We start from the raw sequence: 105,000 nt of genomic DNA on the forward strand, positions 1-105,000 counted from the left end.
GGCTAGGCTATCTCGTTTTGCAAGTTGGATTATTAGCTTACTGGTCTTTGTTTTTAATAAGAAAGTAGGCTACTCTGTACATTCTTGTGGGAGAGAGTTTTTAAGACCAACATTTAGTCTTTTTTTAGTTTTTATCAGCCTGCTACTAAACACAAGCTGTCCCTTCTGCGTTTGGCTGTTGCGCAATTCACTTTCCTTTTTTTTTTTTTTTGTTATCTAGAGCAGGAGCAACAGTCAGTGACAATTTACCAAATAACACTGCATATTCCATATAGTCATGTAACGTTTTTGACTGATTCTTTGCTGAAGTATTTTTAGCCCGGGTTCACAAATTGCATTTTATTTCCCCTTTAAGAGCACGAACTGTGTTGGGGAGGGAGGTGTCAAGCCCAGAGGCTGAATTTCGGCCAATTAAAGTCGCCGACCCCCTTTGCAACACGTCAGCCCGCTAAGGGAGGGCTCTGAGCGTGAGCAATGTGTGCGGTTTCCAAGGCAACCACTTGTCCTGACCTCCCCATCCCCATCCTCCTCAGGCAAGATTGGTTTCCATGGTAATGATTGTATCTCCCCGCATGTTTCTATTCCCGTAAAGCAGGCTGAGTTAACGGTCGGAAAGTAGCCTGCTTTCCTCCAAAGTCTATCGGACAATTTCCATTTGCATTAGTTCTGCAAGAAAATATGATAATATGAACATACGTGATATATAAGGCAGGGTGAACCCACATGTGATTATTCTCACTAACCTAGATAAAGTAACGCCATTTATATACTACACATAGCCTAAATACAGAGTTAAAAACATGAATTAATTGTGAAATACGCTGGGTTGAAATGGACAGGCTCATTTCAGGCTGGCTAATACTATTCTCATATGTATGGCAATAAATACACAGAACACATTTAATGATCTAATTAATTAAAAATAAAGAGCCCTGCTTGCATTGCTCAAGGTAGCAGGTAGGTTGTTGTTGTTGGGGTTTTTTTTTTTGTAGAATCAACGACTTTCTTAAGAAATGTTTGAGAGTTGATGTCATTTGTGACAAATGAACTCCCTGAGCAGCCTCTCCTGTCTGAGCCTTTCTAGCTCTTCTGGAATTTCAGCTTCCTGTAACCTGTTGAGACTCATCTGCATGCCACGGACCGAGGGTGTGTTCACTCTTCACCAAAGGGATGGGGGTGAGGGGAGGGGAACTAGAGAGATACAGAGAATGAAAGAAAGAGGGAGCTGTATCTCTCCCTCACACAGGTACACACACACACGCACACACACACAAACTCTTTTTTTCTTGCTCTTTTTATCTCCAACACTGCACAAACACACACACATAGTATTTAGGTATTTGGTCATATTTTTTTTTTGCAAAGAACGCACAACATTTTTGCTGTCCTGCTATTTTTTATTTAATTACATTTTATTTAATATTAAGTCAAATGAGTTTAGAAGTATTTTACTAGTCCTATTAACTGTGTTAAGTGGTTTTTAGTTTTATTGGTAACACTTAAGATTTCGTTTGTTAGCGCATTAGTTAATGTGTTAACTAACATGAACTAGCAGTGAGCAATACATTTGTTACTGTATTTGTTAATCTTTGTTAAAGTTAGTTAATCAAAAAGACAGCTGTTCATTGTTTGTTCATGTTAGTTCACAGTGCAATAACTAATGTTTACAACTTTTGAATTTAATAATGTATTAGTAAATGCTGAAATTAACATTAATACAGATTAATAAATGCTAGAAGTGGTTCATTATAGTTCATGTTAACTAATGATAACTAATGCAACCTTATTGTAATGCGTTACCATTTTATTTTTGAAGTTACTCTTTATATTTTTGTTGCTAAGGAATTTTGATTATGTATCATATTATATGCATCAAAACATGTCAATCACATACCAAATTAATCCAATTTAAATGAATAAAATAGAAAAATGAGCAGAAATCATCAATACGATTTTTTTCAGAGCTGTCAAATATGTTCCAGAGGAATTTCTACAAAATGTACATTTTCTCTATAATTTATATTTTACAAAGTTTATGTGCGTATATCTCATTAAGTCCAAGATCTGTATCCTTTATTTCAGAATTTGGTAACTCAGAAGATGTGTGCACCATGGAAAAACAACAACCATCTTAAAGGCTAGAAATAGGGTTTTTCTTTGGCTCTGTCCTTGATCTGGTAATCAATTTCATTGATTTTAACATGAATGACAGACTTGGTTCAGACCAAAGTGCACATAAGGACCCTGAGGATTTTAAAAATGCACAGACTTTGTAGTATTTTTTTTTTACTTTAGGTAGAATATCATCTGGTTTAATTTATAATGAGACTTAAACACGGCTGTAGTTTTGCGTCTCACAGTGCCAGAAATTATTCTCCTCACTACCCTCTTCAGTCGAAGGGGGGTGCATTTTTGATGGCTTCTAGGTGGATATGGACATTGAGGTGCGCGCGCACGGACGCATTCACGCACCATAGGTAAACCTTTGCGCACTCACGTGGAATTCAACCAAAATAATTTAGTATAATATAAGCAAGTAAACAAAACAAAAGCATATATAATTTAAGTAGGCTATTTACAATGTTTTATATTAAAGTTAAATGTTTACATGTAGGCTAACAGTTACTGGGCTATTGTAGGTGAAGGACGCAAATGTTTATTTTTTAAAAAACGAACGACGAGCAAGCATATCGTAGAATTGGGTCTTAAAATATTTTATGAAAAATATTATTCTAAATAAATTACGTTCTATAGTCCGGTAGCGACATAAGTTAAATGTTCCACATGTCAGGATGCATGTTTGACTTGCGTGCCTACTCCTCCCTCCAGCTCAACAGAGCTTGCGCGGGCTCGCCCACGTGAGCGCGCTGCAGGGTGACAGCGGAAGACAGAGAGGTTGTGCTGCAGCGCGCACTACTTTAGAAGCATAGGAATGAGCGAATTCGCATCAAATGTTTTTCTTTCTCCATACTGAAATTCGCATCAGTCCGTTTCCACAGAAAAGTGAGCGCCCGTGGCAGTGTCAGGTACATAAGCATTCTCAAGAGTGCAGCTTGTGCCCTATTTTTATCCTTCAGCTTGTGTGCGTCATGAATCCAATGGCTGGTACCGTGGTGACACTTTGCGTTGATTTCGAGGTTCGCCTACTAATGCTCTCCTGCAGAGGGCCCATTTCTCCTTGAAGTGCTTAGACCGCTGTGTGTGTGTGTGTGTGTGTGTGTGTGAGAGAGAGAGAGAGAGAGTGAAATATTAGAACTAACAATTTCCCCCTGAAAATGCGAGCATCGAATCAGCTCTGCCAATAATGACATGCTCAAACGGCCAGCAGAAAAATAAGGACATAGAAGAGATATAAACAGAATATTTCTTTTTCTTTTATTGCAGTAAATGTATCCACATGTCAGCCGGTTCTTTATTAAAAATAAAAAGTGTTTTAAAATCGATTATATAGAATAAATGGTTATTTAATTAAAATAATCCTAGACAAGATAATGTGAATTAGAAATTGCATCTTGCAACTTTTTTATGTATATTTTTATTTGTATCATATGTTTATGAGAATACATCATTTCACAGTCTGAAAACGTTATGAACAATATCAATCTTACATGAGAATTTAGATTTTCAGTCTAAACAGACTGCATGTGTTTTCTATATTAGTAAACATTTTCCTTTGTTTCTCATATGTTCTTTGTGTCTTCTTATACATATAGGCTTCGCACACAAGTTCCGACGTACAGCAGTATGTTTGGAACGCAAAACAAAAGTGGCCTGCTCTCCTTCAGAAACTTGCAGTGTTGGTTGCTGCTGGATGCATTATGAGCCGCTGTAGGGAGTGTCTCTGTACTGAGGAAACTCTTCTCAGGAAGTGGCGTATGGGTTAGTTACATGTGCAGTCCACTATTCATACACTCCCTCTACTGGTGTCCACTCTGTCACTCTCCTGGTCAGTATTATTTGGCTGTTACCTTACAGAAGGCGAGGGAGGGGGGATTTGAGAGAGTGTTTGTATAGGCAACAATTGGTTGAATGTGAAATGATCTAATTTTAGACACATTGACCTGTTTATTTGACGTTCCTTATGTTGAAATTATTTTTTCAGGTTAAACTTTGACTGTTTCTTAATCATTTTTGAAAGTAATTATTTAAAAAAAAGATATGACTCCAATTATTGTCCCTCATCAGTTTCAGGCCAATATTTGAGAGAGGACTAAAATCTTAATGACATGCTTAAAGGGGTCATGAACTGCATTTAAAAAAAAAAAAAAAAAAAAAAAAAAACATTTTATAATGTTTTCTGAAGTTCACCTAAAATGTTAGTATGATTTTTACATAAAAATGGCCATAATTTAGAAATAAAAGGCCATTTCTACCCTGATTTTAGCTTTTAGATGCGTGTCTGCTGTGAGACTTCAATGTATTTGGAACTCTCTCGAAAACATTTACTACGTTTTTACTATTATAGCAGTCGAGATTAAAAGTCCCCATTAAATCAAAATTGAAGTTTTTTGGCATTTAGTATGAATACATTAGCCTTATTTATAAGTGTGCCGTTGGCATTATCTATAAGCTGTGCTACAAAACAATGACAAAATTCGTATTTAGAAGATATAAGCATTCAAAATTTACAGTCTCTCACTTCCGCCAATATGGATCAATGATTTTGATGACATTATTCTGCACTTCAGCTTCTCATCAGATTTTCTGTCCAATCAAATGCTTTCTAGATTCTACAGAGTCCCGCCCACTACATTATAAATAGACACTGAAGCTGTGGCTAAAATTGGTCACTTGTTCACACATTTACTATTTTCTACATGGTGAATGGCACATAGTGCACTTTATAGGGGATAAGGAACAATTCAGACAGTGTAAATATGCTTTCCATTGGGGTGAATGAAGTCTGGTTTCACGTTAGTGTCAAGTGAACCGCCGCAGCCGGACACAGTCTGCTCTGGTCCAGAGACACGATAGCACAGGGCCGATCATGTGATCATGCCGATATGTGAGTCGGCGCAGACCAGTAAACGTATTGAACCCATTTGAATTCTGCACAGAATGCTATATTTTAAAGCGATATGGAGCTTTTTTAAGATAATTTTTTACAACTTTTACATCAACGCCTCTGGCCAAGCTGTGATATAAACTAAACGCTATTGGCAATTTTAAAAAAGGGGATATGTACGATATGTCCCACTCTGTCTTCCTGTTTAGTGGAAATTACATCAACACATTGAATAATGCTGCACGTTTCAAGGCACTTCAGTGGGCCTTTAACTAATCGTGAAAAATGTTGATTATAGCATTATATTTAGATCTTCTCAGTTGCATGAAAGGTGAGACAGGGATAGCTTTAGGTCGGGGTAATGGGCGTGCCGAAAGGTGAATTTCTACAACAGAAACTAACCCCTAAATTTACCCCACACCCTGACATACATTTTTTGGACCAATGATAAAGACCTTTCTCCACGCCCCTACCTTTGTACATTACATTTACACGATGTAAACAAGACCGTCATTTATTATATAGGGAATTTTGAAGAGAGTCCAGAACTTAGTCACTAAGACAGTTACACTAATGTATGCACTAATGTATAGTACTTGTGTGTGTCTTATTAACACAAATAAACTTGCACTTTTTGATTGACAGCTCCAGCGATTATAAAGGGAGCGTTCTTTGATCGCTTTCTGTATATAATTAAATCACAATTTAAATAACAGATTATTTAGTGAAATTAAGAGAAACAATGTGAAGTTGACTGGCTTGATTTAATGACGCATAAACAGCAATAAATGATTTTGAGACAAAGAACGTCTGACTGTACATGAATCATTACATATCAGAAATCACTGATCACAGATTAGGCAGTAAAAGTAACAAGGTTTCTTGCATGTTGTTGCATTACTGTCGGGTCCATATCTTACAGTAAAGTGAGATAGTCTGTTAGCAAAGCCTGCGCTGAAATTGCAACTGATTTACCACAGAATCCACAGTGAAATGTGCTGAACAAACAAATAATGCTCTAATGAGACATTCGCATAGTTGAGAATAAATAATCACTTTCCTAGCATTGGGATCCTTTGGAAAGTAATGTTATCTTTAGTCCAGTGATCCTGTATGGCTCCTCTCTCCTCGTCATCTCACTAATGTAGAAGTAGGTCGTTGATCTGATTCTGCAGATGCGGTCTTTCATTGCACTATTACGTCATAATGTGCCAAAATCCAAAATGAGTAGTTTTCAGAGCTTGGTTTTATTAAAAGCTGTTTTTGGACTAACAAGGAAGTTTTAAGTTCTAAAACTTACATGGGGTGTTTTTATAGCACAATGACCTCTTACATATCCAAAAGATCAAGGACATTTTGAAATTCTCAATTCATGACCCCTTAAAATGGCAGGCAGAAAAAAGGACATCTAAGGGATATAAACAGCCTTTTGCCATTTTTCTTTTAGTTTTATAGCAGTAACTTTATCCACATGTCAGCAGGTTCTTTTTTTAAGCATAAAGAGTGGTTTAAAATTGATTATATGCAAATAAATGAATGGTTTTAGGCCAATATTTGAGAGAGGACCGAAATGTTAAAATCCGGCGATGTGTTCAGTGCAAAAGAAGCATTTCCTGTTCATAGTTATGAAAGCCAAGAGGATTAACGAGACATGTTTGTCTGCTGAGAGAAGTAGAGAGAGGAAGACGGAAAGAAAGAGAGGGGAGGGGGGTCAAAAGCAGACATCATACTTGTGTTTCAGACTTTTTTTCACCCTGAAAATAGTTTTGTAAATTTGGGTCTTTCCCTTTGTTAGCAGAAATGCTAAATGTTATATATTTGTGTATATTGATATAAATGTGTTATCTTTAAACTGAGAAAAACGTGAGACGTGGTCTTGGAGTTGGTGGAATCAGGTCAAAGAATTCCTGAACCATGTTCGGGAAATATGGAACACCCGGAATTCTAGGGGTGGGGCCATAGCGAGAGAGAGAGAGAGAGCACTCCATAAACAAATACTCCGGCAAATGTTAATCGAACACACATGCTCTCTCTCACGAAGAAGAGGGGGAGAAAAGGGAGGGAGCGGGTACTTTCCAAGTCTCCTAGAGAAAATCTCCCCGAGTTTGCAAAGTTCTTGTTAATCATGTGCGTCTCGTTCTGTTCTGCGAAGAGTGCAAAACTATGCGATACTTGCAACATTTACTTTATGCGTTTTATACTTTTTAACAACTACCCCTTTAGGCCTTCTGACTGATCCACATCTAAATAAAGCTTAATTTGAGATAAAAAAAAAAAAAAGAAGCTGTTTTCAGACCTCATCGGAAATAGACAGACAGAGTTGCGTGCATCGATATACAGTCACTAATGCTCAAGGTGAAGCACTGTTTTTATCCTAAATGACTGCCGAAATTAAATGTCATTCACCTTTTTCTACAGTGTCAATATCTAAAGCAATTTGCTCAGAGCTTGCGACTGTATATAGAGCTCTAGAGTGGGTTGCCTGAATCTAGGGCAGAGAGTAAGTACTCCACTGAAGTCAGCACTTAATGTAGCACTAGTAAGCGCTCTTATTCTCATATGAGGGCCGACAATCAAAATTGTGCCATATTAGAGCTGCTGTCTATCTTTTTTTTTTTAAATAACAGCCTGTGAAGTCTATTTGAATATTTCAAGCATGAAATGTTTCACTTCAAATAATATACAGTGTTATTTGTTTAAAATAAAATGTTAAGAATATTTTTATTGTTAAATAAACAAATTCTTAAAAGCATAGTTCACCTAAAAAATGTAATTCTGTCATCATTTACTCATCCTAATCACTTTTGTTCTTCCATGCATTGAAAGCCTATAGGGGGTCCAGGTACTTATTTATTTATTTTAGACAAAAACAGTTTTCAGAAGAAAGAAAGTCTTCAGGGTGAGTAAACAAAATGTTTAAAAACTATTCCTTTAATTAACAGCCTTCCGCTAGATTAGAAGATAGTCTGTGACATAACGTTGCTATGCAACAAAAATAATGACACACACACACACACACACACACATATAAACAGGAGTTATCAGAATAGACTTGTCATGTTTGTTGTGTGTATTTATGTATGTTTGTTTGCCTTGGTTATTTCGTATTAGTCGCATGTAAATAGTGTCACGTTCCTTGTTTGTAAAATAATAATAATAAAATAATGATACACTATGAGTGCTGCGTAGTGATATGGCAAACAGTTTTTTTCCACGCCGTGACTGTTACTATATAGTTGATTTTAGCATGACTGAAATGTTGGATTGATCAATCAGAAGCCAGGACCAGAACTATTTGTTTTATATTGTTTCAGTATTTTACATGACATCATGGTTTTCTCCAGAGCGGCTATATATATAAATGAACTAAATGAATAACTTTTTTTTTACAACAAAAATGAAACGTCACTGAGCTTACTTAAGCTGGACTGTGACGCTGTTTTCTTCTGGAAACAAACTTTGTTGCATTGTTTTCCTGTTATCTCTGTAAAGCTGCTTTGAAACAATCTGTATTGTAAAAAGCGTTATACAAATAAAGGTGACTTGACTCGACTACAACATTTTTCCACAAATCACGGAAATCGCGTTTTCCACAAAAATGTTTCTTGAGCAGCAAATCAGCATATCAGAAGGATTTCTGAAGGATCATGTGACACTAAAGACTGGAGTAATGAATTCAGCATTGGCGTCACAGGAATAAATGACTTTTTTAAATATATTAAAATAGAAAGCAGGTTATTTGAAACTACAGTAGTCTATCCGAAAAAATTAGGTCGAACAGCAGAGTCTGTCTTGGATATGGGGAAGAATGAAAATTACTACCATGAAGTTTTCCATAGCAATTTCAGGAGAAAGTTTTGAAAGACTGCATTCATAAAGGTCTCTGAACATTATTATGAAGCTCTGTGCAAGTTTGCGCATGTAAGTTTGTGTGTTTATGCCTTTTGTGTGCATGTATCTGCTAGTGTCTGTCTCTGTGCTGTGTGCAGCTCCTCCAGTCCTCGGCTCACGGGGTGTGGGTGAGCCGTTTGAACTCGGTGGTTAAGCTGGGAGACTGAAATGAATGCAAGAGGAGCTCAGTCTCCTCTTTGAAGTCTGACACGGGGGGGTTACCCCTCCCACCAGGAGGGGCTTCGGTGGAGACAGAGAGAGAGAATGAGAAAAACTTTACTCTTGTTTTTTGTGAGAAACACTAGAGGTCCAGCTTGACTCTCAAATTGTCAGAAGGCTTCTGCTTGTTTTAATTACTTTCTCAGAGAATAGCTATGCTACTAAGCTACGCTTCCTCTTAGTATCTCAGTCTCAGAAAACCTTTCAAAGCCAACAGCTCCATTTTTAATATTGTATCACAAACTTTTAAAGTCTGTGTTTTAAAGTCATTGTAGTTTCTGGCTTTACATGGTACTTTATGTCTGTTAATGAGACACTTGATTAATGTGGGAAAGTGGGAATGTCCCTTTTAAAGAAATTAGCACATTATTACTTAAAGACCTCCCACTCTCTCTAACACACACACACACACACACAAATAAGCATGCTGTGTCGTGTCTAGGAGACAACTAAAAGGGAGGCCCGGCCAGGTGTGCAGCAGGGACTGAAGATGATACAGGTATGAGCAAGCCCTTGACGGATCCAGCAACAGACTCAAGGACTCTGCTCTGGCTTGTTCTCCTTCATCTGTTTCTCCTTCTTCTCTACGGTGCTTTTAATTTTCAAAATATCTCTAAAAGTACAATATAGTTCCACACAAGTGAAATTATTTGACAAATAATTAGCAGAATTTGAAATTGTTAATATTTTTTCCACTACATCATTCATAGATATTTTTGTAGTCTCTGTTATCATGTTTTTCAGACAACAGGACATATATCAAGCCAGATTCAAATTTGTGTCACCCATATGACCACACCAGCTCAGTGTGTGAAAACATTTACAACTAGGCCACGGGAATAATGAAAGGTTTGATGTAAATTTATATACACTACCTTTCAAAAGTTTGGGGTCGGTAAGATTTATATCAATGTTTTGGAAAGAAGATCTTACGCTCATAAGGCTGCATTTATTTGATCAAAAATACAGTAAAAACAGCACTATTGTAAAATATTATTACAATTTAAAAGAACTGTTTTAAGATTTAGTCCTGTAAAGTTTTGGAAAGCTGAGTTTTCAGCTGTCTTAAGTGCCACATGATCTTTTAGAAATCATTCTTGCTGCACAATTTATTATTATTATCAATGTTGAAAACTGCTTAATATTTTTCTGAATTTCCGTGATACATTTTTTTTTTTACAGGATTATTTGATGAATAGAATGTTTAGAAGAACAGCATTTCTTTAAAATAAAAATATTTTAACAATATAAATGTTTTAACTGTGACTTTTGATTAATATCAGTGTCATTACTGAATAAAAGTATACCACATACTTTTAAACAGTACTGTAAATAAATACATTTTAAAGCAAATATATCCTTCAGCTCCTCTGGAAGAACTTGTTGGTATAGTGCAGAAGTCATGGGATAGATTCACTTGAACTCATACACTTTATATCGTAAACTCGCTGTCAGTTGCTTTGGATAAAAACATTTACATTAGCACATTTGACTTACTCAGAAAGATCCAATGTTTTGTTTTTGGTTGCAGTACCTGACCAACAACTACCAGCATTGTTTCCCGAGCTCTGCCACACCCTCGCGTAGCCCGGGGCCCTATGGGTCACTCTATCCTACTGTCCTCATACAACACAAAGACTTCCCCAGGATACCTCATTGTATGACACATGGTATACGTCTCAGTTTACTTGTTAGATTCAGGAGGTGTGGCCTTAGAGGATGTTTTGCCAACTGACAGCATCAGGGCATCTAAAAACAATAGCAGACAGCCATTGTATTTCTGTGTTTTAAACTATTCAAAGATGCCTTTAAATACACTTACCGGCCCACTTTATTAGATACACCCGTTCAACCACTCGTTAACGCAAATATCAGCCAATTTGATGGCAGCAACTCAGTGCATTCACGTACATGATCAAGAAGATCTGCTGAAGTTCAAACTGAGCATCAGAATGGGGAAGAAAGGTGATTTAAGTGACTTTAAACGTGGCATGGTTGTTGCTGCCAGACGGGCTGAGGACTTCAGAAGCTGCTGGTCTACTGGGATTTTCAAACACAACCATCTAGGGTTTATAAAGAATGGTCCAAAAAAGAGAAAATATCCATTTGCCACCACCATACCCTATAATAAAGTGGCCAGTGAGTGTATCCACTGACTTAGAGATTCCTTTCTGATATTCATGACTGTCTAAAGCCAAGACGGTAAAAAAAGACATTGCAAACACATCTATTTGTGTTCGAAATGGACCTTGGTAAATGAAGTAAATCAATCAGCTCTCCATGTTCTTTTCCATGTTGACATCCTCTACTGCTTTTTTGTTCTTCTGAGTAAATTCATCTGTGTTGATGTGCATATAAATAGTTTGCTGTTTTCCCATTACAGTCGTCTATATATATATATATATATATATATGTTTCTGTGTGTGTATGTGTTCAAGGACGTGTCAGGTGTTTACACACACTGTAGATGCAGTGACTTTGGTGCCTCCAGTGGCAGATTGATGATGGTGTCTTTTAAACAGTGATTGCACAAGCAAACGCTTTGAAGGAGGTTAGATTAGTTTTTACCTACAGCTGTAAAAATGACATTTAAACAATCTTGAAATTTTCTTCTAAAGTGAGCAAATAGCAACAAAAAAACCCATCATATTCCCCCCCCTTTTTTTTTTTTTTTTTTACATTTTTGCCTTACAAAATTTATAACTAATGTATTAGAAAGTGTATGTTGCAACTATAATGGTAAAAAAGTTTGTTGGTTCATAGTTTTTTTTTAACACTCCAGCAGCCAAATATGTTGAAATGCATCTTATTTGATTGAATGCAGTGCAGGCACAGAATGTAGAATGATTGGGCTTCTGCTCTTTTATGATATGACTGACATTATCACTGTGCGAGTACAGAAGAGCAACACACATGAGTCTCTGTGTTACTTTCTGAGAATTCAACCATAAAGTGAAAAATGATCTATCTGGATTTTATACTTTAGTATTTCACGATTTTGTGTACAAATATTTGTTTATGTTAGGTGTAAGATGTACTGTATGAGAAATAGCTTTCAGACCACATCTAGTTATTTAGTGAGAAAATATTACTTTAAAAAAAAGCAAGTCAAATTCAAGTAAATATTAATCATTTCAAGAATTAGCCATTTTAGTTATATTATAAGGTTAGAGAAAGTTCATGCAAAATAATTCAGTTTAACTGTGTGCATGTGCCAGTATTTTCAAATACACTATAATTATTATAATCTTCAATATACACTATTAAAATATATATTATAAAACACATAGTTCCAGTCCTGGCTTCTGACTGTGTCAGTGTTCCAGCCATATAATATGTCATGTCCATCCATCCATCCGTAGTATTTTTATTATTTGTGCAATATAAATAGTTTTTTTTAGCAGCTTGATTTACATGAACTACAAAATATTATCCTCATTTGAATTTTAGTACAGACGAGATATTTTGTATTGCACAGCTGTGTGTTGAGGTTACTTGGATGGATGGAGGTAGACCATTTGTTACATTTAGCAAAGCTTTAGCAGAGTTTACATTTGCATCTTAACCATGATCTTAACGTTACAGTAGTTGTGATTTCACCAACGTGTTCCGGGATCAACATCTTTGTTGATCCTGAAACAACATTCCAATCAACTAATCAGATTTGAAGGACAAGTCAACAGTTTATGTCAAGTTTAGGCTTACAGGGGTTAGGTGCTTCTATCAGTGTTATTCACCTATCATTTCCCTCTGATTTTAGGAGAAAGTAAAGGGTTGGTTTAAGGGTAGGGATAAGTTTCGAACAGGAATATTGTTTCAGGATCAACAAAATATGTTGAACCAAGAACATGTTTTACTTGGCAAAATCATGGTGACCACCTGCTAACCACAATTGACAAAGCCAGAAGCAATTGTAAAATTATGATTTACTGAGAGGTACAATTTACAGAGGAAATGTTTTCTCTGTTTCACACAAGGTACATGTGAGCGTGTGTGTGTGTGGCACTCATAAGAAGGGGCAGGTCTCATTAATCCATTTTACAAGCCAGAGATGAGGAGCGATATAGCACAGATCCTGATTTACAGCCTGTGAGCTTCAGTGAGTGATAAAATATGTTTACTATCCTCCTACATGTAAACCCCAGCTCCCCACCCCTCCAACTGTGCCCAGACAAAACACCAGTTACACTGACAAATGCTGGCATATAATGAAAGACTCGTTATCAAATCATCTAAATGAATCTAAATCTGAATCTAAATGTTCTAAATCCAAATTAATACAATTTCATCTGACCCTTAACCCTAGTGTAGTCTTCTACTCTAATTTCCATTTAATTCATTCGGTCCACGCTCGTTCTCTGTCTTTAATCTCTGGCCTAATCACCATTCGTTGGAGAACACCAATCTGTAGTATAATTTCCACTAAGAAACATCCATCCTGACCTGGACTACCTTTTTTCTCATTTTGAATGGATAATTATAAGAGAAATTGAAAAGTCATGCAGCAGAACCTGTTGAGAACTAAGACTTCAGGTGATTGTCTTGATTAAAAACGTCTTAGTAGCTTGTGATATGAGGTATGGATGAGCTTCTGATCTAAATTTCTGTTCTTTCTCCTGTTATCTAGTATAGGATTTTGTAGATTAGACCGGTACCAGACAAGCCCATGGCCACTGTTCATTTTTACAGTTTTTGTCTTTTGATGAAAATATATACATTTAGTCAATATTTTGTCAAAATTTGCACTACTTCTCAAAAGTTTGGGGTCAGTAAGATTGTTTAATGTTTTTAGAAGATGTTTCTTATGGTCTGCATTTATTCGTTTTCTATTTTAGTATATTTTAAAATGTATTTATTCCTGTAAGGGCAAAGATGAATTCAGCATCATTACTCCAGTCTTCAGTGTCACATGATCCTTCAGAAATTATTCTGATATAATGATTTGGTGCTCAAGTAACATTTCTTTCAATATTTGGGTGGAAAACGTGATGCACTATTTCAATATATATATATATATATATATATATATATATATATATATATATATATATATATATATATATATATTTTTTTTTTTTTTTTTTTGATAAATAGAAAGTAAAAAAACAACATTTATTTAAAATAGAAATCTTCTGTAACAATGTAAAAGTCTTTACTGACACTTTTGACCAATTTAATGCATCCTGGCTGAATAAAAATAATTGCTTAATTAAAAAAAAATAATAATTTTACTGACCCCAAATTTCTAACGTGAGAACTTGTGAAAAATCTGAATTTTGAAATACCATCATGAGTACACCATGTTGTGAATTCTTGAGGCTTTAGTTTTTCATTGTCCAACAATATTTTTTCTCGATTTTTCTTCTTCGAAAACATTGCATTATGAATATCTTGTGGTACTATTTATTTTTTTTCGTCATATTTTCATCATCAATATCAATTTAAATCTATTCATTATCATCACGATGCACATTTTTGTCCCCTTTATCATTGTAAAAAAAAACAAACAAAAAACAAGATTAACTCTGTGCTAATGTTGCATAGACTTAAAACATATCTTGTTTACTAGTTCTGCCATATAATGATTTCTCTCTCTTATTTGCTCTTTTCCTCTGCCTTTGGCTGAAAGGACAGCTCGTCCAGCTGGGCACGAATCACCCGTGAATCTCCAGCGGTAGCGAGGGAGCAGGAAATAGAACGGGAGGCGTTAACCTGATAAGACTGCTGTTGCGGAGCGGGGACACTCTGTGTCTCTCTCCCTCCCTCCCTCCCTCCCTCCCTCCCTCCCTCGTTCTCTCTCTGTCACCCTCTATTTCTCCATTCTTCTCCCTCCTTACAGTTGCTACAGGCTCTTACATAAGCCAGTTGGATATTTTCAGCCTCTCAGCACGGATGCAGTCAAGTTGAAGAGAACACATTAAATATTTAATTTTGCCTCCTCCCAGACCTGTCTAGTTGGGATGAATCAACATTATAATACTACGTTGTTTTTATCTGCGACTCAGTACCTTGAATGGCATGGAAAATGGCAATCAATCTGATGCTTTTTCCATTAAAATGTGGGCCAGTTTATGCAGAAAAAAGAAGATGAACAGCGAATGGGCAGCAATCGGTGGGAAACGCCCTTAGAGATTTCCTCTACCTTCTATTTAGTACACTGACTTACATTTGAATATCAAAAAGCCACTTTAAATGTTGTGTTAAAATCTTAACTTCTCAGGGATCTTATGAGGACTAGCAAGGTGATCTCTGTATATAAGGACTGAAGATTGGCTGGGTCATGAGGAACATGTCATACATTACTGTAGCCATACTAAACTGCTTCCATTGGGAATTCAATAGTGGGTGAATATAACTTGCTGTGTGTTTAGTGCTGAAAGTCACAGATGGCAGATGGCACATAGAGTTACACAATGCAAGAAGAGGCCTTTTTTTTTTTGGCAGAATGGGTGAGGTCCAGAGGTGAGGATGAGGAAAATATATGTGTCTCAAAAGTGTTTTGAGGATGTTTTCCAAATTCCTTCATCTTACCTCTGTACCTCATAATATGCAAATATACCTCATTGCTGGACCAGCATGCATCATGGCATGACTAAATCATGCAAATCACAACTATTTACAGTGTTGTCATTGTTCCCTTTCTGTTATGTGTCGTGGTGATAATGTTTTCTTTTAATAATATGATTTTTAGTTTCACCTTCATTGTGTGAGGAATGCTAAGGATGATGTATGCCAGGTTGAACATCTTGATTTGGAAAACATGAAAAATCTGGGGCATGGTGACATCTTTTATACAAAGTTTAAATTATTTTTCCCTGGTCTTGAGCTAGTCCCAGACTAAAATGCATGTTTGAGCTGTTTTAAATGAAAGCAACTTGCACTGACAAATCTTAAAATATGTCAAGGCCATTGTTTTGTCTCAAGATGCACACCAGTAATGTTTTTGTTCAGCACGTTTATAAATGCTACTTAAATGCCCTAATTGAACCAAGGCCTAATCCTGGCTTAATCTAAGGCCTGTCTGTGAAACCGGTCCTTTTTGTTTTAATTTCTTGACTATGAGGAAGGATTGTAGTGGGTAATTTGAATCTAAAATACACTTGATACATTTTTTGAAAGAAATTATTACTAAGCAAGGATTAATTTGATCAAAAGTGACAGTATTTATAATGTTATAAAAGATTTTTCAAATAAATGCTGTTCTTCATCAACAAATCTGAAAAAAAGTATGATTTTCACAAAAATATTAATCAGCATTAAGTTTTTAACATTTGATAATAATGAAAAATTTTCACCACTTTGCCATCACAAATTACATTTTAAAATGTGTTAAAATAGAAAATATAATTATATTTAAAATCGGAACATAAGAGACTTCTTTCAAAAACATACACATCGTACCTATCACTCAAAAAAATAACTCTTTGAATGAACATAAAACAATCATGGAAAGGATTTCCACATGATTAACTTGCTTTATTTCAGTATTATGCAATTCTGTTATTCCAATTTAATGTACTTACGTTGGGTCAACTTAATTTATTAAGGTTGATTCAACTTATTTATGGTTGGACACAGCTTAATTTAATAGTGTCAGCCCAACTAATTTACTTAATTTGCATCCAACTTATGTGTTTGTTATTTTCATTCATCCATTAATATTTCATTTATTTTAGTGACACATAATTAAATTGATAGACTATAGCTAGCTATTTGCTAGCAGTAGCACATATTAGCATCTTAAATGCTAAGATTTACATGCTCCTTCAACTAAAGCAATTAAAAGTAACTAAATCAGTCCACAGCCAAACAAAATGCTCCACACTTCTCCACAATGGTAACCCACTGTAATTTAAATGGTTCTAATAATTCCAATGTAATTGAACATTAAACACAATTACACACTATCAAGTCTTCCCCTTTTCTCATTTTCTCAAAAAAACCCCATAAAATAACACTTAATTTTAACATTTATTCTCTCTTAATTCAACCATATTCAAAGCATGCTAGGAACTAACAAGCACTGCCCAGTTTCAGTTAATGCAACACAAATCATTCATGTAATCCAACACAAACGGATTAAGTAAACTTAAATTTTACATATTAAGCAGATTGAACACAATCAAATTAAGTTAGGGCAAAATGGCAGTTTTTTCCTTTCTGTGCTGCTTTATTTTCCTTATGTGGCTTTGTCAATTTTGCATTCAGTTTGAATCCAGATTCCCCAACACACAGCAAAAGACAAAACACTGCTTCTAATGACTCATTCTCATTCTGAGAGGACGTGATGGCTTGGACTAAATCCACATCCCTTACTCAAAGGTGTAGCTAATTAGTTTTATGAATCATTGGAAAGTGATAATTAACATTAACATGTTGTGGGGAATTTGCTGCTAATTAGGTCAAAAAGGCAGAAAAACAGATAGATGAGATGAATTTCTAATAAATACATTTTGTTATTTTTTCATCCACGTTCTCTCACCTCAAATTCTCTGTTCTTGCCTGCTTTAGAAAATCCGTCTAAATAATGTATCAAAGCGTGCATGTACTTTATGGGCTTGTATCTTAAGAAAGCATTTCTGTAGAGATCCTGGGAGATATTGTCTACATATTTGGTCTGGTGGAGGCAATATCACAGCATTTGATCATACGCAGTCATTGAAAAGACCTCCATCAGACCACCAAGGATTATTTATATGAGAACAGCTGAATGGGTGCATGATTTTGTAATCTGTACTATCAGTAATCAGCACTCACAAATTCAATCTAATAATATTTCAATAGTAATAGAATGTTAAATATTTATAATTCAATTGATTATACAGTTGTGGGCACAGATTCTCAGTTCTCAAAACAACGACAACTGCTTGGTGACGTGAGGGGAGCTGTGTACGACAATCACATGAATCACTGTTCATTTTCAAACACACAAAACAAAGAACACAAAACAATATAGAGCATTTACATCAGAGTTATCCAGACTTTTCAAGATTTTAGGAGACAGCTATAGCTTTTGAATGAAACATCATTGGAACAACCAAGTATTTTTTCTCTGGTGCACTTGTGCGAAACGTAGATGTGAATGTGTGATAAGGATTTCAAAAGCAAGGCACACTCAATCTGCTTTCCTCTTCTGCTGTGTGTTTCGCACATCTCGGCCAGTCTGGCTTTCCTTGTCTCTTTGCAATTTTCATATTCTTCAAAGGGAGATGGTTCACACTGTGGGCAATTGTAATTAGGTCATCTTCTTCTCTCCCCGTTCTCTTTCGGCCTCACTCTCTATCTTTTCACTCTCTTTTTTATACCATCTATCGCTCTTATTTCTCTCATCCTTGCACCTTGCACCTTCCACCCTCTCCCTTCATATTTTCTTGGATCGGTTTACAATGCAAGCGAGTGGTGAAGAAGAAAGCAGATTAGATGCCCCCTTTGCAAGACAGCTGAGGGGGAGGATTCGCGTTAGAGCTGGGGAGCTGGAAATAGGCGGCTATATTTGGTGTAGCAGAATGTGTTAGGCAGGAGATGGAAAGAAATTGCAATTCTGTTTACAAGGCATGAAGGCTGGGTACCAATGTGGGGTCTAAGGAGCTTTAGGTCCTGGAGAACCCTCTGGCAGTCTCTCTCTCTCTGGCTGCTATAGGCCTACTTGCAACACTGCCTTCAACAATGGAAACAGAACCGGAAAGTGCTGGGTAACCTGTGTTTAATTGACAAGCATTTTCAGATTTAGATGCTGTTTATCTAACGGAATTACTGTACAATATGGTCGCACACTTGCTTGAGGGACAATGGTGATGGAGCAGGATTATGGCCACAGTAATGCAACCATAGGGATTGAACCCACAACCTTTGTAAAAGTAACAGCCTGGCACTATAGCCTGAAAAATCATGAGAATCTTATTTACCATTTTAATGTTGATCTGTGATTAAGATGGTGCTTTTGAGATTAGTAGAATCATTCTGCTGGTTGCTTACACAATCTAATGTTTTCACAGAGGAGATAATTCTCCACATAAGTGTTTTGTTACATTAATGTTATGTAGCTGCATGTGGAAACCTGTGTGGAGTGGACACCTGCACTGTGTTATTTCAATGTTAATAATGTTATTTCAGACTGAATGGATGGACCGTTTATGAAGACTAACATATGGTAGTTCTAAATAAGCATTATAAGCTTTTTTTTCAGGAATGTTTCTGCTGTAAAAACTGTCACAATATATTTATGTTCTGCAGATGCTGACTTAAAAACCCCACATAAAAAGTAGAAGAAGATCATATATTATTCCGGTGTTCACCTTGTTTCATATCTTAAATTCAACCAAAGATAAATAAAAAAAATGTTATTTAGATTTTTTTTTCAAGAAATTAATACTTTTATTTATCAAGAACGCATTAAATTGATCAAGACCTCAATTTCAAATAAATGCTTTTCTTTAAACTTTCTATTCATCAAAGAATTCATTCTGAAGGAAACACAAGTTTAAGACCTGTAAACTTTTTGAACAGCGATGATATGTGCATTTTTTATTTTGTTTAAAGACAAAGATTAAAGATTTAGTTTTTTCCATTTAGTCCTGCGTTGAATAATTAGGCCTACATGTTTCCCAGAAGACAAAATAAGTACAATTTACCCCGATTATCCCATTCAAAAATTTGAAACCCCCTGGCTCATATCTTGTTTCCTTCTTGAGAATTAGTGAATTATTTCACCTTTTGCAACAGTTGCGTACAAGTCCCTCAATAGTCCTCAGTGTGAAATGATGGATCTCAAAATCATAGTCACTGTTGGAAAGGGTTCAAATATGTGCAGGACCTGGAGGATTTTTCTGAAGAACAGCAGTCTAACTGCTCAGGACAAACAAGGGACTCGTAAACAACTATCACAAAAAAATAAACAAAAATGTTGTGGATAATCCAGGTAACGACACAGTATAAAGATTCAAGGGTATTTAAACTTTTGAATGGGATAATTTTTTATAAATTCAGTTAGTATTTTGTCTTGTGGACTATATGTTAACATATGTCATGTGAAATAGCTAATTCAGGACAGTACTAAATAAATAACTTGCAATTTTTATGATCCCTGTTTTTTTTTTTTCAAAATTAGTAACATTTTGCATATTCTGAAAGGGTTATGTACACTTATGAGCAGAACTGTATAACAATACTGTACTGTATAAAAATATATAAATAAAATGTGTGTTTCCTTCCCAGGTTTCCTGAGCACTGCCATTGGTTGGACAAACAGATAGCCCAGTCCTCAAACTAACATATTTGAGGAAACAAAAAACAAAAGGCTAACTTATAGTTGTATATACATATTAAGTTGGGATAAGAAATACTATTTTGAAAGATATTACACACTTCACCTATGACCACCTGTTCATACTAGAAGCCTTGACGCATGCTAAACCTATATGGTTACTGCAGAATGTAGTCTTAGAGTTATAAATATTTTAAATATTATTTTAAATAGTTTTAGATATTACAGAGGCTGCAAGAAGTGCCCTAGATGGAAATAATTCAAGATTAATAGCCTTTACCACATGTGCAACAACTAGAGTGCAACTTCCAAGAACTGAACTGTCATTAACATAAAAAAAAAAAAAAAGAAGTTTTTCCAAGTTAAAAAAATACTACTAAATTCAAGGTACGTTTTTAATGTTCGTTTAATGTCAGTCTAAATCTTAACGAGTCTCTCTTAAATTTTTGAGGGCCATGTATTTAAGAGGAGGATTAGAAAAGTATTAGTGACACAGTGTTTTTGTGAATGTGTCTGTGAATGAGACAGAAAGGGTGAGAACAGTGACATGGTTGATATGTACTGTATGCATGTAAATATCTACCTCACTCATTTGAATCATGCCGCCTGTGTGTGTATTTGTGGCTGTGTGTCTAAAAAGAAAGGTGGAAGGAGTGCTCAGAGCCATTCCCGCCCTCCATGCATTTCTGAGGCTCTGGATTGGGTAGCATTTCCATGGCTACGGCGGGGGTAGTGAGGAAGCAGTGTGTGACTGTTCTGCTGGTCTTATGTTCCAATCTACATTCTTATAAATAATTATTTAAAAGAGAAGAAAATAAATAACCATATGAGATTTAAAACAATATGACAGCTTGAAAAATCAAATCAATTTGTAAAAAGTATTAAGGTCACTGTAGGCTACTTGTTTAAATACTCCAGCCAAATGAATGTGCTAATTATCAGTTCTTGTTTATTTATTTAAATAATAAAAATAAATACACTATGTGCATGGCCAAATTACAGCTGTGCTAATATTCGGTAAAACAACACTCTCGCTAGGGTGATTGATTAAAATATTAACTAATCTATATGAAACTTTTTAGCTAGTACAAATGCATGCAGGTTACCACAATAATAGTGTAATTGTGTTATTTGCTGCCTTTATTTACATTTTCATTACATTTCTACACCAATTTCATAAATGCTGATAACACTCTAACACAAATTTCTAAATAAATAAATAAATACATAGAGAAATAAATAACCGATGTCAGCGACAAAATTACAGGTAACAGTGACAAAAGTAGCAGCTATATCAAAGATGGCGGCCTCCATAACAACAGCGCGAGTTCATCTGTCAAACCTTGATAAACGAAAAAAAAAAAAAAACTTGATAAACGGAAAGCGGCTTTGAATGCATTTTACGGAGTTTGAAGTGCAGCATTTGGACCACAAAACTGACGGGAGAAGCTCCAATGGATCTGAAACCTTGAGATGACCTTCTGTAAGTTACCGAAACTAAAAGATGCATACAGTCTATGGATGCAACACAACAGACTCTCCCAGTCCCACCGTATGACTTGAAAGACAACAAACTTAATTTATACTAAAGGTACACTATGTACATTTTTGATAAAAATTAACACAATTTAAATACGAGTCAATACATCACCAATTCTTCTAAAACGTGTTTTTGTCTTGGGGGCCATTCACATATCGCGTCTTTTGTGCGCTCAAGTTCGTTATTTCAAATGAAGGCGCGGCAAGGCGAAGGCGCACTCAACTTTTCAGAATGCAGCAGCAAGCGCAACCCAGGTCATGTGACAAAAACCAACCAACCAACCAACCAACCGATCGATCAGCTTCAGGCCTTCCTGTAACAACATCGAAAGCTCGGCCATACAGCTAGCTGATAATAGCTAAGTTACAGGGGGGGGGTTTGTATATCTCATCTCCATAAATATATCTAGTAGTAAAGCTAGTACTAGTTTTAGTAGTATCATGTAAAGTTATCACGTTCCCACGAGTTTATATGTTGTGGCCACGACAAAACTAAGTGAACGAACATGTCACCGTAGAACAGAACAGAGGAGAGTCTGCTGGCAAAATGAACGCGACAGAACTCATAATAAAACGAGAATCAACATTGGCTTGACTTTTTCAGAGAGAGAACTGAGGGATTTGAAATGTTGCGGAGATGGTGTTATCTCTTTACAGGTGAGTACGTTAAGGTATTTTATTGATGAATTGCCATATGTAGCTCTCTAACAAAGTTCACAGTAAGCATTGCATATCTGCTCAGCTAGCATACTGCTCCCAATAAGTAACAAAATAACGCCAACATTTTACTATTTACATGTTGTGATTTGTATAGTCACAGCGTGTACAAATAACAAGGTCACATGAGACACAGCCATCGTAGTGCCTAGTAGTGCATGTTTGATTAGCAGTAAGATAATTAAATCCTGGCTAATCTAAGTCCTGTCTGTGAAACCAGGCCATTGTGTACCTTTAATTGTTAAAGGGATAGTTCAGCCAAAATTGAAAATTCTGTCATGAATTACTCGCCCTCATGTCGTTCCAAACCCGTAAGACTTTCGTTCATCTTCGGAGCACAAATGAAGATCTTTTTGATGAAATCTGAGAGATTTATTTTCCTATAGACAGCTACGCAACTGAAACTTGGATGCTTCAAAAAGTTCATAAAGATATTGATAAGTAATCTATATTGAGTGTATGGTTTAGTCTGAATTTTCTGAAGAGACTCAATCACTTATGATGAACAGATTGAATTTAGGATTTTACCGAACCTGCTTGATGTGTGAGAACAAACCTCTTGCTGAAGCTCAAGCATGTTGCGTAACACATGATAATGAACCTCATTGGTTCTTGCACATCATGCGAACATGCTTGAGCTTCTGTTTACCACAACTGATGTGTGAGTTGATGAATGTTTATATGTGAATAAAAGCCTAAATTCACACTGTTCATCATATAAAGTGATTGTGTCTCTTCAGAAAGTTTTGGACTAAACCGACTTCATATGGATTAGTTTTACAATCTCTTTTTAAAGCATCAAAGTGTCAGTTGCGTAGTATGGATGGACAGAAAGCTCTCAGATTTCATCAAAAAGATCTTCATTTGTGCTCCGAAGATGAACGAAAGTAGTTTGGACATGAGGGTGAGTAATTAATGACAATTAAACAATTTCTTTGAGGGTGAACTAACCCTTTAATTATTTTACAACTGAACTGTTTTCTGTGTGAACATGTACTAGTCTAGATGGACACCTTTGACACTTGTTCCGCGTCTTGCCGCTTTTTCAGCGTCTCGCACATGAGCATTGCATTGACGCCATATTAAGTTAAAAAAAAGATCATTCTTGCGTTCTTTTTCATCCCGCTTTTAAAACAGAAGTACTTGTTCTGTGTGAACGGCTCCTAAAATAGTACTGGCAACTGTATTCTGTTGTGTGCACACATGGCCCTGGTGAAGAGAGGAGTTTTAGGACTTATTCATAAAACATTACTTTGTTTACACTTGTAGAGTTTGTCAGACTGAAGTTATGATTAACAGTTATGATAATGTGGTCTTTCAGAAGTGTGGAAACAAGCCATGTGCCGTAAAAGTGCTGTTCTCACATGCATGTCTTCAGACAAGAAAAGAGAAAGACTACAGGTCTCTACAGGTGAGTACTGTTACTACCAAACACACACCTCTTTTCAGATCTAGTTTCAGCATGTCATTTAAGTGAGTTTTTTTCGTTCTTGCTTTCTCAAACAGATTAACCCTTGTGTATTGGTCTTTACAATGCGTAAACAAAAAAGAATGAAGGATCCTGTAATCGAGTACACCTCAAACACCTTAGTTACATGTTTCAGTATTGACTCTTGAGGAAATTGAGAAAAGATTTTGCTGTTATACTTAAAAAAAAAATATATATAGCTCAATATATAAAATGACATGATATCAGGATCCCATCAATGACTGACAACATCATGTTAAATAAAGTTATTTATACTTAATTAAATTCAGGTATACTTTACTACGGCAACATCCAATAATCCTGTCATCGCTTGAAGTGCAATGTAGTCTTAACATTTCTTTTGAAGAGGCTTATTTGGATTAGACAAGCAGATGATTTGACAGAACTATTTGTGTGTTTGTTTAGTTTAAATCTTGCCTGCTGTTTTTATTTGTGCAGATGAAGATGCTGCTTTTCTGGTGACGGGTGATGTTTGGTCACCAGTTTTAAAGATCATCGCAGCTCTTGTCTCAGTTGTCTGTCTTAGTTTGATATCTCAAGGAATTTCACCACAGGGGGTATTCAAAGGGATTCACTGAGACATCTTGTTTTCTCAAACCTGACGCTTTTCCGGGAGTTTTGAAAGTGGGGATAATTTTGGGGAGGGGATGGAGGAATAATGGTGATCCTCCTAGAGGAATTTTTAAATAGTCTTTCTGCTTTTGCAAAGAACTCCAAAACTAGGTGCATTATCAGTTGTAAAGTTGAGCCATTAAGAGCATGTTTGCTGGAAGACATTTTATTTACATTCCTGTTTTTGTGAATGAATTCGTATTAATATCTTCTTTACAGTCAAGTTCAGTCTGGACCTTTTTTCAAATCTCTCAATTACAATGTTTCTACATGTGCACAGACATTCTCTCTCACACACACACACACACGCACACGCACACGCACACACGTGTCTAGGCTCCATTTTTATGCGACCCAGTTTCAAGAGCCCAGTTGCATTGCATGCTTCACCTCACTGGTTCCCAGTTTCACAGCTATGTCACAATTTCTCATCTCAAGGCTGTAGAAGTGGACAGGTTATGGGACCTGAGAGAGAAGTAGAGAAGAAGGAGGAATAAATGTGTCAAGGCATACCATGAGGGAAGGTGAAGAAGAGGGAAGGACGGAATATAGGAGAGTGTATGTATGTGTGTGAGAGAGAGAGAGAAGATGAAGTGGAAGAATTGAAGGGGAGGGCATAACGGATGACAAACAAATCTAGACATGTTTCCCCCTCCCCTCCCCTCCCGGTCCACCACAGACAGACTGATTTGCATAAAGGGCCGCAGGGCTTTTGACTGACAGGGCTCCAGACGGCACTGCGCTGCTGCTGCTTCCACTTTAAGTGGGCTGGTGTGGGGCACTGGGGGGGTGGAGTCAGTATGGACAGAAGCCCTCCCCCTCCAACTCCAACCCCAGCTCTCTAATTGAGATATATACTAACTCCGTCCTATATGGTGTGCTGGAGAGAGGAAAAAGAAGGAGAGAGGAAGAGAAAACGAGTTAGGGGTGGAGGGGTGGAAGAAACACTCTCAAGGAAGTGATTTGTGGTCGTGATGACACCTTGTGTGTCGCTGGTGCCTGTACATTGCTGCGGCACTTAAAATGCTTCACAGCAGGGCTGCATTGTTGTGTTGACATGAGGAGAAAGAGGAATATCTGCTTGATTTACACAGATCTAGTGTCTGTGTTTGTGTGAATCTTTTCTGAACTGAAATACATTTGTGTATATTCGGAAACATGTAGATTTAAGTTAATTTCCCCACACTTGCAGCATTAAAGATGCATGTAAAAGTAGGCATGTACAGTGCCACATTGCTGCAAAATTTCTGACACCTTACAAGCAGGGCTAAAAACATTTGTCAGGAAGCTCTAGAAAGATGTTTAGGTAGTGATGTTCCATTTATATTCACATTAATCATTGAAAATTAAAGACGTGACATTATTTGACAATGAAAAAATGCACTAATAGTAAAAAGGAAAGAAAGAACCAGACCTCTCTAAATTTTTTTCCTCAATAAGCCTATCTCATAATGTAACATGCAAACCAAACAATTGTATAATGTCTTATGTGCTTGATATGTTGTTTCTCTCAGTGCAAAACTGCACAAAATCCTTCAGTGAGAGTGAATGTAATCTAACGTCTCATGAAATCTGTATCTAGAAAGTCTAGAAGTTGACGCAGTCCTACTTAAATCCAATAGATCCACAGATGCATTCAAGTCAGTTGATTTTCCGTAATTTGTCGCACTTGCTCTTCTGGTTTGTGCTGCATTTTGAGTTGGTGGACATATTAGGGTCATACCTTTTTTCAAGACCCTGTTGGTATTCAAACCTTATTGTGAAAATCATCCGTGATAAAAGTGTTGTCATTAAAAAATGACATCAGGTCTCTGTAATGAATAATCAGTTTGTCAATGAAGTTCAGAGGTCTGCATCATTCAGAGATTAATTTAGAATGATTTTTAAGATTACAGTTCAGTTCCTGAATTTGAATTAAATTTGAGTTGTTGTACCAAACAGGATGCAGCATTGCAATTTTAATTTAAGGAAGTGGAATTAAAATGAGAAATTCATGTAATTGCAATGAGTGTAATTTATAAGTTTAAGTTTGTAGATTTTATAGGCCTTAAAGAGATAGATTTGTTTGAAGGTCACTTAGAAATTTGTACTTTATTTATATGTACTTCTTTATATTTCATCCATTTATTTTCATTTTAAGGAACAATGTGGAAGAACACTACCAGAATGCCATTAGACTTTGAATTCAGCAAATTCCATTTTCTTGTCATTTCACTTCAAATTCCAATTTCATCTCATGAATTAAAAGGAGCCAATTCTTAAACCCTATATTTTTTATATATATTTCTGAACTATTGTAGCCAAAGGATGCTACATTTATATTTACACAATATATTTTTTTATATATATTTATTACCTTTTTTAACAAGTATGTTGCATTTACATGTAATATAGAGTGAGATTATGAATTTCCATAAAAAGCAGTAAGCACATCTGTGAACAGCTGTTTAAGGCATCTGAGTGGATTAGAAGTCATATATTGAGTACTAAGCGGTATTTCATTTAGAGTGTCTGATACCCTGATAACCAGACTGGTTAAGGTGATGAACTTCAGTCACTGAGCACCACAATTGCCCACACAACATGTGTAACTTGTCCAAATCATTTTCTGTAAATTATACTTACAATGTGCACTTCCTCTGGGATGTGTACAGATTACATTATAATCACATTTGGACCGCAGCCAACAGAATTTTCGATTTTATTCCTAAATGTTTTTTTATCAGTGTCTGAGAAGCAATGTCAAACAGATGACATTCTATATGCTGTATACAAATTATTTTGTGCAAGTTAGAATAGTGAGCAATTCTCTGTGAAATTACCCTGATAAATAGTCTAGAATTGCTGCAACCAGTAGCCTGCTAGTTGAAGTGTTAGGGTCTCAATTATTCAGGTGAAGTCCTCCCCTTTATATATCAGTAAAGCTTTGTTTTTAGACTCAATGCGAATTATGTGGAAAAATGTTCTGCTATATTTAATTTAATTCAATTCAATTCACATTTATTTGTATAGCGCTTTTCACAATACACATCGTTTCGAGTCCACATTACAATTTAGAGTGAACTGTTATCAGAGGTTACAGTCTAAGTTATGTATTTCAGAAATGTAGATATACAAATCACAGTTAGCTAAAAAATTACTAATTTAAACAATGTAATAATTTGAACAACAAACAATGAAGTAATGAATACTTGTTTGTTAACAAATGATTATGACTTATAGGACATCTTTAAAAATCTAAAAAAACATAAACTTTAAAAATGATTACTCCACAGAGCCTTATATTAAATGCTGGTTAACTAGATTACAGAGGTCTTTGTGTGCCCAGCTCAGAGCAGGGGTGTTGCCCTTGCAGATTGAGGTGGGGCGCTATAAAGGTGTCCCAGAAGAGGACAGATTATGTGTTTTGTGTGATCTAAAGGTTGTTGAGGATGAATGGCATTTTTTGTTGTTTTGTCCTGTATATCATGATTTAAGATTACGTATGTTTGAGAGAATTCAACATAAAAAGCCTGATTTGTTTTGGATGACGGATGGGGATATGTTGAGTTGGCTTTTTGAAAATGAAATTTATAGTTTGGCTAGATATGTAGAAAAGGCGTGGAAACTTAGGCAAAGGAATTTATATCCTGACTTAAACTGATAGTGTTCTGTTTGTCTATATTGTGAAAATGATGGTAATGTACTGTACTTTGTATGGTGGTTATCTTCCTTTTGTATTTTGTATGATGGTCATCTTTCTGTATAATGTTCTGTATAATGTTTGTTTATGTTAATAGTGTCTTTTAAGCCTATTTGGGCTGGGCACGTAAGTGCAAGACACTTTAATAAAAATTCAATTCAATTCATATAGGAAATTGGTGCATGTTGATTCAGAGTTTGTTTCATCTGAAGTCCTCGCAAGAGTTTAGTTGGCGCTCTCTCTTCACAGGTGTTGGGGCATCTGAAGTCTTCATGATAGGCTTGATCCAAACTGAAGCTGACGTACTCTCTAGTTACCTCAGGATGGGCATCCCGAGATAAAACAGAAAAGCAAATAGAAAATAATTAGCGTAGCTGCTGTTCATAACATTAAGCAAAGATAATCATGTGCATTTGATCTGATATAACTGGAGTATAAGGTTATGAGATACATTATATGAATGCTTGGCTAAAGAAATGCATCTTTAATCTAGATTTAAACTCGGAGAGTGAGTCTGAGCCCTGAACATTATCAGGAAGGCTATTCCAGAGTTTAGGAGCCAAATGTAAAAATGCTCTCCCTCCTTTAGTGGACTTAGATATTCTATGTACTATCAGAAGCCCAGAGATTTTTTACATTAAAGAGCGTGTTGGATTGTAAGGCGATAGAAGATCAGTTAAATTGGACATGACTTTTTCTAGTATTCAAGACATAAATTGAAGATTTGAAATTGGTCTGTAATTTGCTAATTCATTTTAATCTAATTGTGATGTCTTTATGAGAGGCTTAATAACTGCCAGCTTGAACGATCTTGGAACATAACCTAGAGATAAAGACAAGTTAATAATATTGAGAAGAGGCTCTTCTGCTACAGGTAACAACTCTTTCAGTAATTTCGTGGGTATTGGATCTATATGTTACTACAGTGGTTCTCAACTCCAGTCCTCGGGACCCGTTGCCCTGCACATTTTGTATGTCTCTCTTATCTGACACACTGTTCAGTTCATGGAGTCTCTCTTAACGAGCTGATGATCTGATTCAGGTGTGTTAAATAAGGGAGACATACAAAATGTGCAGAGCAGCGGGTCCCGAGGACTGGAGTTGAGAACCACTGTGTTACTATATCTGTAAGCTCATGTGTAGCATTCCTATGGTTGTTTTATAGGCCTGCACTAGTTTTTAAATCTTGCAGAAAATAATGAGGAGCCAGTAGTGCTATGTGTGATAGTCTTCAGAACCAGTCATTTTCTGTATACAACCCAAGCTCTCTGATAACTTTGTTCACGTTTGTTCATGTTCAGTAGATAGAGAATGAGTTATAAAAAGAGAAAGAGGTTGGAACAGGAGAGATTATCAGTAAATGTCCTAAAGCAACGTCAGCCATGACAGTGCACTGGGACATGAAGTGTTTCTGATAGTCTGAGTGGAGTCATCTTTGACTTCTCCTGCATATCCTCCCAAACAAAAACTGGTCCTGTCACTTTTTTATCAAGGGAACATCTTAAGAAAATTGAAAAGGAGTAGAAAAGTGTTATTAAGAGTGTTCTCTTGAGAAAACAATGTATTTGTATGACACAGCCAAACTTGCATAAAAAATGCATATTAATCTGATATCTCATTCAGTAACATATTTGATACCTCCTAGTTTAGTGAGTTTCTTAAAGTTAGATTTAGTAAGTTACCAAAGTTTTCTAATCTGTCTTTTATATCATATCCATCCCTATAATCAGAAGAATTCTTCTGAATGCAGCCGTCTTCCACAAAAAGATGTTCATTTGACAAAGAAACTGGAAAACAATAATTACATAAAAGAACGTTACAACATGTCTTCTGTTGTCATGGAAGTTGACATTGTTTGTGCCACAGCTAAAACTGTCACAAAACTAAAAATTACAACAGCATTGTAGGAACAGAAAATTGCAGCATTGTTATAGTCATTATCTGCTGAATCAAATTCATCTGCTGTTCATCTACTAATAGTTAGAGACTGATTTCATGGAAGTAGAGAAATAAACATCTCAAACATTTAAGAGAGTTTGTAATGGTCTGAAAAGCACCAATGTATTTGATTTGTATCCGGATTTGGTGTGCCATAAGCTAAGTTAGTTTATTGTTATGCTATTAATTTTCATTCAGGGTCCACATTACTCTCAAAAGTAGCTAATAACACAACCTTCTTAACCACAATTATTCCAAAAGATGACTACAAGCAAGTAGTTGTAAATGCATGTATATTATGTTAACAGGCATAGTACTTTATAATTGTAGGTTAACATCATAATACAGAGCTGCAACCGAATGCAGAATCCTAATCTGAATCCTAATGTTGTGAGGCAATGATACAAGTTTTATCAAATCGTACGACCCTCAGGTTGTGTTCGGGTCATTTTGACTCTGAGAGGATTTTCCCGTACACGAAAATGCTAGTTAATGTTATTGCATTTGACTCAAATTGACTGACTTTTCTCACCCAGAGTCTTACAATTTCCCAATTTTTATTTTATTTTGTATGGGTTTTTTTTCTCCACATTGTAACACTTGTGATGTTCACGGTCAAAAATGACCTGCCTACAAAAAAATTGTCAAAAACATCATCACCAAATATTGGATTAAATCTTTTTGTCAGCTTGTTTTCTTTCAATTAGGACAGGTTTTATATTTCTTTTTGGAATTGATCGATCGTAGTTCCAAAAATAAATACAAAACTTGTCTTTATTGAAAGAAAACAAGCTGACAAAAAGATTTAATCCAATATTTGGTGAAAATATAGCATAACAAGAGATTTTTAAGCTATTTTTTGCAGGCCGGTCATTTTTGACCGGGAACATTACAAGTATTATAGTGTTATCAACACAGCTTTTAACTCCACCACTTTTAACTTAGAAAATTCAACAGTAAATTGTTTTTAATAAATAAATAAATACGTTTTTATTAAATTAAGAAAAATGAATTCTTTGACAGTACCTAAACCAAGTGTTTATTTAGTGACCAACCAGCAGGTCAGTTGAATGTTAGAATGCAGAGATTGATGTAAACACATATTTTATGTGTGGTAGGAAACTTTAAAGTGATAGTTCTTCCAAATACGTCATTATTTACTCACTTTCATGTTGTCCCAAACTTTTTTTAAATAGAATTTTAGATTTGTTTTCAGTTAAACTTGATCTGGATCACTAAGCTGGACTGCATTATTTGTTCATTAATTGGGGAAGATTTAGACAATAACAATGCAAAATGTAATCTATTTCTCTCACGAGGCTGTACGGCTTCATGGAAAAGAGCAATCGGCACTGTCTTCAGTATTTCACCCTTTGTGTTCTGCAGAAAAAAGAAAGATATATTTTTGCAACGCCATGATTAATATCATAAAATGAACTATTTGTTAAAAAAGGTTCTTTCTTTCTGATCACTTGATGTCTTTGTTTTATTTAAACATTTAGAAGTTTATCAAAACCAGGCAAACTCATAAGTCATGGAAGAACACAAATAGATGGATTAAGAATATCGCACTAGTGGGGAAAGAGAGCGAGAGATTTCTAGTTTCTAATCGCCCTATAGCAGACCACCACCACATAGCCTAATGATTTCTGTGCATCTGGAGGGGGAGGCACAGAGCTAAAAATAAAATAAAAAATAAAAAAAATCACTGAGCGTGTGTGTGTTTGCGTGAGGGAGAATGAGATAGAAAGAGAGGTAGACGAGACAATCTATGCCTATCTGTCAGTCGATTGGCCAGTTAAAAATGCATACAATTACTTCCACCGGCTCAGAGGCAGAGCCATTTACATATGCATACGTGAGGGTACTGCCGGGGTGTTGAAACGAAGAAAGAATGCAGGGACGGATAGAGAGATGGCGGGAGGGAGAGGGAGAGATGCAGAGAGAGAGAAACATTAATCTTTAAACGCTCAACATGCAGATTTATTGCCGACAGCAGGAGGACAGAATAAAACAAAATCACTCGAAATGAGGGGATAAAATCTGTGAATTGTTAAGGCAATGTTTGATTTAAAGTTCATGGATGTTAAAGGAATAGTTCACTCAAAAAAATACATTTCTGTCATTGTTTACTCATTCTTGTGTCTTTCCAAACCCATATGATTTTCTGTCTTCTGTGGAACACTAAAATGAATCACCTTGAAGAATGTCCAAGCTGCTGTTTTCCATGAATGTGGATAAGCGCATGAATGAAAGTGAAAGCCGTTTCTGGTCCCTGTACAGTTTTAATGTATAGGAAACAGCAGCTTGGACATGAGCAAATAATTACATCATTTTTCTTGGGTGAACTATTTATACTTTTCTTTATATTTTGTTATTAAATGCTCATGTTTCTTGTGTCTCTTTTATTGTCTTTATTTATGATTGATTTAGAGATAAAAAAATAGGCAAAATCTAAATGGACAACTGTTTTTAGATAATTGACAAAAACAATTCTATTGCATAATAATCTCCATAACAATACTTTTACATAACCAGATCTTAGACTGTAAAGTCTGGTCCTCATTGCAGCTTATTCAGGTCAAGAACCGCCCACTTAAAGAGGAAGAGACCGTCTGACTGACGTAAATCAATCAGCCCCGGTAGAACTGATTATTTCACATATATGATTCAGAAAACAAAGCAGAATAATATACAATTATTCTCATGGAAATCTAGTTAAAATGCCTTTAAATGTCTCCAACATATCAAAACGATTTGCTGCCACTAAGCTAGAAAACCTGTCACTTGTCCTTGATCTGATTTGAAGATTGACTGTATGGCAAACAGCCAAGGTTGTTGTGGGCCCAGGCCTGTTCATAATATGCCCAGCAGATGTATGTAACAAGGAACACACTAAGTGCATATGTTTTACTGGAAACATATGGATAGAGAGAGAGAGAGAAAGCAGAACATGGATGGCTTAAGTTGGTGAAATTGTTGATTTCTGTTGGAAAGGCCTTTTATATCTTTTGCTGTAGAAAACTTAGTTGAAAATAAATTTGTCTCATTTATTTTAAACCATCATCCCACAAATATGGATACATTAATCAAGGTTTTTAAACAATAGATCAGAAATTCTGAGTTTGTAAAATTCTTGTAGTTGGGTTAACATTGTAAGTATTGTTGTAGTAATGATATTATTTTTGTTCCATGAATAAGCATGAACAAGCTTTTAATTATATGTTTCAATGCCACTTTTTTAACCCTGGAGCTCGACTCTTTGTTTAATTTCTACATTACCCTTCCTTTATTTTAATGTTTTTGTTCCCGTATACCTCTCACTAGTCATTAGAAAATTCTGACGGTTTTTTTCCACATGCTGCTTCCATTTCCATTTTTTTTTCTATTTCCTTCTTTTTTCTGAGAGAAACAAAGAAGGATGTTGAGGGTCCCTTGGTTCTTCAGCTCCAGTTAAAGTGAGGGGAAAGAAGGGGCCTCCTGCTTTCTGTGGCATAGCCTGTAGGACTTATTATGGAATGAACAGGACAGACAAGCAGTTCATTCTGAAGCACTAAAAACATAGACCCATGAAGATAAATGTGATCAGCCATTTAAACTTGTCCATTAATATACAATGAGCTCAGGCAAGGACCCAAGCATGATAAGCTTCTGTTATAGCATTAGTGAACATGGTTTAAGAAAAGAGACTAATCTGTTTTTCTAAAAATGTGTAACCTATTTAGCACAGTAGAAAAATACTTATTAATGTTTATTCTTTGCATATTAAACTTGATTGCAACATTAAAGGACACCAAATGCTAGTTTGTATATTTTATATTATATGCAATATTTTTCATTCTGTAAAAATATTTTTTTGGAAAATACCTTTTCTTAGGGCTCCCTGTCCTTTTGGCTTGTGATGACCCTTGACCTTTCACATAAGACGCAAACAAGGTTCCCTTCTGTCTGCCTTGTTAAGTGACGCAGGTCTCACAAAGCTCCTCTGTATCTGACTAGGCTGAAAGAGAGTGACTGATTTCAGCTGAGTTCCGACTGAATTCTCTCTCCCTTAATTTCTGCATTAAGAATGTATCACACATTTATTTTATTGTTCCCACAAATACTAGGAACAGGTTCTTGTTTAAAATGATAGCTTACTTAAAATAATGCAAATTCTGTAATTATTTACTCACCTTCATATCGTTACAAACCAGTATGACTGACTTTCTTCTGTGGAACACAAAAGAAGATATTGTGCGTAATTCTCAAAGGTTTGGTTATCAACATGTTTTAAAATATATTTTTTTATGTTCCACAGAAGAAAGTCAGTCATCACCCTCACTACATATGTGTGAGTAAATTGTGTATAAATAATAGTAAACGTAAAGGTGAAGTGTTAAGTGTATAATTTGTGGATTAGTGCCATCAAATAGTATTGCTTGTTTTCAAACAGGTTTCTTAAACGCCCCCTTTCCTCCCTGGCTCATAAAAAAACAGATAGCCCCATTTCAAAGTCATTGCTTGAGCCAGTTGTTACTCTGTCAGGCTACTGAAATGAAAAGATGTTGCATTTAAATAGATTGAGTTGAGTTGAGCAGTGCAGAGTTGTTTTATGTGAAGGGGTCCTGTAACTAAATTTTCTCTGCTGGGATGATACAGTGGCAATAATACTGTTGCTCCAAACCACCATTTTATTCTTGTGGAGGTTTCAAATTTTCAAGCGTTGGATGGTTCGGTGAAACCCGTGAAGAGAAATGAGGTGTTAGAATCCATTCAGTGCTGCAATCATGTGCCATGACACTAATATGCAAGCTGGAGGCAACAGTCTCGTTCCAAGGATTTCAAGGCATACATAAATGTTAAAGTTTAGTCAAAAGCATCAGTAGTGTTCCGAATCTAGTGAAATTTTAGCCCCCCTAATTCTCACGCTGACGACAGCTATGTGGAATCTACTGTAAAGGTACATGAACCAAGGGGCAACATTCTAATCTGAAAAATGAAGCCTATCCGGAAGTGCGAAAAACTGCAATACATCGAAAATCCGCTAGGGGCAGGTCCCAAAAGGGAGCAAATGTCCATAGACCCCATGTTAAAATGTCCATTTTCACAGCATAAATTCATGTTTTTACAGGTTGGTCCCATGGACTTTTATTGTATTTTTCGATAGGTTCCGAGTGCCTGACAACTGTGAGGGGGGTGAATTTTTTTCTAACTCGTTAGTTTAGATAGTATTTAGATGTAAAATGTATGCCAAATAAGGGCGTGGTTAACTTTGATTGACAGCTTGATTGACAGCTGATAACGAGCATAGGCTGCGCCAAGGAGAATGACAACATACGAAGCGGCATTTTTTAATATACAGTTGAAATATAATACTACTGTTTTTGTATCATGAAATGTAGTTTTAAGAGTTTTTCAGGCGAGAATGTAGTTGTTTAAAGCTCAAATCTGTGGTTTATTTATAAAGATTTATGAACATTTTTTCCATGTTGTTAGATGCAGGCGATCACCGGGCACTCGGCGCTCATGCACCCCGCCGGGAACAGCCTTTCCTCGGCTAGTCGTTCTGACGTTTGCTGCTGACTCTGGCGCCTCTGTAGTGGTTAAACATGAGATATAATTCGTCTTGTGTATATCTAACGGGCGATTTTTGGTCTCGTGAATCTATAATTTGTTCCCTGGCCAATCGTTTTGGCTGAGGGCTAAGTTAAGTGAAATTTCATAACTTTATAAGCTATTTAACTTTACCGTTGTATGGTTAGACTAGAGCGCTGACTTTGTATGTTTGACTGAATTGTTTGCTTTATTTGTATAGCTTCTTGTACCTTTTACTTATACTTTTATAATGGCTAATATTGATAAAACTGAAATTTAACAAAAAGAGACTGGGTTGAGTTTTGTCATTTTAAATTATAATACAACAAAGATGATCTGTAATGTTGTTTACTGCAACATCTGTTGTTTAGTACAAATGCACATATTGCCTGGACCATATTAAAATGTTTAATATTTTTATATTATATTTAAACGAAAAGAGGCTGGGTTAGTTTTATATTTTGTTTTGTTATAAATAGGCTAATGTTATATGCAGCGAATATAATCAATACGCGTTGCCTGAACCACATTTGTGTGGCTATAATGTTTAAGATTTCTTTAAATGAAAACAAAAAGAGGCCGTGTGGTGTTTTATAACTTATTTAGTTTTATTGTTGCCTAAAATATACATACAGAGATAACCGGAGTAGCAGAGCGAGCTGAGTGACGCACGCTGTTCCATTCGCAGAATAACCGGACTCGCGTCCTTTACCCATATATGGATTGGCCAGAAGGTGGGCGGGGTTAGGATTTCCCAAGATATTCCAAGATGGCGCCGCCCATACCCCCCATAAACGGCTTCAAAACCGTTCTTCAGAAAGTCTATGGGTGACGTCACAGACGCTTTGTCCATATTTTTTACAGTCTATGACATGAACCCTTGAGTTCAAAAATAAACTTGTTACAATGGGGGATACTGAAGGGGGTGGATTGGAATCATGTAATGAGTGATTTATAATTAAGGTATTAATCAATATTTTTTCCTTCTAAATATCACGAGTTGAATGACTTCTCTGGAGATTTTACTTTGTTATAGAAGTTACCAGTGGGATTACTGAAATATTCTTTTCAAGTATTCTTTAATGTCTGTATTTGATATCTGAATGCAGTAACAGTGCTTGCCTATTTATCCCGGCTTCCAGAAATGAAATGGGGACTTGTTTTGTGTTTGAGAAAGGTCTTCAACGTGTTAAAACACATAGGGGTCATTGAAGCCAATAGTTTAAGGGACCATTTCTTTGTTAAAGCCTTACTTTCCAGTTAGACTAAAGTGTAGCTCTCCTTGAGAGAAAGAACGTATTATCTTGATGTTTGGAGAGGACTCCCCTGTTTATAGTTAGAGCCTGGCCAAATCCAACCTTGGAAAAGCTGTGTGTCGGTGTGTGTTAGTCTTCTTGGTTACAGGTTAAGGAACCACTGGCATTATTGGAGATTGACTGAGTTGTTGTTCTGGACATGCTGGCGCCCAGCAACCCAAATCTGAGAACTGGAAGGTCACGACGTGCCTAACTTCAGGCTCCGAGTGTCAGCTGCCTAATCGATGGAGATAGACCTCAGTCTATCTATATATGTGTGGAAAATTACCATGTTTATCTATTTCTTATCCAATCAGAAACTGCAACCTGAAGCAAGGATGTAGCTTAGACCTTGGTGTAGGGTATAACTGCTGTGATCTTTGTAACTGTAAGCGGGGCGGCCTACAAACTCCTGTGTTGCAAACTCCTGTGTTGAAGCTGACTTCTGCTGATGAAACTGCAAACTATTTTCAGTAAAACTTTTCTTCAATTTATTATAATTCTGACTAGAGCTGCACGATTAATCGTTAAAAGATCGCAATCTCGATTCAACCCCCCACGCGATCTTAATCCTGCATTTCTACGATTCTGTCAATGATATTCAACGAGATAACACGCAGGGGTGGAACGGATCGTACTAGATTCTGTTCGGCACGCATGTGATTCGCGGATTAACGGCTAAATTTAACCATCATAGAGTGAAAGTTCATAATTTGGACGTGTATGGACTTGCCAATTTACACATTTAAACAATTTTAATCGCAGAAGAAGAGCCGAAAACCGGGACTCGCGCGTTATCTGTGCGCACAGCCACACACACAGAGAGAGAGAGAGAGAGAGAGAGAGAGAGACGCATTTCAGACAGCGCTCAAACGGACACATAAACACAAAATTGTCAAATTACCGCCTAAATGACCGCCTCGACAAGTATTATCTCGTTTATGTCATATGTGAACAGCTGAGAAATAAACGGATATTTGTCAGTTTTTTTCGGCCCGTGCAGTCGGTCTTAAAGTGACAGCACACACTTAATATTATAGCCTATACTGTTTTCTGTGTCATTGATATAAATAAAACAATAAAATACAGCTTTAACAAAGATTAAACTATATTTAATTTATACAGTGACAAATAGTGTTATTTTACATTTAAGTTTAATAATTAATTTCTGTACCTGAATATACTGTTAGACTTTGTAAACTTTGTTATTTAGTATTCATCTCTGCTTGTAATTTGTGTATTTGTTCTTATTTTATTACCGACTTTTCACTTGTTTTAAATAATGTGTGAGCTTTATCAGTTAGGCTAGTAGTTTTTAATGTAGTAGCTATCGAAACACTTCAACTGAGCTTTAAGTAATAAATGAAAAGCAAAGTTATTATAAACTTATCTCAATTAAACACATCTTAAACTACAATATGAGATGGTTAAAAACAAAACTGTTCAATCACAAAGTACAAGCGTCCAGACGAAACAAACGTCTATAAAAGCAACGCTATTCAATGCAACACCATACCCAAACATGTTGATAGTGTTTCTTGCTAAGAATCTTTAATAGGTCTAGCCTGGCGTAATACCTTTGAATGTTGTAAGTGTTTCATTGTTACTGCATTTTTTTAAATTTGACTGAAGCAAGAGTATTATGTCTTATTTTGTTTCTATCTTGTTTGGTAACCTAATGTTCAGGATTGGTAGATCTTTAAAATAATAAAGCTTTTCAGAATCGTGATCTTGATTCCAAGCAAAAAAAAATCGTGATTCTCATTTTAGCCATAATCCTGACTCCGGGTCTTCTTTAAACATCTGCTCCTTGGGTCCTAAACTTAAGTTACCCCCTAACAATATGTTATGGAAAAATAAAATTGTAGATGGTTATGGATTAATGCTAATTTTATGGTTTATAGTAACGTGAGCCCTTCTATTCCACAATTTACAGTGGGTTCTTTTTGCAAATAATTTCTTTTATCATACTTCTCTAGGTAGGGCAATTTACATGGTCTAGTCCTCATTCAGTAGTGCGTGTTGAAGGAGCTAGTGAAACACTGACTAAGAGATTAATGTGTATCAAGTATAATATAGACAAAGGAACCTTCTTAAAGATGTATTCAGTATTTTTTTATTTAGACATTTATTTATTTATTTATGGGATATTAAAGACAAAAATGCTGAATGCATCTTTATTATAAAAAATGGACATGATACCGTTCTAATACCATGTTTGTTTGGACATGATTGTGATATCATAGTATTGAAGTATCTTGGATTTATGTGCATTTTTAACATAAGTGCTCAAAAGTTTAGAATCAGTAAGATTTTTTGAAAGAAGTCTCTTATGCTCACTAAGGCTGCATTTATTTGATCAAATATACCATAAAAAAACTATTGTGAAATATTATTGCAATTTAAAATAACTATTTTCTGCTTTAATAGATTAAAAAATTAAATGTATTCCTATGATGGCAAAGCAAAATTTTCAGCAGCCATTACTCCAGTCTTCAGTGTCACATTTTTTTGTAACAATTAAAAAATTTTTGCTATCACTTTCGATCAATTTTTGCAGCAATGATGGATTGAAGTATTAATATCTTTCTTTCAAAACCAAAAAACAACAACAACATGCTTACCACAAACATTTGAACAGTATTGTATGAATATTATGGTAATGATTCAATATCATGTTTTTAGTACCATGGTTGTGCCATGGTGGAAAAGCACTGTTTTGTAACTGAATAGTGCTACAAATGGAAGAAGATTCTCATTAGTGTACTTGGTCTGACCTCTGCTGCTGTGGGATGCCCATCTGCCTGATGTTTTTATATTTGTCCTTGTGCTCTGGACCCAGCCACTGTCTGGTTCAGATAAGCATTGGTATAGGCCAAGAAAAGAAAACTCATGGTTATTTGGAATGACTGAATATATTACTAACTATACTATTTCTCACCATTTCTTGCTGTCCCAAAATTCGAATGAACATATGAAGTCTCATATTAAATAAGCGTGGATCTGGATCCTAACAGATATAGCTACGGAACTACATCCCAATGAGTGAATGTGTTTGGAAATGGGGAGAGGAAACGGGAGACCACAGCTGAAAGAGCTCTCGTTTCAAATCCTGTGGCAGGAAACTCTGCCGGAGACTCACCCCTCCCTCTCACACTCTCTGTGTGTGTGTGTGTGTATTTTGTACTACATAAAAGTATGAAGCATCCTGTTTCACCCATCTATTGCCAGTGTAGTTAATGCTTTTATTTTACACAGGGTTGCATATGAAAGTATGAATTTGAATTATAAAAGTTTGCTCTTCTTTTAAATCTCCGTTTGTGTTGTTGGGTATATGGTCACGTCTGCATATTTTCTGTTTATAAGCTTCCTCGTACTTGTGTCCCTGACTATTGCTGTAACTATTTTTGCAGTGTTTACATAGTTAGTCACTGCTCGTTTGCGTCAGTCTTCCTCAATGCCCGGCTCAGTTTAGTGCTGGAAATACATGCACGCTAACAGATGCACGGCACAGACAAGCTCTGAAATCTGAGGTAGAACAGTTGAAACCGAGCTTCATACTCATCCTGTTTTGTCTACAGTTTCTCCGTATCCCTATGCGCTTGGACAGGAGAAACCTCAGTGTCGTTCTATCTGCTATGGATTTCAAAATACATTCAAATGCTCACACAAAGTGTATACCACCATGCATAGCTACACAAATGCTCACACGTGTGCACATGCTCCATCCTCTGAGGTTAGGCTGGAATGTGTGTGATGTGTGAATGTGGAGTTTGGAGGTGGTGGAGCAAGTTCAGCTTGACAGAGCGAAGCAGGGCCTCTCTCATTACAATCTGAACCAGCTCCCACTGCATTTTTCTGTCCCTCTCTCTCCCTTGCAGTCCCTCTCTGCTCTTTCTGCCTGCAGTTCTCTTTTGCTTGCTATTTCTAACCCTATTTTTTTAGACTTCTTTCGCTCTCTATCTCCTCTCCTCCCTCCCTTGGTATATCTCTCCCAGCTCTCTTTAAATATCACTCACTCTCCCCTCGCTCTCACCAGTTCTGTCACTTTATTTCTCTCTCTCTCTCTCTCTCTCTCTCTCTCTCTCTCTCTCTCTCTCTCTCTCTCTCTCTCTCTCTCTCTCTCTCTCTCTCTCTCTCTCTCTCTCTCGCTCTCTCGCTCCTCATGGGCTGCAGAGTGCATTGCAGCGACAGCTGCTGTTATAGCCATCAACTGCAGCCTCCACGGCAACCGTTACTGTGGAGGAGAGAACACGGCAACAGCACTCCATACCGCAGACCCTACCTTAGTTACATGATTCAAGACAATTACAAAGTGATTATGCATTCTCTGTTGCTTCATAAATATAGTGTCAAAAGTTTCACAAAACTGCACTGTCAAGTTTTTTTGTGTGCAACACTCAATTTCCAATCAACAACTGATGTATAAAACAAAGTCCCCACTCTGTTTCTTTTTAGATGATTCATTACACTGGATGTACATCACAATATAGTGTGCATCTTATATTTCTTTGTGACTTTAAATGGTTTGTTCACAGAAAAATGAAATATTTTGAAATCATTTTTTCACCCTCATGTCGTATCAAACTCATAAGACTTTTGTTAATCTTTGAAACACAAATTAAGATGTTTTATTGAAAGTCCATGCACTTTCCATCCAACTTTGATGACCCCGTAAGGTCATAGAGGCATCCTAAAACGAATCCATATGAATCAAGTGGTTTACTCCAAGTCTTTTGAAGAGTTAAGATCGCTTTATATGGTGAACAGATTTAATTTAGGCTTTTATTCACATATAAACAATGATCGACTCGCATACATGGAACGCATCACATGGTAAACATGGATGCATGAACGCATGTTCTGTCATCATATCTGATGCACTCAATATGCTTTGATCATAAAAAGTCAAATGGTAAAGTCAAATAAACCCTTCTATTTTAAATCTGTTCATAAGTGAGGCTTGGATTACATCGTGGATTGATATGGATTAGTTTTATAGTGCATTTATGATATTTTTGTATCTTCAAAAGTTTGGTTGTGTGCACTTTCAATGGAGGGACATAAACCTCTCTGGTTTTGTTACATCTTATTTTGTGTTTCGAAGATGAACGAAAGGCTTATGGGTTTGGAATGACATATGGGTCATCATTTTTTTGAGAACTAGGCCTATCCCTTTATATTAGTACATTAAAGTAATAAAGTATTTTTTTTCCTAATAGTTTGAAATAAAGGAAGTTGTGTTAATATTTAGTAAAAATAACTTTTGGGGCATAGCTATGAAAGCTTGATGCTGAAAAATACTTTACAAATACTTACCATGTGCTCTGAACAATGCACAATATAGGCTTATGGGTTGAGTTTACAGCCAGAGTGGACAACTTATTTTGATCTTTACCAGGGAAAAGTTTTAGCTTTGTTGTAGAGATAACAATCTTCTGCTCAGAATTTGTTTCTAAGTGCTTCATCTGTGATTTCATTTTCACCAGAAAACAATCATCATGCCATAAAACTTAATTACACCTCCACCCACTGAAAAGCATTATTATAAGGGAAAATGATGAAATTAAAAGCAACTTATTGTTTAATTTACTCCCAGTGGATTCTGAATTCAGCATCATGGTCATAAATGTCCTCTTCTGTTCTCTTCTATCCAAGTGTACTAGTCTGAGACTTGAAATCAAACCAGTGACTGTGAACTGTGAACCCTATGTCAAGAATTCAATGGGCACTTTCTGCATTACATCACTGGCATCAGAAGGCTAAAATTGTGCAGAAACTTGATTTCTGACAAGAAATAGAAATAGTATATCCAACAAGGATATACCATGTTGTTGATTATATGGCGTGGTTATCAGGTGCTTTTGCTGATCTTTAGTGCAGCTCCACAGTGCCATCTCTACTCTTACCATTACTGTGCGAGACCGTCCTTACTTACTCTGCTGCCCAGACAGAGAGGACCAGAAAGCCTCCTGTTAAAGAGATGCAGATTTATGCGCAAGCAAAGGCGGGGCCCTGTGCGTTTTGATGAAAGAGATCTATGAGAAAGGCTCGCTCATATGCTTCTAGTCACTCCCTCTCTCTCTTTCTCTCTCTCTCCTTCTCTCTGTCGCTACACCCCCCCCCCCCCCACCACCACCACCACCCCGCCTCAATCTTTCGCCTGCTCCCTCTTTTCTCTTCTATAACGGTCTCACTTTAATATGTATGCAAATGTGCCCGTCCTCCATCCCCTTAATTGTCTGGCTTCCAGCAGTCAGAGTGTGTGTGTGTGTGTGTGTTTGTGTTTTACAGTGCCTCAGCTCTCCTCACTAGCCTCTGCTGGCAGAATCACCAAACCTGCACCTGAGCTCAAAAAGCAATGGCAGGGTTACGCCATTCTGTCACTTTGATAAGCGTACACAGTAAAAACTGAAAATGGCTCTGAAAGTGCGTTTACCCTTTAGCTAACATATATAACTGCCCATATTGGAGCTCTGTTTGGAATAAATTGTGTTGTATGCAGAAACGAGAGATCAAATGTGATCAAATCCTGGTACTAGAACGGTTGGGGTTCAGTTAGATGACTGTGATTAGGATATGATAGAAAATGAGACATGAAGTGAAAGTACTATTAAACAATACAATTACCCTTTTACTTCTCTCCTAATATGCAACTGCAAATTCTCTACTAAATTGGCACGATCTTGGCACTAATCTGCCATAGCCTATTGCTATTTTCAGTGGCTTATAGACAGGCAACTTTGCTTGTGGTGGTCATGCTACTACTCTACAATCCACCTGAAACCTGTGAGCTTCAGATCTCACATGATCCACTGCTGCAACATACAAGCACTCCAAACACGCATAACCTTGAGAGGATGTTAAAAGCGATTTTCTACAATGTAGGTACATGCCACCTACTTGATTATACATTGCTGATTTCAACAGCAATTTACCATAAATATATCTGTCAGCAACTATTTTTATTTCTCCTGAAAGAGGAGAAGGTGGTGAAAGGAAACTGTGTTTTCTTTTCATAAGGATTGAAGAAAATAATAAAAGTAAAAAGTTTTGACATTTGTATAGATTTATGTAGGTTTTATAAATCACTAAAAACAACTAAAAGAAATCTGACCGCATAAGTTGAGTTTTGTTCTTGATTAAACTATAATAGACCATTTTCACATTTCCGGGTTTCTCAGAAGCGGAAGTCATCATAGTTGGGTAAACTTTAATGAGAGAATACATTAAATATTTTTTGTGTTCCTATTTGCTCAAATAGCAAAAGAAAAAAACACTATTAGAAACACTTTTTTTTTTTTGTAATTTGATGCAAAAGAAAATATAAAAAAAAACTTTGCAGGATTTACGATGTTGATGACCATTAAAACGCATCATCACAGTCTGTGAAAAGGGTCCAAATGCTTAAATAATAGTGCCCTGTGTGGCAAATATGTATTTATCATTGATTATGTTTGTGATTTTGAAGTGTCTTGAACACTTCATACCAATTTGTTTCTGGAAGAGGATACTGTTTTGGCATTTTCCTTAGCATTTTTGTTTTAACATTTGTTTAGAACTTGTTCTTTTGTGCTGAAATAGAACCTCCTTTCACTGGGCCCCAAAGATTCATTCAAAACATCTGTGCACACTTTTTACAGAAATTAATATTTGACTTTTTTGAAAAAGCATAGTTGCCATTTCACTGTGTCTATTTGTTCTGGCCAATTGGATATTCAGTATCTCGTATTCAATAATTGGCAGAAGGTAGAGACACTGTAGAATAATATGGTGTCATAGTATGTAGAATTGTAAAGAGAATGGAAATGTAGGGTAAAGAGAAGAATCGGAGCTCCAGTCAATTAATGTGTCGGAGTGTTGTGCACTGTAACTTCACAAACGTATAGCAAACCCTACGAATCTTATTAAAATGATGGGAGACGGATAACAAAGGAGAGTGTTTGACAGGTGGGGTGAGGGGGGTGTGCTTGTGTCAATCAGGCATTTGGATGTAAATGAACATATCTGTGTTTGTCTTCAAATCTGTTTTCTTGTTTTCAGTTAGTGATGGTTTGTGTGAGTATGTTTTACAGTCATTACAGCTGAGCACTGTATTGAAAATCTTTTTATTACTTTTTATTATTTTAGCTCTCCACAAATTGCTGCAATTAATTCATCACATGCCGCTTATTTACAGACTCGGTTCAAACTTTTTGTATTAAAGGGATGGTTTGGAGTAAAATCAACCTAGGGTCCTTTGCACCATGACCTCGAGCCAAACACCCCCCCAGAAGCCTTTTTTCCCTTGGTTGAACTTTATTAAAGTTGGAGCTTATTTAGAGATATCAACCGTATGGCTTAGTGCAGGCGCTAATGGATCCTAGGCTATATCTCGTAGATTATCCCACTAATAATGCCCGGAATGGTACCAAATTTATACAGTAGTACAAATAGGTTCTGTATTCATAAAACGAGGCATTGGAAAGTTTGTAAGTACATCAGGAGTTTATTTAAATAACACTTGCCTGACGGATCATGCTACTGCTAATGGCTAGTTCACACTACAGGATTTTAAGCCCGATTTGCAAGTTAACGAGCTCGCCGACAGGTTGGGCTGTAATCACGTGCAAATCTGCGGGTGATCATTTCCCATTCCACTTCTTGCGCATGTTTTCGTGACAAAATGTGGTTTTGGGACCGGATAGAGTCGTTGGGTGACAGAGTTGTTGTCAGCTCGTGTAGTGTGTAACCCCCTGTTGCAGAACATTTACGTAGTGTCACATAGTGTGAACACCACAACGACTTCAAGACTCCAGAGCAAGTCATGTAATCTGCCGACGTTTAAAGTTGTGTAGTGTGAACTAGGCATAACCCGGAAGTCGACGTCACTTCAGTGGTTAGGGAAAAGCACATAAAAGTCCTGGCAGAAAGCGATACATAAGGATGTAGTGTAACGACGAATTATTATTTTTTGAGAAGTGTTAACAAACCGTTGAACAAACATGAATTATTTAACTCAGGGTTCACCAATCTCGGTCCTGGAGGGCCGCTGTCCTGCAGAGCTCCAACCAGCTCCAACACACCTGTTTGAAAGTTTCTAGTATGCCTAGTGAGACCTTGATTAGCTGGTTCAGGTGTGTTTAATTGGGGTTGGAGCTAAACTCTGCAGGACAGCGGCCCTCCAGGGCCGAGATTGGTGAACCCTGATTTAACTAATAATTGTTGCAAACTGGTACTACCAACAAAATATTAGTGCATTCCTGGAACTGGGCGTCGTTACACTCCATCCTTAATCATATTGATTACATTAATCATATTTACCACAATTATTTGTCTATATTAATATTTAAAGTCAAAAGCCCTGAAATAAAATGTATACAAAGACATTACAAGGTTGTGGTAGATGAGTGAATCATTGAATAGGCATTACAAAAGTGGATTTAGAAGTCATTATGTTTGTAATGTTTTATTTCCATACCATTGAACATATGCAGCCATGTGTGTTAGATATTTAAAATGTTGTATAGAGTTTTAAAGTATTCTGTGTTGCCTGCTCTCTTTGTGGTTTTGTGAGGCGACTTGCCTTTGGTCATTGGTTCATGATTAATTCCTTTACATTTTTCGCCATTCTGCCATTATTACTTTCTTTTAAAACAAAATCCCATTAAGTAAATGTGTTAAAATGACAGCCCTAATTTTCAGTCTATAATATCTGCATTGTGATTGGTCTCTTCTTTCTTGCATCAATTTAAGCATTTAGATACCGTTGGCAAAGAGGCCCCAACCAACCATGAAGAAAAACACATTTATAGTTACATTACCATAGTTGCTTATACATTTCTACAAGGATAATCAAGAGAAACATCCAATAGATTAGTCTTTTTTATTCTAAGCTTCTAGTTAGACTGCTTGTTTCTTTTAAATAATTGATCCAATCTATGGGATATTTCTCTTTATTTTAAATACCAGTGCCTTGTGTGCCAGCAAAAGAATAGTGTTAAAGTTTTAGGTGAAATTGTGTTGTTTTCTGTTGGCTGTGCTCAAGAACCATGTGCATTCAATGTGAATGTAGTTACTTTATTGAATTTCACAGTATGACAAGGCAATGACGTGCGAGGATGAGAGGATGAGAGGATGTGTCCTGTTCAGACAGACACGTGCAGACTAACAAAATCAAACATCAACAAAAGCAGACTAGCATAACATCAGACAAGACTCATTCCTTCAGTCTATCAGATAGGCAGTCAATCATTTTAAATGATCCACACACCATTTGGTTGTCTAGTTAAGAGGAAAAGATTAACTGAAGCTCTCTGTCATTTGACAATACCCACAGAATTTGTTAGTCAGGTAAGACTACTTCTGGCCCAATCAGGTGTTTTTCCAACAAATTGATCAAAATCACTCAAGTATTATGTTAGTGTGCCAGTTAGATGCCAATACACCATTGCCTAAAAACAAAGCAATACATTGCGCAAATCTTTTTTGTCAAATTATCTGGTTAACTTCTGTTTTCTGTATAAAAATGAAAATCAGACTTGCAGTGTGATGAAACCCTCCTTTTCAGCATGGGTTTGTCCTCTCCACAATTTAGAAAAATGCTACAGAAGTAAGTGTGAAAAGCTGCATAGAGGATGAGGGCAGAGCACAACAGTCTGCAGTCCAGTCAGTTTTATTTCGCTTTTATTGGTTTAATGGTATCAAGACCTCTCACAAATGTTCAGTTGCACTTAACAAAATGCACAAATACATTATACACAGTTTTGAAAGCTCATAATGCAATCCACAAACATCAGACATAATGCATGCAATTTAATTTACAAATAAATGGCAAACTGTTTGCATATGTACTGCTTCAACAAAATGCATATTTTGGTGCATGCCATCATTATCTTTCATCAATATGTAACAAAAAAATAATTTCACAGGACATTTGAAATGCTTTCAGTAAGGTCAGTGACTATTATAAACATGAATAGTTTTTGCGGCAAGAACTAGATTATTATATCACAATTGTCTATCATAATTGGTCTGCAAGCTAGAGGAGCAAGACACATTGCTTAATTTGCTTTGCTTTTTGGTTCCCTTCTGTAAGATGCAACCAACAGCGAGTGTTACACAACCACAGGACACAATGACTACATGCATTTCACATGTCATTCCATTTTAAGTGGCATCTTGAATATGTAGTTCGTTCACTAAGCTCTTTTAAGAACATTGGGCTTCAAATGTTAAAAACCGGCTTTCGGTTCTGCCTTCACTCTACCCTGCTGTATTCTGGGAATGAGAGGGAACATCAAGAAAGAGAGAAATCTATGAAAAGCCTCCCAAGGGTAGAGGTTGTTTCCTAGGCAACGTTTCATTGATTGGTTGCGCTGGAAAAGAGGCTCTGTGTGTGTGGTTATGAACAACATTGATGTGCTCTAAGAAATATGTTGTTGAGCACGCGTCTTCGTTACCATTTCTCACTCCGTTAAGACCTGACGATAGTTTTGAAAATCAGTGTGCAATGTGTCAGTTCAGCACTTGAGTGGCGAAAGTACCCTTTTGAATCTAATGCTGACAGTTCATTTCTACATTTTTATGACTTTCAGTAAAGTAGCCTCCTACGTAATGGCAGTGCTGCTAATCATCAGTCTCTTTTTCTGTGGTCATTACACTGGTAACATATGATCACTGCAGCTATAACCTGAAGCGTTCCTTGTGATCATTTGAAGACTAGTTTATGTAAAATCTTAAATTTAGCAGATGATATTTATCCTGGCAGTTTCACTACACTTATTACAGGTGCTATTAGGGGTTAAATTCAAGGGCATAGTGTTGATGGTTCGTGCATTTCTTTGAGTAGGGTTCAAACCTACAACTTTTGGTTACCAGTCCAGAGTTACAGTGTTACACATTTACATTTGAGCTTTACTTTGTTAATTTAGATTAGTTTGTTCGGTATTTTACATGATTGTTAGGTTTAAATTTAGTTAATGGTTGAAAGTTAAGTGTTTTTTTTTTTTCTAAACTGGAGATAAAATGAACCCTTTAAATCGTCTGTTGTGCATAATTGAAATATATAAAGTAAAATGCCATATAGAATGTGCTACATTATATGTATAAACTTTGTTTATAGTTTCTGGTCTCTGTACCAACTGAATGAGTTTATAAGTAACGAAAGGATGTACAAACTGAACGAGTTTGTTGTCATTTTGTATGGTTGCTCTGAACCTATGGAATTTTATACAAGTAGACGTTTCCCTGAAGTAGTATGGAAAACGGAGAGATATTTCTATGGCATTATCAAATATATTAAATGCTCTATATTTCGGTGGCTTTCATCAAAATGTAATTAGTTGCTTTGCCTCTAAAACTATTAGCCTTTTTTGGCTGACATAATGAATCCTCCTACTTTTCCACTCCTTTCCTCCAATCACCTGCTTCTGGTATGCCACCCCTACTAATCACAGTTAATCAAGTTAATTTCAAGTTAATTTGTGGAATGTGTTCAAACCTAGTGGCATTTATTTAAAAGATAACGGAACCACACTTCTAATCTGTTTGTAAGTATACAATTTATTTCATAAATTGAGGTATGTGGCAATACGTGGTTTTTATTTCATCTAATATTTTTTTTGTAAGACACTATAAAGTCTATAATGAGCAAGTTATGCAGGTATTTTGTTTTGTTTTAAAAATGGAAATCTTGCAATAGACTGGAAGTCAGTACGTCATTATAGAATTCATAGATTGGAGTCATTCATCTTAAAGCTCCTTATACCATGGTCTGTCTGAATACTCTATTCTGATGGCTGGAAGGTGTGCAATAAAACCGTTTAATGCACAGGTAGTTTAATCACTGTTCTAATGTTTACATTGAAGCTCACTGTTTTCATTGAAGCATACACACATATACTTCACTCGCTGTTTTCATTGAAGCACAAACACGCATACGTCACTCTGCGATTGTGCTGCGCGCTCAGAAACATTTAGGAGCATAGAAACTTATCAACGCTGCCCCGTGAGTTTTATTAATGAAATAGCTTCGCTACTGAATCGATATATTATATTTCTCAGCAACAAGGGGTAACATCGCTGGTCTTGAAGTAATTAAACTCAAAGCTTTGTTGTTAATAGAGAGAGATGCTGAACAGACGCAGATAATTCGCACACTCATCTCTCATCTCTCATTCATTCAAATAAATGTAATCTTACGCACCGCTTTATCTGATTCAAAGCGGGCAGATTGCTAGATCTAATGAGTCGTAACTGACGAAAATAAATGTCATTTTTACCATATTGCACTTGCAAAGATCAATAACAGCTTTAAGTTGTCAATGCTGGCAAATAACCTTGGTATAAGTGGAAAAATCCACAGCTAGCTGTGCATTTAACAGTTTGAATGAACTCTGTGGACTGCATATTCAGGAATTTCGTTTACACAATCAATTATATCGATTTGTGCCATGGCTAGCTGTACATGAAATGATTTTAAAGGGGTGATGAACTGAGAAATCAAAGTTTCCTTGAGCTTTTGACATATAAGAGATCATCATACTATAATAATATCCTGTAAGTTTCAGAACTGAAAACTACCTTGTTAGTCCAATAAAAGCTTTTATAGACATCAGGCTCAGCAAACGACTCGTTTTTCAAAGTGGGGAACTATGACGTCAAAGAGGATAAAACACCGCCTCCACAAAAGAAGATCAACGCCTACTTCAACACGGCCTGTTTAGCCCCGCCCACCGATTCGCCCAAACATGCTAAATAACATAGGACGACATGATAATTGCTACCGGATCGAGCTACTTACAAGCAATAAACATGCTGTTGACTAAATATTGTGCAGTGCCTGTTTGTGGAAGAAGACTGCATAAGCTTCCTTCGGATTCCAGCATGGTTAAACTTTATTAAATCAGTCAATCACAATTTCCCGACACGGATCTGCCAGCAACATGTAAGTAACCATGTGTATTCTAATGCCTGATCTGCGATCAGTGATTTCGGTGTAATTCAAGTTCAGATATTTCTCTTAAAATCGTTCAATACTGTTTATGCATCAGTGACTAAACGATCAACTTCACATAATTTCTCGTAGTATTATGAAAATAATCTTTTTTAAAACTGTTATTAAATTATATAGCCTACAGAAAGCGATCAAAGAACGATCCCTTTCGCTCAAGCTGTCAATCAAACAGCACAGCGCGAGCCGCGAGAGCTTATCTGGACATTTACCAAACTCGTGATGACATAATGACACTGTTACACTACACAACGAAGCTCTTACTGTGTACTCACATCGTGTTTGCATTGTGATTTGGTGTAAGCATTTGTGAGAGTGCAAAAATTGCGTTGCAATGATAAGATCTTTATTCACGCGATCAACAGACTGTCTGTCATCTGCTCAGTCAGTGCTCATCATGCTGCAACCTTTCATGTGATGGAATAGATTTAAATATAATGCTTTAAACGATACTTTTCACGATTTGTTAATCTCGATAGCTGTAATAGTAAAAACGTAGTAAAAGTTTTCGAGAGAGTTCATGTAATACTAGCTATTTCATTGCAAGCATGTCAGCCAATCACAGCAGTGGGCGTTTGCACTGCAGTCTCACAGCAGACACGCCCCTTAAAACGGAGCGTTCAAATCTGAGGCAGAAATCAGGCTTGGAAAAATGGCTTTTATTTATAAATTATGACAATTTTTTTATGTAAAAATCATACTAACATTATAAGGGCACCCCAGGCAACATTATAAAATAATAAAACAATCCAGTTCATGACCCCTTTAATGCACAACTTAAGATCTTAATTATCTTAATGTCTTAATTGTCCCTTACATAATATCTAATTTAAATGAAATATGAAAAACAAGTGTCTGTCAGTCAGTTTTGCTAGATCCTAAAGTTATACTAATATATTCAGAAGTACATTTATATATTCAAATATATAACTGCATGTTCAGGTATTTTGTTTACACAATCAGGTTTATAATTAGCCAATATATTTTGATATTTATATATTTGGATTTACTATATTTTTAGATTTTATAAAAGTGTTATCTTGTGTGCAAACCATTGACTGCATTAGAAATGTATCAGTCTAACACAGTCTATACATTGCCAACACAAGTCATCTCCCTGATTAGCTTTACCGCCAACCCTTCAGTACTTTCATTGCATTCAAATGAATTCCTCCACACGTTTAAAGCTCAAGCCTCTCCACAAGCCTCACAGATCTGTTCTCCTGAAGCCAAAGCTGCTGGCTCCACCATGTGCCTTGTGAAGACTTCACTGTCTCTCTAGAATCACTAATTGGAAAACGCTGCAAGTCAGATCGGCAAACTGTCGTCACATGACCAGAGGGTTTCACTGATAAACAAGAAAATCAACCAATCAAACCACAGCATACTTTGTTTACAACTGCCTCTGTCTATTTGTTAATTAGCTGGGGTGGAAAAAATTGATAAATGTATTGATCCACTTTCTTGAATGTCTCAGGAGACTGGGATCTGGTGCTGTCATAAAAGAGGGACTGGTATGGCATTAAGTCAGGAATCTGTTGTGTAGTGGTTTGGTGATGTCTGGAAGATTTTGTTTATAAGGCACTCCAGTTACTGTTTGTGTGCCTGTGCATGTGTGTGTACATAACAGTGTGTGAAAGGAGAAAAGGCAGACATCGATTTGTGTCCACTTGACTGCAGATCCCTGCCATCATAAAAAACGGTTATGGAGCACCACCTGCACACATTAAAGCAGAAAAACCAATAGCAGCGCTGTGCAGTTTAGTGGAATGGAACATTGTAATAACAGAGCCATTTTGGGGATCATCACTGGTGGTCTAGAAACCTTAAAACTCCAATAGTTTGGTCTGTATCTGAATAAGAGGTCTTGTATGTATATAAGTTGGTCTGTATAAGAGGAAACTTGAGATTAAATTGTCCCTATTTATCTTTATTTCTTACAGACATGCTCTTCCGTGTACACTTATTTAACACAGACACTGCTGTATAATAAAACTTAAATGGATAGTTCATCCAAAAATTCAAGTTTTGTCATTTACTCTCTCATGTCTTTCCAAACCACTTTATTTCTTCTTTATTTATATTTCTTGTTTATTGTGGAACAAGTGTTTTTTTAATATAAATACAGTGGAAGTCAGTGTTAACTTATATAAATACAGTGGAAGTCAGTGTTAACTTATATAAATACAGTGGAAGTCAGTGTTAACTTTATTGTTATTCTTCAAAATAAATAGTTTTGTGTTCCACAAAAGAAAGGAAGTCATAGGTTTAAAATTACATAAGGGTGAGTAAATAATGACAATTTTCATTTTGGGAGAACTACCCCTTTAGCCTAAAGTAAACTTCAGTTTTGATGCGAACTATTAGCACTTGCATACAGCTGAACGCATCGTTAGGGCTATGTATCACCAATAATCTGGTGATGCGATACGTATCATTACGATACGATATATTGCGATACGTTAAGAAATGTGATATATATTGCAATATTTTATTGTTTCTGTTAGGAAGAGGATCTAATTTTAGAAAAACTGATAAAAAACACACCACCATATTCAATCAAGATCTGTGAGTGATTTCCTTGTCTTTTGTTTGATTCAAATTAAAAACACGGTTCACATTCTCATTCGAATCGATTCACATTCGATTAAAATTTGATTCACATTCGATTCACATTCAATTTAATTCACATTTGATTTACATACGATTTACATTCGATTGACATTTGATTGACATTTGATTCACATACGATTCACATTTGATTCACATTCGATTCACATTTGATTTTATTCACATTCGAAAGGAATACTTGAATCAATTCAAATGTGATTTTGATTATTTGATTCGACTCAGATTCTTATTTGATTTGACTCAGATTCGATTCAAATCTTATTCGATTAAATTCAAACAGATTTGAATATTCAATTCGAATAGATTACGATTCGAATCAATTCAAATATTTGATTCAGAATCAGATCACTTTCAATTCATATTCTTCTCGATTCACATTCAATTCACATTCGATTTAATTCACATTCGATTCATATTTTCAGTTCACATTTGATTCTATTTGAATCGAAAATTTTATTCGATTAAGATTCGATTCATATCCGATTTAATTCACATTTGAATTATGGTCATTATGGTAAGGCATGAGTATGGCCTTGACAGCCAGCATTCCAAGAGTACTTTTTCAAAAATGAATGGCTACTAAAAAAAAAAAAAGAATCGCTACTTAAAAAAAAAAGAAAAGAATCGCCACTTTTTCAAAAAGAATCGCCACTTTTTCAAAAAGAATCGCTACTTTAAAAAAATAATCTCTACTTTTTCAAAAAGAATCGCTATTTAAAAAATAAAGATTTGCTACTTTTTCAAAAAAGAATCGCTTCTTTAAAAAAGAATCGCTACTTTTTCAAATAAAGAATCACTACTTTTTCAAAAAAGAATTGCTACTTTAAAAAAAAGAATCGCTACTTTAAAAAGATAAGAAAGTTTCGATTTAATAATATTGAATAGTATTATACTCTCTAATAATATTGAAGCTGTGGGTTTTTGTTACTAATTAATATATGCAAGAACTTTTCAGTTTCTAAGTTATTTTATTGATAAATCACAGAACAGTGTTGACAATACATTAATGCTCTACTGAGTGATTATCTGCGCGTGATGCACGAGCTTCTGTATGTGTGTGTTGCAATGCAGCACCCATTAGTAGGGCCCTATGAAATCCGTTTTATTTTTTCTCAAATTCAGTTTTATTTTTTTTCAAATTCCGTTTTTTATTTATTTACTTTTAGCCCTTTCGGATTTTTCGGATTTGCTTGTTTTCTAAGCAGTATTGACCTTTAAAAATTCAGTTACACAAACTCACAATTCAGCTTTTTTATTTAAACTGTTAATATATTCAGCAAAGCACATTCAAAATTCTCCAAAATTCAGCCAAACCTTCAACAAATCTCTGGCCAAAAATAACAGTAACATGAAGGTAACAGTTACAAGGTAGGATTGATGAATATTAAATTAAAGATTAAATGCAGCCATGCTGCAGGGAGACAGAAACATTGAAACAACGATATGTGCCTGACAGAAAGCCAACAGCCCAACACAATGACATATTCCAGCCTAAAAGTACAGTGTTAACCCATCATCATCAGTGACCCCTCCATGTAAGCAGAAAAAGATAAATTACTGACATTTACAAATACAATGCACATTAGCTTATCTTTTATTATTAAAAGTAAAATTCGGTCCCATTTTCCCGTGGCGTCTGTCGTTGCTATGCAACCATGCACTGCGCTCTCCACAACGACAAAGAAGTTTTAGTAGCTAATAGATTTCCACCACCGAAAAACGTTTTATTTACGGAGAAAACAGCCGTAGAGTTTGTGGTGCACCCCTATCCTTTATGTTGACTGAGCTTTCAATGTTGTTACGGAAAGGGAGAAGTTGATATGTTGGTTCTTGTCACATGAACTGCGGTGCGCTTGCGGCATTCTGAAAAGTTAAGGTATTTTCATCTCGCTGCGCCTGGAAAAAATGAGCGCGTCACTTCAATTATGAGCGCGCTTACCATGCGCCTACATTTGAAATAACGAACTAGAGCGCGCAAAAGACACGACATGTGAACGGCCCCATGACGAGCTCGCTTCGACATTTTTTTCCTTACGCGGGAACGTAAGGACGTATGTTACTAGGCAACATGTTTAACAATGCCATTTGGCCACAGTTTGGGTAGAGACCTTGCTACGTTTGTTGTTTTAAACTGAAAAAATGAGAAGGAAGTAAAAAAAAAAAGATTATTTAATGTCAACAAAATATATGCAAATTCGGTGCGATTCCGCACGTATAAGAGAATTTTGTTTTCATGTGTAAATTCCGTGATTCCGTCCGCGTTTTCTGCATCACGGAAATCATAGGGCCCTACATTAGTTTGAAATGGCGATTAACTTAAAATGTGCATTCTCCCGATCAATTTTGAGTATCTAAATAGTATAATCAAGCATCTTGTGGAGAGCTCTCAGAGTATATATTTATTTGTCGTTTTAACTGTTTGGACATAGAGCTTTAAAGTGGACTTCCAAGATTTCTTATCCTGTTGCGCCCTCTATAGGCCGATTGAAATCGACTAGGCTAGTCGGTGCAACCCCTAGTTGTGCGCACACGCCAAATGCATCTTTCTGCGCTCACGGAGAGTATACTTTGAAAGGCTTGCGCACTCAACTGTGTGCGAAACGGAGCAGAATGCAAAATATTTATTATAGTAGGGTTGGGGTTAAGCTTTGATGTTCAAATATGTTTAAGCAAATTGTAACACTCCTAATGCTACAAGTTCTATTTTTCATTATTTTGTTGTGTACTTTTATAACACGAGAAGATTTTCAGTTTTGTAGCCGATTGTGACCACTTTTTGTTTTTTATCAGCCATGCAAAATAAATATGACCTATGCAAGAGTGCATTCGGTTTACTGCTTAGTGCTTAATACACTAAAGGAGGCTGTACTGTACCATCTATCTCAGGTTTTTTGTTTTTTGCACTACGGTCTGTTAAAAAAAAAATGAAAAGAAAGCTAGTATTATGGATTTGTTGTTTTTCCAGTAACACTTTAGGTTAGGATCCAATTCTCACTGTTAACTAGTTGCTTATTATCATGCATATTACTAAGATATTGATGGTTTATTAATACTTATAAAGCACATATTAATGCCTTATTCTGCATGACTATATTTTACATCCCTTAGTCCTACCCAATACTTCACTGGAGTGCTCAATTGCAGAGCTCGTACAAACATATCCACATTGCTATGATATGCTTTCTTGCTGATGTTTTCTCACCGCTGTCATTTTTGTTGTTTACTTTATTGAGAGAAAAGTGTGCAGCACATATTTACATAATGTATCGAAACGCCACTCTCAACAGCACGGATGGCGTCGGGATGTTAAGTGAGTTCTCAGATTCAATGTGTTTCCCAGGTATTGGATTTTAGCATGGCTTATTTTGCAAACAACATGACTCTTGTCGACCTCCTTTGTGGTTTCTTTATAGTGAAAGCCAAAATGAGTCCACACTTGAGCTCTGTTCACTGTGGTGGGAGTTGGTATAATTCTATCATTTTGTGAGCTGGGTTTGCTAATGCTAGTGATGCAACCTTGCACTTTTTCATGTCACAGTTTACGTTCTGAGATAAATCTACCATCTAGCGGCCGAGTTTAAACCGAACACAAAGCCACTGACACAAATCTTGGATGTCAACAAATAAATATCAATACAGTGTTTTTGAAAATCGATACAGTATCGGCCGAGCATAATTATTGTGATATTCACGTGTGCCGATATGTTCTTACATCCCTACACATAGCCTTTCAAAGTTTACTCCCTTTAATAGTGTGCGTGGAACATGGGCGGTTGACACATGCGGACTAGAAAATTTCATCTTTGTGTATGTGCTATCCATTTGAATTAGACTATTTAATCTATGAACAGACAAATCCCAAACTGAATGCAGCTAAAAATAGTTCAGTTACATGCAGTGTGCTTGCCTTGTATTATGATCATTATATATTAAACTTAAGCATTTACTTAAGCAACGTTAGCCATTATAGACATATTTATTCAAATCAACTGAATCAATGGGCAGCGCAGGACCAATAAGTTCAATAGCCTATTATAAACAGATTTCCTCAAAAGTTATTAAGGTATTGTTGTTCGTTACCACGGCAACCACTTGCGTGTCCGGGTTTTAACCTTAACGCGTTTCTCGTGTATGAAAAGTATCTGTACACGCGACAGGCTGCAAAATCGCAAGAAAAGCTTGACGTGTACTGACAAATATATATATTATTTAAGCGTATTAATATAGCAAATATTAAATTGTCCAGAAAGTTTAATTCATAATGTTTCTCCTGTAATCTGACATAAAATTTCATACCGTATTGTCCCTCATAATTGGTAGTATAACAAGCCTATATATATATATATATATATATATATATATATATATATATATATATATATATATATATAAAGATATATAACCTGCTCTCCGCATACTGACCTAATGCGTAAACTGACTTTCATGTTTCCATGATTACCATGATTCCATGGTAATCAGTCACTCGTGCATCACGACACGCCCATGCTCGCACCCGTGCTGTATCCATCATTTTCTTAGAGGTCGAAATGAGTTCAAAATGGCATAAGACTCTTCACTCCTTTTTCACGAAAAAGTCAAGCACTGTAAGTTGTCATGTGGTATCCGAATTGTGTTGCACAATGATGAATAACTGCCTATTTCTCTTGTTGAATAATTAACAAGTTTTGTTGGAAATTAAAAATATTCACTACCCGCACAAACGTGCACTTATTTTCAGTCTTTTTTTATTCATGCCTTTTATTTTCACAGATATTTTATCAAAGCCCTTCAAATTAGAATAAAGATGGTGATTGTTAATGCTGAATTTGGATTTTCATGCATTAACAGCCACTGTCTATCTGCTTGAATCAGGCAGCATTGTAACATGTGTACATGATGTTTACCATATATAATTTGGTAACACTTTTCAATTAGATAAAAAAGTTTGTAGACAAACTTTAAGCTGTCTTGAAAAAAGCCTAACCAGAAAGTTCGGAGTATCCGCATATTTCAAACACTTCTTTATTGTCAATAGACAGATCAAGAAGTTAATTTAGAGTTGAGAGTGAATGAGGCAGAAAGTTTCAAGGAGGCTTCAGAGGTGAGGGAAAACAAATGACTGGAATAAGTTAAGAAAATTGTCTTGTTTTTTCCATTACACATTCATTATGTGTTTTATGTCTACACTGCCTTGCATAGGCAAAACAAGTAACTACACATTTTGTGAAAATGTATGACTACAGTTATAGCTAAAATTGAGTCTTTGGATTTGGCTTAGATTTGGAGAAAAAAAGCCTTTGTTGTTGTGTACCATTTATTGTATGAATGTGTAAACTGAAAGGAATATACAAAATATTTAGCAGCACTATGTTGAAATATTTCTGATACCTTTAACTTGGACTAATCAGACTAATGTGTACTTTTGTATAGACAGAGCAGAGGGCATCAGACATGTTGACAGTTGTAGAAGGTGGTGGGTCTTCAGTACATGTATTAAAACCCCACCAACCAGATCCCAAGACTATTGTATGTCTGGTGCTTTGGGACAAAACTAAAAAATTTCAGGCTCATTGGTACCAAGATTTTGCATGGCTCCATTTTGACACAATAATCTGCTGCTTTTGAACAAACCAGCCTAAAAAGAAAAGCATAAATGAAATGACACTAACTGTTTATTGCATCTTATTGTTCTACTGATTTAAGGTCTCCTTACTGTGACATGTTTGTCAATTGAGTTCAGTTGAGTTTGAGTGACTTTTTTTATTTCCTTCCTGAAATGTGGACTAGCATAAAGTAGAGTGTGAATGTCCAAGTATCCATTACTGTGTGCCATTCACATACAAAACAACGTACACAAAAAACAATTTGAAATATGTAAACAATTTAGCACAATAAACAATACCATGTGCAATATAAAGTACAGAACATCTTTCTTTCTTTCTTTCTTTCTTTCTTTCTTTCTTTCTTTCTTTCTTTCTTTCTTTCTTTCTTTCTTTCTTTCTTTCTTTCTTTCTTTCTTTCTTTCTTTCTTTCTTTCTTTCTTTCTTTCTTTCTGTTTTATTTCTGTTTTATTGCTTGAAACATAAATAGCATATTAAGCCAATTAAGCAAAAAACCTGTCAACAAAGGTCTGAAAAAAACAAAAAAAAACAAAACTGGTATGACGCTTGACATTCTGTCCTCCTCACCTTTGAAATGATGGCTACGCCCCTGGACTAGAGAGATCATCTTTACTTTACTTTACAACATCAACTTAACTTTACTGTTCTTTGCTGACATCAAACTTGGAGAGAAGAGAACACAAGTCTACCTGATAGCTGTTCCCGCAATTCACTCTCATGGTGTTTTTTTTTTCTTCTTTCTCTCTTTTCGTGACCAGACGGATAGTTCCGCTTAATTTTCTCATCGATTTTTTTTAACTTTGATTGACGCGCTTTGACGCGATGGGGAGGCGGGACCTTGAGTAATTTGCGGGGCCCTACGTAACTTGCGTAGTATGCGTATAGGGCTGATCGGCTCTGGCTTTGGGATTTGTTCTTAATCTACAATGTTCTGAATGATACTATAGACTATTTACAGCTAAACTGCATGTAACATTTTGAGATTAGGTTGTTTTTTTTAAAAATCTGGCAACAGCAAAGACAATCGTCCACACCAATCCTCATTCAAGTGAGAAAAATCCATATTTTATCAAATTTTGTATTGATTACATGGTGTATAGCATATGCATATATTATTTATACCATACAAACATACTTCAAACTGTTTTACAGCAATAATACAGAATTGTATTATAAAAGTTTGGAGTCATATTCAAATATGAGGCTTTTGAATTGAGTTTTTAGTTTCATGGCAAAACTAACATTGTTGAAATATCTTTTAAAACGTCACATGTTCTCAGGTCAGGATCTTTTGCTCAGGATAAAAATATGAGAAGCAAAAGTGTTTTATTCAAGTAAAGTTTATTATTTGCTCTGTATTTATATGCAGTGCAATTAAGATATGCATGTATGTATTATGTACAGTTCATGTACATGCGCATGTACAGTACACATATGTACAGTATGTATTGTATGTATGTATGTATGTATACGTATGTACTATGTGTGTATGTATAAACATTTTCATCAGAAAGTAGGATAGGACTGGGGAATGGAATTTGATAGTCTCCATATAGGTTCTTGCTAAACAGTTTATGCTTGGTTTCCTGTTCTAAGGAGGAAAAAAGAAAGAGCAGGCAAAGTTGGAAAAGTTTTCAGTTTCCTCTGTAGCGCTGCACATTAGACGGAAGGGGGGGGGGACACAAGCAAAGAAACGAGGGAGGGAGAGAGAGTGAGCAGAGGGAAGAGGAGCGAGTGTGTGTGTGTGTGTGTGTGTGTGTGTGTGTGTGTGTGTGTGTGATGAGAGAGGCATTTTGTGGCATCTGCTTTTGTCCAGTTCTCTCACTAGATGCTGCTAGCTTTCCCCTTTTGCTCTGCTTGCAGAGCTGAATTCTTTTAATCCGTATCCGGTGGACAGTCAGACACACTGTTCCGGTGTACTAAAATTTCTGCATTTTAACTCATTCAACCTAAAGTTCTTGCCTTTAGAATATTTCGCGTATTTCTCTTCAGTATCGCATTGTGAATGAGCTGGGAAAAATAGAAGTTAAACCTCTAACTCTCAATCCATTTTAGTCATTCTTGATCTGTATGTTTTGACAAGCAACCTTTACATCAGAGAAGAAGAGAAGCTCAAGAGTAAATGTATTTTTAACGGATAGACGATGAAGTGTCTGTATAGCACTCCCCTAATGGTCTCGGAGAGAATTACCTGGTGCTGTGAAATATTGGCATAAGAGAGATGGAGGGGGAGATTTTGTAGGGCAATCTCTGTCAGTAGTCTTTCTCTCCACCTTTTGGTGTAAAGGGGGAACGGTTCTGGAGAATAAGTGACTAGAATAATGAGCTTTGTACCCACCCACACATATCTTTCTCTGTCAGTGGTGAAAAGAAAAAAATTCCATACGCATATCTTAATTTTAGATTGTTAACAAATATTGATCCAAACACCCTTAAGATAACATACATTTACTTCTACAAGCAAAATTGTGTATGATATTAAGAACTGTTTTCACAGAATATCTTTTGGTTTGATTTTTTTTTTACTAGAAAATAGTTGTGCAAGTTTCTTCCTCATTCCTGTCACTTTAGATCTTAAATACTTCATCTGTAATTTCCCCCTTTTTATTCTGAGAATTTCTCTTACAATGTTTCTACCAGTCAGCACTGAGAAGGAAGAACATCATTGCTGTTTAAAGGCATTATAGCTAAAGTACGTGACAGAGGACATACGGTAAATGCTTACACCAGCAAATGACATGGCAGTTGAACGACATTCGTTGTTTCACCTTTTAGTCATAAAGCACTTCTGATATCAGTGGAAAAAGTTTTAAGTTTTGGTGTTAAGTTTTAATTTAAGTATTAGTGAATTTTCCCTATGTACAAAAACATTTACTGACACGACAGTATAAAAAACTGTTTAAAAAATTTGGGGACTGCAAGATTTTTTTTAATCTTTTGGAAAGAAGTTTTTCAATGTTCACCAAGGCTACATTTATTTGGTCAAAAATACAGAAAAACAGTAACATTCTAAAATATGATTACAATTTAATATAAATTAAAAGGTTAATACATTTTGAAATGTATTTTGTTTCTGTGATGGCAGTCTTCAGTGTCACATGATCCTTCTGAAATCATTCTAATATGCTAATTTGCTGCTCAAGAAACTATCATCAACTCATTTAAAAGCATCTAATTTAAGCCATTCAAATATCTACAGTATATTAAAGATGGAGTCACTGCTCTGGCCTATCTGGTCTATCTTTATTACTGTCCGATTTAATGAAACTTAATTGCAGAACTGCTGTTCTAAACCAGGACAAAGGAACTTGTGTTCTAAAAATGGAGCTAAAAATGGTTTTATAGAATAACAGAAGTGGTCAGGCAATTCTATGAGTGAAGGAAAACAGGGGAGTTATTCTATCCTTTGTTAATCTGGTAGATTGAGTAAATCTCACAGCCATCTGGACCTCTGAGTACAGTCACAATGGTCTCTCTCTCTCTCTGTATGATGTAATATTCTCAGATAAGCTGAGCTCACATCACTTCCTCTTTTGCAGCTGTTCTCATAAGAGTAATTCTCTAACACTAATGACGAGATTATAACGTTCACTGCTTCTGATCTTCCAATTGAGGGCCCATGGCTCGACATTATGCGATGATCATGTCTCCATTAAGACCCTTCTATGTGCAATATGACCAGTTCAGTTCAACCGGCATAGGATCCGTTTGCAATATATAAACTTGAAAATAAGGACCAATTCAAATCTAACTCTAAAATCCATCTCTGAAGTTAACTGTGATGATGATGCTGGGAATCATCAGGATAAGTCACATAAGATTTCAGTGGAACTGGGGCAAAGTGAAACAGTAGGGTAGCATTAATTTCAGCAAATATAACTTTTTATTTTTCAGACGAAATTATTTTAAGTGATTTAAGGCGGTTTTCAGCATGTTCTGTTACATTCAAATGTAAATGTTGAATGTAACAGAGTTGTAGCTATCACGAATATTGGGGTTGAATTTTAATAATTTATTTCGATAAACGATACATTTATATGCATTTGTTTTATTATGTGTAATCCATCTAAATGTAATGTAATTAATTGGGATATTATGGGAAATTAATGAGGAAATTGATTGATATTCATTCGTTGTGTTCAATAATATGTTCATAAATGTCCTTAATTATTTTCTCCAAAAACTCTCATTGTATAAATAGTATAGAATGAAAGTCAACTTATGTTATTTCCATTTGTGTATAAATCAAATAAAAAATGTATTTAATATATTACGTTTATAATTAATATAATTAGCAGTACTTCCAATATCATTGGAGTTACTGTAAAGAAAGTGGAATCCTTTAAAACAGCAGCAATAATAATGGTAAAATATTCAGATTAATTGACCTACTTAAGTAAGAGCCCATCAAACAGTGAAGGTTATGTCTGTCAGGATTACAGTGAGAAGTGGAGACTTAATAATTTATGAATTGGGATGTGCCTTTTTCTCTTCTCTGTTTGGGGGGGTCCAAGTAAATATCTGAGTTATCAATATTTCAGGAGCTCTCTATTGCTCCACTTCAGCTTCTGTGAGGAGAAGACTTGCAACAAGCTCCATCTACTACGAAGCCTAAAAAAACAACTGAAACTCTACACTTTTTTTTGCCTTCCATTTTTATGCTACTACTTCATTTGGGTTTCTTTTTTGCTTCCTTTTCCTCCTTCCTCTGTGGTATATTCTCGCTTGAGTCTTATTCTCGTTCATGACACCCCCCTCGCAAAAGTAAATGGTAAAGTACAAAATAGCTTCCGTTAGTCCTTATCAGAAGAGACGCTGCAGCATACGAGCAGCTCCACTCCACTGCTTAACAGAATGATGACACACTCTGGTTGATGGGAATAAGGCTGTGCAGCAATGATGAGGTCATTCTCACATGCTTTCTCAGTGATGATGAGCAAACATGTGATCATCACACTGCTAGCTGAGCTCATTAAACAGGCTCTTTAGCCAGGGTCAGGAACCGTGTCAGATCTTTTCCTTTCTAGCATTCCATATTATATATTTGAATGAGAAGTAGTTCACAAATTCACTTAAAGAGATAGTTCATCCAAAAATGAAAATCCTTTCATTATTTACTCACCTTCATGTCATTCCAAACCTGCATTACTCACTTTCTTCTGTGGAACAAAAAATTAGATATTTTGAGAAACACTGTTGTTTTTAAGAAAGTCATACAGGTTTGAAACAACATGAGGGTGAATAAATGGTGCAATTTTCACTTTTTGGGTGAATTATCCCTTTTAATATACATTGATGTAACTGAATATTGACAGAAGTGTATTTGATCATAACACATGATGTCTTTTAGATTTATAACTCAGATTTATAACTATACAACTTGGGTACATTTTTAACTATTTTAAAGATATACTTTTTTTCTAAATAAACCACTTCTGTCTAGTGTCTAGTGACAAAAACTTAAGATTACGGTATAAATTTATTTTGCACAGTACTGTATATAAAACAGTTATGTCCGGTCGAACGATGTATTAATTAACTTCAGATTGGATTGTGTTGGCACTTACCTAATGCTAAAATATGTTTCGTGCCTCTAACAAGTGCTTTCGATCTTCTTTCTGATCTGAATGGTATGTGGAAAACACTTGAGTTTTGCCCGAGACTTCTCCCAGCGTCTAGAACGCAACTGAATGCTTTTTCAAGCGTCTCCATACTTGAGAAACTGCGGGAAACTACTTTTAAACACAAAATGACGAAATATTTACGTACATATTTACAGCGGGTCTATTCGCACGGGATTAGTATTACCTGAGGTAATTTTTCCTGACCTTTTTACTGAAGGTAAAAGTCGCTGTAACTGACATTGTCCGTATAATGATTACTGAGATGGCACATTTGGACGGGACTAAAATTACAGAGAAGCTCTGGTAATAATTATTAATTTACCCCACCTCTCCATGTTAAACTAGTCCCGTCCGAATAGGGCTATAGACCTACTTAGTCTAGTTTCCTGTGCAAAACAGCAAGATGCTCTTTTGTGGCCAAATTGTGTTTTTAAATTACCTAAATTTTAATCATTAAAATGACTTGAAAGGGCCTTGTACTTTAAAAATAAATAAATAAAAAAACTGCAGGATTAATTCTAACCCATAATACCCGTGACAGTCTCACCTTTCATGTGTTTCCATCCCTGCAGGAAAGCCACATTTCTTCCTCACCCAGTATTAGGCTCTTGGCTATTTAGCTGGCCTTTTGTGAACTGTTTAAGCTGGGCATGTCAATACATTATGTCTTGGTTAACACATATTTAACCAAACTGTAGCATTGTTTTAGCCTGGCATACTGAGCATTAGATGGCAAGTCTATGGACCGCCCACAGTCTGTTTACTGACCATCTGATACATACAGAAATAGCAAAAGCTGGCTTAAATCAACAGCTCCAATATGATTGGCTGGCATTATGTGTCACTCAGATGGTCTCCTCCTGTCTAAGTTGGCAGTTCTTCACTAGAATAAGCTGCAGTGAGCACCAGAATTACATTTACATTTATAAATTATAAGGTCTGTCTACATCCAAGCAGGTGAACAGTGCAAAGACAATTAGACAAAATGTAATCAATTTATCAAAAGCGAGTCGATTTTTCAAAAAGAAAATCATAATTTTGATCACTGACTACGTTCTCTGATCCTGCAATTACTAGCACTGCTCACCACTCACCATCCTCTTTCACATTGGAGGAACAAACAAGTGTTTAATCATAGAGACCAACACAGAAGCCAAATAAAAAAGAAAACACTATCATTTCACACAAAGTGGAGCTGTGTGGGAGTGCAGCTAGACCGTTCATTCTTGGGTGAGACACTCAGCTGTCGCAAAGCACAGAAATGCGTAAGAGTAGTGGGAGTGGAGTTCAGTGCATTGAGCGTTGAATGCAGGCCTGCTCTGCTTCTGCTAATTTACTACACTGCACAGATTCACTTAGTCTGAGACCACATGCACACTGAAGCGAAGTGCGGTTGTCACTCTAAAGTGCTTGATCACGTTCTGTTCACACAGAGTTTGGATATTTACACAAGTGGCAACTGCATTTTGCTACCAAATTCACTCTTAAATAATGTTGTAAAGTGTGTAGAACCAAATTAAAGTAGGACACAGCTCTTCTGGAATATCTATTTCTCTCAGACGGAGGTTTGTGGCTTGACTATTTCAAAAATTTTTAAAGTCTGCACGCTCTTTTTAAATTGAATTTAAATCATGTTAAATGCTGAAGTAAAATTTTAAACATTTTGTCACAACCTAATTCCATTACATTTAGGCCACGTACATTCCTGTAATTGAAGTTTGATTCATATGTGTTTTGACTGCATTAAACTGAAACTGGCCAGTGGATTTTTAGTTCACTGCATGCTTTGCATGGGAGTGGACTGGAGGAGTAAATGTTGAAATTAAGTGTAATGATGTTTTTGAATAAAGGGAAATACTTGTTAGTGTTTAATGTTCAGTTGTTGAAATTTTATAAGAGGTTCGGTTATTTTGAAGTTTTTGTGGTTACCATTGTGCTCAAGCTTGCGCTTAGGTTGAAAGCTTTACTCATTGAGCTACAGCTGTTACTGATAGCACAGTCACTTCTTCCTTGCTCATCTTATACAGTACATAGAGTAAAAAATGTTATATTTAGCATGTTAGCATTTATTATTGCATTCGGTTTCTTTTTCCAGTTCCACTAAGAACTTTAATTATGATTTAATTGTTTGAATGTACTTGTTAGTCTTGTTTTACAACTTACTTAAATTAAGGCCGTAATACACTACACAAATTTTGCCTTTTGATTTTTGCCTCCATTTTCAGTCTGGAGGAGTCGACTCTAGTTGCCGAAGTCAGAGCCAGTCTGCAGATTTTGGGCATTCGGAGCTGACTGATTTCACAGAAAAGTGCATAGTATATGATGGGCACAGACTCAGCTTCAGACTATGATGATATCCAGTTGGAAGATATAAGACATGTTTGACATTTTGAGCCGATTTTAGAACACATTGTTTTACTTTTTCTCATCCGTCTCCTAGCAACAAGGCGCATGTTTCTGCGTGAGTTTGTTTGTAACAATTTGAAAGTAGTGTACGTTCCTCAGACGTTTAGTGTATGATGCCCTGTTTTTCTTTTGTAACAATTTACAAAGTCGATAAGTGTATGATGCCTAGTGTTTTTGAATTTGTTCAGATTTTAAAAGTCGTGTAGTGTGTTCCAGTCTTTAATTGGATAAATGAATCTTTAATTAAATTTGTTTCTTCTATTTAATTGAGGTCATTGAACAAATCATTTGAGTGCTTTGTGACAAAAATGTACTGAAAAAAAAAAAAATTATTCAAATTAGCTTACAGTGTACATAGACTTATTTATATTATTTTATTTATTTACTTGAATAAGATTTTTTTTTATGAATTAGTAGGAAAAAAAACAATTGTACAGGTCGCTAAAACTACAAATCAATAGCTAATAGCTGAAATATCAGGTTGCTTAAATCTGTGGATAATTATATTAACACAAATATTCATACTGGACTAAAATGTACTTTTAAGATTCAAATTGTCCCACTGTATGCTGAACCATAGGAGTAAATCATATTTTACCATCCTTACTATATCCAAAAACAACTGTTTATAGTTTATAATACAGCCTCACATATTTTTGCACAGAAAACAATGTACGTAGGTGTACAATCACAAGTGGCAGCATTTCATATCCACTAGCTATACATCATCCTTGGCACATGCAGCTATTTCCCTTATTCTTTACTTATGTGAAAGGAATGAGTATGGAAAAACATGTCGATTTTTGTGATATTCCTCTCATTTGGGTTTGAATACAATTCAGATCTGCATATAAGCATAATAAAAATGGAGAATGCTGTGGGGGTGCAGAGCGAACTAGAGGGGTGAGAGAAAAAGCGACGGGTTGGGGGGGGGGGAGTAGAGAGAGAGGGAGGGAAGAAAGCAATGAGAGGATCTTGAAATTGTGCGCTAATAAAATTCGAGGTCATTTACATCTGAGATGGGATTGAGTGGCAGGCGTTACCATGACGACATTCCCACGGGTCTTCAAGCGTTCTGCGCTCCCTGACAGCAGCAGAGAGAAAGAAGGAAGGGAGAGAAGGTGTGCGTTATAAAGGGAAACAGTGAAAGCAGAGGGATCGTGTAAAACGGGACTGTGGGGCTCAGGCGAACGAGAGATAGAAACAAATAGCAGAGGACGCGACAGAGGAAAAGTGTGTGTGTGTGTGTGTGAGCGACAGAGAGTGAGAGAGGCAGTGTCTTTGAGTGGCTGCATGGCAAAGCCTTAAATTTTTAATCAGCATGGACCAGGAGGCAGACACACCGAAGGAGTGACTTAATAATGCACAATTAAATTAGAAACTCGGCCCAGAATACAGTTGGATCCTTTCACCCTGCCTGTTTCACTCATTTGTACTCAAATACCTGCTCATTCTCACTCTTAATCACATCTTCCTTGGGGTATTCACTCATCTCATTGCTCAGCCACTCCTTCAGTTTAGCCTTTTTTGAGCCATTCATAGTTTCTTCTGCTTGCTTCTAAAAGTGGTCCAATTGATCGGCCGCCGATCGTTATCGGACGATAACAGCTTTATATAGTTTGATTGGTGGTCTCTATAAAGGCCAATCAGATGACGCAAAACTTGCAAGGCAATTTTTCTATGCACAGCTAAGATTGCTTCACTACATTATCTGGTCTGGCAGTTCTACCAGGTGTATGAAAAGGACAATAAATTTGCAACGTCTTTGCGGACACTTTGCAACTACAGCAACCCTAGAGCAATGACAGCAAGAAACTAGAGTTATGCATTTCTTTCCTTCACAGCGGTGCACTTTCGTTCCTCCCTTGAAGCCAAAACTTAAAGGGATAAACCCCTTAAAGGGGTTCACCCAAAAATTTAAATTCTGTTATTAATTACTCACCTTCATGTCATTCCAAACCCGTTAGACTTTCGTTCATCTTCGGAACAAAAATTAAGATATTTTTGATGAAATCTGAGAGCTTTCTGTCTCTCCATTGACAGCTAAACCTCATTGGTTCTCGCACGTCAAGCGAACTTGCTTGAGCCTCCGTTTACCACAACTGATGTGTGAGTTGATGAATGTTTATATGTGAATAAAAGCCTTAGTTCAATCTGTTCATCATATAAAGCGATCGTCCCTTCAAAAAAATTGTGGACTAAACCGCTCAATTCACTAATCTCTTTATGAACTTTTTGAAGACTCAAAATGTCAGTTGTGTAGCTGTCTATGGAGGGACAGAAAGCTCTAAGATTTCATCAAAAAAAATTGTTCCGAAGATGAACAAAATCCTTATGGGTACTTTGGAACGACATGAGGGTGAGTAAATAATGAAAGAATTTAAATTTTTGGGTGAAATACATATATTCATACAGTCTGTTGCTAAACTGCAGGACATGCTCGATAATAAAAAGAGTTATTCAATACTGTTCTTCAAGCGTCTTTCTGTGCGTGCGGTCTGAGACTGAGTGGAACACGGAGAAGCAAAGTGAACTTTGCGTTCGCCCCTAAATGGTCAAATACACACCGAAATATGACAAAATGCCAGCTTTGAGTATTCGCTTAAACATTGTCGGTTTTGTCTTAGGTGAACATAAACAGTTGGGAAATAAGTCACGTTTAACAGTATATTGGATCCGTGCATTAGGTCTTAAAGTAACAGCAGCCTAATATACAGTACCAGCTGCTGTCTTTTTTAATCAAAATGTTAATCAAAAAACATTTTATTGTTTAGAATTGCTAAATAACCCCAGTTGGTCTATTGGAAGCCTCCTATTTATCATGTAGTATTATTTTTTTTCGATGAGCGGTATCGGTGATTGGTATCGGCCAATACTGCTTCTAGTGATCGGTAATCTGTGATCGGCCCCAAAAACCCTGATCACAGCACTTTTATTTACTGTGTTGGTCTGGCTGTAACAAACCTCAGCACTCAAGCGGGCAATATCAAATGTCTGTTTCTTTTAACCAGATCTTGAAATTCAAATAAGTTGCTGTAAATATATTGAATGTATTGATTTTGACTTTGCTTAGCAAGATTTTCAAACAGTTACTAAGCTTTGACAGGGGTTGAAATTAAATATAGAGTGTACAAGACTGTAAAATAAGACTGTTTTGCTAATTCACACTATAGCACTACTTATGGCAGTGCTGTGAATTGCAGTCTTACACATTTCATTACAAAATTATGCTTGCATAGCTGGAAGTGTCTGCATTTATGTAATTTAGTATGTTAAAATGTAATGTTTTTCTGTTTTGTTAAACGTACACACTGTAGCTAAAATCAGTAGTCAGTTCACCTTTTAGTGCTTAATCCTGTTCTATACACACACAGTTCAGTAATTTACGGGATTGACAACTGCATTCTACAACCGAATTAACTCCCGGCTTGGCAGCCTTTCGAAACACGATGCCTCCGACTATGCTTTAGTTAAAATTGCTGAACATAACGAGTCTTTTGTCACTGTAATATTTCTTTGGTCAGAATAGTGGATACCAATCTATGGTTTGAATGTTGAGTGTTTCACGCCAGAATGTTGCTATGGTTACCACTGTGTCAGTCGTCCCAGTTTGGGGAGAGTTCCGTACACGCATGGAACAATATTTTAGACTCACTCCCTCATTTAAATGCGGTTGTCACTCCAGAAACTTAACAGTGTGTACGTGGCCTCAGAAGTTTGGGGTCAGTGAGATTTTATTTATTAATTTTAGAAATTAATATGTTTATTCCGCAAGGGTGTATTTAGTTGATCAAAAGTCACAGTAAAGATTAAAACAATTTTTTTTCTTTTAAGTTTTCTATTCATCAAAAAATCTTTTAAAAATGTATTACTGATTCCACATATGCTAAGCAGCACAACTGCTTTCAGCATTGATGATAATAATCAGAAATGTTTCATGAGCGGCAAATTTCTGAAAGTTCAGGTGACACTTAAGACTGGAGGAATGGCCCCTTGAAATGAAGGAATAAATTGCATTTATTACTGATTTTGCTGTATTTAAATAAAGCTTTAGTGAGCATAAGATTTTTTTTTTTCAAAAACCAAACCAAAAATTCTTACTGACCCCACACTTTTTAATAGTTCATTTTATATTGGAATAAAAATGTGTTATATCTCTTTAGCTGCAATATTCATTTGACCAGGGTATAAAATGATCTCTGATACCAAATGCAAGTACTCAAAAATTGAGTAACTGGCCAGTTGACTAGTATTATTGTTTTACATTTTTATAAATTGTGATTCCTAAATGTTCTTTCTTATAACTTAAAACAAAATTAGTTCTTTGTTATTGAGAGATACACTGTTGTATGGCACAATGATCTGTGCTTGCTGGAAAACCATTCCCATCACTAAAATACTGAAGAGATGTTGCTATAGCACACTGGTTACTTAAAGTAGAGGGGGTGGGTCGATGAGAAGCCCTTCTCTCAGGTGTTTCATGATTCCTCCACTGTCTAGGGGGCCTCAGTGGTGTGCGGAGCAGCTCCAGTCTCTTCCTTCAGTAACGGCTGTCCTCCACACACACAAATAGCCATCAGAGGACAATGAGAGCCATGATCCTTTGACGCCATCTGTCACTGGAGGGTGTGCACGCACAGGCTACCAAAACCAGAGAGACACACACACACACACACACACACACACACACACAGAGGCAAGAGGGAAGGCAGTAGTTACAATGGGAATGAACAAGGGTGGAGGACTAGTATCATTTATTTTCTTTTTCGGTGTAACTGCATTTCCATGACTGAGCGTTCTTTACATGTTGTATTCAACAATGAGCAGATAAATACAAGCTTTTAATTTGTAGAAAATGCCGTCACTATGAGTGATCTTTCTAACTTTATTTTATGACTATCTATCTGTTCTGACATATCAAAACAGAGTAGATCTGATATAGTAGAACTATTATGAATAGGATTTTTTATCACAATGTCACATATTAAAAAATAGAAGAAAACAGAACCACTATAACTTACATGAGATTTTTTATTCTATGCTATGATAACATCGGTAACTGCAATAAATGTTGCATATAGAATTTTTTATTTTTTTCATTTAATCTTGAATGATCTAAACAGTGTCTTCTGCATTCTATGTTTCATTAACACTTTACAATAAGGTTAAATTTGTTAACATGAGTATGCATGACTGTAGGTGTCACAATCAACATTTATTACAATATTAATTTAGATTAATGTTAATTTATAAATATGCCTTTGTTTATTGTTAAACCATGTTTATTCATAATACATTCATGTTAATTTATACAACTGAACTACAATTCACAGCTAGTTTATTAGAATGCTGAAATTTACATTTACCAAGAAGATTAATAAATGCTGTAAGAAATATTGTTATTGTTAATATTTTTAGTTCAGAATTCCTATTACTGAACTAACCAATTGTAAAATGTTACCCCTTTTCCTTGTTATATATAAGATTTGCTATTGTAAAATGCATTTACAATGCATTAATTAAGGTAATGTGCTTCATTTAAGGTCACAGTGGTGATAGAGCGTCATTGGAACTCAGATTAGGTCGCCTCTTAACAGAATCAAATCTGTTTGTGTTCTACCACTCCAAAACTTAATCAGTCACGCTACCACCAAAGCTGACTATAGATGAAATTATCAGAAAAAAACAAAACAAAAAAACAGTGGACAGATACAAAGTATTGCTTTACAAAGCCCTTAACAAAAAAACAACAAACAGTTTGATTAGATAAGAAATATCTAGTTCGTTTCAGCAACATTTTAGTTCATAGAGTGGACAATATCCAGTCCTTCCATTGTCTGGTGAACCTGGACCGTGTGTGTGTGTGTGTGTGTGTGTGTGCCCGTGTGTGTGCCCTTCAGTGTTCAGGGGACTTCCCCTCTCACTCCTTTCCGTCTCCCTGTGCAGGGAGGAGATGTTAATGGCTCTCTGGATGTGTTAATTAGCTAGAACAGTGGTTAATGAGGAAGGTTGAAATAGAGAAGGAAGAGAGAGAGAGTGTGTCTTTGGGTGCTTATTGTGTGAGTCTGTATGAGCGGAAGGGCGTGTGTAGTCAAGTGGCACACTGGAGCGGTGGGAGGATTATACAGTGGGTTGTCTCACTCTGAAGGCAATGAAGGTCAGATGAGGGCAAGACTCTTAACACGGTCATTATAACTATGACCACAGAGTTAGAAAGAAATGGGGGGAAATGTTCTGAATCAAATACAGCACCATCTACAGGCCTGGGGGTGTCTTTAACTTTAAAGCTAAAGTTACAAAACTCTGATTTTGACTGATGAGAAAGTTATAACGTGAATTTTATTGAACCATTATAACATAATTTAAATGCAGTTTTCCCCCCGTTTGAACCAGTTGTATGTAGCTTGATGCATTTGTTTTTGTCAGATGCTTTTATTCACAGTGACTGTACATTTTATCAGCATTTATTAATTTTGCTTAATCTATAAATATCCTATTGTTAATTCACACCATAATGCATTAAAGTAATAGTTCATGGAAATCTGAAAATTCTGTTATCATTTATTCTGTCATGTCGTTCCAAATGTGTGGTGCACAAAAATATATGTTTTGAGCAGTGTTTCAACTGTTTGGGGTCTAAAACAACAAATTACAAACACACTTTTTCTCCCCAAAATATGTTCTTTTGTTCTTCCAAAGAATACAAAAATCATACAGGTTTGAAATGACATGAGGGTGATTCCCAGAATTTTCATTTTGGGATGAACTATGCCTTTAACTAATGTTACCCTCTACAACTTGATTGTGAAGTGATAAATGGTTGTGTAGTTCAATACTGAAATATCTGAAACGGTTCTATTGCTCCTTTTCTGCAGTATCGATACAGTGTTCTTGCTCTCTTCTCTCCAATGGCGAATTTACAGTTTGACACACACCCGCCTCCTTTTCACTCACTCGTCTCATTCGCTCCGGACCCGGTTGAATAGTGCTTGTATTGCGCATAATTTTACTCATTCCCGCATGTTTCGCACTCACACCAAAAGCGCATCTATATAATTGATGCTCACATAATGCCGCCTCTCAAACATCTCTCGATTACCAAATTGACTTTTTTTTCATGGCTTATTGCACTTAAATTGTAAAATATATACAAAATGATGTCAAAATGTCCGTCTTGTCAAGTATTGAGGTAAATACAGTCAGTTTTGAAACGTAAATAGTTGAGAAAACGCATGTTATGTAACAGTATATTGGATCCGTGCATGAGCTCTTCAAGCCTAATAAACCTGCTGCTGTCTATCATGTTAATCAGAGAACAGAAGACAAAGAGAAAATCACTCACTGCTCTTGAATGAATATTTTTTGTAACTTTAATTTTAAGCATTAATCTGTATTTATTTTTTTACAGTGAAGACTATCCAGTGTTATTTTACATTTCATTACTTTAATTTCTGTAGTATTTAATTTGTATTTTTATTCTATTGTATTTATTTGTGCTATCATTTGCAGTTTATTTGTTCTTATTTTATTACTGATTGTTTACTTGGCTTTTTTTTGTAAATTTAGTTCAGCAATTCAAATAAAGCCTCTCTGTTCTGAGTATTAGCTGTTACAACCCAAATGATCAAAAAATTATGATATACAGTAATAACAAATTATCTGTATGGCAGGCAGCATATATGGCAGTTTTCCCTGTGGTATCGAAAATGGTATCAAATTTCAATATTTTTGAACGGTATCGTATGGAAGTTGGAAATTCCTGTATAGTTAATAAATATACATTTATAAATTCTACTAAATAGTTACAAATACTAAACTTAGATACAGACTCCAGTTTGTGGGAAAGACTAAAATACGAAATAGAGAAAAAAGTGACTGACAGAAAAAAAAAAGTGTGTGTGAGAGAGAGCGAAAGAGTAAAAGAGAGAGTTGCGGGTGCGAGTGAGCGAGCGAGCGTATTAGGGAGAGAGAGAGAGAGTGTGAGCCTTTATTCTGAGTGGAATAGCTAATGAGGGCCCTGCGGAGCCTAGCTTTGCTGTGCGCGGTCGTAATGAACAGTGGCAGCCTGGCACGCCGCGCCCATGAGCTTTATTATTCACACGCATACATCAGAATACGGCAGAGAAATTATGCAAATACTGTGGAGAGAAAGCTAGAGAGAGAGAGATGATGATGGAGAGAGGAAGAGAGACTGAAGGGTGGGGGGATTATTGGGGGAGAGAGAAGGAGGGGAGTCTTTACAGCAGGTTGGAATTTGTTTTTTAATACTGAAATAAAAAGAGGCTCTGCTTCAGAGAGGAAACGCGCTCTAATTTCTGAGAAGGCTGATTTAAATTGTATAGCTGCCATGTGTGTGTATCTGGATGCGAGTATTTGCACATTTCCTTTACAGGAACGAGGGAGCCTATTGGACTGCATTGTAAATCCATCAAATATGTTTGAGATGCAGATTTCCACTGTGCGTCTTGGTGAGCGTATGTGCATGTATTTACTTAGAAGTACAGGGGACGCAGAACTGATGGGAAATTATACTCATTTTTAAGAAGACTGGCAAGTCTTTCATGTGCTTCTTTCAGGTCCCATCACTAGCATCCTCGCTAAAGACGTGCGTGAGCTTGCTTTGAGGCAGGCTTAACACGAGTGGCCACTGCAACTCGTCTCATACTGTTGTTGCTACGCAAATGAATACTCAAATCATGTGGTTTGTTGATAAGAAATGTGCTATTAGTTTTCTCAGCATTCAAACTTAATGATTTTTGTCTTGTCTGGACAACAGAATAGGCAGAAATTGTACATGCTTCTTTTTTTTAAGGAATGATCTGCGGCATATGAAGATCCAGTAATCATTATTTAGCTTGAGCTAGTAAGGAAACTCCCAGAACCACTAGCACCCAACTAGCAACACCCTAGCAACCACCATAACACCTCAGCAATCACATAACAATACACTACAAACTCTCAGAACTCCCTAGCAATCACATCACAATCCTTTAAAAACACTCAGAACTGTTTAGCGACCACATAGCAAATCGCTAAAACACTCAGATCACTCTAGCAAGCAGCCAAACACATAGCAATGTTTTCTGTAGTCTTTTGTTTCCGACACAACTCTTGACTATTAAACATTACTGCAAAATGTTGGACGTGGTTATTTTGGGCCTAAAAAGGTATCATCTTTTGCTCTGCATTATCAACGAGTTGTTAGGGAACAGAGGAAAATGTTTTACGGTGTAGAGGTCTTAAACACTTGCTTACGTTCCTGAGGCTGATCTCCTCCTTCAGACTGGCCTTATATGGACTGACTGGGTCTGCTTCAGCTTCAACTCTCATCTACACCCTTTCTCTTTCTTTCTCCTATTGCTCTGTATTTCCGTCTTGTGTTCTGACTCTCAAATCTCAAATTCATGCTGCTCCAAACAGTTCTCTGTAGTGCTGAATGAGGTCATGTTTTACAGTTCTTAAAGCACTTTCAACAGTTGTACCTTTTAAAATTAGTGTATTGTCTTTGGAGGTGTTATTCTGACTAATGTTAACATCTGAGTGAAATATCTTTTGAGGACCTCTCAAATGTAGAGCAGGTTTAATACATGCAGGTTTAATACATAATGTTTTTAAACCCTTAAAGAGTATTGCAATAGAGAAGCAAACGGCTGTGCAGCTATAATAATGCAGAATTGAAACCGGTAGCTTGTGCTAGTGTTAGTATTTCAGTAGCATACTAGCATGCAAGCTTTGTGTGGGAAAGCCCATTATGACAAAGGTCAGAGTGGGAAAGCCCCAGTTGCTCAGGGGAAAATACTTGTCTGGGAATTTAGTTATCCTTAAATGGTTTTAGGGCCTACTCAGGACTTTTTTGGTGAATTTTTGACTTGAATGTGTCCCAGGCAGATTGATTATTTGCTTGGTTTGGATTATTATTAACAAGAAATCCTTATTCTTTTGGACTTAAAAAATGAGTGAGCACCATAATATAATTTAAAAGTTTTTTTAATATTCGCTTTGGCTTCATTTGCTTTGCTGCCAGAGCTCCACCTATTTGGATAAATGACTAAATGACACTGGTAAAAAAATATTTTGCCTTTTAGGAGGCATGACTTATTCCTTTTAATGCACACAAAAGTTTTGGGATCGGCAAGATGTTTTTTGTTGTTGTTGTTGTTGTTGTTGAAAGAAATGAATATTTTTATGTGGCAAGAATGAATTTATAAATTGACAAAAACTGACAGAATATACAGTACTTTTACATTTTGTTAATCATAAATCATATAATTCATATAAATGCTGTTTTTAAACTGTATATACATCAAAGAATCCTGAAAAAAATGCACAATTGTTTTAACAAAATTATTAAGCAGCACAACTGTTTTCAACACTGATAATAATAAGGAATGTCCCTTGAGCAGCAAATCAGCATATGAGAATGATTTCTGAAGAAACATGACACTAAAGACGAGTAATGGCTGCTGAAAATTCACCTTTGATCTCAGGAATAAATTACATTTTAAAATAGTCAAATAGAAAATGGATGTTTTAAATTGTAATAATATTTCACAATAATAACTTTTTACTTTTAAGAAATGCAGCCTTGGTGAGCACAAGGGTGCTTTCACACCTGCCTCATTTAGTTCGCTTGAATCGCACTAGAGTTTGTCGTCCCCCTTGGTGCGGTTCGTTTGGGCAGGTGTGAATGCAGCAATCGCACTCGGGTGCACACCAAAAGCGGACCAAACAAGTTCGAGGAGGTCTCGGTACGCTTTCAAACGAACTCTGGAGTGGTTCGTTTGTGGTGAGAACGTGATCCCACCTCGAACAGACCCAATTGCCAAAGAACAAGACTAAACTAGCTGCTGTAGTCAGCTACGCTATGCATTATGGGATGAGGACTAATGTTTGTTGACAGTTTGCACGTTAATTCTGACTAGGGCTTTGACTTTTGCCCAAAAATCATATTCGAAGTTCGTTTGTTTATTAATATTAATATTCAAATATATTCAAATATTTATTAATAATATTTTGACGGAGATAGCATGGAGTCGATTCTGGCCTGCCTCGCCCCCGATCCCTCCCCCTCCTCCTCCTCCTCTTCCAGCTTGCCGGGATGTAGTGTTGACAGGTGGGCTCTCATGTTGCTGGTCGTCGCGTGGTTTGTGAGTTTGGTCCTACATATTTTACACATCACTTTGTCCTTACTCGTGATTTTTCCGTTTCTATGGGAACCCATAGTAGCGCCACACGTTGCTTTTCAAATTATCAGGAGTGTTCGAACTCCTCGTCAGCCGTGGTTGTTGTAGCCGTTGGCGCGGCCATTGTTTTGGTATGCAAAATAGGCGCTAACCAGGACGCTAACGTCACCTACAGGAGCCCAAATGACCAATAATAGCCTTGCTAATGAGCTCGCGATTCATAACTTCACCAGGTGTGAAAAAGCCTCGGGATCTAAATTGAAAACAACATTTACAAGCAAACACATTTACAAAAAATAATGCCCATAACAGGTTTAAATATTAAAGGCTGCCTAATATTCTTTCGAATATCATTATTTTTTTAAATATTCAAATTATATTCGAATAACGAAGTTCAAATGTCAAAGCCCTAATTCTGACCAATCGAAGTGCGAAATACGTTATGGAAATACGTTCAAGACACATCTGGCCAACGAGTGATGTGGATGTTGTCACGTGACTGCATTTTTGTTCGTTTCTTCAACTCATCAATTGATTCGGACCAAAGCAATCAGTGTGGTGTGAAAAGGAACCAAAATGCCTGAAAAATGCTACGAAGTATAAATTTTCGCCCATGGTCCGGACCAAATGATCCGAACTACAGATGTGAAAGCACCCTAAGAGACTTCTTTAGAAATCATTTAAAAATTGTACGGTCCCCAAACTTGTGAATTGTGTATGTTTTCATTTAAAACAATATTGGTAAGGATTATTCAGTCTCTTAAGTTTGGTGTAAAGACATTTCCCTTTAATCTATACTTAATTCGGTAACACGTTACATCAAGGTTTCATTTGTTAACATTATTTAATGTATTAACTATCATGAACTAACCATGACCAATACATGTTAATCTTTGTTAATGTTAGTTAATAAAAATACAGCTTTTCATTGTTTGTTAATGTTAGTTCACAGTGCATTAACTAATGTTAACAAATACAACTTTTGATTTTAATAACGGATTAGTAAATGTAGAAATTAATGTTAACAAAGAATAATAAATGCTGTATAACTGCAGTTTATTATTATTTCATGTTAACTAATGTAGTTAACTAATGAAACCTTATTGTAAAGTGTTACCCTTAATTATACACCTCAACTTAGTCAAGGTCCCCAACACACACAGTGGAAAAAGTCAGGAGGGAGTAGGGAAAGGACAATAGTTGGAAGGTGTGAAGTTCTTAAAAACATGGCTTTGTACTTTATACCTTCTTACATACATGGTTGTGATTGATGGTTATGAACGTACTCCTCGTCCTCGCTCCTTTGTTAGGCATACCATTTAAATGCAATATTAGAAGCAAAAGCAGAAAGAAGCAGTCTCTCTTATTTTTACATTTTTATTAAACATGCCAGAGTCAGTTCATGTCAAATCATGACTCTCCTTGTGTACAACAATATTATATATTTAAAAACCAACTGAAAAAATGAAATAAAGATCGTTTTTAAAATATGGCTTAAAATAGTAACAATGAGGTCCTTTGTGTAAATATATGGTCCTTTGTTTTCAAAGCTCATTTAAATAGCTTTCCTGCTCTTGCGTATTGTGAATTGGATGTCTTGGATGGGATTGAACTCATTTTGAACTGACGCAAACCATGGACTGTCCAGAAGCAAACACTGTATTCTCGTACTGTCAGGGTGAAGGACAGCGAACTGCTCGGTCTGTTTGAAATCTGCATGCAGCGATAGCTTATGAATAAATAATCCCCATACGGCATCTCATGCAAATCCATGCAAATGAGGGCTCGGGGCCATACAATTTCTCAGCGTGTTTGTGTGCAGGGTGCATGTGTGTTTATATGTGGAGACGAGAGGGAAGAATTGGGTGTGTTTGTGAATGTGTGCACAGGAGGGCTTCTCAAATATAAGCTTTACTGTGTGTATCCACACCGAATTGATGACTTTGCAGTTAAGACTATTGACATGCATTTACCAAGACTAGCAGTATTTGTATCACGATTCTGGTGCTGTAGGATGTGTGTCTGAGATGTTAGGGACAAGGTCATCAAGAGGTTTAGAATATAGAGACTTTGTTAAATATAGTAGATAATAATGTAGTGATTTTTTTTTTGGGGGGGGGGGGGGGGGGGTGGGGGATTTCTGTTGTTGTTGTTGTTGTTGTTCCTCTGCCTCCCTCACAAATTTAATTGCATAGTTCACCCAAAAATGAAAATTATGTCACTCAAAACATGCATGACTTGCTTTTATCTGTGACTTGCTTTCTTCTTTCTATGTGTATTTTGTCCATACAGTGGTATGTCATGTTGTTTTGGACCCCACTGACTTCCAAAAAAACATTCTTAAAACACTCTTATTTTGTACAGGTTTAGGACAACATGCCAAGTAAATGATAAGAAAATGTTCATATTTGAGTGAACAGGCCCTGTATTACTTTCAGGTCACAAGTGATGTTTTTGAATAACTGGATTCTGGAAAAGATAAAAACTTTTTTTATTTTTTTATTCACTCTAATTCAGTATTGCTCCACCCTTCTTGCATACCCACAATGCCTCTCTAATTGAGAAAGACCCCTCATTGTCTTTTGTTCTAATGAAGCATCTACTATGACTTATCCTGTGTTACTAAGTTTTGCATCAAGACCAAGTACACTATCTTTCCGTTTCCTTTTTGTGTGCCTCCAGTTTATTACTTGCTTTGTTCTTTTCTATGGTGAACAAAACTCAAACAGAACTCATTGGATGCATCTGTCCATGCTTTTTTGCACTTGTTTTACTCACTTATTCTTCATTTATTGCTGCTAGACTTACTCTATTCAATTTATTATTGTCATTTATGGTTTGGTGTCTGTCCTTGCTTCTGATTTGTTAATTCAGGTAGCCAGCTAAAATCCAAAATATAGCAACAGCTTTGACAATATATACTCTCAAAATGGTACAAAACAACATTCAGTACATACATGATAGACTTAAGCAATGATGTAGAAGAGGTCATACATTCTGTGTATGTTTTGAATATTGTGTGTAATGTTACTCTACCATTCAAAAGTTTGGAGTTGGTAAGATTTTTTTTAAATGTTTTTGAAAGAAGTCTCTTATGATCACAAAGGCAAATAAAATAATAATAATTAAAAAAAAAAGGATTCCTGTGATGCAAAGCTGAATTTTCAGCTGCCATTACTCCAGTTGTCAGTGTCACACGATCCTTCAGAAATCATTCTAAGATGAAAAGTTGTGCTGCTGAATAAAACTATTAATTTCTTTAAAAAAAAAAAAAAATAAAAAAAAAAAATATATATATTACTGACTCCAAAAATGTTAACAGTAGTGTATATACTTGATATGGCATGTTAACTGTGTCGTTTGGAGCAAGTCAAATTCTTTGGTGCAATTTGTCCAATAGATGTGAATTTTGAACACTTATTAGCATGAGCTCAGTATCTCCCCCACTTGTCTTATTTTCTGCAGTGGTGAGCAGAACTCTTAGTGGATGATGGGGCCTGTGCTTGTGTGTGTTGATGTGTGTGTGGCCTTTGGCTGGATCAGGTCTGTGTCTGCTGCTGTCTTGTTGTTGAACATAGACAGTAGGCAGAGTAATTAGCCTTCTGGCCAGTGTGTGTGTAAGGGAGAAAGGCGGATATAGTGGCGGAGAGAAGCAGTAAAGTGTCTTCAGTTCTCTCTCTCTGCCTAGTTCTCCCTTTCCCTGAAGCTGCATGTTTTACATGGACTGAAGCCCATTTTACATGGTGTCTGCCTCTCATACAGACATGCGAAGGCTTCCACACATAAGTCAGTCATGCGTGTGCGTGAGTGTGTGTGTGTGTGTGTGTGTGTGAGAGTGTGAGGAAGAAAAGGTGTAAGTGTTTGTGGCACCAGCAGCCTTATTATCCCTCTGTTCCCCATCCTTTCATTCTTTTCTTGTTCAACTGACACTCTCTCTCTCTGTCCCATGTTCAAGCATCAGTATAGCAATAATAGGTTTAGGGCAAACAAATAATAGTTTGAACAACTAAAACATTCATGCCAAAATACAAAGCCATGCAACATATCTCTTCAAATGCTTTGTTTTACATTAACTCTGAGGTCTTAGTATTAACTCTTTTAGGTCAGATTAAATAACATAACTTCATAATTATTTATATAAATAGAAATGTAGTATAAGAAAAGAAAAGAAAAGAAGTGTATAGCAAAAAAAGTTGAACTTGTTTCACTCATTTTTTTTAATGCTGAAATTATTAAATAAAATATACTAAAATCATTTTCAATAGTAGTCTCAAATTTTTAGACCCCATTGTGTCTGTCTGTCAGATTTCATACTCAGAAGATTTAGTAGGTAGAAAATCTCATGCAGGTCCAAATGAAGAAGGTTGAGTTTTTTTTTTTTTCTATGAGCTTTACGATTCATGTTCAAGTCTTTGTTTGGAGGTGAGGCTATGAGGATCCTTGTCACACACCCGCATCTTTCATAGACCATCAACGAATCAATGATTATATGTCTTAAGAATCGATCCAGAAATCCTGGACGGAGGAACCACTGTCAGACCCTCCTATGTCAGACTCTCTCTCTGTCTCTCCCTCTCTCACTCTCCCCACACCCCTCACCTCATAAATTAGATAGAAAGCATTGTTTTTTCGAGCCGCAAGTGCCCACCCCCCTACACTCTAACGCACAGCATACACGCTCGCACACACGTATATCTAATCGTCATTACCGGCTTGACTCACTGTAGCGTGTGGCCTCGATTGGAGACAGTGGCTACAAGTGCCAGACAGCCTCTCTGAATGTGTTTGTGTGTTTGTGTGTGTTCGAATGCATATGTGTATGTGCTCTCGTGCCCCCACCTGCTGCCAATTCACTCAGCCAAAGAGTACGAGAGGGAGACAGAGACAGAGAAGAAGAGGGTCTGTTCCTCTCGGTGGGTCATGGGGGTCCTGTGGAAGGACAGCCGTCCTCTCTCATTCATATTCATTCATTCTCCCTTGTCCCCTTCAGCTGCCACCTCTCCGGTAACAACACCCCCAACAACAACCGCCCACCCACCCCCACCCCAAGTATCTCTTTGTGCCCGGCGAGAGGCTCTCCTTTCCAGCCACGCTTGCCTTTTGTTCCTGCCCGGTCCTCCCCTCCCCTGGTTCTCCTCAGCAAGCAGCAGACGGCTGGTTGTGTTTGGGACCCAGCTGAACAAACACACACCGGGTCTGAGCAGGATGAGAGGGGGAGGAGGACACACCTGACACCTCCATTGCGTACTTTTAGCATTCTCTCTCCACGTTTTCTCTTGTAGGAGGAGTTTCTTGTTTAGGGAGTTTTTGTGGAGGACATGTCTACCTTGTTGTGTTTTGGTTTAAATGTCTTGTTTTGCATGTTAGGTTCTAAGTAGGGGTGGGCGATATGACCAAAATCTTATATCACAATATGAGTACTTTTATTTCATAATAACGATATATATCACAATATAGTTATTTTTGCTTTAAATAAGGTTTTTATGATATCAACATTTTTGTAGCCGTTTTCAATATTACATTTTACATTTAGTCATTTAGCAGACGCTTTTGTCCAAAGTGACTTACAAATTCAGCAGTATCACAATATCATTAAAAAAGCTAATACTAACCTAAAAGACTCTCAAGCTTACTGATGGAAACAGTGATAAAGAAAGAGCAAAGAAAACAAACTCCAATAGAAAAAGGACACAAAAAGACCTACCTGAAAACTTCAAGCACTATAAATAGGGGCTTTCACACCGGGTAGTTTTAGGAACTGGCCACCAGGGTAGTTCCCCGAGAACTAATGGTTCCCCTAGAAACGTTTTCCTGGTTGCATTCGCACCGCCAGAAGGAACTCTGAAGTGACATAAGCCACGCTTGTTGTTGTAACTTTTATTTTGACGGCGTGGCGGACCTTTATTTTGACGGCGCTGAGAATGCCAGCCAGAGCCTGAGCGCACAGTGCTCGCATTCTTTGGGTTCATTAGTGTACGATCTGTCTAATAGTCCTGTCTAATACGTCATTAGATTGAACTGTTATACATAGAAAGTAGATGGTAATGAAAAGTTATTAGCGTGTGCCGTGTGGTTGATGCCCAGTGTTTCTAGCTGAGCAGAAATACATAATCATGTTTCGCTTGGTCCCCTCAAAGTTGCAATGGATTTTCTCCTTAGCGTAAAGGTTAAGAGGCCAATCTATCACTGTTTTTCATGTTCGTAGAGATAGTTTGTGGAGTAAATATATAGCCTATAATCTGTGTTTACACAGCCTTTTTAAAAATGGCGGGTACTGGTGTTTCGTGTGCGTTCGCCAATCAGCGTACACTAACGTCACAGATGGTTCCTATAGTGCTGGTTTAGACCCTACTCTGAAGTAGGAGCTAAATTAGTTCCTCCAAAAGGAGTTCCTTCCGCCAATAGTTCTAGGAACTATGAAAAGGTTCCTCCGGTGCGAAAGCCCCTAATACTATATAAAATGTATAAAGTAATCAAAAGAATAAAAAAACAATGCATAGTTTTTACTGTGTGAATTAAATATACATTTATTCTTATTAAAGTTACAAAAGGGATTCAGTCAAAAGGGATTCCGTCTTTTTTGTTGTTCGATTAGCATTAATAGCCGCTTTCCGACCGGAGGAACCTTTTCACAGTTCCTAGAACTATTGGCTAAAGTACCCGGATGTTCCTGTGGTGCGAACACGCCGACTAGGAACGATTTTAGTTCTAGGAACTCCATTTGGAGGAACTAATTTAGCTCCTACTTCAGAGTAGGGTCTAAACCAGCACTATAGGAACTACTCGTGACGTTAGTGTACGCTGACTGAACGCACGCAAAACACCAGCACCTGCCATTTTTAAAACAGCTATGTAAACACACAGATTATACTCCAGAAACTAACTATACAAACATGGAAAACAGTGATAGATGGGCCTCTAAACCTTTAATGCTGAAGAGAAAATCCAACGCAACAGAGGGGACCAAGTCAAACATGATAATAGGCCTATATTTCTGCTCAACTAGCAACACACTGGACATCAACCACACGGCATAGGCTAATAACTTTTTTTCATATACTGTCTACTTTCTATGTATAACAGTTCTATCTAATAACATATTAAACAGTATTGTTAGACAGATCGCTAGCTAATGAACACAGAATGCGAGCATTGTTTGCTCTGGCGTTCTCAGCGCCATCAAAATAAAGGTTGCAACAACAAGCGTCACTCCCTTACCCCTCCTACCAGTTCCTATGGCCACTTGGCCAGTGCGAATGCAAACAGCAAAACCGAGTTTGGGGGAGAGTAGTTCATAGAACTGTTTAGAAGTGGACAGTTCCTAGAACTAAGTTCCTGTAACTACTTGGTCAGAAAGCGGCTATAATGAACAGTTGGTCAATTTGGATGCTGTCACTTTAAGACTGACTGCACTGATCCAATATACGTGTGCGTTTTCTTTCTTAACTGTTTATGTTCACTTAAGACATAAATTACTGTTTACTTGCAAAGACATGGTTACTTTGACACGTAGGTATGTATATTTAATGATTTAAGCCCAATTAGGCTTTATGTCGCGCATCTCTCAGACAGTGCTGACAGTCTTAAATTAGTTCTCTTTCGCTGCTGATTGCTCTTCAACGGTTTAAAATCACCTGTTCTTAAACTGCAATGCTTAAAAACACATGCAAATGATAATCGTTTGTGACCGCGCAGCACAGCAATGTCACATGAGCGTAACCGCGATAGAGACAATAGTCCAAAATCTCTGCCAGTTAATCGTGTCTACCGTTATATCGCCCAACCCTAGTTCTAAGTATATCCTGGATGGTCTCTATACACCAATTACCAATTTATAGTGCAGTGTCAAATCCTTAAGACTTTGGCAGTGGGTATCTCTGTGGTGACTAGCTCCTCTTTGATTGTGTTCATGAACGCAGATGTTGTAAAGTACATGAGCTGCCTGCAGATCTTAAGCTGTTACCCACGGGTTCTTGATCACTCATGTAAGAATTCTACTCATGCACTGGCCATTATCTTTCATGAGTCAACTGAGAGTAACAAAAGCGCTGAATTTTTACCACTTGTTAACTATCTACCTGATGACAGGCAGATGGAGAACCTACTAGCACATGTAATGATTCATCCAATATCAATCATATTGAGTGTGTTTACTTTGGGTTTTTAATTGCAGAGGTGATTAGAGTTGGTTGAGCATATGTGCGAGTAGTTTTTATATATATATATATATATATATATATATATATATATATATATATATATATATATATATATATATATATATATATATATATATATATATATATATATATATATATATGAAGAGTTCAGATGCAAAAGCCTCTAAGTGCCATCTGAAATTTTCTTCTAGAATGATCATTTTATAAAGCTTGTACATTTAAGTTAAGTAATTTCACTTAAATGACAATTAATAGGTAATTTGCATTGCCATTTAAGTGAAAGTATTGAACTTAAATATACGAGCTTGATAAAAATGATAATTCTAGAAGAAAATGGAGAATATATAAATATATATTATATATATTATATTATATTATATTATATTATATTATATATATATATATATATATATGTGTCATCCCCCTTAAATATATATTATATATATATATATATATATAATAATTTTTTTTTTTGGTCATCAGTTTAGTCAACAGTACTATGTACTCTCAGAAAAAAATGGTACAAAAGCTGTCACTGGGACCGGTATCCTTTTAAAAAGGTTTTAAGATGTACCATTTATGTACTAATATGTACACTTTTGGTACCAATATGCACCTTTGAGGTACTAATATGCATCTATATGCACTTATGTATCTTTTGAAAGGGGACCGCCCCAGTTACAGCTTTTGTACCTTTTTTTTCTGAGAGTGTATACTGTTCAAAAGTTTGGGGCCAGTAAGATCAACATTAATTTTTTTTTTAAATCCTGAAAAAATCAAAACATCATCAATTGTATTAAGCAGCACAACTGTTTTCAACATTGATAATAATATTTCCAAATCAGCTTATTATAATTATTTCTGAAGGATCATGAAGAAGGATCACTGAAGACTGGAAAAATGTAAAAAGTTACATTTCACAATATTACTGTTTTACTGTATTTTTGATAAAAAAAAAATCAGCCTTGGTGAGCAGAAGAGACTTCTTTCAAAAACTCACCCAATTAAATCTTACACTTGAATGATTGTGTGTTTGTGTGTGTGTGTGTGTGCGTGTGTGTGTGCGTGCGTGCATGCGTGTGTGTGTATCATATTTTCACTATTTTCTATTTTTCTCATATAAAAATTGCATTTCAAAAAATGGACCATTACAAGTTTCACAATTAGCCCTTTATAGACATCATTCTCCTCTCAGATCACGATGCTGTATTTGTATCTGACAGTGTGCTGTATTTTTTAGAAGTAGTAATGGTAGTGTAGAAGACTATTTTGTGTAATTTGTCCCACTAGTAAAACCAGCAAACAAACTGATTTAGGAGTCCTTACCTTTTCCTCATAAACACCAGACCTACAGACGTTTGAGACAAAAGAGCTCATACCACAACATGAAATACAACCTTGAGCTGAGTGTCCTCAAAGCAGCACAGATGAACAGGATGACGAGGGGAGATGAAGCACATGGAAGATTAAACCCAAAGAAGAGAGTGAAGAAGAAATGCAAAACAAAGATATTGATGAGACTATAAAAAAATAATAAAACTAAAATAAAATAAAACTATAAAACATGTAATTATGGTAGTTTTATACTATGCAGGATATACAACTACTTAAATAGAAAAATAACCCTAACATATATCTTTCTATTAATTTATTTTTAATTAGTAACATACAATTACTGTGTCATTTAAAAAAAGAGAAAATAAAATATATTGGAGGTGTGCATATTTATTAGAACCAATGAGTAAATAAGAGAAAAACTAGCACAGAGTCACCTTTGTATGGTCATTAAATATTACATGAGCAAAAAAGAGAGAAAGAGTTTGACAGAGGTGTCCACCTTAGACAAACAGAAACACACAGTCACTGGTTTGGCACTGTGAGTGAATATATAACCAAAACAGGTCTTGACTGCTCTGAGTGAGACTAACTTTTCTTCTCCTATTCAAACACAGACTCACTGGATGGTCATGTATCTTAAACACACTTTTAAAAGAGATTAAAGGGAATAGTTTGCCCAAAAAATTCTGCCATTGTTAAATCACCCCCGTGTAACTGTTTTTGTACTTGTAATTAAAGTTAATAAGAGTCCAAAACAAAATCTTGCTTTTTGAAAAAAGAAATTAATATAGATTTGAAATGACATGATTAGGTAAGTACATTTCTGGGTGTACTATCCCTTTAACTCATGAAGTGATGAGTTCAAGAGAACCATCAATAAATAGCACCTGACGTGGGGGTGTTTCATAACATCATTAAGACTCTGAGTGACACAATATGACCGTCGGTACTTAAAAAAACCAATGTTATCGAGTGAATGGGCAGCCAGTGGCACGACCCCACCTCCCTGTGAGCTTTGTCGTGTGGCCTTTGATTTACAATGTCATGCTCAATATCCAAATGAGCAGCTGTAGTCCAAATAGGTTTGTTCAAGTTGACTGATGGACCTTTGATTAAGATCAAAATAACTTCCTTTGAGAATTATTTCCTGTGATTTTGTAAGAGTCAATTACAACAACAAAAAAATTACACAAACAGTTGATTGCCTGGGTAAATATGACCCATTGAACTATGTGAAGTTTTTTCAAAGAAGTTGAAATATCCTTGAAAAATACTCAGCGTTTTAATGTGAGGCAGTATGATAACTATCCAATAAATCTGCTTGCTTTTAGCTGTAAAATCAATGCAAGATCATATAGCATGAGCGCTATATTGTTTGGGGACCTTGTCAGTTACAGAAGAGATCTACCTGGAGTACTTCCCACCACCCCAACACAGAATGAAGCACCAACAAATTAAGTACATGAAGTACAAGAAGAAAGAAACCACACAGCATCTTACAATCTGGCTCAAATAGGACTACTTCAGGGAGCTGGCGCTATTGAGCAAGAGACCCGAGAAGACATGAAGCAATTATTATGCACATTAATGGCTGCAAAGATGGAGAAGAATTTGATGCCTTCTCATTGTCATTGACCTTTGCCCAGTGACTCATGCGGCTTGTTGCACAGGCCCCGTTTTAGATTGAACGTCATGCCTGTTGAAATCCATTGCAAGCGGTGTTGGTTGCCTCTCCCTGTCAACGCCAAGAAATGTCACCACGCTCCATGTTTGTGAGTGTAACTCAGCAGGTGGTTGGTTTGGTGTGTCTCAGTAACACAATAGAGGTCACGTTTTTTCCTTCTCGCCCTTGAAAAAGCATCTTTCCGATGTATGCTGGCCTCAAACAGCTGACAGAAACAAAAAAAATGGAGGTGAAAGGACAGTTACTGTGTCTTCTCTCACTGTTTTTCTTTGTATATTGATACTTTGGTAATATTGCATGTATAAAATACTTTGAACTTTTACTTTGAAATTGGAAATTGAGTGAAGGAGAAGAGCGGATGAAATCAATGAAATGGATGGGAGAAAGTCTTACGGATAGAGGACGTTCGGGAGAGAAAAGAGAGCGAGGGAGAGGAGTCACAAAGGACACGGAGAGCGAGAGAGTGCAATGTAACTAGAGAAGACACCAAGAAATGGATGGACGGAGTGATATAAATATAGAGAGAGTGAGAGATAAGAGTGAAAAAGAAATAGAATTCTAAAGAAAGGAGAGTGATAACCCTGGCTCCTCTTCCATGACTGAGGAGGGAGCGGCCTCTGTGGGCTCCTGCTGTAACCATAGAAACGGTTGGAAGAGGAAGAGGAAGTGGCAGAAAATAGAATGTGGCTTTGCTGAGCCCTGCAGTCCTGCAGCAGCGCTCTCCTCCCCGTACCAGAGAGAGAGAGAGAGAGAGAGAGAGAACGGATGAAACGAGGGACGGGGTGCAGGGTAAATAATTGGAGGAAAAGTATGGGCGAGGGAAAAGCGAGAATTATAGTAGTTTAAGTGCAGAGAAGAGGAGAGAAGAGACTAGAATAGAAGTTGCAATTTAAGAGGAGAGTAAATGAGACAAGGTGAGCAGAAATGAGATGAGAACAGACCAAAAAGATTTAGAGTATGGGAGGTGAAAGATGTAGAGACTTAATAAGAGAGATATGTTTTAGTATATCTCAAACATGTATACGATAGGAGAATAAAAAAGAAGTGTCAGAGAGAGAGAGAGCGAGAGAGAGAGAGAAGGAGTGAGGAGTAATTGCAATGACCCTGGAGAAAACAGAGGAGAGGAAGAGGAGTGAATGTAGAGGAGACAGAGAGAGGGAGGGAGGGTGGAACGTTCCAGAGAAAGAAAGAGAAGAGCGAGTACACAGTGCAACCAAGAGGGAAGAGAGGGAAGGAGAGTTTTTGCTTTCTGAAATATACTATGGTACATTGGTTCACCTTTGACCTATGTGCTAATGACATTATTTGGACATAGGTACTATACAAAAAAAAAAAAAAAAATTGATCTAAAAAAAATGCTAATGAAACTGCTCTAAATTTAGAATCTCTTAGGTGAACTGCTGTCCATTAGACCTAAATTTGGCCATAGTACTTTTACATTTTGTTTTGTAAATTGCCATGTCTGTACTTGATTGGCACCAGTCATGCATATGTCATTGGACATCTGCTTAAAGTTGTTTGACTAACGATTGATGGATTTTTTTAAACTATGCACTACCTTTCAAAAGTTTGGGGTCAGTAAGATATTTTTAGAAAAAAATAATTTATCTTTTTTTTTCACTTTTTTTTTTTTTTTTAAAGTGACAGTAAAGACTTACATTAACAAACAAACCAAAAAAAATCGTATATATGTGTGTATATATATTATACACTCACCTAAAGGATTATTAGGAACACCATACTAATACTGTGTTTGACCCCCTTTCGCCTTCAGAACTGCCTTAATTTTACGTGGCATTGATTCAACAAGGTGCTGAAAGCATTCTTTAGAAATGTTGGCCCATATTGATAGGATAGCATCTTGCAGTTGATGGAGATTTGTGGGATGCACATCCAGGGCAAGAAGCTCCCGTTCCACCACATCCCAAAGATGCTCTATTGGGTTAAGATCTGGTGACTGTGGGGGCCATTTTAGTACAGTGAACTCATTGACATGTTCAAGAAACCAATTTGAAATGATTCGAGCTTTGTGACATGGTGCATTATCCTGCTGGAAGTAGCCATCAGAGGATGGGTACATGGTGGTCATAAAGGGATGGACATGGTCAGAAACAATGCTCAGGTAGGCCGTGGCATTTAAACGATGCCCAATTGGCACTAAGGGGCCTAAAGTGTGCCAAGAAAACATCCCTTGTGACCATTACACCACCACCACCAGCCTGCACAGTGGTAACAAGGCATGATGGATCCATGTTCTCATTCTGTTTACGCCAAATTCTGACTCTACCATCTGAATGTCTCAACAGAAATCGAGACTCATCAGACCAGGCAACATTTTTCCAGGCTTCAACTGTCCAATTTTGGTGAGCTTGTGCAAATTGTAGCCTCTTTTTCCTATTTGTAGTGGAGATGAGTGGTACCCAGTGGGGTCTTCTGCTGTTGTAGCCCATCCGCCCTTAAGGTTGTGCGTGTTGTGGCTTCACAAATGCTTTGCTGCATACCTCGGTTGTAACGAGTGGTTATTTCAGTCAAAGTTGCTCTTCTATCAGCTTGAATCAGTCGGCCCATTCTCTTCTGACCTCTAGCATCAACAAGGCATTTTCGCCCACAGGACTGCCGCATACGATGTTTTTCCCTTTTCACACCATTCTTTGTAAACCCTAGAAATGGTTGTGCGTGAAAATCCCAGTAACTGAGCAGATTGTGAAATACTCAGACCAGCCCGTCTGGCACCAACAACCATGCTACGCTCAAAATTGCTTAAATCACCTTTCTTTCCCATTCTGACATTCAGTTTGGAGTTCAGGAGATTGTCTTGACCAGGACCACACCCCTAAATGCATTGAAGCAACTGCCATGTGATTGGTTGATTAGATAATTGCATTAATGAGAATTTGAACAGGTGTTCCTAATAATCCTTTGGGTGTGTATATATGTATATGTATGTGTATGTGTGTTTCAAAGAAATTTCAAAGAATCCTGAAAAAAATGTCATAGTTTCCATAAAAATATTATGCAGCACAACTGTTTTAAGCATTGATTAGGAGCAAAATCTTTGGCACCCCTACAATTTCTAATTAGTAAAACTCTGACTAAAGTATATTCCTGTTCATGTGCGTATGTGTTTAAGTTCACCTTAATAATCAGGAACACTTATAATAGTTTAGTTATACTCATAATAGATAATAGAGTAATTGTTGGAATACTCATTTCCACTATCTGGGTAATAGTTAAGTTTAAATCAACTGAAGATGGTAACAATCTACCTGGAAGAGGACGTGTATTGGCCCCACACGCACAATTGCGTGCAAATTGCGTGCAAATTGAGAAATGTTCTCTTTCAAACAAACTCTAAAGATCGAGTTGTAGACTTGCAGATGCTAGTTGGGTGTTGGAGTCAAATAGTCTCCAAAACTATGATCAGACCTCACCTATAAAACCACAACTTGTTTGGGTAGGTTGCAATATAAAATCCTTTGGTGACATCAAACAGCAATCTCATGCACCTACAGTTTGCCAGGCGTTACTGGAACTTTATGGTCAGATGAGAACAAAATAAAGCTTTTTGGAAAAACACCAGAGTTGGTTTGGCATAGACAGAAACATAGCCATGTAGAAAAGTACCTCATCCCCACTGTGAAGTAATGTGGTGGATCTCTAATGTTGTGGGGCTAATTTTCATCCAAAGACCCTGGACAACTTGTTAGGATAACACAGTATCATAAACTCCAAGTACCAGCAGAAATTATATCAACACCTGACTGACCCTGTCAGGAAGCTTAAACTGGGCCGTGGTTGAATCTTCCAGCATGACAATCCAAAACAGAAAATAAACAACAGAACAGTTCATGATGATAGAATTAAGGTTTTCCAGGGACATAGCAGTCCCCTGACCCAAACCCCATGAAAAACCTGTGGGATGAGCTGAAGAAAAGAGTCCACAAGCATGGACCTCTGAATCTGAAGGATCTGGAGAGATTCTGTATGGAGGAATGGTCTCAGATCTCTTGGCATATGTTCAGCAACCTTATAGTACACACACAATATATTATTTATTTATTTATAAAATATTTATTTTAAGTTTGTGCAAACTTTTATTTTGGATGTGATTAATCGTGATTAATCGCTGCCCAGCAGCACTAGTAATAAGGTTGATGGACATATGCCAAGAGATCTGAGATCATTCCTCCATACGGAATCTCTCCAGATCCTTCAGATTCATAGGTCCATGGATTAATCATTGCCCTTTTTTGTGTGTGTGTGTGTGTGTGTGTGTGTGTGTGTGAGAGAGAGAGAGGTGGGCGATGTCTGAGTATATAACCTAGCCACAAACAAAAAAAACATTTATCTTTCTTTATGAGTGTTACTACTTGTTTTTGAGAACTTATTTTAACGTACATAACCGATTGTGATCTGTTCAAACATTAACAAAGTGTCACAAAAATAGATACAGATTGTCTATCAGAACCACCTTCTTCAATGGGAATGCGAATGCGCATAGCGGGTCTAGATTGGGCACCAGTCTATGTGTATATGAGTGTATACGAGTGTGTGCCTGAAATCCAATGCTAATCTTGGTTCATCATGTCCCACTGAGCTGCATGTATGTGTGTCTGCTGGCTGGTTTGGCAGACTCATGTCTGGTCAGCTGTCTGGACACTTGGCCTGCACACAGGCTTCAACACTGAGACACGTGGCTGTCAATGACTGCTTTATCTCACTGAGACAGCGTTGGGTGGTGACTACACGGGGGGTCTTATTGTGTGTGCGATTGGAAAGGGGGGATTAAACAGCTGTGGTCAAAAAATGGACAGAGGGAGGTACCAGATTCAGTATGGCAGATGGATGGACTGATGGTGACCATTTCTTTCTTTAAACCCCTTTCTCTTCATTTCCCTTTTCTTTCTCTGTCTGTCTTGTGGAGTTCAGATCTCTTTCAGTGTCATTTTCAGTTTACAGATAAGTTTGATAATGCAGACTTTTTTTACACAGGTATTTGCAAAAGTCTGAGACCACATGAAAGAATCTACAGTAGTTTAAAAGTGGAAATAAAGAAACGTCAGATTTTGAAAACATCAGAAACTAATTTTATTTGATGTTAAATTAATAAATGTTTGAGATTCTAGATATCAAATTTACATGTAGTGTATCATATGACTTTTTACGGTCCGATGTTCTCGCTTCCATTAAAGCACACGATACTCTTTAGAACAGAACAATTTGAATAGTGATCTCAGACTTTTGGCCTCCATTTTATTTATCATATAAACCACTATTCAAAATGTTTTTTTAAGTCTCTTATGCTCAATCAGGCTGCATTTATTTGACTGAAAATACAGTAAAAACTGTAGTATTGTGAAATATTTTAAATGTAATTTATTCCTGTAATGGCAAAGCTGAATTTTCAGCATCATTACTGTCACACTTCACTGTCACACTGTCCTTCAGAAATCATTCTAATATGATCTGATTTGCTGCTCATGAAACATTTCTTATTATCATCAATGTTCAAAACGGTTGTGCTGCTTAATATTTTTTGTGGAAACTATGATACATTTTTTTGATGAATAGAGAACAGCACTTAAAATAGAAATCTTTTAAAACCTTATAAATGTCGTAATGTCACTTTTAACCAGTTTATTGCGTCCTTGCTGAATAACAGTATTAATTTATTTTACAATAATCTTAGTGACCAGATACTTTTTAACAAGTGTATTATTATGTTTGATCATCACAAATGCAAACGGTTAACTTTAATGGCATGAGTTTGGAGCATGTTAATCTAATCCTGCCAATCATTCTCGTAACAATCACACTTGCACTCTTCCTGCATCCACCTAGACCACTTGTAAAACAAAATGTTTGTTACTGTTGGTTGTCTGAACTTTACAAAACACGGACTGCTTGTTTGCAACATCATGTTCAAACACAGATGTTTGCTGATATCCAACAATACCACAAGCAAGGAAGGAACAGGATGTCTGGTGGAAAGACCAGCGAGGCTGGTAACCAGCATTTGTTGTCAGTGATATTTGGTTAGTTTTGTATGGTAGTGATTTATCTCAAAAGAAAATACATATAATACAATTGGCTTGATATTTTCAGATACAGCCTCAACCTCTATTAAATTTAGATAATAATAAGTGTTTCTTTCTATCACAGGACCAGTTCCACTCTGTGACCTTCCTGGAGTAAAACCAATAGCCTCCTTCACCTCCTCCTTTAGCTGTGGCTTCTTGAGCTGGGACTCAGGAGCGAGTTGCTGGGAAACCAGGCATACACAGCCAAATTGCTCAGTTTTGCCAGATGTCTTGTGGAGTGAATCATGTAGCACTGGTGTCTGAACCAGCCCCACCACCTCCCCCCCCCCGCACACGCGGAGGCACGAACACATACACAGAGCTACAGCTTGAACTTCATACGGTTCTAAGGCCCTTTCATTGTCAGTCTTAGACTTGAGCTCCAACTCTTGCCAGAGGCTGTAATGACACAATGGAGTCTCTGTTTTTAAACCAAAAAGCATAGGGCACAGAATAAGTTCTCTCTCTCTTTACATACAAATTTCTCTTTTTTTTCCTCTCATGAACACAAAACCACATAATCAATTAAGTTTCCTCAGCTCCCCATAGGCCTTCAAAGTGGATCCCCTGAGTCAAGGATATTGTGTTTTTTTATGCCTGTCATCTTGTCTGGTGTCAAAGAGCAACTGGTCCAACAGACAGATATGTGAGTGCATGCGTATATATGTGTGTGTGTTTAGGCTGCATTTATTTGATATAAAAAACAGAATAAACAGCAATATTGTGCAATATTATTCAAATTTAAAATAATTGCTATTCCTGTGATTACTACTTTAATCCAGTTTTCAGTGTCACATGATCCTTCAGAAACCATTATGTTTATCCAGTGGTGAACAGTAACAAAGCATTTTACTTTATCTGAGTAAACTTTTACTTCACTACATTCCAAAGCATAATATTGTAATTTTTACTTAACTACATTTCATAAAAACATGCCGTTCCTCATTATTTTGAACTGAATAAATTGTCACCCGCTCCGAGAAGCGATAGCGGTGTCTGATTCGTGAATGAGCAAATTCTTTCCAATGACCCTGTTAAATCGTTTTGCAAATCGCATTGAATGATTCATTCGTGACTTGGACCGATCCGATTGAATCTGATCTCGAAGTCAGTAACACAGGGATTTAAATTATCTGGTCAGAGCAAGTCTCCAGTGAACAATTCACTGAATTCACTAGTCTGACTCAAAATGAGCCAAGAACAGGAGATCATATAGGATCTCAAGTGCGCTCACGACTGATGCAGAATTTGACAATTTATTATTGTAAATGGAAATCATATTTGTGTCATCACTGTCTGGTGTTTTTTTTGTGTTTTTTTACTTAAAGGGTGAGCCGTTTAACCCCATTGTATGAAATGCTTGAAAGTGGACATTTCCATATTTGTGTAATACCATCTGAATGGTGTATGTTTTACTTTAAAATGCGCAAATTAATGCCCATGTACCTTTTGCTGCCATAGCAGTTTCAAATGATGTAAAAACTTGTATGTTTGCATGCCATTTTTCTTCAAATTTAACACATTTTACCCTATTACCCTATTTATCTGTTTCTATACTGTATGTTTATATTTGTCAACACACATTTTGTTTTTCCTAACTTTTTTATGGTATATTTGGTACATTAGTTATTTTGTTATTTTGTAATTAAATGATCAGAAATTTTCAGTAGTAGTTATCAGTGTATGACAAGTTTTGGTAATAAAATAAAATGTTTTTTTTTTGCAGATCAGTACTTATTATGTGTCTGAGCTTTTATACTTTTACTCGATTACAATTAAAAAGGAGTGCTTAATACTTTTACTGGAGAAATATTTTATGGTATCTGTACTTTTGTACTCAAGGTGTACTTTTTGTCCACCACTGTCATTATCAAAGTTGAAAACAGTTGTGCTACTTAATATTTTTGTGGAAACTAATAATTTTTGTTTCAGGATTCTTTGAATATAGTTCAAAATAACATTTATTTGAAATTTACATTTTTTGTAGCACTACTTATGTCATTAATTTTTTTCCTGATTACAAGTATTAGTAAAAGTAAAAACATCTATAAAGTAGAATATATGCAGTATTATATTAATTTGTAATATTCTATACACCTTTATAATATATATAAAAATACTCATCTCTCCTATTTGTCTTATGTCTAGGTGAGGTAACTTAGACTAGCAATTACCTTCCAGTAGAAGGCCTGAGAGAAGAGCTATTGATTGGACCAAGAGGTCAGAGGGGGTCGACAGCTGCAGGAGCAGCATGGACGGGGGAAACACAGCAAATGTAATGGAGGAGGGGTGGCCTTCAGGTGAGTTTACCCTCAACAATGTAAATGAATAGTTCCTTATTCAGACCTTTGTGAATATATGAGCAGGTGTGGTTATAACTAGGAAAAATTATTAATCATGCTTCCCTGGTGAATTAGTAGCTGTATATAAGTCATAACGGAAGGCTTACATATACTATCCACTGAAGCTACTAATCAATACTGATAGCTATAAAGATGCATCTTACCACTACAAATAACACTTCAGTAGAGTCTATATTAGATATTGTATACTGGAAATAAAAGGCCCGTCACTGTGTTGCACTCCGAGCCATGTGAGTGCTGGGTTGCCCAGGTCATGTGGTGAAACGGTGAGTAATGCATGGAGGGATGTCGTCTCAACCTTCAGCCAGCCCTTCTCTCCTATTATTGGAATATTAATCCAGGGGATCTGGAAGGAAGGATGACGTCATGTGTGTGCCAGCGTCGTCCTGTGTGCTTTGCCGTGGATTCAGCTGTCATGGCTAACAGAACCATTTCTGTGATTAACGGTCTTGCCGACCCCATCAAACACCCAACCGTGCTACTTCCTGCCCAATATTCTCCCCTCCTCTCTCTCTCTCTCTCTCTCTCTCTCTCTCTCTCTCTCTCTCTCTCTCTCTCTCTCTCTCTCTCTCTCTCTCTCTCTATTTTACTGCGTGTCCCAGCTGGCTAGTGTGTCTTTTTAGATAGGCAGAGTCTGTGTGTAGAGGTGTGTGTGTGTGTCTGTCTGTCTGTCTGTGTGATTTGTATGGAAGAGAGTGGATGCTTGTGTGTTTGGAGAAAATTAGCATGTGTTTGTCAAGGAGCATGATAGAGAACAAGAAAGAAAGAGTGTGTGTAAGAAAGAGTATATGTTTTGGTGTGTCCATAGTTTGTCTTGATTGGTGTTCAAGGAAGGTGCTATTCATTCTCTTGAGGTCTGCATGGTGAATCCTTATGTTTCTATAATCTTAGAAAATATGTCCTTGCCGAAGGCTGAACGGCACAATGGTCTGCTTACTATCAGCAGTCAAAACTCTACAGGGGACAACAAAGTGCCTTCGTATCCTGTTCTGGAAAAAACAGCAGCAACAACAACAACTATTTCCATACATTTTTAGAAAGATAAACTAACTTATGACTGACTGCCTTAAAGGGAGAGTTTACTCAAAAATGAAAACCATCATTTACTAACCATTGTGTCTCTTCAAAACTGTATGACTTTTTTCTGCAGAACACAAAAGATAATTTGAATAATTTGTATTGTCCATACAATGAAAGTCAGTGGGGTCATGCCATAAGTAAATTATGACAAAATATCTTTTCATTTCAGCTCTTTAAGAGTAAAACCCTAGTTGTATTAAACAAAGGGAATTATATTGTGTCTTAGAGCAAAATTTGATTTACAATAACAATTGTAGTTTGTCAACTGAGTTGTCATTTGATAATCTTTCACTTTTTACTTCTTTTAGTTATTTTTGAAGATAAATTTAAGAAAACTCGCATTTTCAATGTTAAACTGTGTTAGGCTTCAAATCTAGTAAAAAGTAAAAGCAAAATACAAATTGATAGCAAAGCTTTATCACATTAGAGTGAAACTACAGACCTCATGGCAGCATTTTCTCAAAAAAATACTACAACATCAAAGTATCTCTTTTCCACTGGCCCAAAAAGCCATTAAGAAAGCTGTCAGAAAAGTAGACTTACTGCCCCCTAAAGGAAGGAGTTTGAATTGTTGCAGCATTCAGGTTATTGAAACTTCAATTATAAGGAATGATCACTCAAAGCAAAACTGGGATCTCTTAGGAACAAATAAACACTTCTATGAACCCTCCATACTGTATACATATGAAAACTACAGAGAAACAATAGGAGGTCCTCTTGAATCTGTGAGTGTATGCGAAGAGAGCTGCAAACTGAATTTCCTCACAAAAGCATTAGCATAATACTCATCAGAAAAGGGCAAAGTAGAAACAACTAAGCGAAAAAGAGAGTAAATGAGAAACTCAGTGACCCAAACATGACTGAGCTTAGACTGTCAGCATGTGTCATCTGTGCCGGGCTCATTCTGTGTGACGGCTACAACATAACTGGGGAGTAGATGTAAACAAAGGTGCTCATCAGCAGTAACCACTTAGCATGTATTCCACCATTATCATTATTCATCTCTGAGGCATAACGTTCATGTGTGGGAGATTTCAGAAATGATTATCGAGACCGAGTTTGTGCAGTCATTGGTTGACTATTAGTCTTAAGCTCAAGCCGTATCCAGCGCTGGTTTGGCATCAGATCTGCAATAGCTTTTGCTGCCAGCATGTTTTTTCTTCAACGTGGGAATCGTCAGACCATAGAGAGTCTGCCTTTGGGTTTATAAGGTTCTTTCATTCAAGCGGCTTGCGCGCAATGCTTATTCCTCTTTTCCCACAGTTGGCCCATCTCTATCTCTAGCTATCTCTTCTAGCGCCGCTGCATCCCTCGTTCCCTCCTCTCCCTCTCAGCCTGTTTTTGCGCGCTCTGTTCGTTATCTAACCAAACCCAACGGATTCTTCTCAGTACTGCTAAGAGAAAATCAGTTTGCTTTTTTCCTTCTCCTCTTTTTCTTGTCTAGGTCCCCACTGCCTCGCTCCGCTGCTCACCAGTTCTCCACCCTCCCTTCCTCCCTCCCCCTCTCCCTGCTTTTGCTGGCTCTGCTTTCATTCTAACCTCCCCCTCCTCTTCCCTCAAGGGAATAAAGGTCATTGCGCAAATGATTACTCAGACCTCGGTAGCCATGGAAACGCGGTCATGTGACAGGGACAGGCATGCATCGAGCACAACAAAGGAGCCGATTAGTAAGCCAGCGATGGAAAGCTAGCGCCTGCCTTTGTGTGCCTGCGTTCTCAGTATTTCGCTCTATCGCTCCCTTTCTCTTCCTACGTGTTCGACTTGCTGGGGGAGGGAGGGAGGGAAGGAGCGGGCAAAAGAAAGCCTAGCATGCTGCTTCTACAAGCGCTTTGTTTAAACTAGCGGTTTGTCTTTGGGTTGTTCATTAGAGATTAACGCTGACATTTCAGTGCGTTTGCACATGTTTAATGCATCCGTTAGACAAAAGAAGTGTGTCCTAAATTTTAGACCTCAATTGAGAAAGCTGCTTCATTGTGAATTAGGTGAATTCATTGTAGAAGGTGACGTTATTGATACACTGATGATCATATAACTAGTTTTAATCAAAGTCCCTTTCAAGGAAGGTCAGTTGACTCGGCGGCCATATTTGAAGTGCCGATAAGTGAACAGCTATTTTGGGTACGCAAGACCAACTGCAATCTATTTGAAAGGGGAAATAACTGTTGCCAAACTCACATTTAAATATTGATTGACTCTTTTATTTAGAAAATATTACAAGAGCTGCCCTGAGGTTGCCATATTGCGGGTTGCGGTTTCTCCCGTTCGTAGCAATTCAAGATCACTGTCTGGGTACCAGCTAAAAGTTTTCGTTATTTCCTCCCTGGTTATAAATTCTGCTAATATGTAGCGATAGAAGTTAAAAATAGCATAAAAGAAATGAGTTTAAAGACACGTTTGTTTTACATTAGGTAAAATTGTCAAATTAAGCCAAAGCCATACTTCAGTTGCTTGAAGTGAATTCTGTCATCAAAATGTTATTCAGTCCCAATGAGGTAGTAAGTGAACATACTGCCCCCTAGGTGCAGTTTTTCTTTGTAAGTGGCTCTATAGTAAATTGACAATTAAAAAATTGTCATATTTACTCATAATGTAAAATGCACAGAAAGTTAATGTACTTGTTCTCTCAGCACACTAACATACAAAAAACTGTTTTAGAAACAGCAGGGTGCCTTCCCTCAGAGGGGGAACGTCAGACTTTTGGTATCATTTCTCATTGTCAGTGGTGGCTTATTTAAATGAAACTGTCAAGGCTTTGAAACTCACACCAGCTTATCTAATATGAGTTACCTGCAGTTAATGAACTCGAGCCAACGGAAACCAATTAAACATTGAAAATTATTGTGAGCTTCTGGAAGTCCTGTAAGCCTGTAAAAGGCATAAATCAACCCTTTAAAGTGCACTTACAATTCACTCTACAAAGTAATCTCACCAATTTCATTCCATTTTCTTCTAATTTAAAAAAATTCACAAGCACATAACATAGCCTAAAATCTATCTCTCTAAATTTGATGTTTTTATTAGCTTGATGCAAAGTTAGATTTTCTTATGCTAGCTTTGTATGTGTCTTGTTCCAGTTTCAACACAGGTTCATTTCTGCAAAATATTTTGTTGCTTGTTGCATGTTTTGCAACAAGTGTTTTTAATAGTGTTTTTTGCTGAAGCAACCATGCTATTTCAGCTTGCTTTCTACAAGTCTTTGAGCTCTTTTACTGTGACTCATGTTTCATGGGACTCGTATCCAAGTGCTCCTCATCACAAGTGCAGTGGTGTGCCAGGTGATCTACTGATCAAGTTTACTTCGTCAGAAAAATCATACATATGGAGTTGATTTTGTGATGCTAAATGTCCAACTGTATTAATTTACAAATCATGCACTTTGTGTTTTGAGGTCATATATTGTAAAAGGAACTGCTTGAAAATAAGTCTTCATTAATCGATAATCTGTGTGAAAAGTAATAAAAGTTCTTGTTACCACAGTGTTTATTTCAGCTGTAAACTGCACTGAATTGTATGTTTAAGTACATTTTTGCAGTCAAAAATGTAGGTAAAGGCACATTTTTACAATGTTCTCCAGTTTGTTATGCACTTTAAACTTTTAATAATTCTAGAATAAAGTGAATTTCTCTTAATTATGTGATTATAGATTTTGGCAAGATAGAAGAGTGGTATCCTGAACATTTCATCTTAGCACTGTTTGTGCACACTGAATATATATGTGGGCAAGCATGTGCGTGTGACTGTGTCTGCTTGTTTCAGGGGATGGTGTATCAGATTGCCTTTGAAGCAACAAAAAACATGAGTTGAGTCTGGGCACACACTCTGTTATGACTGCACAGCTGTTTCCAAAGCTCAGCAGCAGACAGAGAGGCCTGTGGGTTAGTCCAGGGGGCTGTGGGAGGGGGCTGGTGGGTACGGCTGCAGCCAATGGGCCCGCATGTTTGGCCTTCTCGGTTATTAAGGGCTTCAGCTGGAAGTCCAAGGCTGAAGGACTTGATGGACAATCAATGTGGTGTGTTTGAATTTGTCCATAAAAAAAAAGTATGATAGCTGCAGGTGAACCGTTTGATTGAAAGAGATATTCTAACATGGTACTTGTCAACAAAGAGACCCTTTGTGTGTGTGTGTGTGTGTGTGTGTGTGTGTGTGTGTGTGTGTGTGTGAGAGAGAGAGAGAGAGAGAAACACAAAAATGTATAAAAGGCTCCATTACTTTGTATCTTACGTTATGGCCCCGTAGAAGCAGTTTTTGTAAAAATAGGCTAACGATTGCATCATAACCACGCGACTCTCTGTCGCACAGTAGAGAAATTACCATATGGACTGGAGGAGAAGCTCGCAGGCAATCGGGGGGACGTGGAGGCAAAATGACAAAATAAGTAATCAGAATACTTAGCAAAAGTTTCTCCTGCTCCTAGCTCATGGACACCTCCTACTCACACTCTCCGTCTCTGCAAGTTTCGGAAGGGAATGATTCAGATTTCTCTTGGCACAGCTACTAGAAGACAGACAGGTTGCTCACGTCACATCTACGTCATCAAGCTCAGTTTGAGTCTGCGCAGTACGGTCAGCCATCAGGAAGTGAGTGCTTCTAATTTACTTCACTTTTCTCCGTTGAATCCAATGGGGTCGCTGTGTCCATTTCTTTTACTGTTTATGGTGAGAACTGAAGCCGCCAGTGTCCTGACATCTTGGAACTTCAGTCTGCGCAGTAATGATCTTGGGACCAGACCTGCGCATTAGTGAGCAGGAAGTAAAGCTGCAAAATCAACGCTCCGCCCTCACTCTCGCAGAATGCACTCTCCCTGAGTGTACTTTTTAAAAAATGGATTGCAGTACGACAAGAGGCTTGTTAAAATAAAGTAAATACAATCTCCTCAGTCCTCTGAAGATCCCGAAAAAATGTCCGTTGGTGCTTCAGTGACTACTTCACTCAGAGAATCTGTCAATCACAGCTGTCAATCATGACGTTACACCACCGTTTTTATAGCATCACGTAACTAACTAAAAACCAACTTATTTTTTTAAACAGACACATGAACTTACATCAGCGTGATAGAAATGACAGCAAATGAAAGAAACCATTGGAAAAAAGATATTTGAAGTGTAATTTAATTGTTTAGTTGGTCTCACGTCCCATTGAATAACACAGGGAGGCGGGGCTTATGACCTATACTAGGACCAGTCACCGGGGGGCGATCGAGACGTTTTGGCTTCACTTTTCAGGGCTTGTGCGGCACGCTTGATATATATATATATATTGTGCATTTATGTGATTTAAAAGTACAGTAATATTGTGAAATATTATTGCAAATAACTATTTAAAATAACTATTTTCTATTTTAACATATTTTAAAATTGAATGTATTCCTGTGATGGCATCGCTGAGTTTTCAGCATTATTACTCCAGTCTTCGTTGTCACATGATCCTTCAGTGCTCAAGAAACATTTCTTATTATTATCAATGTTGAAAACCATTGTGCTGTTAGCCAGACGGGATTTAAACTTTATCGGCTGAAGACCCAAGTTTGGTTTGAAGACAAAAAAACGTACCAAGCACAATGTTCTCTCACCATTTGTGATTTCTAACACGT

At 36.7% G+C, this 105,000-nt stretch overlaps 1 protein-coding gene across 4 annotated transcripts; it reads left to right on the forward strand.

Moving 5' to 3' along the window:
- The first annotated feature begins 21,798 nt into the window (after positions 1–21,798).
- LOC307158345 (uncharacterized protein) lies at positions 21,799–98,185 on the forward strand. Of its 4 annotated transcripts, none has more exons than XM_079870832.1 (4): positions 23,507–23,538; positions 23,956–24,045; positions 95,820–95,922; positions 96,050–96,284. In XM_079870832.1, exons 1-4 carry the CDS (start codon positions 23,512–23,514, stop codon positions 96,229–96,231), a joined length of 402 nt encoding a protein of 133 aa, XP_079726958.1. In that variant the 5' UTR covers positions 23,507–23,511; the 3' UTR covers positions 96,232–96,284. The 4 variants fall into 4 exon arrangements, 2 of the variants coding, with proteins under 2 accessions (XP_079726958.1, XP_079726959.1); XM_079870833.1 differs by having other exon boundaries at positions 95,820–95,892; XR_013821214.1 differs by lacking the exons at positions 23,507–23,538; positions 95,820–95,922; positions 96,050–96,284 and adding exons at positions 21,799–21,861; positions 22,522–22,574 and having other exon boundaries at positions 23,956–24,026.
- Positions 98,186–105,000: the final 6,815 nt, after the last annotated feature.

The sequence above is a fragment of the Squalius cephalus genome (assembly GCF_949319135.1).
Source record: "Squalius cephalus genome assembly, chromosome: 5".
NCBI lineage: Eukaryota > Metazoa > Chordata > Actinopteri > Cypriniformes > Leuciscidae > Squalius > Squalius cephalus.

Excerpts from the sequence above, each read along its gene's own strand:
- LOC307158345 (XM_079870832.1), top strand. The coding sequence starts at position 23,512 with ATGAACGAAAGTAGTTTGGACATGAGG. Across the intron at positions 23,539-23,955 it reads AAAGTAGTTTGGACATGAGG|AAGTGTGGAAACAAGCCATG; the intron begins GTGAGTAATTAA and ends GTGGTCTTTCAG. Across the intron at positions 95,923-96,049 it reads TTTGTTGTCAGTGATATTTG|GACCAGTTCCACTCTGTGAC; the intron begins GTTAGTTTTGTA and ends TTTCTATCACAG.